Source organism: Vombatus ursinus, unplaced genomic scaffold, assembly GCF_900497805.2.
Source record: "Vombatus ursinus unplaced genomic scaffold, bare-nosed wombat genome assembly UNPS02014812.1, whole genome shotgun sequence".
In the NCBI taxonomy this organism is placed as follows: Eukaryota; Metazoa; Chordata; class Mammalia; order Diprotodontia; family Vombatidae; genus Vombatus; species Vombatus ursinus.
In genome coordinates this window covers 10,913,705-11,057,883 of record NW_020954590.1, presented here as the reverse complement: position 1 = coordinate 11,057,883, position 144,179 = coordinate 10,913,705, and positions in this window count along the sequence as shown.

Here is a 144,179-nt window from a genome sequence, read left to right as displayed (position 1 = left end):
ATTGGTGACTGGGAAAGCACAAGAACATTGTCCATTTTCCAGAACCCATGCAGGCATGCTGTCATGAAACTGACTTATGATACTGACGAACTTCTCCAACCAACCAAATTTTGACATAATTTTCCACAAGCACTCACAACTGACAGTATCAAAGACCTTGGTCATATCAATGAATGTTGTATATAGACTTCTGTTCTGCTCCTGATATTTCTCTTGGAGTTTCCAGGCAGCAAACACCATACCAACTCTCAGCTCTTTCTGAAGCCACATTGGCTCTCAGGTAGATGATCATCTTCCAGGTGGAGGATCAGCCTATTAAGGAGAATTCTGGCAAGAATTTTGCCAGCAATTACCAAGAGAAAAACTGTCCTGTGATTGTTACAAGACAATCTATTCCCTTTACCTTTATAGAGATGAACAATGGAGGCATCCTTGAACTCCTTTTGCCCCATAACTTGGAAAATTTCAGTCAGCTTTTGTATGAGCAATGGACCCCCTGCGTTGTAAATCCCAACTGGAATAGAATCAGCACCAGGAGCTTTGCTACTCGAGAGGGGCCGAAAGGTATTCACAACCTCTTCTTCAGTTGGAAGTTTGGCTTGAGAAGGGTTTCTTCAATCTGAGGCATACAGTCAATGGCATTAGTATTGATTGATGGCGGTCTGTTGAGAACATAATGGAAGTGTTCAGCTTATCTCCCTAGGATCATGTCTTTATCACTAATCAATGTGTATCCAAGATGAACCATAGACTTTTGGCCTATAAATAGCATTCAAGGCATCATAAAAGTGCTTTTGATTGTTACCATCAGCATAAAACTGAATTTCATCTACCTTCTTACTGAACCAAGAATCTGGCATCTCTCTAAGCCTTGTTTATATTTTACTTTTGATGGAGTTAAATGTTGCCTTCTTAGAGATGGGTAAACTATCCTGCTGGGAAATCCTGTGGAATTCTCCTTTTTCACCTGGCAGTTTCTGAATTTCCCCATCATTTTTGTCAAACCAATCTTGATGTTTGTGAGTGTTGTGGCCCAGAGGAGTAAATACAGTGCTGTTCACCAAATCTCTGAAAGATGGCTGCTCCTTTTCTGCTTCACTGTTGCCAATCATGTGGGGGCTCAGCTTTTCCTCCGTGTTAGCAATGAACTGTTCACTCTCAGAGAAGCACTCTAATCTGCTGACACTAAGTTTTTTGGTAGTCATCTTGCCTCGGGGATAATGCTTTTGTTGAATGAGAATATTTAGCTTGGAGAAGATAAGTCTATGATCAGTCCAGCTCTCTGCGCCACACATCACCTTCATCACTCTCATATCCCTTTTGTTTCATCTCCTTATAATGACATAATCTATTAAATGCCAATATTTGCTTCAAGGATGCACCCATGAAATATTATTGTGTTTAGGTAAACAGAACACAGTACAGGTGATGAGAAGGTCATGAGATGCACAAGTCTTTAGTAGTAAGTGACCGTTGTTGTTTCTGTTTCCAACTCCATTCCTCCCAAGGACTCCTTGCCATGTCTGGTAGTCTGTGCCTACTCTTTCTTTAAAGTCACTTAGAATTATAAGCTTCATAAACTTTTTATAAACCAGGTCTTCATAAACTTTTTCTTTGACCTCATCAGGGTTCATCATGGTGGGGGCATAAACATAATGATGGTGGTGTGTCACTTTCCTGCAAGTGGCAATCACATTGTCATGAGACTGTCATTCTTTTCTTTTGGTAGGCAAGCTTGTTGACTATATTAGTTTTAATTGCAAAACCTATACCAGCTTCAAGGTGCTCCCTTTCACTGTGGCCACTCCAGAAAAACATGTATGCAGCTCTGACTTAAGTAAGTTGGCCTTCATTTGCCAACCTTATTTCACTCAGGGCTACTATTTGGATGTGATACTTGATGAGTTCTCTTGCAACAAGAACTGCTCATCTTTCAGGTCTACTGGATTTCATGTTGTCTCTAAGAGTGTGCACATTCCATGTTAAGTGGAATCATCTTTGCAAAAGTTTTTCTATGTTTTCTTTGTGTTTCCACCACAGAGTGTGATCTCTGCCTGCAACAGTAAGCAGGCTAGGGTTGCGTGAAGCAGACAATTTTTAGGGCACATTTTCTAGTCCCTTCCTCACACCAGGAGGTAAGCAGTATAGTCTTTAAAAAAATCTGCTCTAATACCCAGGTAGCTGCCAAATCCCACTGGTGTTTCAGTCCAGTGAGAAAATGACGCTATGGCCTGGGCTGCCTGTGTGCAGGGTTGTGATCACAGCTCCCAGTGTATCTGCACCTGGTGCTTCCTCACTTGTCTGTCACCACAGGGGAAGATGGCAAAATGGTATAGTTGATTTCTTTTGACTCATGCATAAATTGGATTTAAGTGAGACAGAGTTGTGCAAAGTCAGCCTCACTTTCTTTCCCAGGGTCATAGGAGTCCAGTGGCAAGACAAAAGCTAAGACTATTGGTGATGGCTTGGGGTGCAGTGGATGACCTTGACATCTTTGATGTCTGACCAAACTCTAAGTGCTCAACAATGCCTACTTCAGCAGCCTTAGTGGCTTTTGGAACAAATTGTCCCTCAATAGGGGGAGTCCTCACGAGCTTGCGTAGACATGTCCTTAACTCATCAAAAGGTTTGGACCCCTTGGTTACCCCCAACCTGGTTTAGCCCATCTGCCAAAATAGTTTAACTGGATGTGGCCACTATACCACAGCTTCTTAGAACCACAGGTGAGATTTGAATGAGTCAGGTGGACACCAAAGGTGCAAAGCAGCCCTGAAAAGAGATCAGCAGTCCTCACACCAGAGGTGCTAGTCTTCCCTGAGCACCCTACACCCCTTAGAATGTAAGGTCCTTGAGAATACCAACTATTTTTCTTTTTTGCTTGTATTTGTATTCCCAGCTTAGTGCAGTGCCTGGCACATAGCACCAAACAAATGCTTATTGACTGACACACACGTGTATGTTTTCACCTTTAAAGATTTTTTCTACATCCACATTATTTTTTTTGGGGGGGATAGGCAATGGGGTTAAGTGACTTGCTCAGGGTAACACAGCTAATGAGTGTTATGTGTCTGAGGCTGGATTTGAACTTAGGTCCTCCTGATTCCAGGGCCAGTGCTCTATCCACTGTGCCACCTAGCTGCCTCATAAACCCACATTCTTTCCAGCAGATGTTGGTATGTAAGCTACAATTACTTACCTTCAAGGTGTTATTACATATGCTTATCATGAAACAACAATATAAGATGACAATGTTTCCTATGAAGTGATATTTCTTGTTGCTTTTGAACAATTATAAAGTCAATCTTGCCAACTCCTTCATTTGACTCTGAAGAGAGATTTTTGCATTTAGTCATATCTTCCTTTTGTTTTCTGTTTTTACTTAGAGCAAGAATGGGACAGCTAGGTGGCGCAGTGGATTGAGCACTGGCCCTGGAGTCAGGAGGACCTGAGTTCAAATCCATCCTCAGACACATAACACTCACTAGCTGTGTGACCCTGCGCAAGTCACTTAACCCCATTGCCTAGCAAACAAACAAAAGAATGCCTGTATTATGCCCACTTAATTGTCCCTGGCCAAGGAGCTCACAAATAGCATGCCAACAATTAAACTTACGTTTATAAATGGTCCAAAACAAATTCTTCAAGTCACCTATCCCGTGTTCTGACACCATGCATGTCCAGGACTGGGGGCCATTTTGAATTTTTGAACATCAATCTGCTGAGGTAGAGCCAAGATGGCGGAGCAAAGGCAGGTACTCACTTGAGCTCTCTCAAATTCCTCTCCAAACAACTTTAAAATAACACTTCAAAGTGCATTCTGGCACAGCAGAACTAACAAAAAGACAAGGTGAAACAGTTTTCCAGTATAAGACAACTTAGAGGGTTGGCAGGAAAGGTCTGTCTCACTGAGGTAAGAGTGAAACAAAGTCCAGTGCAAGCCAGTATCAGCCCACACCTCCAGGAAGCTAGCAGCAGGCTGAACCCTGGCAAGTCAGCAGGAGAAAGCATCCTGGGAAGCCAGCAGCAGGACTCCTCCAGTAAGCCAGCAGTGCCCTGTCAAGCCAGAAGCAGGATGGCTTGGTAAACCAGCAGTAGTAAGCCAGTAGCAGAGTGCGTCCTGCTGCTGACTTGCTCAAAGACCATAACACAGGACAGGAGAGCAATGATCTCACTTCTCCTTACATCATACAATCTTGGAAGAACTGAAAACTTATATACCCTCAGAACTTCCTCTAAAAACATCTGCACAAAAATCCTGAAGATTGGGACAATTCTTCCTTCACTCTAGGAACAGAGTTCAACTTCAACATAAAGTTGGAAATCAAGACACAGACTGGAAAAATGAGAAAGCAACAACAACAACAACAACAACAACAAAAAGAACCTGACAGTTTCTATAGAAACTACTATGTTGATGAGGAAGATCGAAACACAAACTCAGAAGAAGACAGTAATGTCAAAATGGTTACATGCAAAGCCTCAAAGAAAAATGTGAATTAGTGCCAGGCCGAAAAAGAATTCCTGGAGGAGTTCAGAAAGGATTTTAAAAGTCAAATGAAAGGGGTAGAGGAAAAATTAGGAAAAGAAATGAGAGTGATGCAAAAGAATCATGAAAAAAGAGTCAACAGCTTGGTAAAGGAGCATAAAAAAATAGGAAAAATATACAAAAATTGACTGAAGAAAAAATTCCTTAAAAAAAGTGGAATTGACCAAATGGAAAAGGTGGTGCAAAAGCTCAATGAAGAAAATAATTCCTTAAAAATTAGAATTGGACAAGGAGAAGCTAATGACTCCATGAGACATCAAGAAACAATAAAATAAATCAAAAGAAAAAATATCTATCTCACTGGAAAAAACAAGTGACCTGGAGAACAGATCAAGGGGAGATAATTTAAAAATTATTGAAGAAAGACATGACCAAAAAAAAAGCCTAAACATCATATTTCAAGAAATTATTCATTAAGAAAAACTGTCCTGATATCCTATAACTAAAGGGTAAAATAGAAATAGAAAGACTCCATTGATCACCTCCTGAAAGAGATTCCAAAACTCCCAGGAATATTACAGCCAAAATTCAGAACTCCAAGGTTTAAGAGAAAATACAGCAAGCAGCCAGAAAGAACCAATTCAAATATCATGGAGCCAAATTCAAGATGACACAGTATTTAGCAACTTCTATATTAAAGAATCAGAGGGCTTGGAATATGACATTCCAGAGGACAAAGGAGCTAGACATTCAACCACAAATCACTTACCCAGCAAAACTGAGTATAATCCTTTGGGGGAGTGGTAATGAAGTTTAATTAATAGAGAATTTTCAAGCATTCCTGATGAAAAGACAAGAGTTGAATAGAAAATATGATTTTCAAATACAAGACTTAAGAGAATCATAAAAAGGTAAACAGGAAAGAGAAATCATAAGGTTAAATTATTTATATTCCTACATGGGAAGAACATACTTGTTACTCCTAAGAACTTTCATTTTTAGAGCTGTTAGAAGGAGTTTAAATAGATGGAAGACGTAGGTGTGAATTGGCTATGATAGGATGACGTCCAACCCCCACCTCCAAAAAAATTAAGAGGTGAGAAAGAGGGATACATTGGGATAAGAGTGAAGGGAGAGGTAGAGTGGGGTAAATTATCTCACATAAAAGAGGTGTGAAAGAGCTTTTACAATGGAGGGCAAGATGGGGAGGGGTGACAGGCAACACTCAAACCTTACCCTCATCAGAATTGACTGAAAGAGGGAATAACATATACACTCAGTTGGGTATAGAAATCAATCTTACGTTACAGGAAAGTAGAAGAGGAGAGGGATAAGAAAAAGGGGAAGCTGATAGAAGGGAGGGAGGATTGGGGGAGGTGAAGGTCAGAAGCAAAACACTTTAGAGGAGGGACAGGGTGAAAGGAGAGAGAGAGAGAGAGACAGACAGACAGACAGAGAGACAGACAGACAGAGAGACAGAGAGAGACAGAGAGAGAGACAGAGAGACAGAGAGAGAGAGAGACACAGAGACAAAAACAGACAGGAGATAGAGAAACAGAGAGAAAACAAGAGAGAAGGATAAACAGGGGGAAAACAGGACAGAGGGAAATACAAAGTTAGTAATCATAACTGTGAATGTGAATGTGATGAACTCACCTATAAAACAGAAGCAGATACAGCAGAGTGGATTAAAAATCAGAATTTGACAATATGTTGTTTAAAAGAAACATACTTGAAGCAGAGAGAAACACACAAAGTAAAGGTAAAAGGCTGCAGCAGAATCTATTATGTGTTAGCAGAAGTAAAAAAAAAAAAGCAGGGGTAATAATCATGATCTCAAAGCAAAAGCAAAAATAGATCTAATTAAAAAAGTTAAGCAAGGAAACTACATTTTGCTAACAGTTACCATAGACAATGAAGGAACACCAAAACTAAACATATATACACCAAATAGTATAACATCCAAACTCTTAAAGGAAAAGTTAAATGAGTTACAAAAGGAAATAGACAGTAAACTATGCTAGTGGGGGACCTCAACTTTCCCCCTCTCAGATATAGATAAATCTAACCAAAAAATAAAGATGTTAAAGAGATTAATAGAATTTTAGAAAAGTTAGATATGATAGACCCCTGGAGAAAATGGAATGGGAACAGAAAAGAACATGTCTTTTCCCCAGCAGTACATGGTACATGCACAAAAAAAACCCCCAAAACTGATCATGTATTAGTGCATAAACACCTCACAATCAAATGCAGAAAAGCAGAAATATTAAATGCATCCTCTTTAGATCATAATTCAATAAAACTTACATTCAATAAAGGGCCTTGGAAAGATAGATTAAAATTATTGGAAACTAAATAATCTAATCCTAAAGAATGAGTTCATCCAAGAAAAAATTATAGAAAGTCAATAATTTCATTAAAGAGAATGATGACAATATGACAACATACCAAACTTTAGGGGATGCAGCCAAGCACTACTTAGGGGAACATTTATATCTCTAAATACTTACATCAATAAAATTGAGAAACAGTAGATCAATGAACTGGGCATGCAATAAAAAAAAAACTAGAAAAAGAACAAATTAAAAATCTCTAATTAAAAACCAAATTAAAATTCCTAAAAATCAAAGGAGAGATTCATAAAATTGAAAGTAAGAAAACCATTGATGATGAAAACTAGGAGTTAGTTTTATGGAAGAAAAACAACAACAATAAAATAAGTAAACCGTTGGTTAATTTTATTTAAGAAAAGAAAGAAGAAAACCGAATTACAATTATCAAAATCAAAAGAATGAATCCAGCACCAATGAAGAGGAAATTAAAATAATTATTAGCAGCTATTTTGCCCAATTATATGCCAATAAATCTGACAATCTAAGGGAGATGAATATTTATACAAACATAAATTGCTTAAATTAACAGAAGAGGAAATAGAATACTTAAATAACCCTCTCTTAGAAAAATAAACTGAACAAGCCATCAATGAACTCCCTAAGAAAACATTCTCAGGACCAGATGGATTCATAAGTGAATTCAATGAAACATTTAATTCTAATACTATATAAACTATTTGGAAAAATAGGCAAAGGAGTCCTACCAAATTCCTTTTACAATACAAATATGGTGGTGATATCTAAACCAGGAAAACAAAAACAAAAACAAAAACAAAACACTATAGAACAATTTCCCTAATAAATATTTTAATAATATTTTGTTTTTTCCAATTATATGTCAAGATAATTTTACATGCATTTTCTTTTACAAGATTTTGAGTTCCAAATTTTCTCCCTCCCTCCTCTTCCCTCTTCCTAAAATGGTAGACAACTTGATATATGTACAATTATGTGAAATATATTACCATATTATTCACAGATCAAAAGGGGGAAAAACCATGAAAAAAATAAAGTGAAAAAAGTATGCTTTGATCTGCATTTGAGTCCATCAGTTCTTTATCTCAATGTGGTTAGCATTATCCATCATAAATCCTTTGTGCTTTTTTTGGATCATTATGTTGCTGAGAAAAGCTAAGTTTATCATAGTTGAATTGTCTTGCTGATACTATATGCAATGTTTTCCTGCTTCTACTCATTTCACTTTGCATAAGTTTGTACAAGTGTTTTTGAGTTTTTCTGAAATCTGCCCACTCATAATTTTTTTTATTGCATAACAATATTCTATTATATTCATATACCACAACTTGTTCAACCATTCCCCAGTTGATGGGCATCCCCTCAAATTCCAATATTTTGCCACCACAAAAAAGGTTGCCAGAAATATTTTTGCACATGTAGGTCCTTTCCTCCTTTTTTATGATCTCTTTGGAATACAGACCTAGTAGTAGCATTGCTGGATCAAAGGGTATGCACAGTTGGGTTACCCTTTGGGTATAGTTCCAAATTACTCTCCAGAATGATTGGATCAGTTCACAACTCCACCAACACCATTAGTGTTCTCATTTTCCCACATCCTCTCCAACATTTAGCATTTTCCTTTTTTTTCATATTATTCAATCTTATAGGTGTGAGGTGGTGCCTCTGAGTTGTTTTAATTTGCATTTCTCTAATCAAAATTATTTAGAATACTTCTTTGTATGCCTATAGATAGCTTTGATTTCTTCATCTAAAAACTGCCTGTTCATATTCTTTCACCATTTCTCAGTTGGGAAATGACTTGTATTCTTATAAATTGACTCAGTTTTTTATATATTTGAGAAATGAGGCCTTTATCAGAGACACTTGCTGTAAAGATTGTTCCCCAGCTTTCTGCTTTCCTTCTAACCTAGGTTGCATTGGTTTTGTTTATGCAAAAGCTTTTTAATTTAATATAATCAAAATTAAATTACATTACATTATTATATTATATTTTGTAATGCTCTTTATCTCTTATTTGATCATGAATTCTTCCCTTCTCCATAGATCTGACAGGTAGACTATTCCTTGCTTTTTAAATTTGGTTTTATAGTCTCATTTTTATGCCTAGATCATGTACCCATTTTGACCTTATCATGGTATACAGTGTGAAATGTTGGTCTACACCTAGTTTGTTCCTTATTGTTTTCCAGTTTTTCCAGCAGTTTTTGTCAAATAATGAGTCCTTATCTCAAAGCCTGCACTCTTTGGGTTTATCAAACCCGAGGTTACCATGGTCATTTACTACTGTATTTTATGTACCTTATCTATTCCACTGATCCACCACTCTATTTCTCAGCCAGCTCCAGATAGTTTTGATGATTACTACTTTATAATATAATTTGAGATCTGGTATTGCTAGGATACCTTCCTTTGTATTTTTTTTTTCATTACTTCCCTTGATATTCTTGACCTTTTGTTCTTCCAGGTGAATTTTTTTTCTTTTTGCCAGCTGTATCAAATAATTTTTTGGTAATTTGATTAGTATGGCACTGTATAAGTAAATTAATTTAGGCAGAACTATCATTTTTATTATATTGGCTTGGCCTACCCATGAACAATTGATATTTTCCCAATTGTTTAGATCTGATTTTATTTGTGTGAAAAGTGTTTTGTGATTGTGTCCATATAATTCCTGGGTTTGTCTTGGCAGGTAGTCTCCCAAGTATTTTATATTGTTTACAGTTATTTTAAATGGAATTTCTCTTTCCATCTCTTGCTGCTGGGCTTTGTTGGTACCAAATAGAAATGCTGATATTTATGTGGGTTTATTTTATATCCTGCAACTTTGCTAAAGTTGTTATCTATTTCAAGTAGTTTTTAGTTGATTCTCTAGGGTTCTCTAAGTATACCATCATATCATCTGCAAAGAATGATAGTTTTGTGTTTTCATTGCCTATTCTAATTCCTTTGATTTGTTTTTTCCTCTTATTGATAAAGCTAACATTTCTAGTGCTATATTAAATGATAGTGGTGATAATAGCCATCCTTGTTTCACCCCTGATCTTATTGGGAAGGCTTCTAACTTATCCCCATTACAGATAATGCTTGCTGATCATTTTAGAAAGATATTGTGTATCAATTTATGGAATGCTCCCTTTAAACCTATGCTCTCTAATGTTTTTAATAGGAATGGGTGCTGTATTTTGTCAAAAGCTTTTTCAGAACCTATTGAGATAATCATATGATTTCTGTTACTTTTGTTATTGATATGGTCAATTATGTTGATAGTTTTCTTAATATTGAGCCAACCCTGCATTCCTGGCATAAATCCCAACTTGTGACATATTGCTGTAATCACCTTGCAAATATTTTATTCAAAAAATTGCATCAATATTCATGAGGGAAATTGGTCTATAATTTTCTTTCTCTGTTTTAGCTCTTATTGATTTAGGTATCAGCACCATATTTATGTCATAAAAGGAGTTTGGTAGGACTCCACCTATTTTTCTAAATAGTTTATATAGTGTTGGAATTAATTGTTCTTTAAATGTTTGGTAGAATTCACTTGTTAACCCATCTGGCCCTGGGGATTTTTTCTTAGAGAATTCTTTAATGGTTTGTTCAATTTCTTTTTCTAAGATGGGGTCATTTAGGCATTCTATTTCTTGATCTGTTAACCTGGGTAATTTATATTTTCACAAGTATTAATCAATTTCACTCAGAATGTCATATTTATTGGCATATAACTGGGCAAAATATTTCCTAATGAACCCAGCAATAGCACAGTTAGTTCTGTATACCAATGAGATTAAAAAACAAACAGACAAAAATGTAAAGGACCTATGTGTACAAAAATATTTATAGCAGTTCTTTTTGTCATGGCAAAGGATTTGAAATTGAGGAGATGCCCCCAAATTTGGGAATGATGGAAACAGTTGTGGTATATGTAATAGAATATGATTGTGCTATAAGAAATGATTAGCAGGATGTGCGCAGAAAAACCTGGAAAGACTTTTATGAACTGATGCAAAGTGGAGTGACCAGAATCAGGAGAACATTTTACATAGTAATAGCAATATTGTACAATGATCAACTGTGAAGGACTTAGCTATTCTCAGCAATACAAAGCTCCAAGAGAATTCTGAAGGACTTATGACGAAAAATATTATCTACCTCCAGAGAAGGAACTGATGGAATCTAAATGTGGATTGAAGCATACTATTTTTTACTTTATTTTCTCTGGTCTATTTTCTTTTATAATATGATTAATACATTAATACATATATTTTATATGACTTCACATGTATAAAATATATGTATCAAATATATCAAATTGGTTGCCATCCTTGGAATGTTGCAAGTGTGGGTGAGAAGGAGAGAAGGAGAAGAACTTGGAATTCAAAATTTAAAAAAATAATGTTAATAATTGTTTTTAAAGGTAATTGAAAGAAACATACAAAATATTATTTTTTTTAAAAAAGAAAGTTAATCTGCTGGAAAAAGTAGTCCATTTTCTTTTCAATCATTTGATAAAACTTATTTAGCTCATTTGTCTGCATAACTAGAATCACTTGTGGTCTAACTATTACAATGTTACTACTTAATTTTCAATAAATCTTTAGAACCTTTTTACCAAATTTGTGTTTTATAACCATAATTATATTCTAAGCCCTAAAGGTTTGAATTTGTATGGACACTCTTAGTTCATGAGATTGGAGTAGATACTACACTTGACAAAACAGTCTCCCTCACATCCCAGGGGACAAAACAAATAAAGACCACCTGCTTTCCAGTCTATTATGCTTTCTGGGATGCAGAGATAATGAATCTGAGATGAATTACAATATTTTCCTGTTTAAAATATAAAATGATGGTTACAATAAGTGCAAGCACAGCTTTTCTGACATTACTGGAAATAAAAGACATCGACAGTGGAAAACATCAGAAAATATCAGTGACTCTATACATTAAAAATAATAGATGAATAAAAACTGAGTGTCTAAATTTAGATGGAAACATTTAATTTCATATGATTTGGAGCTAGAAGAATACTTAGAAATCCCATATAGTTCTACACCTCTCATTTCTCAGAAAAGGCAACTGAGGCCCAGAAAAGAGCTGTGGGATTTAGGTTAAGTAAAAGAAAGAAATTTTTTATAGTAAGAACTAAATATATAGATAATGGCAAAAAAAAAAATCTTTTAACTGGAATTTTTAAAAATTGAGTGTTGCTAGAATCAAAATAGCTTTTCCCCTTCACAAGCATAATCTAGACAAGTCCTTTTTATAGATGCAGGATTGAACTAGAGTTGATATAGTGTATATAGGAGGCTTCAGCTATCATTTTCGTTGCCATCAACTTATTTTGCGACTTAGAAAAGTCATTTCACTCTTCTGCACCTCAGCTTGCTCATCTATGAAAGAAAATAAATAGACCCTTTCCATGTTTAAAAGGCTTTTTTATTTAACCCACTTAAATATACCTTTTCCATGTTTAAAGGACCTTAAATTCAATTTTGGGCTGCTAGGTGACACAGTGGATAATCCTGGGTCTGGAGTCAGGAAGATTTGAATTAAAATCTGACCTCAGACATTTACTAGCTGTGTGACCCCAGACAAGTTACTTAACTTTGTTTTCCTCAGTTTCTTTATCTGAAAAATAAGCTGGAGAAGGAAATGACAAACCACTCCAGTATCTTTTCTAAGAAAAAAATCAACCCAAGTGTGGTCACATAAAGTCAGACACAACTGAAACAACTGAACAATAACAAAAACTCATCTTCAGGAAGCTTAAAATTTCCTTATTATAGGCCTTTCTTATGAGATTAACTTCAAAATAAATATATAATCCCACAGTAACTCAAATAACAAAATAGGAAGAACTATAACATATGAATTAAGATATACTTTGAATATCTTATATAAACAGTAAAAGTTCAGGATTCAAAATTCATCTTGCATTTCAGATAGCTTTTTTCTTTCAGTTAGTCCTACAAGTGGCCTTCAGATATTCCCTCATTGGATAACAGAGTTTAAACCCCATATGATATCCTCTTATCTTTTCTGAGAGGCCTGGTAATTAAGTTCCAAGTATTTTCTGAAATTTTTATCTTCCCAGGAATTTTAGTAGGGTGTACTTTCTTAGACAACAGAAAAAAGAAAGTTTTTGTGTTTTCTTCATATTGCTGAGGGAGTACTTTACATCTTCCAAAAATATCAACAGCATTTCACGAAATGCTTGCGATAGCTTTGTTTCCCAAATCACGTGGCGGTCATTTAATTAGGAGTCCTCTGTGTGACTCTGTATGCATTACTAAGCTCTAGCATCTAAGGATGATATATGGCTGATATCAGCCTCCATATTTGTAATGGCTGCAGTAATACAGCAGCTTTCAGTTATTGTTGTTAAGTCATTTCAGTCATCTTTAACTCTTTGTAACCCCGTTTGGGCATTTTCTTGGTAAAGATACTGGAGCGATTTGCCATTTCCTTCTCCAGATCATTTTACAGATGAGCAAACTGAGGCAACCAGGGTTAAACGACTTGCCCAGGGTCGCACAGCTAGTGTCTGAGGCCCAATTTGAACTCAGGTCTCCCTGAATCCAGGCTCAGCCCTGTCCACTATACCATCTTTGTTAAAATAAGCAAAAAACATCTTGAAGGAACTGATCTGACTTAAAAAGGAAACAAACAAGAAAACCAACTGTCCAAGAACAGTCTAAAACAAACTGTTCTCTTTTCTTTGAAGCTCTCCCTTCTTCTCAACATACCAGAAGACTTACTATCCAAGTACAGTCTGAAACAAACAGTATCTCCTCAAACCCTCCTCCATATCTAATCTGATGCCAGGTCTTACAGATACTACCTAGTTATCATCTTGTATACATGTGCCCTACTTTCTTTAACACTGCCACCACCATAGTCCAGGCCATCATAACCTCACACTTGAACTATTCCAATAGCCTTCTGGTTGATCTCCCTGCCTCAAATCTCTCCCCACTCTAATCCAGCCTCCACTCAGCTGTCAAAGTGATCTTTCTGAAGTGTAGATTCATCCATGTCACTTCATTATTCAATAAATTCCAGTGGCTCCCTATTACCTCCAGGCAAAATATAAAATTCTCCCTTCACAACCTAGCCCCTTTCTACTTTAACAGTCTTCTTACACTTTACTTCTTTCTGAATACTCTGTAATCCAGTGACATTGGGCTTCTTGTAGTTCTGTGCACAGAATATTCCATCCCCAGGCTCTCGTGCATTTTCTCTTACTGTCCCCCATGTCTGGTATTCTCTTCCGCCTCATCTTCACCTCTTGGTTTCTCTGACTTCCTTGAAGTCCCAGCTAAAACCCTACCTTTACCAAGATCCCCCTTAATCCTAGTGCTTTGCTTTTGTGATTATCTCCAATTTATCATATTTATATATATGTACGTGTGTATGTATGTGTATACATACACATATACACATATGAATACATATATATATATATATATGTATCTATGTTTTTGTTGTTGTTGAGTTGTTTTAGTCATGTCCAATTCTTTGTGACCCCGTATGGAGTTTTTTTGGCAAAGATTCTGGAGTGGTTTGCCATTTCCTTCTCCAGCTCATTTTATAGATGAAAAGCTGAGGCAAACAGTGGTCACAAAGCTAGTAAATGTCTGAAGCTAGATTTGAACTCACAAAAGATGAACCTTCCTGACTTTGGGCTCAGACTTCTATCCAGTGTGTCACTTAGCTGCCCCATACGTATCTATACATACCTATCTATCATTTATACATAACTGCTTGCATGTTCTCTTCTATTAGACTGTAATTTCCTTGTGAGCAGAGACTTTTTTTGTTTCCTTTTCTTGGCTTCCTCAGTACTTAGTATAGTATCTGGCACAGAGTAGGTGCTTAATAAATATTGACTTAAAAATTCAATATTTTTTCCAGTGGTTCCATAAAAATCAAATATGGAGAATATCTTCAGTGAGTTCCTGCAAATACAAAGGACACTTCAATTGCTTGATTTGGCCTCAGGGATTCAGATTAAAGCAAATACCTGGTTTTGTGATTTCTTGATCTTTCTTGTTATATGATGCAACAAGCAGGCAAACAAAGCCTATACACATAAAATGTCAGTATAAACAGACAGAAGTTTGCACCCACATGTAAGAAACTCACTCCAGTTGGAGGGTGAGGGACATGTGTCGGAAAGGGAACACTCTCAAAGTTGGGGTTCCAAGATTATATACCCTAAGAATGGGCTTGGTTGACAACAGATAATAAGTGCCAGATGTAAGAAGGGCCACTCCTAATCAGATCCACATGTGGTGGAAAATTCTTAGGGTCCTTTATCAATATCAGGTTTGTGTGAAGCTCAGGTCTGGGGAGTTTCTTTATCAGGACCTGAAATTGGTGGAAGGATCTAACGTTATCTAAGGCAGCAGCAGAAGAAGGACTCAGTATCCCTGTGGTAAATTTGATGGGAGTTCATCCCATCAAAAACTGCCAGCCTTATCCACCTGACACAGAGTTAACAGTGAAAAAATACAAACTGTTTTATCTATGTGGTCATTTGGACCATTTAGCCTAAGAGACTATATTGTAGTGTTATCAGTATAATATGATGTCAAATAATAGTCAAGCAAAATAAAGTTTATTTTATCTCATCAATGTATCCCAGATAAATCCCCATAGTGTAGCACCACCCCTCCCACCCAAATCATATTCATACTCACAACTCACTGGTTGGGCTCTCTAAGGGGGGCGGTTGCTACTTTGGATAGTGGTAATCCTTTTGAGAGGCTATGAGTCTAACACTGTAGCTTCTCAGCCCAACTTGCCTGCTTCCCATTAATATTCTGCCAGTAGACTCAAATCATTCTTAACAAGGTCATTTGTTCAAACAGCATAGCAAGAACCATAACTACAAAACTTCCCTTCCATAAACTTGGGACATAATCTACCATAGTGTCTGTTGGGGAGAGTGGACAAAAACATGAAACACAATGATAGTGAGGAACATGTGTAGAGAACAAATGGTGACTAAAGCAGGTCAGGATTCCAGGGCCCTCTCTCTAGAACTTTAAGTCCTCCATGCCTTTTTTCTCTCTCAAACTATCCTTACGTTATTCACCACTGGACATCGCTACTGGCTGAGATGGGTGGCTCTGCAGCTAGACTGGGCTACTCTGTTTCTAGGCTAGGTCACTTCACTGTTGGCCTGATCAGCTCCTCAATGACAGATATAGTTTCTATCACTTTCCAATTCAGGTACTGCAGAAGCCCTCAACTGGGATAAACGTTGTCCTCTTCAAGAAAGTGCAGAACACCCCCTTAGGCTAGGATTGACTGAAGCTTCTCCAGTACTACTGGTCTGGGTTCTGAAGTTTTTTTTGTTTCTTTGTTTTTCCATTTCCTAGGCAATAAATGGTGGAATAAGAGATATAGCATCTCCTTTTCTTTTCTTCCACAACCCTACCTGGTTCAGGGCTAGATCCCCTCAGTAAGAGAACTCATTCTAATTTATCGTAGTCCTTCAGTATATTTCCGAAATCATCATCTCTGCAGGCTATAGATGGTGTTTCAGTAATCACCAAAAAGCTCTATGATGCAGGGTTCCACAGTGTTTTAACTTCTAAATTTTTCCTGTTCATCTTATGCAAATTAGCAGCTTGGAAACAAAGTATGGAGGTAGCCTATGATCTAGGAGCCAGTCTACTTGTCTGTGCTATTTTTCTGGCTTTGCAAATTAGCTACTCAAAGCATCATATTGTTCATGCCTTTTGCAACCTATAAATTCACCAAAGCTTGAAACTTGCTTTACAACTGCTCAGAGGATTGACCAGTGCTCAGTAGAAATGATCTGTGTTCTGATGGATGGATGTAGCGGGGTGGTCAATAGAGTCACATTATCACCTCCTTCATGCATAAACATAAATGACTACTTTGGGCAGAGGAATGTGGAAGTCGCATAGGTTTGCCCATGACCTGAGAAGAAAGATCCTGAGATGGGAATTCCTCATCCCAACAGGTGGCAGCAACTAGATCACAGATAAACTTTCTGCAGCATCACATTGTAGAAGTAGATGTTCATCCCAATCATCTCCTCCAATTCAGGGAGCACAGTTCATGGGCAGTCTTCTTATATTCCAAAATCCTATGTGAAGGGAAGAGATTTTGAATACTTTAGGCAGAATGACCCAGGAATCTATTCCTCTAGCCACAGTTCCCAATTTCAAAAGTTTGAGAATCAGAATGTCTAGAAAAATAAAGGTCTGGTGCAGTATATTCATTGGAGAAAGAAAAGGATCTCCCATATAGATCCTGAACAGTGTCCTCTTTCTTGAAGAGCAAAGCTACAAGATGTTGTCTAATGAAAAAGGCACTGATGTTAGGGACCTACCTCTCTCATGACAAGGAAATCATGTACACTTGAATAAGAGAAAGAAGTCCTGTAGTAGCAGTTATGAAGCCTAGAAATCCAGGAAATGAAAATGAATTGGATGAAACAAAGAGAGGCCAGGTGGATCTATGGTTTGTTTTTGTTTTTGCCCCCCAAGATTTGGAAATCAGTTTAGGACATACAACTTAAGGTCAGGAGCTGGATTCGAAGGGGTTAAGTAGAGAGTGGGAGAAGAAAATGTGGAGGCACCTATTATAGATTGAGTTTAGCTACAAAAGGCAGAAGAGATATAGGATGATAGCAGGGATAGAAAGATAAAGTGAGATTTTTTTTTTCAGATTTCAGGAGAGGGAACACATGGACATATTGGTAGGAAGAAGGGAATAAGCTAGTAGATAGGGAGAAATTGAAAATAAGTGAAAGAGTGAGGATGACAGATGGAGCAATCTGTTGAAGGAGACAAGGGATGGAATGGGATCACTTGAACAAGTGGAGGGGTTAGCCATAGAAAGGAGTAAGGATACTTTATCATGTGAGATAAGGGTGAAAGAGGATACAGTGGCAGGGCCGTGTGAGTGGGAGGAAATGGGAAAGAGAGGAGAAGAAGGAACTCTAATAAAAATATTGTTCAGTCATTTTTCAGTTGTGTCTGACTCTCCATGACCCCAGTTGTTGTTTTCTTGGCAAAGACAATGGAGTGGTTTGCCATTTCCTTCTCCAGTTCTTTTTACAGATGAGGAAACTGAGGCAAACAGGCTTAAGTGACTTGCTCAGGTCACACAGCTAGTAAGTGTCTGAGGTCAGATTTGAACTAAAAGATTAGTCTTCCTTACTTCAGGCCTGGCACTCTATCTATTGGGTCACCTAGCTGCTCCATTAATAATAGTAGCTAACATTTGTATAATATTCTAAGGTATGCAAAACACATACATTATCTTGTTTGATCCCCACAACAGTCGTGGGAGGTAGATGCCATTATTATCCCCATTTTATAGATGAGGAAACTGAGACTGAGAGAGGCTAAGTGGCTTGCCTAGTAAATGTTTGAGGCAAGATTTGGAACATATTTTTGAAGAAATTATGTTTTATTACTTTCAAGTACATATTATAATTCAAATGAAATTTTAGAGTTCTAAAAAAGTCTATTAGATTTTTGGTCTATTAGAGGTCCCTTAGGAGACTTGTCTTAGTGAATAGATATGGAGATTTGTCATTACTGTATCAATTATATATATTAGTACTTAAAATAGATTGCTCTCTTACCTATTCATAACATTTCCATACCAATTGTGTTAACGTTATTAATTTCATCTATCTATAAAGAAAGATTTTGATAAAGAAAGGTATACTTTAATACATATTATCAAACATTCATGGTTGTCTTCATTTGTGAAGTTTTTCTGTAAATGTATTTACTATATTATGACTGATGTGGAGCTAAAAGCATAAGCAAAGATGGTTTAGATGCTGCGTGCAGAATAGAGCTGCTTTTACTGAATGTGAGAAGTAAATATATTTGTTTTAAATTTCAATGTATTATGTAGATTGTTGCTTATTCTTGGCTTTGAAGCTGGTCGTGGTATTTCATATACCCCTTGCTACTCTTACCATGTTTATATATTGCAACCTTTGTCTCTTCTGGTTCTCAGTTGCCAGTGGGTAGCTCATGCAAGCCCCTTACTCAGGCCTTCCTGCTGTCTATTCTTGGCCTTTTCACTTGCCCCTGGGACTACCTCATCAAGGTCCTTTGCAGCTCTTATAAACCAGTGGGTAGACTAGAATGAAGGAGAGGAAGTGAAATTTAAATCAGACAATAATAAGAATTTACTGTAATATACAGCCCCCAAGTATAGAAATCACTTGCCTCACAACTGCCCTCTGGAGAAGTCAACATTTCTGCTTTTTAGAACTTTTTATTTTATTATTATTTTTTTAGACAATTGGGGTTCAGTGATTTGCCCAGGGTCACACAGCTAGTAAGTGTCAAGTGTTTGGTCTGAGGTCAGATTTGAACTCAGGTCCTCCTAACTTCAGGGTTGGTGCTCTATCCACTGCACCACCTAGCTGCCCCTTTTTTAGAACTTTTTGAAAAAGTTATCACTGGACCCTAACTCTTTAACTTTCCTATGAACTTATTGAGGCCAGAGATTATTTGTGTCTATTCATTTTCTATCCTTCCAGCCCAACCCTAACATGGCTCTTGCCCTACTGAGGGCTCAGTTAAAATTATTAATAAACTGAACCATTCTTAGAGAAGAGATCTAAAAGCCAAAATAAGTTTTCAGAACCACCTATAGATTTGATTTGTCCCATTCCATTCCATTTAACATGTATTAAGCACTTACTGTATACAAATTGCCATGTTATGATCCAGAAAATACAAAGCGAAGAATAAAACTTTCCCTGCCTTCACAATTGGCTTTATTTGTAAATGCTGGTATCTTCACAAAAGTTAAATGACAATGCTGGAAATTCTATGGCACTGATAGTGCCTGTGACACAGAAGGTCTTAATACTTTTTTAAAAAATTAACAAATGAAAGAATAAATTTTTTTGCTACTTTCTTTTAATATATAGTAGAAATAAGGACTATACTTGTGATTTTATTGGTGTATAGTAGTGGTTCTCAAAGAAGTCCATGAAATTAAAACTTTTTACTAATAATTATTAATAATCCTAAGATGTTTTAATTTCAAATATGGTAACTATTAATATATGTAACCAAGGATGTGCTGGAGCCAGTCTGGACCAGTTTCTGAGTCAATTGCTAAATTTTTAGTGTCAGCATTCACATCTCAGAAATCCACAAATGCTACAGCAAATCAAGTTTTGATTTAATGTTTTGTTCATTGTCTAGACTTCAGAAAGTGATAGAGAAAATGTTAATAAAGCAGATTAAACTTAAAAGTGTGTATTTCAGAGAGCTGATTGTTAAACATTTATCAGCACACCCTGCATTAAACCCATATAAACAAATATTCTTTGTGGGAGTCTTCAATAATTGTTAAGAGTGCAAAGGGGCAATATCACTACTAGTTTTATTTCCAAAAATGGTTAGAGAAAAAGGAAAAGAACCTATATGTTCTAAAAGATTTATAGCAGCTTTCTTTCTTGTGGTAAAGCAGTGGAAATTGCAGTAATGCCCCTCAGTTGGGGAATGGCCAGGCAAACTGTGGTATATGATTATGATGGAATACTACTATGCTATAAGAAATGGTGAGTTCAATGATCTTTAAAAACATAGATAGACTTGTATGAAATAATGAAGCACAAAATGAGCAGAACCAAGAGAACATTGTATATAGTAACAGCAATATTGTTTTAGGAACAACTTCAAGTGAATAATTCATTTTGACTATTATAAATACCCAAATTAATTACAAAGGACATATGAAGGAATACACTACCTGTTTCCAGAAAAAGAATTGATGAATAGATATATAGAATAATTTTTACATATGTATATGTATATATACATACATATTTGTGTCTAATGGTAGCCATGTCTAGGGCAGGGGAGAGGGAAAAAAAGAAGAAAAAGAAATATACATGATAACTTTATTGTATATTTAAAAGGAATAACAAGTTGTACATAATAGATGTGTAGTTTCATGTGCAATCATCTTTTTTAAAATTATACTATGTTATAGAAATGCTGGTTTTATTCCATAAATTAAAAATAAAACAAACTTTTTAAAAAAAACAAAAAGGAGTGTAAGAGGGCCCTGAAACCAAAAAGTTTGACAACTATTTGCTTTTGTTCCATCATTTTAGTCATGTCTGATTCTTCATGACCCCGTTTGGGTTTTCTTGGCAGAGATAGTGGAGTAGTTTGCCATTCCCTTCTCCATAGATCATTTTCTAGATGAAGAAGCTCTCTTTCAGTTTTCCCCTTTTCTTGGCTATATTATCCCTAGGAGAATGTTGAGGTCTACTACTTTGTTATATTTATGGCCAACTTCAAACATTTCAGGAGGTTAATGTATATTTGCAATAATCAGAAAGCTACTTTTTTGGCCATTGGATCAAGGGTATTTTGTTTTGTTTTTAATCTCAAGGAAGCTTCTTAGAACCCTTACAATCATGAATCTTTAATTGGTTGAGAAATGATTTGTGAACTAGAGAACATTACAGCTCAAGTTGGAATGTGCTACATTCTTAGAATATATCTGTGCAAGCTTCGCTTTGTTAAAAAAAATTGGCAGGGGTGTGTTTATCACAAAAATAATTGATTTTATTTATTGAAATCATATTCTCTGTGATAGAAATATCCTTAGGGAGGGGATGGATGATAGTGCTCATTAGAATCTTTTTTCTTCATTTGTGAGCCAGACAGTATATTAGTTTTATCCAATTGCCATCTGCCATTCATTTTGTATACAGCATGCCTACAGAGCTCCATCCATATAAGGGCTGAGCAGATAAAGGTAGACCATATTGTATTTATATTTGTAAATACTGTATATATTAAATCACAAATATTTACGTGCCATTAAGGGTCTGAATAAAGGAAATATATAGTTAAAACAGATATGTCTTTCTTCCACAAAGCTGGGGTTGAGGAGGAAGCTTGGCTCGGGTGGTAATTCATTTGTATGACATAGCTACATATGTAATACAATTTTAGTGCATCTATTTTGGTTACATTTGCTATGTACTTCCATTAGTACCCCCCTCGAAAAGCCAAGAAAAGCACTTTTGAAGTGAATTTGAGTTGACACAAAAGACTGTGAACATCTATAAAGATACTCTGTTGAAGAAATGAATCTTGCAAATTCTGTGAACCATATCAGCCTCTTGAAGATATATAAATTTAGTCCAAATCTGCAACACTTAGACAATTTAAAAAATTACATCATGTTCAGTGATACAGTGATGCTTTCTTATTAATATAGAGCAGATACTTAGGTGGGGGAAAAAGACATAGTATATGTAGTTTTCTATTGAAAACAACAAAATCTTTTAGGATGTATTTTTTGTTTTCCTTTGTTTTGTTTTTGTAAGGAATATGCTCTGTAAAATGTCTCTTTAGAAGCAAAAGTCATTTATTGATGATAAGAATATCAAGATGTATTAGAATCAACACCATTTAGATGTATTCCTTTTCTTCGCTCAAAAAACTCCTGATGCCTTGTAAACAAAATCTCAGTTCACATTCAAGGATTGTTTTAAAAGTCTAATGTGAAGAATCAAGAATAAATTTTAATAAATCCTTAGAGAAACAAGTATAAGGAAAATTTTGTGGGTTTACTGGGATAGACTGGATTATATCAGTGTTGTTAAAATCTGACACAGATCTCCTTCTCCCTCTCTTTCGTGTGTGTGTGTGTGTGTGTGTGTGTGTGTGTACAGGCAAACATGGCATTCAAGAGAATGAAATGAAATGAGCCAGAAACTTCTCACATTTTGCTGGCATCTGTGGAGTGTCGCCATATGAGAACCATATGACTGCTGGCAGATTGGCATGTCAGCTCAAGCATGTAAAACTTGACCTTACTGAGCTCTGGGTTTATCAGTTTATAACAGGAATATTGATACAATTTTAACTGCACTCTTTCCATGTGCAAGGGCATTTTATTCTTTCAGATCCTTTTTCCACCTTCCTTTCTGCCCTCCTCATCTCATACACCTGATACCGAAACAAACAATAGTAGGGTTTCTAAATATTTTTTGCACTTAAAAGAAAAGAAACTAGAAGAAACATTAGCAGTTTTTCCTACGTGGCCAGCCTGCTTTTGATTTCTTTCAGCTTGTTCAGATAAAGTGTGCCATAGTCTGTTACTGGTCATGGTTGCTGACTTCATGGAATGCTCTTTCAGGTGCTGGTCAGAGTTGGGGTAGTGATTAGGACACAGGAGGATACAGCCATTTAGGCTAGACAGATAGAGCCAGCCAACAACTGATCTACAATTGTCAGAAGTGAAAATTTTAGGTAGTGGCGTCTACAGTAAGTAGCTCTAGGTAGACAGAAAGAAGACTTCATAGGTTAACACTTTCAAGATGAAGGAAGGAAATAGGAAATTAGTGCTAGTTTTTTTCATTGAATAAGCTTTAAATGACCTACTTCTCTGCCATATTGACTTGTCAATACTGGTTCAGTCAATGGACTTACCCACTTGGTCATAGAAGAGGGTGCTCTTCATTGCAGTTGTATAGCCATATTTGGGGATAGAATACCTATTCATTCCTACCAGTTTCATGGAGACTAGGTTCATCTAGGTTTCTATTTTTATTTATTTATTTATTTTTACTATGGATGGAAATTTATGAACTGAAAATCGAGAAGCCAAAACCATTAGTAGGCCAAGGCAAAGTAGACATTATTTATCTTTTGTGTAACCCCTCTCCTCCACCTATTTACTCCCCTCCTTGTGACATTCTATTTATGCCAATCTAATCTAACCACCATTTTTTAAAGTGCCAAATTCACGCAAGGAAGACACTGTGCTAGGTACTAGGGATATAAAGACAACATGAAAAACAGTTCCTACCTTCAAGGAGTTGATGCTGAAATTGAAGGGATATAAGATATGAACAGATAAATATAATAATGATCGTTGGAGGAAGAGGGAGGACATATTGATAACTCAGAGAGGGCAGGAAAGATTTTCTTTTGGAGAAGGCATATGAGTTGAACTTTGAAGGAAACAGAGGCAGGAGATGAAAGGCAGTCAGACAGGACTGGTTGGCTAAAAGGTAGAGTGAGAGAAAGGGATTTCCATATCCTTTCCCTTCCTTTCTATCTCTCATGGAAAGATACTCATCTTTTTTCTCATTTCCTCAAAGTCCTGTTCTCTGATAGATAATCAGACAAGTTGGTCCATATTAATATGTTCACTGGTTATTAAATAGGTTTTCTGTATCACCTTATTCTAAGTAACACATTTACAACAGTAACTCTAATGGTGGGAAAATCAAGCTCTGGGGTTAGCCTTTGGGAGCTGAAGAGATAGATTTGGGGCCTGTTAGAATTCTTGATAACTCTCAAATCACAACACTGACCATGGCTCTGTGAAAATCCCCTCTTAAAAACCAAGAACCCAAATATAAGAAGTGGAATAATGAAACATATGCTTCAGATATCAGCAAGGAAAACAGTATGCTGGGAAGCAAAGGTTATGATGATAGCAGTGTGTGATCCCTTGGTGGGCATTACTATGTGAAATGTATTTATTAAAGGAAATGCTATTAACATTAGAGATAGATCCTACTTTAAGAAAACATGATTGCAAAAGTCCAGTTTGTGATATAGAATGGATTAAGGGATGATTATTCATGTTACAAGAGGATTTACCAGGTTCTTTGGAGGGTCAAAGGACCTCAGAAGCAAGTATTAATTTACTTATTCTCAAATTACTAAAAGACTGGCAATTTCATTAGCATGGGTGTCGACTGATACAAATCATAGTTCCTTCTCAGATTAGTAAAAGGTCTTAAAAAGTTGCTATTGTGGAAAAAAATAATCACCACCATCTAGTGATAAATCAATTATTGATAAGCTTTTATTTAGCACCTCTCATATGCCAAGCACTGTGTTAAATGCTAAATTCAAAATGCTTAAATTCAATGACAAAAATGAAATAGTCACTGCCCTCAAGAAGCTTACATTCTTTTGGGGGGGGTGGAGATAATATGAATGTAAATAAGCATGTACAAAGTATACCCAAGGCAATTTGAGGTGGGAAGGGCTCTAGTAGCCAGGGGAAGAAGGAAAGGCTTCATGTAGAAAGTAGCCTTTGAGCTACACTTCAAAAGAAACAAGGATTCTGAAAGAAGAGGCAAGAAGGGAGATCCAGGCATAGGGGATAGCCTGTGCAAAGGCACTCAGACAGGAGACGAAGGAATAAGCATAGGAATAGGAGATAAAGACAGTATGTGGCAAAGGTAAGAACTGATGAGTCTCTCTAGAATTATTGAGGCTGATGCCCAGATCACACATATAATTTGTATTTGGCTTACACAGGAAGCTTTTCCAGACTGGTAGAATATACCTGAGATTAGATTTTGCTGACATAACCTTCTAGACTTCAAGGTCTTCCCCATGACACAAAGAGAGATTGGGTGGTATAAAGATGCTTTAAAGGAAAAAAAACACAAAAACAAGTGTCAAAAGCCATTGGCAATGTAAGACCCTTTAAAACTGAATCGTAGAGTTTTGGTGCTAGAAAGAGTTTTAGATATCATCTGGTCTAACCTCTTATTTTGACAGATGAGAAAACTAAAGCCTAAAGAAGTTAAGTGACTTGCTCAAAGTCATAAAGCCAGTTAGTGGCAAAACTGAAACAAGTCTCCCAATTTGTTGTAAAGCACTAGACTCAGAATAGCAGACCTGGATCTGAGCTCTAATTTTGGCATTCACTAACTGTCATGTTGGGCAAGTCACTAAAACTCTGTCTGCCTTAGTTTCCTCAACTATGGGGATAACAATAACATTTACCTCCCAGGATGTTGTGAGGATCAAATGAGTTAACATTTGTAAAGTGCTTGGCACATAGTAGGTGTTACATAAATGCTAGCTATTACCATTATTTTTGTTATTATCTAAAAACAATAGCATTTTACATTCACAGGGAGCTTTAAGGTTTGCAAAATATTTTCCTCATAACAAGCCTGTGAAGTAGGTACTCCAAGTATTGTTATCTCCATTTTACAGATGATAAAAATTGAGGCTTAGATTAAATGACAGGGTTGAATTTAAATGATCTCTAAATTCCCTTTTTGCTCTAGCATTCAATAATTCAGCTATTTCTATTTTACTCCTTTTCCAAACACATCTGTGTTTCAGAAAACGTTAAGTGCCTAACAGTATGCCCGACATATAGTAGGCATTTAATAATTTTCTGGACTGATTATCCGTAACATAAAGCATGGTTCCCCCTATCGAACCAGAACCTTCAGTTCATAAATTGACCACTAGGTGGAGATGGATGAGCCCTAAAATCTCTATTTGTGGATTCTTGGGAGGAATACCGGAAATCTGCATTCACTTCCTCAAGGTGAATGGCCCACAGAATCTACGCAGCAAGCACGAGGCCACAGGAGAGCTTCTCTACCTAAGAAAGTAACAGCACATATGGCAAGGCCCTTAGGCAGCTTTGATGAAACACATGTACCCTCAGCAGGCCCTGGTCTTATCACGTGGGCTTCCACAAGCTTCTGGAGAACTCTGTCGTATGTGCATGGATATATCCTGGGGAATTTGAGCCTTTTACGTGGCTTTCCCAACAATAAATTGCATAAAGCATCCCAGAGTGCAGGGGTAGCTGTTAGGACCTGAGTGCTATATAGTGTTCAGATGGTATCAGCAGTACCAGGCTGCTTTCTGAATATGCTTGTCCCTATCAAGGGGTCTGATAATCATTTCCTTGCCATGAGCCAGAACTTAGCTTTCTATTGTATCTAAGGTTTTCATGCATTAAATTGTAACCCATGGCTGGAGTGGTCCAGGTGTACTCTAAAAAGGGAAACACTAGAAGAATTCAGAGACCCATATCTACAAGTTTCTAATATAAATAGCCCATGTTTCAATAGCACTTTATGATTTATTTTCCTCATGACAGGCTTGTGAGATATAGGGCTAAATTTAATTCAACAAGCATTTTTTAAGTGACTACAGTATACAAAACTGCGGGATGGGTTAGGGAATGGACCTTTGATTTCATTAGTGTAGGGAACTCTTAGTTGAGAAAACTCCCTCCAACAAAGCAGGTTGACACCTTGTCTATAATTTATAATTTTAAAGGTCTGCCTACTAAGAAATTAAGTGACCCACCCAAGGTCATACAGCTGATCAGAGGAGAGCCTTTCTGGCTTCAAGGACAGTTATTTGCCCACCACTCTGGTCCTGGGTCCCAGATCTCAAGGAATTCATAATCTAGTGGGAGACAGAACTTGTACACACAGAGATAGCTAAATACAAAGTATATGAAGTTAATTTCTTGAGTGGCATGGAGAAAATGCTTATAGCTGTATGGGGAGAAGTCAGTCACAAAGAACAGGCCTTGTATATGAAGTGGCATCCAAGCTGAGCTGGGCCTTGAGGTGTGCTAGGAATTCCATGAACCAGAGGTTAGGCGGAAAGTAGCCCTGGCACTGGAAACAGCCCACACAAGCAGTACTACTGCCATCACAGAGATGAGGAAACTGAGACCAAGGTCACACAATGTCTGTGACAGAGTCAGGACTTGATTTTATCTCTATTCCAGAGGAAAGGAAGGCATAGAATATTACTTCAAAACTGAATGTTAACTGAAATTTGAAAGCTTTGCATATTCAGAATGCTTTGGCAGGTGAGATCAGTCTCTTAAATCAGCATCCATGCTAAATCCAAATGGCCTTTAAAAAAAAAAAATCCATCTGCCCCTGAATGCCTGGGATGGAATTTCAGACATTCTAAGTCTCAAAATCCTTTGTGTACAGCAGAAATCTTGATTTGGCTTGCAAAATTATGTGTACTCTGGGCTACCAGTTTTGAAGGAAACATGAAATTTTATTTCATTTCTTTAAAGATGCCATTCCTAAGGACTCACGAGGATAAAAGGGCTTTGGAACTCTCTCCTTTTTCCCCACCCCAAACATACACTAGCAATTGGAAACCCATACCCTGGTTTACAGCAATGAGGACTCCTATTGGTTCACCCCATTCTCCAAGCTATAAATAATAATTGAAAATTTTCCCATTCTTTCTTTTGAAAAGTTCCCAAGTGCTATATATATTTATCCTTATCAGCTCACCACACAAAAATGATACTTTTACATTCCTGATGGGCAATTGCAGGAGAGCAGGCAATACCCCTATTCAGCCTTTGTTGTTGGCCTTTGTTTTACATTGGTTACCAGACCCCAGCTACAACAGACTCCTCTAATAAAAGGAGGAGTTTTATGGGTAAACACATCAACAAATAAAGATGATGATTCCTCCTTTTGGAAGAAAGATGAAGCCGCTTTGGAACAAAAATGTGCTTCTAAAAATCTGTGCAATATGTCCCAAAGAATCAAATCTCACCCATCTGGAGTGATGCACATGAAAAAAAGAAAGTATTAAACAGCAAAATCCATCTTACAGTGCTTATGATGGCAACACAATTAAATTCTAGATTAAAATATCAACAGGCAGGGCTTCTTTTCATTTAAAAAGTACTTACTGTAAGGGGACAAGTCAAGCTGTTTCAGGTTTTTTGTTCCTGTTTATGGTGGTAGTGGAGTAATTCAGGAGAAAAAAAAAGCCACCTTCTGAAGTATGTGGATAGCTTTGAGTCAGGGCAGATTTCCATGTAGAAATGATCTATGGGGCACAGATAACACCCCTTTTTGCCCAGGCACATATACACGAGGACTGATTACATGGCCCACAGCTGGAGTTAATCCAGATTCCAGCTTAATTAAATAGGAGCAGTCACTCTGCTGCATTACATCAAAGCATAAGAAGGTGACATAGAGGTGAAATGGAAATGGGAATTGTTTAGCCTTGGAGGTGGGAAAGGTGCCCTCTCCATCCTGGTTTGGAGTCACACTTGAAAAAGCACTGGTCTTTTCTCTCAGGGAAGAGCAAATGAAGCTGTGTCACCTGATAAGAAATTAAACAGACAATTGCACCAACTCAGGTGTTCTATGTTAAAAGGCCCCACCAATAATACTTGCATTTTCTCCATCAATATCATCCTCTCTAAAGCACTGCTCAACTCATTCTATGGAAATGCTCCCTTTCCCAGCAGGTCTTTCCATTTAAAGGCAAGCGTATTCAGAGGCATGGGGACAAACACATGAAAGGCAGTGGTACACTGAACACACAAATGACCTTGAAGTCAAGGAGACCTAGGTTCACAAGTGTGACCCTGGAAAGTTACTTATAACTTCTTCATGATCTAAGCAACTCTTTATGCCTAGAAATCTCAGAGTAGTTATTAACCTGCATTGATAAAAGGAATTTCCTCACCTGGGAGTTCCCTTTGCCAATGAAATCACAAGTTCAGGCCGCTATGTTGACAAACACATAGAAAAATAGACATAAAGTATTTAACTTACATTATGAATAAAGGTGTTAATGAATTTAAAATAGGGGGAATTTTGTTGTCAAGCAAACAAATTCCCTCAGTGACTGCATACAAAAACATTTTCATCTCATTCCACACTCTAAATTCATCCAGCATGGATAGTATGTGCTTTAGTCCTCTGGAATCATAGGTGGCCATTGTATTCTTATAGCTTTAACAGTTGTTTTTAAAGTGTTATTGTATAAATTGTTCTCTTGATTCTGTTCATTTCAATCTTCATCATTTTACAAAAGTCCTCAGAATTGTTCATATTTATATTATTGATGTTATAGCATAAATTATCCTTTTGATTCTGCTTACTTCATTCATCCTACCTTTGAACAATTAACATTTTTCAAATTAGTTAGGTATCGTTTATTTCTGTAAACAGTTGTTTATACAGTTTTTGTGTAGATCTTCTGGGCATATTAGAATTCAGATTCCCAAGTAATTGATACATTCTGTAGAAATATTAAATGCAATTTCTCTTTCTATTTCTTTCTGCTGGGTTTTATTGGAATTGTGAAGAAAAGCCAATGATTTGTGGCATTTTATATCTTAGATTTTATATTGATTTTATATGATTTTATATTTTATCTGATTTTATATCTTAGAACAATAACTGAAGTTATCATTTCAGTTAATTTTTTGGTTGACCTTAACGATTCATTGTGCATCCCATTATTTAAGTGATGATTTTGTTTCTTTTCCCACTGTGATTATTCTCTCATTTCCTTTTTCTTGTCATATCACTGTAGCTGGTATGTCTAGTGCTATGTCAAATAGAAGTGGTAACAATGGATTTCCTTGTTTTACCCTTAAATATATTGGAAAGGATTCTATTTTATCTTATATATAGATAATATTAGTTCTTGGTTTTAGATATGTACAATTTGTCACCTTCAAGAAAAGTCCATTCAATTCTGTTTTCTAGTGTTTTTAAAACTTGGAGTTTTTTTTTTTTTAAACAAAGAGACAATGAAATAGAAAAAATATTAGCTAATTGAATTAAAAAGGATGAAAACCAAATTATGACTTGTGAAAATGAAAAAAGAGAATGAAGCAAGAAGAAATAAAGGATATTATTAGAAACTACTTTGCCAAACTATATGACAACAAAACCAGTGACTTAAATGAAATAAATGAATATTTATAAAAAAATAGAAAATACCTAAATCAACAGAACAAGAAATAGAGAATTTAAATAGCTCAGCTTCAGAGATGAAAATTGAAAAATCCACAAATGAATTTTCTTTTTTTAAAATTTTTATTTATTTATTTATATTTTTATGTAGGGCAGGATAGATTTCTATACCCCATTGCCTGTATATCTTATTTCCCATTTGCATGTAACATTTCTTTTTAAAACTTTGAGTTCCAAATTTTCTGCCTTTCTCCCTCCCCACCTACCCTCATTGAGAAGTCAAGCAATTCAATACGGGATATACATGTGTAGTCATGCAAAACACTTCCATAGTAGTAATGCTGTGGAAAATTAACTATATTTCCCTTCTTCCTACCCATCCCACCCCCCATTTATTCTATTCTCTCTTTTGATCCTGTCCCTCCTTAGAAATGTTTGCTTCTGATTACCCCCTCCCCCAATCTGCTCTTGCCTCTATCATCCCCCTGCTCTCTTGTCCCCTTCCCCCCTATTTTCCTGTAGGGTAAGATAGATTTCCATACCCAATTGAGTATGTATGTTATTCCCTCCTCAAGCCAAATCCGATGAGAATAAGATTCACTCATTCCCTCTCACCTTCCTCCCTTTCTCCTCCACTGTAAGAACCTTTTCTTGTCTGTTTTATGTGAGATAATTTACCCCATTCTACCTCTCCCTTTCTCCTTCTCCAGTATAATCCTCTCTCACCCCTTAATTTTATTCTCCAGATATCACCCATTCATCTTCAACTCACTCTGTGCCCTTTATTTATCTATCTATCTATCTATCTACCTACCTATCTATTTATCTATCTATCTACATACATACAATTTTTCCCTCCAACTACCCTAATACTGACAAAGGTCTCATAAGTCACAAGTATCATCTTTCCATCCAGGAATGTAAACAGCTCAACCTTAATAAGTTCCTTATGATTTCTCTTTCCTGTTTATCTCTTCACGTTTCTCTTGAGTCTTGTATTTGAAAGCCAAATTTTCTATTCAGCTCTGGTCTTATCATCAAGAATGTTTGAAAGTCCTCTATTTCACTGAATGTCCATTTTTTCCCTGAAGAATTATACTCAGTTTTGTTGGGTAGATGATTCTTGGCTGTAATCCTATCTCCTTTGCCCTCTGGAATATCATATTCCAAGCTCTGTAGTCTCTTAATGTAGAAGCCGCTAAATCTTCTGTTATCCTGATTGTGTTCCCACAGTACTTGAATTGTTTCTTTCTGGCTGCTTTCAATATTTTCTCCTTGACCTGGAAACTCTAGAATTTGGCTACAATATTTCTAGGAGTTTTCCTTTGGGGATCTCTTTCAGGAAGTGGATTCTTTCCATTTCTATTTTACCCTCTGGTTCTAGAATATCAGGGCAGTTTTCCTTGATCATTTCTTGAAAGATGATGTCTAGGCTCTTTTTTTGATCATGGCTTTCAGAGTCCAGTAATTTTTAAGTTATCTCTCCTGGATCTATTTTCTAGGTCAGTTGTTTTTCCAAAGGGATATTTCACATTGTCTTCTATTTTTTCATTTTTTTGGTTTTGTTTGACAATGTCTTGATTTCTCATAAAGTCACTAGCGTCCAATTGCTCCATTCTACTTTTTAGGGAAGTATTTTTTTCTTCAGTGAGCTTTTGGACTTCCTTTTCCATTTCACCAATTCTACTTTTTAAAGCATTCTTCTCCTCATTGCCTTTTTGGACCTCTTTTGCCTTTGAGGTTATGCTATTTTTTAAGGTGTTATTTTCTTCAGTACTTTTTTGGGTCTCCTTTAGCAAGCTGTTTACTAGTTTTTCATGATTTTCTTGCATCACTCTCATTCTCTTCCCAGTTTTTCCTCTACTTCTCTTATTTGCTTCTCAAAATCCTTTTTGAGCTCTTCCATGTCCTGGTACTGATTCATATTTTTCTTGGAGGCTTTGGATGTAGGAGCTTTGACTTTGTTGTCTTCTTCTGGTTGTATGTTTCGATCTTCTTTGTTACCAAAGAAAGATTCTATGGTCTGACTTTTTTTGCACCTTTGTTTGCTCATGATCCCAGCCAATTACTTGTGTTATAAACTGTTTATTAAGGTAGGGGTCTGCTTCCAATGTGGAGAATGTACTATCCCAAGCTTAGGGGGTTTTGTGCAGCTGTATTCAGAGATATGTCCAGGGACCTGTAAATTTTCAGTTCTCTCAAGGTGGTATGATAAGGAGTGAGGTGTTTACTCCTTTCCTGGCCTTTGTTCTGGTCTATGAGTGTCCACAAACACTCTTTTCTGCCTTGGAACTGGGAGGAGGATTCCATCTCCACTGCCAGTATAAGCTTCATCACACCTGCCCTTCTCCTTGCCTCAGGATTGCCATTCAGAATTGTGACCCAGATCCAAGCACAGGCAAAGCAAGAGAATTGTGCCTCAGCACCAACAAAAAATCCCTGCAATTCCACTCTGATCAGCCATTCAACTCCCTCTCAGTTGGTGGGCCTGAAGCTCTGGAAGCAGCTACCTTCCCAGGGCTGCAGCCAGGGCTGGGGGTAGGACCACATTTCTCTCTTACCGCAGTCACATACTTTTCCTTCTGACCTTCTAAGTTGTCTTTGGTGATTGGGGGTTGAGAAGTCTGGAAACCACCACAGTTATCCATGGTTCAGTCCTCTGAGGCTTGCTCTAGGTTCACTGAGGCCTATTTTGCCTGCAGGCCCACTCCGAACTGTGTTCCTGTCCCAGCTGGGTGTGATAGACCTTTCTAATCACCCATCCAAGTTGTCTTGGAAGTTTGTTTCGCTCTGTCTTTTTGTGGGTTCTGCTGTTCTAGAATTTGTTTAGAGTCATTTTTTACAGGTATTTGGATGGGTTTGGGGCAGAGCTCAAGCAAGTCACCGCTTTGACTCCACCATCTTGGCTCCACCCCTCCCCCCAATGAATTTTTTTTTTTTTGCTTTTTGGTGAAGCGATTGGGGTTAAGTGACTTGCTCAGGGTCACACAGTGTTAAGTGTCTGAGGCTGGAGTTGAACTCAGGTCCTCCTGACTCCAAAGCCAGAGCTCTATTTAGTGTGCCTTCTAGCTGCCCCCACAAATGAATTTTCAAAGGGAAAAAAAATACTCCAGGGCCAGAGATTCACAAGTGAATTCTATGAAACATCCAAAGAACATTTAATTCCAATATTACATGTTATTTTTTTTTAAAGGATATAACAAAAGAAAGAATATAACCAAATTCATTCTTTGACACAGGTATGGTCTTAATACTACTGTAAACCAAAGAAACCCAAAACAGAAAAAGAAAACTATAGATTAGTATTCCTAATGCACATAGATGCAGAAAAGTAAAATAAAATATTAGCAATGAAGCTAAAACAAGATATCCAAAGATTCTCCATTATGGCCATGTTGGATTTATCCCACAGGATTTCAGTGATGGTTTAATACTAGGAAAACCATAAACTTAATTAACTTCATTAATAACAAACTGTAATGAAGATCTCCGAAGTTCAAGGTAAGGACTTAAATATTGTTTCTTGACAGTTAATAACCGGAAGACCCTAAGACCTTAACTTATAAGCCTGGGGAAATTTGTATTCTGCCTTCCCTTTTTGTCTTTGTTGTCCTCATTTTCTATACCTTTTCCTTCCCTCCCTGTGATGTTATGCTTGGCCCCACCACACCAAAACCCTCTATCTTTCTCAATTTCATGAAAATGTGTTTGTTCTGTGTGCTCTTTCTTCAAGGCACTTCTCTACGAGGGATCCAAATCAGGAATATCGTTGTTAATAGAGTTTAATATTACTTGGCTTAGATGAAGTATTTGCACTTTGATTGTTGGATTTCTTTCAATAATACCATAATAGGAATGAATGCCTTTGTCTGCCTACTCTCATGCCTTAAATGTCTTGCTTCCTACCTTTCTGTGTGTTGAATTCCTATATATCCTTCAAAAGAAACATGCACAGAAGAGGGAATCAAAGGCCAGGAATGGATAAACACAAAAATAGCACCAGAGTTCTAAAAGATGTGAAAAATGATTTCTCTTGGTAATCTGTATTTTGGAGACTCAGAGTTCCACCCTGCCAGCCTTCTGTCCAAAGTTGTTCAGAAGGACATCTATGATAATGAGATTGCATTGAAATCTTATTAACTTGCTCAAAATCCATCCCAGGCTGGAATTGATTTTATCCTATGCAGATTTGGGTGGAGACAGACTTCCAAGACTTCCTTTGAAGGTGGGTGATATTGACCCCTGTGGACTGAGTGATCTAAGGAACTCACCCACCTCCTAGTATGTCAATCAATCAAGGTTGATTGGCACCCCTTGGGAACACCTGGCATATAAGGCTGTACCCCCAAATCCCAAACTGAGCCAGTTCTGAACTGGCCCCCTTAGGGGGGCTCAGTTTTGGACTGAACTCCCATGCAATGCATGTCAAGCCACTTTGATAAATTAAACTGTGGACACATGTACTCCAATTTCATTTGTCTCTTTCTTGGAGCAGACTCTGCTTCAGATTGGGATTTGTGGGGTTCATGGGGTTTGGGGTTCACAAAGTATAATGTCATCAGGATTAAATCTATGAATGAGATGAGGCTGTTCAGGCAAGCTAAGGATAACTTTAAAGAGGCTTTGTTTGTTCAGTTTAGCTAGATTGGGAAAAAGGGAATCAAAGAAGAGAAAGGACTGCTACTCCAGATATATGGGGTGATGAAAATATTTAACAGATTGAAGGAAAAACTATTCAACTCTTATTTTGTTTCTCTTTTCTATGACTGGAAAAATAAAACAGAATCAAAATGGATAATAGCGGATTGGTACCCAAGAAAAAGAGCCAAGTAATGGAAAACAACCTAGCTTCTCTTGGAAGTTAGTATCCCAGACAATAAGAACTACATTTTTTTTTTAAAGACTGTGGAAAAAAGGAGAGGTGCTTTAGGACTGGAAAAGGTTAACCTGATTTTCAAAATATTAAAAATCATAAAATACATAATTTATAGGATTCTTTAAGGTTTGAAAAGTGCTTAAATATGTTATTCCCCACTCCCACCCCCAAAATGAAGATATTGGAATCTGTATCTAGAACTTTGTCTAAGAAATGATCATAGTCACAGTCAATATTTTTCCTTTTCTGTAGTTGTAATTTTTCAGAATTAACAATTAGTTACCAATTTGCTTAGCCAGTTGAGTCCTTTAGAAGTAGTTGTAATCATATATATTGCTTTATCATCTTCCTTTGTTATTGTCTTTTGATTGCCATTCACTTTGACCTCTTTTGTAACCAGTCCTTGATGTGATTTTATACTGATGGCTATTTTTGGCATAACTACAATATCCATACGATTTGTTCATCATGAGGCTATGGGCCTGTTCCCTTTCCCCCCTTCCTCCACATCAAAGTTGTGTTCCAATATATTTGATTTCCCATGTAATCATATATATTTCATTTTATGGCAGAAGTACCAAGACTTAATCAGATTGAACCCCGAACACTAAAGGTTCTCATGACACCAAAGAAATCAAACCAAACCAAACCATTAAGAAGACCAGATCTTGAGGATAAAAAGAAAGAGAAACACGCCTTTCTACTTTCCAAAGTAGGGGAAGAATGAAATATTCTTTTAAAAAAATGGAGAACAGGTTTCAAGGTTAAAGAACAAAGAAGAAAATGAATATGAAAGGGCAGAAGAGGACATTGATTTTTTCTTTCTTTCATGAAGGTGGAAGGTGGAAGAATGTGTTATTGGAGGAAAGTGAGAAAAACTCCTGAACATTCAGAGTTAAGGGGGAAGTTGCTATTTGCATTCCTTGGAGGTTTTGTTCTATAGGAGCCCTCAGAAGTAATCAGAAGAGAATAGGTAAATAATCATGTTTGGTGATTTTGTATCAAGAAGTAACAAAGAAGCTTTTTTTTTTTTAACCTGCCATGAATTATAGAGAGGTCCGCTGGGCATTTATAGAGTAGTGATGGAGAAACTCCTTAGACTTGTTGAAACTTTTAACCAATAGAATCATCAGTTAGTGATTCTTATGGGGACTACTGAAGAGGATCTAGAAAGCATGACTAGAATTACAAAGTCTGAAGAAGAAACTAAAGACCTTAACAATACAAGTGGTATTTTAATCACTGCTGTCATTTGCACAGAGGGTTTCCAAAGGAGAAAGGCAGATTTGGGAAGTGGACACCTGGTCAAGAAGATGGTATTTAAGAACAAGATTTAGATTTCTGTACCATGGCTTAAAATACAGAAATGATGTCCTTATGACCAGGGATGAATATGTCTAGCAAGGGCTGGTAAGAATTTTTTTGCCTGGAGTCTTGCAAATTTAAACAATTAATTTAAACTGAAAGGAACAGAAGAAAATTACCTCTATATACCTACCAAACTAGATGCCATAGAAAGTAACAACTATAACATAGGAAGAAAAATCTCAATAATTAAGGGGGAAATTTAGGTTATATGAAAACAAGAGCAGTAAATATGCCTTGGAATCCATAAATCCAAGAAAGAAGCCTGCAACTTGACCTCAGAGGTAGCTCACAGATTTAGAGGGATAGGAACAATAATTATAACATGATAATGAAAAGAATATCTTATTTAAAGATATTATAATCGATAAAAGGTGAGGTAGAGGTGAAGGCATGAAAAAACCTAGGTATCAGAGTTGGATTGCATAATAGAGAGCCTTAGGTAAAGATCAGTTGAGACAGAAAGAAAAGTAATATTGACAAAAGAATAATCTGCTGACCACCTGGACAAAAAGATAATTTAAGACATTGGGAAAGAGATCATAGCCTTGGCTCCCAGCAATGACAGGTGATTTCAATTATTTGGACATCTATCTCCTGGATTGTTTACTCTGCCAAACACAGAGTAGATAATAATTTCCTTCTTTGCCTAATTAATAATTTAATCATTAAAAGGGTAGAGGAAGCAGTGAAGAACCCTACTATTCTGGATCTCACAGTCTGAATTGAATTGATTTTATTAAATATTCCTGAATTTTTGCCTCAAGTAACATGCACTATATAGAGATAATAGCCTTTTCTGCCGAAGGAAAGTGAAACTGTGCTACACTGTTATATTTTGTTTCTTTGTAATTGAGTCATTTGGATATATTCAAACAATACCAATTGGGACATTTCGTTCCCACAAGTTTCGAGTGACATGATCAAAAGGAATTGGTTCCAGAAGTGAAAATAATGGGAAAACTGGGAGGAAAGTGACCACTCCAAGAATACATGATTGAAGAGGAGGCCAATCACAATATGATATAAATACATCATATCGACAGGAGAGATTTCAAAAATGTTCAAACAAAGATTAAGTAAGAGCCTATGTTGTAAGATGTGATATTGTAGAGAAAGTCAGCCCATGAAGGAAGGGAAGATCTCCAGAATGAAATTCTGAACAATTAACTGGAAACAATTTGATTCAACTTTTAAAGCCCTTCCCAACATAACCCTCTCCTGATGATCCAGTCTTCTTAGACTTAGTTCTCCATCAGAGAAGATTCTGAGAAGATGGTGGAGGAAGTCAGAAAACTTTCTGCTCTCCAAGTTTCCTCCACAGAAAAAGACAGGACATTGCCTCAGAGCTAAATTAGAGCAGCAGAAATAAACAAAAGTCAGGGTAAAGCAGTTGTTCTCTTAAGACAACCTAAGAAGAGCCCAGGGCAGAGGTTCATGGAGTGAAGTGTAAACACCTCCGGGCCAACTTTGCAGAATCGACAAACAAGCCCTGGGAGAAGGTGGGGTGGGGAGGCTGCCCAGCCTTAGAAACTTTCCTTTCATGGACAGTCTGAGCTGTTGTTTGTCCTTCATTCTTGAAGGAGACCAAGACATCAAGAAGTGACTTGCTAGTGAATTGAATTTAAGTGAGGGAGGGCTGTGCAAAGTTACCAGCCTCATTTTCTCCTCCAGAGGCATCTGGATCCAGTGGCAAGATATAGCTCAGAATTATTGGAGATGGCCCCTGATGTAGTGGGAGACCATGGCCTTTTAAGCTTAGGTCTTTCCCAGGTCTCAGTATGACTGAGGCAAGGCCCATTCAGTGATTAAGCCTAGGTAAGAAATGAGGCAAAGAATGGGCTCTTTTATCTAGTAAAAAAAAAATATCAATCTGGGAAGGGAAGACTCTCAGGTTTTCTGGCCGAAAAAAGAAGGAAAGGAAAGGAAAGGAAGAAAGAAGGAAAGAAGACAAGAAGGAAGGAAGGAGCTGCATTGCTCAACTGGAACTGGACAGCTGGGTCCCTAGTAGGACAGCTCATGCTACTCACAGGTTGTTGTTTGGCCTTACCTCTTGAAGAGGACCATGACATCAGGAAGGTGATACCATGACTTGCTAGTGAATTGGATTTAAGTGAGGGAGGGCTTTGCAAAGTTACCAGCTTCACTTTCTCCTCCAGAGCTGTAAGGACCAGAACTACTGGAGATGCCCCTTTGACAGCTGTACTTTCTTCCCCTGAACTGAAACCAGGAAAAGTGCCCTGCAAGTGCCCATAGCCAGCAGGGTCCCTGCTTCTCTGCTACTGCATTCACCCAAAACCCTGGGTTTTGGTCAGCACAGCTCTGCTTGGTTTCTCTCAACAGTGGGAGGTGAAGGTATTTGTGATAAAACCAGCAGAACTTAAGGGAAAATTTGATATATAACATCCAGGAGAAATATAAACTAAACATTAAAGACCAATTATAAGGGACTCAATAAGGTCAAATTGTTTACTTGTCATATATGAAAATATTATCAGTTCTTTTATGAGTGTCATCACTATTTGAGTAGTTTGAAAGAAAGTCTTGGACTGAGCTGAGTATGATGGGGTGATCTTTAAAAAAAAAATAAAACTCTCTAGGAAGAGATTAAAAAGGAGCAATTATCTCATACAAATGAGGCAAAAAAGAAAAAAAATTGACACAGAAGAAGCTAGTGAGGGGAGGGTGGTTAGTGCTGAAACCTTACTCTCATCAGAAATAGAAATCGAGAAGAGCAAAACATCTCTAAATTCAGAAAGAAACAAGAGGGCAAGGGGATAGAGTTGGGGGGAGAAGATAAAGGAGGGATTCTTGGAGGGGTGTGAAGGTTAATGGATACGAGGGCAAGGTAGCAGGTAGAAGTAAAGCAGAGGTGTGAGAAACGATAGGAATAGAGTAAGAAGGTTAGTGATGAAAAATAGGAAGGAAGAAAATATATAACAACTAATTATAGTTTAGAATGTAGGGTTGAATTTACCCATAAAGTGAAAACTGATAGCAGATTTAAAATTTGAATTCAACCATATATTGCTTTCAGGAAATGCTATAAAAATGAGAGATACACACAAACATAAAATAAAGGTCAGAAGTAGAATTTATTATGTAAAAAAAGCAGGGATAGTAATCATGATCTCGGACAAAGTTAAAGCTAAAATAGATTTAACCAAAAGACAAAAATAGGAAAACTGTGTCAGCCATATGGCATATTTAATATTGTTTTAGATCATTTAAAATAACTGGATAGTATTAAATATCTGAGAGTACCTGCCAAACCAGACATAGAAACTATATGAATATAAACATAAAACATTTTTATGCATATAAAGTTAGATCTAAAAAATTAAAGTATTATTTATTGTTCATGGGTAGGTAAAGCCAATATAATAAAAAAAATGACAATTTTACTTAACTAGTCTATTTATGCAATGCAATTCCAATTGAATTACTAAAAAAAATCAAACTATCTGACTCAGTTAGAAAAAAATAATAAAAAATAAAATTTTTTTAAAAAGTTCATTTGGAAGAACAAATGTTCACGAACTCCAAAGAAACCAGGGGAAAAAGATGTAAAGGAAGTAGATTTAGTAGCATCAGACTTAAACTATGTTATAAGGTGAGAGCATTATTTAAATGTAAAACAGATAATTTTAATCATTTTGAATTAAAATTTTCTTGTATAAATAAAACCTATACAACCAGGAATAGAAGGAATGCAGAAAATTGGGGAAAAAAACTTTCATAGACAATCCCTCAGATAGAATGTAATTGGTTTGAAATACTGCTGTGATATAGGAAATGATGAGCTGAAAAGACTTGGACTTATGAAGGAAGATGCTATCCACCTTCAGAGAAACAGATGACAAGTAGAAATAAGCATAGAATGGTCTTGCATATATGTGTATGAGTGTATATATGTATGTTTGTAGATATCTGTATGTGTGTGTGTGTGTATGTATGTATGCATGTGTGTGTGTGTGTGCATGTGTTGTGTGTGTGTATCTCCGCACTTAATTGTAGCCTTTTTTGGGGTGGGAGGAAGGGGAAAATAAAATAAAAAGTCCACAGCAGAGAACAAAAAAAAAAAACTTACAAGGAATCAAAGAAAAGATGGACAACTTTGAAAACAATGTGTAGTATTTGTTATATAGGTTTCCTGGAAATGGAAATTTATTGTTTTATATTGAATCTTCTCTTAGGTTCTTCTGTGTACTTGGCAATGTTTATTTTTTTTTCTTATTTTGTATTTAAGTTTAAAATAAATTTGAAAACTTAAAAAGAAACTATGAAAAAGACTTTGCTCTCCTCCATACTTTGTACATTCTATGATCTATTGACATTGGCCTTTTTATTATTCCATCAATAGACTCTCTATTTCTCTACTTTGTGCCTGGTCACTGGCTATTCCCTAGGTCTGGAATACTTTCTCTCCTCACCTTCACCTCCTGGCTTCCTTCAAGATTTAATTGAGATCCTACCTTCTGGAGGAGGCCTTTCTTGGTATCCCTGGCAATTACTTTCCATTTACCCTGTATCTATCTATATCTATGCCTATGTCTGTCTACATCTATTTATGTGTGCATATATGTATGTATGCATGTATGTATGTATGTATGTATATGTCTGTCTATCTATCTATATCTTGCATGGTTTTTTGTATATTATCTTCCCCATTTGTATCCCTAGCACTTAATGCAATTATTGATACAAAATAAATGCTTGTTGATTGACTGAGGGAAAAAACATAGGGGTACATTGAAAGGGATGGACAGAAAAGTACCAAGAACTCATTGAGCAACTTAGATTTTGAAAATACATGTATAAAATAAACAAGCAAGGGCAAGGAAGAGACTATTACTTATTATCCATTATTATAATTCCATCCACCATAAGCAATAGTTCTATTTAGTCCTTTTTCTCGATGTAGGTAAAAAAATTAAGTAACAAAAACAGTAATAACAAAAAATCTTTAATGTTCATTGCTAGCTTCAGCTCATTTTGACTTTTACCAATTCAAGTAACATCTGAAATGCTAAAGGTGGAAATGAGCTAAAGTTACTAATGAATGATAATGTTGTTATTGCTTTTGTTCTTTAATTTTTTAAGCTGCATTGGAGAAAAGATTAAATAGAACCATTGCTTATGGTGGATGGAATTATGATAATGGATTACTATTCAATTCCTGTTTTCATTTTCTGTCCAAAACATAATTGTCCTTAGCCTGAAAAGGAGAGGACAAAAAGCCTGATTGGCAGATGTTCTAGTTTTCAAAAACTGAGAGTAGTGCCTGTAAATTGTAGGCCAGTGAGCTGGACAAAATTCTAGCAAATTTTAGAACAAATTTTTAAACAGATGACTATTGAACAACTGAAAAAGCAAGCGATCAGCCTGACTTCATCAAGAGCAACTAAGTGTTTTGATGAGGTTACTAAACTAATAGATCTAGAGAAAGCTTTAGGCATAGCTATTTTGATTTTAGCAATGCATCTGATGGTGTCTTATGCTATCCTTGTGAACAGGATGGAATGATATGAACTAGAAATTATACTGCTAGGTAGACTTGAAATTGGTTGAATGACTGGACCAAATGTATTAAGAGCTAGATGTCAGTTTGAGAGAGTTCTCTCTTAAAATACCACAGGGAACTGTGTTTTGTCCCATTCTGTTTAATATCTGCTTAATATTTTTTCCTCAATGACTTGAGTGAGGACATAAATAGTAACATAATCAAATTTTCAAATGACACCAACCTCAGCTCACATAACCCTGCCCCCTCTTACCTCTTCAGTCTTCTTACACCTTACTCCCTAACAGGTAATCTTCCAGCTGGTAATACTAGTACTAGCCTCCTAGCTATTCCACAAACTAGACACTCCTCTGCACAACAAACATTTTCAATGGTTTTCGCCCATAACTAAAATGCTCTCCCTCCTCTGCTATGACTACTGACCTGCTTTACTTCCTTTAAGTCCCATCCTTCTATAGAAAGACTTCCTTTACCCCTCTTAATTCTAGTGCTTTCTTTCTTTTATTTTCCACTTACGCTATAGATAATTTGCTTTGTATATATTTGTTTTTATTTCATCTCCTCCATTAGACTATAAGCTCCTTGAGGGCATGGACTGTCATTTGTGTTTATTTTGTATCCCTAGCACTTAGGCAAGTGCCTGATGCATAGTAGACTATTGAGAAATATGCATTATACTACATTGCATTGAGTAAATAACAAATATTGGAAGACAGAGTCAGGAGGCATAAAATTTCTAAAAGCCAAAAAGTCTGGTTAAGTTAAACTTAATAGAGATGAAGGTAAAATTCTATACTGTGGTTTAAAACAATCAATTTAATTAGTACAAAATAGTGGAGGCATAAACAATGATTTCTCTAAAAATATCTGAGACTTTTAATGGATTTCAACCTTAGTGAGTCAATAGTGTAACACGCCAGCCAAAAAATGAGTATGTAATCTTAGGCTGGCATAATGAGAAGTGAAATGACCAGAAAGCAACTTGGTAATAGCCCTACTAGACTTAGTTGCATTTTAGGAATAATATTCCTTATCTGGATAGCATCCAGAGAAAGGCAACCAAAATATTAATGGACTTCGTGAGTTCATGCCGTGAAGATTTGTTGAAGGAACTGGGTATGTTTGGCTGGGGAAGAGAAGCCTTGGGAAAAGGAGGAAGTGATAGTAGTGTACAGGTATTTGAAAGATTGTTACACGGAAAAGGGATTAGATTTGTTGACTTGACTTGAGCAATAGGCAGGGCCATCTCCAATCATCCTGATCTATATCTTGCCACTGGACCCAGATGGCTCTGGAGGAGAAAGTGAGGCTGGTGACTTTGCACAGCCCTCCCTCACTTAAATCCAATTCACTAGCAAGTCATGGAATCACTTTCTGGATGTCACAGTCCTCTTAAAGAATGAAGGACAAACAACAACACCACCACCACCAACAACAACAAAACAACAACAACAACAGAGCAACAGAACTAAAAATCAAGGGTAGAATTTCAGAGACGCAACTTTGGCCCCGGTCTTAGGAAAAACATTTAAACAATCAGGTCATTAAAAATGCAATGGGAGGAGTTCTGCTTCCAGGAGCCACGATAGTTTAGTAAGAAGCAAGTCGCTCTCACCCTCTTTTCTTGACCTCTAAAAGCCCCAAAAATATCGCCCCAGGAAAACCTTGGAACAGCTGAGCCAGCAGAAGGATGGGGTGCAGCAGTCTTGTAGCCCAGGAAGCTTGGGGGATTAACAGAAGAGGCCCCTCTTGCTCTAGGGGAGGGGGAGCAGTACAGGATAGAAGGTGTCCCAGCATACCAGGGGGATATCCTGAGCCCCAGGGTAGGGGAGCAGGCAAGCACCAACACCAGGACCTCTTGAGTACCTCAGTACAGGCAGGGGAACCAGTAGACATCAGCTTAGAAAACCTCCTTCTGCAGCAGCCAAATCTCCTGGTGACTCAGCACAATAACTCCAGGAGGCAAAGCTTTAGACCGACAACATCCTCCAGCAGCCAAACATCCCTGTACAAGGCCAAGGAAAGCAGGACCCAAACATTCTAGCACAAGGCCAATAAATTTGACAGTCTTATTGAAGTGGATGAATAGTTAGAAAAATATCAATTGCCCAGATTAAGGGAAGAAGAAATAAAATACTTAAATAACCCCATTTCAGAAAAAGAAATTGAACAAGCCATCAATGAATTCCCTAAGAAAAAAATCTACAGGGTCAATTGGATTTGCAAGTGAATTCTATCAAACACTTAAAGAACAATTAATTCCAATACTACATAAACCATTTGGGAAAATAGGTAAAGAAGGAGTCCTACCAAATTCTTTTCATGATATAAATATGGTGCTGATACCTAAACCAGGAAGAACCAAAACAGAGAAAGTTATAGATCAATTTCCCCAATGAATACAGATGCAAACATTTTAAATAAAATATTAGTAAAGAGATTACAGCAACTAATCTTGAGGATAATACATTATGACCAGGTAGGATTTATACCAGGAATGCAAGGCTGGTTCAATATTAGGAAAACTGGCAGCATAATTGACCATATCAACAACAAAACTAATAGAAATCACATGATTATCTCAACAGATGCAGAAAAAGCATTTGACAAAATACGACACTCATTCCTATTAAAAACACTAGAGAGCATAGGAATAATGGAGTCTTCTTTAAAAATGATAGGTAGCATCTATCTAAAACTATCAGCAAGCATTATATATAATGGGGATTAGCTAGAAGCATTTCCAATAAGATCAGGGGTGAAACAAGGATATCTATTATCACCACTGTTATTCAATATTGTACTAGAAATATTAGCTTTAGCAATGAGAGAAGAAAAAGAAATTGAAGGAATTAGAATAGGCAAAGAAGAAACAAAGCTATCACTCTTTGCAAATGATATGATGGTATACTTAGAGAATCCTAGATAATCAAGTAAAAAATTACTTTAAATAATAAACAAATTTAGCAAAGTTTCGGGATATAAGATGAACCCACATAGATCATCAGCATTTCTATATATTACTAATAAAACTCAACAACAAGAGATAGAAAGAGAAATTCCATTTACAGTTACTGTAAACATTATAAACAAACTCAGGAACTATATGAACACAATTACAAAACACTTTTCTCAGTGATAAACTCAGATCTATATAATTGGAAAAATATCAGTTGTTAATGGGTGGGCCAAGCTAATGTAATAAAAATGACAATTCTACCTAAGTTAATTTACTTATTCAGTGCCATGCCAATCCTACTACCAAAATTTATTTTATTAAGCTAGAAAAAACAATAACAAAATTCATCTGGAAGAACAAAAGGTCCAGAATATCAAGGGAACTAATGAAAAGAAATGCAAGGGAAGGTGACCTAACTGTACCAGATCTTAAATTGTATTATAAAGCAGCAATCATCAAAACTACTTGGTACTGACTAAAAATAAAATAGTGGATCAGTGGAATAGGGTTAGGTATGCAAGACACAACAGTCAATAACTATAATAATCTACTATTTGATAAATTCAAAGACTCCAGTTTCTGGGATGAGAACTCACTTTTTAACAAAAACTGCTGGGAAAACCAGAAAATGGCATGGCAGAAACTAGGCATAGATCAACATCGTACACCCTATACTAAGATAAAGTCAAAATGGTTACGTGATTTAGATATAAAGACTGATACTATGAGCAAACTGGGAGAGCAAGAAATAGTTTGCTTACCAGATCTATGGACAAGGGAAGAATGTATGACCAAACAAGAGACAGAGAACATTATGAAATGCAAAATTGATGACTTTGATTACATTAAATTAAAAAGTTTTTGCACAAACAAAGCCAGTACAACCAAGATTAGAAGGGAAGCAGAAAGCTGGGAAATAATTTTTACAGCCAATGTCCCTGATAAAAGCCTCATTTCTAAAATATATAGAGAACTGAGTCGAATTTATAAAAATACAAGTCATTCCCCAATTGATAAATGGTCAAAGGATATGAATAAGCAGTTTCCAGAGGACAAAATGAAAGCTATCTATAGTCACATGAAAAAATGCTCTAAATCATTACTGATTAGAGAAACGCAAATCAAAATGACTCTGAGGTACCACATCACACCTATCAGATTGGCTAACATGACAAAACAGGAAAATGATAAATGTTGGAGAATATGTGGGAAAATTGAAACACTAATGCATTATTGGTGGAGTTGTGAACTGATCCAGCCATTCTGGAGAGCAATTTGGAACTATGCCCAAAGAGCTATAAAATTGTGCATACCTTTTGACCCAACAATACCACTTCTAGGTCTGTATGCCAAAGAGATCATAAAAATGGGGAAAAGACCCACATATACAAAAAATATTTATAGCTGCTCTTTTTGCAGTGGCAGAGAATTAGAAATTGAGGGGATGGCCATCAATTGGAGAAGGACTGAGCAAGTTGTGGTATATGGATGTAATGGAATACTATTGTGCTAAAAGAAATGACGAGCAGGCAGATGTCAGAAAAACCTGGAAATACTTATATGAACTGATGCTGAGTGAAATGAGCCGAACCAGGAGAACATTGTACACAGTAAAAGCCATGTTCTGTGATGACTGACTTTGATAGACTTAGGCCTTCTCAGCAATGCAAAGATCTAAGACAACTCCAAAAGATTCATGATGGAAAATGCTATCCACATCCAGAAAAAGAACCACGGAGTCTGAATGCAGATGGAAACATACTATTTACTCTCCTTTTCTTTTGTTGTTTTGTTTTATTTCTTCTTTCTAGGAGTTCCTCCCATTAGTTTTAATTGTTCTATGCATCATAAGAAATGTCAAAATATGCTTAAGTAAATTCTATATCAGATTACATGCCATCTTGGGGAGGGGGGAGAAAAAGATGGGAGAGAAAATTTAAAACTGAAAATCTTATGGAAGTGAAAGTTGAAAACTAAGAATAAATTATTAAAAAATAAAAAGGCAATGGTTTCCTTAGTGACTTTCCTTTCACATGATGTTTTCAAGTGAAGGCTAGATGACCAAAAGAGGTTATTTTTGTGTAGGTATAGATTAAACTAAATTTCTTTTGAGATCTCTTCTAACTCTGTGATCTGTCATTTACAGGCTGAGACATCCTCAATTTCTTTTTGGTGATGTTAGGTACTTTTTACATCCATTCCAACTATCTTATAAAGAAAAAAATATTTCTGATATACAGATATATAATTTTAGATTAGTTATTGGTTTATTTAAAATAAATAAATAAAAAATAAAATAAAATATAAAATGAAATAAATAAAATAAAATAAATAAAATAAAAATAAAAAAAATAAAATAAAAAAATCTTCATCCCAAGCCACATTTTTTTGTCATTCTCCCCAAGGCACTTTCTTACTGGAGTAACTGGACATAAAGGTATATTTTGAACTGGTTTGGAGAATCTTATTGAGTTCTTTATGCACTACATCTTGTCCTTTATCTCCACTAAATAGTTGTTGCATGAGCTGCAGTTGCCCTCACACAATGACCAGCCCATTCAACCCACATTTTATTCATGCTTGTGAGATTCTTAATGCCTTTGGGGCTCATGATAAAAGCAAGGCAATCTATTCCTTGCTTTATCCTTCTATATAAAGTGATCCATTCTTCATTACCTGCCACTTATTTATGTCCTCTCTTTTCATTGATATTGAGAACACCAAAATTAATATAATTCAAATGCTCCATTTGTGGTCATTGGACAAACATCTCACATTAAGAATACCAATAGTTAAGTTACTGTTTGGAGATGGTTCTTAGAACCCAGTGGACTCTTTTTATTGTTATTCCTTAAAAGGTTCATTTAATTTTATTTCAAGTGAAAAGCATCCTCCAAAGGCATATTAGTGCTTACTAAGGGTAGCTTGAGGAAAACACAGTCTCTCCTTGGGCTTGTCCTCAGACATGGCACAAAATTTAAGAATTCAAGCAGGGTTTAACCTTGGCACTGATTATAATCTTATAAGGCAGCAGAATTAATGTTGTGGCAAAACATTTACACACTTGTGATGTCTTTCCTTCCCAACAGTAGGTTGGCATTTCCCTTCCATCCTTTCCTAAACATATCCTTTTGTCAGTTCCTCTCACTCCATATTCAGGCAAGAGAATGTACTTTAAAAAATCCTCCTCCAGCCTTGTACATTTAGCTAACAAAGGGAATGATTGGATTTCAGTGTCTAAAATAGAGCTTAAAAAAGCTTTCCTTTTAACATTTCTAAAATGAAGTTATTTTGGAAAAGCAGAATAGAACATGCAGCCAACATATGAAAACAGCTATTTTGCAGCATGAGTAAGCACTTGGACCTCCTTACAATTTTTTTTCATATATGTACAGACATATATGCTTAACACAATTTCAGAGGTGCCTTAGGGGTTATCTAGGTAGTCCTACCCATACTGGGACAGAAAGTAAGGGCAGTCCACATATACATGCACACGGTGGTCAGCTAGCATCTGTTCCAAGGATTCTGAGGGAAGGGAAACCATCTATCTCCTACAGCAATTCATTCCTCTTTCGGACAAGTCTAATAAGCAGGGTTTGTTTTTTTTTTTTTTCCTTTACCTTGAGCCAGAATCTGCCTCTTCTGCAGCTTCCTCCTATTGCTCTCAGCTCTGTCCTTTGAAGCCAAACCAAAAGGTCCTCTTCCACAAGATAGCTCTTTGTGTAAATTAGTCAATCCACCAGTCAATCAGCATTTGTTAAATGCTTAAAATGTGCCAGGCATTGTGTTAAAATCTGGTAACAAAAAATAAGGTAAAAACATTATCTACCCTCCAAGAGTTTACAGCCTAATAAAACTAGCTTATAGAGGTGGTTTCATCAAAATTGTGTGTGTGTGTGTGTGTGTATGTCTTGGACAGACATTAAAAATGTAAAGTGATTTGGTCCCAGAGTTAAGAAGGAGGAAAGCAGGCAAAATTGCTATTAAGAAATTGTATAATGAATAGTATAATAATTTTAATGACATTAAGTTTCTACATTTTTTTCTTTCCTCACCTTCACCTCCTGGCTTCCTTCAAAATTTAGCTCAGAGCCTACCTTTTGCAGGAGGCTTTTCCTGGTGCTCCTGTTTCTAATGTGATCCCTTTGAAATGACTTCCCATTTACTCTATATCTGTATCTATCTGTATTTATGCCTATGTCTGTCAATGTCTATGTCTCTATATATGTTTATATATCTATTTATTAACTTCCTAGTGTGTTGTGAAGTTCAAATGAAAAAAAGGATTTCCTATAATATTCCATATTTTCCTGTTTGTGTTAAATGTATTAAACTTTGAAACATTATAGAAACTCCTAAACTAGATACATAGACACTCAAAAGAGTTCATCCTATTCAACTACATAGGAAAAACCAATTAGATGAGGAGTGGCTATTGTCAGGACTTTGATATGCAATGGGATGGGATAGCTAGTAGAACTAGAAGACAGTGAGCACGTCCCTCCTAAGTCTTCTCTTCTAAGCTAAACATTTTGTTTATTCAATTAAACCTCACAGAACATGACCATTTTTTCTGGACCAAACCCAGTTTGTCGGTATAGTTCTTAAAATATGATTATATGAACTGATTCATTAGACTGTATCTCTTCCTCCAGAGGATGGAGGACTGACATGTACATAGAAATAGTTATAATGACTCAGTCCACAAAAGCAACCACTGGAACCAGAATGTTTGCCAGACCCTAAACTGATTCTCATTTGGCTTATTAATGATTGGTGTGCTAAAAAGTGGGTGAGTGAAGTGAGTGGGAGCATGAGGTTGTTGGGAGGATGAATGAGAGGTCTGATTATCTGATATTTGTGTATTTGTAAAAGAACACAGATCCTTTAGCATCTTGAGTATAAAACAATGCTACCCTTAAGCACACTGGGCACTCAGAACAGCCTGAGTTCTGGACAAGGCTGACTTTCTTAAGACTCCTATATAGGCACTTCTTCCTTACGAACCAGAATCAACATTTTATGGCAGATTGAGCATATATATGTATATATATCATGTTCCTAACAGATAGATTTGTATACTATCAATAAATCCTGTAGTTAAATTAAATCAGTCTATGGCTTGATCTTCCTTTCTCTTGAAATTTTGGACCAAACTGGCAGATGTGAAGTCTGGATTGAATGCAATATGCCAGAAATGATTTAACCAGAGCAGAATGCAACAGAACTCGCGTCTTTCCTCAATCTGGATAGTATAGTCTATCAACCTAATACTATGTCAGCCTTTTTTTTTTAAACTTTCATATATCATTGTTGTCTCCTATTGAGCTAAAAGGCTGCTCAATCCTCTAAACATAGTATGTGGTATATCTTGCCTTGCAGGTTTGACTAGTATGGTTGAATATATATATATATATATTTAAAGATATAATTATATTTGAACCTGGAGGTGTCAGGCATAATGGTTGGAGGGATGAGTGGGAAACCATTCTTTAGGAGAGATATATAGCATTTCAAATCTATTTCAAATGTGCTCTGTGTTCAACATAATATTATATTTCCTTTCCTTATTTAAAAAAAAACCTTATTTTGACCTCTGGATGTCTGAAAATAAATTAAAAAAACAAAACTTAGTTTTCTATTGTGTTGTCCTTAGGGTTTTCCTCAGAATGAACTCTGCAAAGGTTCATTATTTATAAACAAACAATACGAAAACTTCAATGCTAAGTTACTTTGACAAAAAGATGTGAACAGGGAGCAGAACCACGATGGTGGAGTAAAAGCAGTGACTTACTTGAGCTCTCCCCCAAACCCCTTTAAATACCTGTAAAAATGGCTCTAAACAAATTCTAGAGCAACAGAACCCACAAAAAGACAGAGTGAAACAAATTTCCAGCCCAAGACGGCCTGGATGGTTGATTGGAAAGGTCTGTTTCAATAGGCTGGGAGAGGAGCGCAGTTCAGCGTGGGCCCCACAAGAAAAGACCAGGCTTCAGTGAACCTGGAGCAGGCCTCAGGGGACTGAATCACAGGCAGCTGTGGCAGTTTCTAGACTTCTCAACCCACAAACACCAAAGACAGCTCAGAAGGTCAGTAGGAAAGGTCTGTCAGATCACAATGAGAGAGGAGCTCGGTCCCAGCACCAGTCCCTGAGCAGCCTCGGGGCAACGGCCACTTCTGGAGCTCTCGGCCCATAGATGGGGAGGGGATCAAGTGACTTATCAGAGGGGCATTGCAGGGATCTCTTTGCTATTGCTGAGGCAGGATTCTCTTACTTTGCCATTTAATTAGCCTCTGTGCATATATGCACATGTGTTTGTGTTGGGGACATGTACATCTTTAAAAAATGTCGCACATGGACAATGAGCTTGGGTCAGAGTTGAATGGAGGTAAGATACTGACTTAGATAGCATTAGGAATTTGAACCCTTTTTTCAGTGATACTAAACTACTTGTTCATATTTTCAATGACAAAATACCACTGATGAAACTGTGGCTACAGATCATAGAACATCACAATCTTAGCAGCATCATAATTATATGTGATTCAGAGGTCAATGGAACTTTACATAGCTGGTGTAAATGAACTACAGCATATTACCAAAGTTGACTTGCTTTTGAGAAATATCATAAAGTTCATTCATTATCAAGGCCAAGCATAGCCACAAGAGAAATCTGGCACATAATAAGAATTAGAGACAAGACATAATACAATCTGAATAGCATTGGTACTATCAGGAAGTTAAATTAGCACAAGACTGCCAGAGCATTTGGTACATCCTTTATGGAGAGTAATTGGGTGAAAAACACACTGGGGAAGGTATGGAGGGAAGTTATCATATTGATATGCATTGCACTGATAAAATATTAGCTCCTTCAAAAATGATAAAAATTATATAGGTTAAAATAATACAATCTCTCTTGATTAGTAAAAGCCCTCTTTCCTATGTGGTTAAGGCATAACTGAGCATCTGGAACTATAAGGTTCTGCCTCATGTGTCATAGAATAGTCATAATAAAAATAATAGAGTTTACATAGCATTCTAAGGTACTTTAAAGTACTAAAGTACTTTAAAACTATTATCTCATTTTATCCTAACCTTTGGAAGTAGGGAGTATTATTATCCTCACTTTAGAAATGAGGAAGCTGAGGCAGAAAAGTTAATGATTTGCCTAAGGTCACACAACACTCTAACATGCCACCTAGCAGCATCTAGCTGAAGCATCTAACATATTTCCTTACATATAGTAAGTACTTGATCAATGATTGTTGGTTCATTGATTGAAATATTTTGTCACTTCATTATTATTATTATTTTATTTTTTCCAATTGCATGTAAAATCAATTTTTCACATTTTTTTAAATTGAGTTCCAAATTCTCTCCTTCACCCCATCCTTCATTGAGAAGGCAAGAAATTTAATATGGGTTATACATGTGCAATCAAGCAAAACATATTTCCATATTGGTCATGTTGTGAAAGAAAACAGACAGAAAAGGCAAGAAAAATAAAGAAAATTTTTAAAAAATCCATTAGGATTTTATCTGAATTCAGACTCCACCAGTTCCTTCTCTGGAGGTAGATAGCACCCCATTCACATTCACAGTTCTGGTTACTAACAATGTTATTTTCCTCCATTCTACTTCCTGCCCATACCCCATTTATCCTTCTCTTTCTCTTCTTTCACCCTGTCCTTCCTGAAAAGTGTTTTGCTTCTTACCACCACCTCCAATCTACCCTCCCTTTTATCATTCCCCTCCCCCACTTTTCTCTTATTCTCTGCCCTCCTATTTCCCTGAAGGGTAGTATAGATTTCTGTACTCAATGGAGTATAGATGATAAGAGTAAGGTTCAAGTGCTGCCCACTACCCCCCCACCTTCCCTTCCTCCGTAAAAGTTCTTTTGTGCCCCTTTTATGCCATATAATTTACCCCATTCTACTTCTCTCTTTCCCCTTCTTCCAGTACATCCTTTTCTCACCCCTTAATTTTTTTTTTGATATCTATCCCATCATAGTCAACTTCACCCATACCCTCTTTCTATGCATACTCTTTCTAACAACCCTAACAAAGATAAAGTTCTTAGAAGGTACAACTATTATCTTCCTGTGGAAGAATATAAACAGTTTAACCTTATTGAACTCCTTATGATTTCTCTTTCCTATTTACCTCTTTATGTTTCTCTTGAGTCTTGTATTTGAAAGTAAAATTTTTTATTCAGCTTTCATTTTTCTATCAGGAATGCTTGAAAGTTCTTTATTTAACTAAAAATCCATTTTTCCCCTAAAAGAGTATACTATTTTGCTGAGTAGATGATTGTTGTTGTACTCCTAGATCCTTTGCTCTCCAGAACGTCATATTCCAAGCCCTCTGATCCTTTAATGTAAAAGCTGATAGATCATGTTTTATCCTGACTGTGGCTCCACAATATTTGAATTGTTTCTTTCTGGTTACTTGCAATATTTTCTCCTTGACCTGGGAGCTCTGGAATTTGGTTATAATATTCTTGGAAGGTTTTTTCTTTTGGTTTGTTTGCTTATTTGTTTTCATTTTGGGCTCTCTTTCAGTAGGTGATCAGTGGATTCTTTCCATTTCTATTTTATCCTCGGACATCAGGGCAATTTTCCTTGATAATTTCTTGAAATATGATGTCTAAGCTCTTTTTTTTTTTGATCATGGCTTGTGGTGGTCCAGTAATTCTTAAATTATTTCTCTTCAATCTGTTTTCCAGGTCAATTGTTTTTCCAATGAGATATTTCACATTTGCTTCTATTGTTTTTTATTCTTTTGATTTTGTTTTATTGTTTCTTGATGTCTCATAGAGTCATTAGCTTCCATTTGCCTAATTCTAATTTTTTAAAAAAATATATTTTTTCTGTGAGCTTTTGGACATCTTTTTCCATTTGACCATTTCTGTTTTTTTTAAGGTATTTTTTATAGCATTTCTGTGGCTTCTTTAGCTAGCTATTGACTCTTTCTCATGATTTTCTTGCATCACTGTCAATTATTTTCCCAATTTTTTTCTCTGCCTCTCTTGTTTTATTTTTAAATCTTTTTTTTATTTAAGACTTGAATAGTAAAACCTAAATACATAGTATTTAGTAAGAAAAGAAAAAGAAGCATATGATAAACTTAAATATAAAATAAAAGAAAAAAAATGTCATGTGTACAGCAGGACATAAGAAAGGATCCAAAATGTATTGCAATGAATTTCCATTTTGAGAAAGCCTGTATATTAAATATTATGCATTGTGTTAAAAGGTGTCTGTCTTTTCTTTGCTTCCTCATAGGTTTTCTTTTGTTCTCTGCTAAACAGTTTTTACTTTGTTCTTTTTTTCACCCTTCCTTCCCCCACCCCCCTGCTACAATTAGGTGTGGATATATTTATATATAGATATTGATATATACCTACACATATACATATACATATATACACATACATACATATACATATATATAAACATATATTTTCCCTAAGAGATTCTTCTCCTAATATTTATTTTTATGTTTGTGTCTATCTCTTGTTTTCTATCCCTCTTGACTCCTCTACTTTACTTCTACCCACTACCTTGCCCTCCTATTACTTAACTTACCCCCCCAATGATCCCTTCCTTATCCTCCCATTCTCATAAATCTAAAAACCTTTTTATATGCCCCTTTGATCTATTCCCTCACCCTCCCCTCTAAAGATCCCTCCCTTATCCTCTCCCACCCCTTTCTATCCCCTTAGCATTTTATTTCTTTCTCAATTTAGAAGAGTTTTATACTTTTCTAGATATATATGTATTCTTCTCTCTTGAGCCCATTTAAGATGAAAGTAGGTTTCCAGAGCTAATAGCCCTCCTTCCCCCTCTAATTTCTCTGTATCAGTTCTTCCTCTTGTACTTCATTTGCATAAGAGAATTACTGTTTTTAGCTGTTCCTGAACTTTTTCAAGTCCTATCATGCTCAGGTCTACCCCAATCTTTCTCATGAATTACCCAGTTACTAATAACAGTCTTAGACATATGTTTTACATTTTACATGCATGAATGGTAAACAGTCTGTTCTTATTGACTCCCTTGTAATTGGTCTTTGGTATGTACCTTATGTTCCTCTTGGTTCTTGTATGTCAAATCTTATCCATAAGGTCAAGTTTTTTTTTTTTAACAAAGTCCTGAAAGTCTGAAGATTCACTAAATGTCTTTTTTTTCTCATTCAGGATTATGCTTAGCTTTTCTGGGTATGATATTTTTGGCCATAACTCCAGTTCTTTTGCTCTTTGATATATGGTGTTCCAAGATCTGTGGTCTTCTAATGTTGTCACTGCTAAGTCTTGTGGGATTCTAATTGTGACACCATTATATGTAAATTATTTTTTTCTTGTTGCTGGTAATATTTTATCCTTCAGCTGGGGATTTCAGAATTTGACTATAATATTCCTGTGGGTTTTCCTCATAGGATCTCTTTCAGGTGGTGATAGGTGGATTTTTTTTTCTATTTCTACTTTCCCCTAATTTTGATGCTTCAGGATAATTTTCTTTAATTATTTTTTGTTATTATATCAAGATTCTTTTTTAGATCATAGCTTTCAGATAGTCTGATTATTCTTATGTTTTCTCTTCTTGATCAGTTGTTTTTCTTATGAAATACTTCACATTCTCTTCTATTTTTTCATTCCTTATATTTTGTTTTGTTATTTCTTGATCTCTTATAACTTCACTGGCTTCCCTTTGCCCTGTTCTGATTTTCAAGGAGTCATTTTCTTCCTTAAGATTCTGGATGTCCTTTTCTAATTGGTTGACTTTCTTTTCATAATCTTCTTGGATTTTTTTTTTTTGTAGTTTTTCTTCAATCTTTATCATTTGATTTTTAAAGTCTTTTTAAAGTTTTTCTGTGAATTCTTTTTGGGTAGGTGACCATTTGACATTACTCTTTGGGGTAGAAGAGGGTTTCTTTGCTTCACTATCCTCCTCTGAAGATGAACCCTGGTCTTCTCCACTCACATAGTAACTCTCTATGGTTGGATTTTTTCTCCTTTGCCTATGCATTTTTTTTTTTTTTTTGGTAATAGCTTACTTTTGTAATCACCTCTAGTCCTGTGGTATGGAAGAGTGCCTCTGGCTTCAGATCCTCCTTCAGTTCTCCTCTCTGATCTTGAACCCAAACCAAGACCTCCAACCTCCTATAAGTGCCCACAGCCAGCAATGTCTTCACCCCACTGCTTCTGGCACTCACCAGGCATGTGCTGGTTTCTTCTTGCCCCCAGCTACATCTCCACAGCATAGCTGGGTCTACTTTTCCTTGTTAGTGGAGGTTCCTTCAATCTTCCCTGGCTCAGACAGCCAACTCCACTCACTATCCCAGGGGTGGGTGGTGGTTAAAAGTTCCTGTGCCTGGGGCCAAGGCAGCTTCTCAACCCAGCTAACTCCCAGGCTTGCTGCTTGTTGTTTAAGTGGTCCCTAGCCTGGAGATTTTTAATCTTCACAGGGACCAAACCACTTCCCAGGATTTTTCTTCAGATATTCTCTGATTGTCCAGTAAGGACCACAGTGCTGTCCCTCCTCTTGTTTATTTATACCACTCTATATTTTCCCTGAGGCACTGTTTTATCTCTTTTGTGGAGGAAAATCTTGGGAGGTTGGAATTTTCTGACCTACTCCACCATTTTCCCAGAATTTTCTCTAGTATTTGATTTTAAAAAGCATTTTTGAGCTCCTCTAGGAATTCTTTGGGGGCCTGACATCAACTCACATTTTTCCTTTGAGGTTTGCATGCAACTGCTTTACATTGTTGTCTTCTTCTGAGTTTGTATTTTGATGTTCCCTGTCACTTTTCTATGGTCAGGTTCTTTTCTGTTGTTTGCTCATTTTCCAGCCTATTTCTTGATTTTTAACTTCATGGGAGAGTATGATCCCGCATTGAGTAGATGTTTTGTACCAACTGTTTTTATTATACTACCTTAGTAAACTGTCTAATTAATATTCAATGGGGATCACATTGGTGGGGGCATATGAGCAATAGTATTAGAAACAACTTCAACTCTCAGAATTAGAGATTCAAATTGCCTGTGTTTGTGAAAGTTGAGAAAGTAGCCACAGGGGGATGCTGCAGGTGTATAGGACATGTCATCTGAGGGGAAAAGCAAGGAAGGTTCAATAAAAACCATTAAGTTCAGATTGTGAGAGCACCAGGTAGAGGAATTATGTTTTATTGTTTATTTAGGGCTATCCTTAATGGATTTTTGGGGTTTAATATACATTTATCTCATACATATTTCAGAGATGAAAAGATCTATGATTACATTCGTGTAGGTACACTCTTCATAGGCAAAATCACAGTTCCTTCATTTCTTATACAGGCTAATAAGTTTCTGTGTCCTCTTGCATCTCCCCACTACCCTTAAACAAAACAAAACAAAACAATAAAAACATTACCTCATGGCTAATTTTCTGATGTTACTCCAAACTCAGCTGGGCTAATTGGTCCTCAGACTACAGGCATATAATACCTGAATTAGCGCATATGCAAAGCTTTTCCAGTTTGGTAGAACATACTAGAACTTGCTTTCTGCTTCTTGCTTTCTGTATAGTCTCTGAGAATGAGGGTCACTGACACACTAGGAATTACCTAAACTGGAAAAATGTTTGTTGAATGATTAAATCAATGATGATTGGTAGCTTAGTTCCCAAGGAAAAAGGAAAATGGAGTTGCTTGTTAAACCATATGAAATTTAGGTTATTAAAATGAAGGGGATACTTTTGAATAAACCAATTCTATAATCCCCACCTAGGTCTTTTTTTATTTGGCATTTATCAATGCCAATGAAGGCCTTTTCTCTCTTAAAGATTTTTTTTTTATAAAAAAGAATGGAAGACAGTCATTTTCTTAAGTACATTACCAAGAATTTTTAAAAAACTGAATTAATAACATTTCAGTATTATTTTAAATGACTAAATCCCAAGCCTGATATATAGCAGAGAAAAAGACATGCCATAACCATTCCTCAGTATATTATGTGAGAAAAGCTAACTGCTATTCTTCTTGAGGACACTATTCATCAGAATCTGAGCTGGTTATTCAAGTGAATAGATTAACAAACATGAACTAAAGGGTAATGCTTATCAGCTGTCCTGCTTAACATTAAATAATCTAGCAGAAGATGGCTCTTAAAAATAAACTGGTCATCAATCAGCCTGGGCTGCCATTTTACACTGATGGTTATATATAACCTATAGAAACATTACACACTTTGAGGAGGGCCACCAGAGGTCACTCCACCAAACAGAGGAGAGAGATTAAATATCATAACTTAGCTAGGCAGAGCTGGGCATTCAGTCATCTTAATAGCACACTAATTCCAAAAAGTTTCACCACTTACAGCCATGATGCTTAATTACTCTCATTTATCTCCCTAATAAATGATGTCCCTGGCTTAGAACTGTAGCAGGTCTACTATTGGCAAGTCAATCTGTGAATGTCCTGTGTACCCCTATGGTGTTGTACTGGGGTGTGTTTGACTTGATCTCCCTGAAGTAGAAACAATGGGTTAGAAACTGCACTTTACAGCCAATTGGACAGTTCTGCCCATAAGATGCCAGATAATGGTTTTTGACTGATTATTTTCAAAATGGAACTACCTGAATTAACTGGGATTTTTGGCACCATATACATTCATTTATAAAGAAGAGACAGTGCCTAAGACGAATCTAAGAGGTGCTAGAAAATCAGATGTGGTTTGAGCTGGTTTGCTGAGATTCTAATACAAGTAGGGAAAAGCTGAAAATAAAAAAGATCTATTTTTTTGTTCCAATGTGGAAACTCTCTTTACCAACACAAATTACAACTCATCTAGTAGTTCATAGATTTAGAGAATTGCCTGGAAGGTAGTTCATGGTCATATAGCTAATATATGTCAGAAGTAGGACAAGAACTGAGGTCTTCCTAATGCTAAGGCTCATAGGTTGGACCACATTTACTCACTCAGGCAGTTAGTCAATAAACACTTATTGAAGATATAGTACATGTCAGACACTATGCTAAGTAGGAAGGATACAAAGGAAGAAAAAGATAATCCTTGCTCTTAAGGAGCTCGCAGTCTAATGAGAGAGACAATAGACAAACAAATATGTACAAGCAAACAACATACAGGATAAATCAAAGATAATCAAGAGTGGGAAGGCACTAGAATTAAGAGAGATAGGGAAAGGCTTTCTGTGAAAAGGGGAATTTATCTGAGATTTGAGTAAACCAGGAAGTCCAGGAGGAGAAACTGAAGAGTGAGAGCATTTCAGGCATGGGGAACAACTGATGAAAATGTCCAGAGTAGGGAGATGGAAAGTCTTGTTTGAGGAACAGCAATGGGAGCAGTGTTTAGTGTTACTGAATCTTAGTGTATGAGAGATCGGGAGGAAAAGGAGGTATAAGGTATAAGAATATTGGAAAGGTGAGTATGGCACAGGTTATAAAAGACTTTGAAAGCCAAAAAGAGGATTTTATCTTTGATCCTAGAGATGATAGGGAGCCGTTGGAGTTTATTGTATAGGAGGATGACATAGTTAGATTTGAACTTTACGAAGATAACTTTGGCAGCTGAATAGAAAGGATAGCCTAGAGTTGGGGAAGATGAGATAGGGAGACCAAACCAAAGGCTATTTCAATATTTTAGGTATGAGGTGATGAAGGCCTGCATTAGAATGGTGGCAAAGATACACAGAGACATAGGGGTATGTATGAAAGATGTTATGAAGATAAAACTAGAAGACCTTGGCAACAGATTGGATGAGGGATGTGATATGAGAGAGTTTGAAGAGTAAAGGATGATACCCAAGTTTCAAACTTGGATAACTAGGAGGATGGTGGCACCTTTGACAATAACTAGGAAGTGAGGAGGGGAGGGCTTTGGGGGAAAGATAATGAATTCACTTTTAGATATATTGAGTTTAAGATATTTAGGGGATATACAATTTAAGATATCCTATAGGCAATTGGAGATATGAAACTGTAAGTCGGCAGAAAGATTAGGGCTAGAAAACTAGGTTTGAGAACTATCAACATAGAAACGATTGGATCCATGGGAACTGATGAGATCACCAAGTGAAATAATGTAGAGGGAGAACAAGAAAGAGTCCCCTGAGGGACATTTATGGTTAGTAGGAGTGACCTGGATAGAAATCCAATAAAGGAGATTAAAAAGGAATGACCAGATAATTAGGAAGAGAACCAGCAGAGTGTCCTCATCCCAAAAGCCTAGAGAGAAGATGGTTTTAAAAAAAGAGTGACTGACATTGTCAAAGACTATAGAGAAGTCAAGAAGGAGGAGGGCTGAAAAAGGCCATTATATTAGACAATTAGATTGTGAGTAATTTTGGACACAACAGTTTTGATTGAATATGAAGTTAGAAACTAGACCATAGAGAGTAAAAGAAAAGAAAGAATAGATGTATAGGACTGGAAGTGACCCTGATGATCATACAGTCAAAGACTAATATATGCACATAGTTTCAAATCATTCTGGAGTAGATGACATGGACAAAAAGTCCAAAGAATGGGGAAGGCAAAAATGACATTTTTTCCTCACTGTTGGTATAAATTGTGACTACTTTTAAGTATAAAATATTTTTCTTAGTAAACAAACTCAGATTCCTTTTGCCCTTTGGGGTTCACAAAGCACTTTCCTCACAACAACCCTATGATGTAAGTAATACAAGTAGTAATATCTTACAAATGAGGAAAGTGGAACTTAGGTGAAGCTGCCCCTCAACCAGGGTCACAAACTAATGAGCCTCATAGCTAAAATTCAAATGCAAAGCCTGAGGTCAACTCCAGCACTCTCTCAAGGACATCTAGAGGTATTTTGACATATTTGTTCCTAAGTAATTGAACTTGTTGAAGTAATCTAATTAGGTTCACAATCTGAATCCAGATTCTCTTTCCAAGCAGATTATTTCCCTCCCTCCTATTTTCTACAATCTAGCCAAAATGGCCTATATGCTGTTTTCTATAACACAACAGTCCATTTCCTCCCTCTGCACCTTCATATTGATTGTCTGGCTATCCTCCACCCACTTTCCCCCAAAACTTTTCTTCCCTCATCTCTGTTCCTTGTAACCCCTGGTTCTCTTTAAGCTTAAATGCTTTCAAGAGGGATTTCTTGGTTGATTCCCTTAGTTGTTAGTATCCCACCCACTCCCAAATTAGTTTATTAATGTTGTGAGCAGTGGGGCAACTGGCATATCACAGAGTGCACCAGTGTGCTCCACTGATGCAAATTCCCCACATGGCAGAGGCTGGGGAACGTGCTTCTGGCAGAGTCCCCATAAATGTATTGGAAGTACCCTGGAGAGACTTGAGTATGCATGAACATTTGGTAACTGGTTCTCCTCTACTAAGCACATTGTTAGGAGTAGCCTTTTCATTTGGCTGTGAAGATAGAGCTGTAGGTATCATTGAAAAGGCCTTATTTAGCCTTAGTTAGCTTGTTCTCTTGGCTGATCTACTTGTTGGACTCTTCCGATGAAAGACAGTGCTGTTAAGGACAGAGGCCTTGGACCCATGAAAAAGAATGGACCTCAGATATTGATCTCTGTATTTGTTCTCTTCCATTTCAGGTGAAGGTTTTGGAGAGCAGGTGTCCATGTATGCTGGCAACCCAGAATATCAGTGTTCAGGTTTTGCAACTAACACAGCATTTAGTGCCCCAAGAAGCAAGGAATGACTTTTGGTAGTGACTGTTGGGATCCGGACGAGCAGCAGCAGAGACAAAGACTCATCCAGCAGTCATCATAAATTTAGACATAAACTTTGGGCATTGGTGTTACATAGAATCAGAGCTAAGTTTGAGTACTCTCTCCAGAGAAATCAAGTCTCTTACCCCTCTTGGGTAAGAGAGATTGTGCCAAAAGGGAAAGTGTGGCCCTGAGGTATTTGAAGAAATATTTATACTTTTGTTCTTGTTACATATTTGAAGTGAATATGCTTTGGTAAAAAGCATTGTTATTGATGTGTCATGTGTAATTCTTTTATTTTTTATTTTTTTGGCTAAGCAATGGGGTTAAGTGACTTGCCCACAGTCACACAGCTAGTAAGTGTTATGTGTCTGAGGTCAGATTTGAACTCAGGAAAGGGAGTTTTCCTGACTCTTGGCCCAGTAATCTACCTACTGTACCACCTTGGTTAAATAGAGCTGGGGCAGTAGACTTTGACACCTAACCTTGGGGGAGGAAACTAGCATAGGCTCAAACAATAGTAGTAGATAAAAAAAAATGCTCTTAACCCCTCATTGAACCCTAGACCTTGAGGGCATAAGTAGCCAGCCTGGCTCTGGGATAGGTGGCCAAAACATCCTCACTATTAAATATAGCTAGCTTATCTTCATTTATTTGTGAATATGTTGTATCCCCCTCCCCCTAAAGCAAAAGCTCCTTGGTGGCAGACATCTTACTTTTGTATTTCTATCCCAACTGACTAGCACATAGTGCTTGAAACATAGTACTTGCAAAATAAATGCTTTTTGATTGAGTGGTCCATTGGTTCCAGTAGAGAATGGGTCTGTTCTCCAGGATACAGAGACTTAAGAGAAGGGGTTCTTAACCTGGGGTCTGTGGTCTTCTTTTTGTTTTTTAATTCTGATAACTATTTCAATAGAATTGGTTTCTGTCATAATTTTATGTATTTTACTTTATTCATTATAAACCTTTTAAGAAGGGTTTCCTAGACTTTGCCAGACTGCCAAAGGGGTCCATGATACCAATAAAGGTTAAGAACCCCTAGAGGAACCACTAAATCCAAAGCTGACTGTGGAAAAGCTGTTTCATTTAAAGACAGAACCAGTCTTAACATTAACCTGCTTAAGTAAACTAACTTGAATAGTGAGAAATGAGTCAGGGGCAAGATTAGAATTTCTTGTGAACTAGAAATTACAAATCTAGTTAAAAGTAAGCCCCTGCAAAGTCAGAGTAGGATTGCTTCCAAGTCTAGGGAACAGAGGTTTACAGATCAGATAGGAAAGTTTCTTTTTCAACCAGGATTTCTCAGACACAGCTGAGCCAAAGAAAAGCAAGAGAGGCTGGGTACTCTGTAGGTTGTGCCAATTAAGCCAGTTTTTAAGATTAAATTGTAGAGTTAGTTGTTGTCTGATCCTGCAATTTTATTGGTTTGCACAAGGCAAAAAAAAAATGCTTTCTACTAATGGTGATTCAGCAACTGTTCTGCAATTTATAATCTTATAGAGTTACTTAGAGCACCAAGATATCTCATGACTTGTATATCCATGCTTACAAAGTCAGTATGTGTCAGAGGTGGGATTTCACCTGAAGTCTTGACTTTGAAGCTGACCCTACCATACCATGCTGCCTCTCAGATTTTGATTACTTTAGGATAAACATTTTATGCTCTATAAATTTGTACATGTCTCTGAGTTTGTAATTCTTTTTGGTTTCTCTCTTAGATACTTAGTAAAGTTCCTTTCGAAAAAATCCCAACCTTACCATATATGAGTTTATGGGATCGTCCATAGCTTGTCCCAAGACACTAGAAGGTGCCTACATTCTTAGTGGCCTTTTATGGCAAGAACTACTTAATGTCGCTGATACCCAACTTTCCTTAGATTCTCTCTGCATTTGGGATGCTTAATAAGATTAACAACACATTTTTAGGTAAACAAACAAAAAACAAAAGTCATCAGTTTGCCTTTACGTGTGTTTCTCATTTCAGTTACTGAAGGAAATCCACACATTTCCTTATGGTGAGTATTAGTTTGAAGTAGTCTGTTAGCTTTTGTTAAGTCCATTCATTAAATGCTTTGGATGAGTTCCCATGGTGCTCATCTGCACAAATCTAAAATTTTCTCAGGTGGGAAAATTGAGGAACTTGAAAATAAATTACTAACCATACATATTTGCAATGTGATACAAGAAGTAGCTGAAAGCATCACATGTTTGCAGTGGCTGAGATTGAAATGAAGTTCCCTTGAACAAAGACTGAACAGTAAGATGTGAAGAGAGTTTGAGAGAGTGGCCCCATGGGGCAATGGAAAGAACAATGGAGTAGGAGTCAGAGGACCTGTGTTCAAATCCAACCTTTGGTACTTACTGCCTATTGTAATGCTGTGCACCTGACCTCTCTTAATCAATTTTTTTTTTAATATATTAAATGTGAGTATTAGGCAAGATGACCTCTAAGGTCACTTGTAGATCTAAACCTATGATCATTTGATTCACTGGATTGGAAGAATTGAATGTAAGAGGCATAAATAGATTCATGATTCTCATTTTGTAGGCATTCAATGGGTGTTGTGGGATCCTTATCACAGCTATTGCTGATGGAAAAACAGATAGCCTTTTGTTCTGTGGCTTAGCTGTCTAAGGGTTTTGGCCCAACTCTGCTTACTATGACAAATCCCATTATAGACTAACTTGTTAGACAAATATCTACATCTTTTCTTACCTTTTGGTCAGGACCTCAAAATATTCTGCAAATAGCAGTTTGTTCTGTCCTGACAGTTTGTCTATTGTCACCTATAAAACATGTCACATTCAGGACCGTATAGCGGGGCAACATATGATTTCTGAGACAACCTCAATATAATGAAAAGCACTGTATTTCTGGGGAGAGTAATGTTTCAGGAGCTCACCTATCACTGTTCAGGATAAACTTCTGAGGTTTCTGAAGCAGGTCTCTGAGTGGAAAATTGGTCATGACTAGGAAAAAAAAGAGGTGTATGTGTGAATTAGAAAAAGTGATAGAGACAATTACTCAGAACAAAAGGGAAACACAAGATTCTAAAAGTCTAATTTTTAGAACTGGTGAAGCTTTGTAACAGCTATTCACTTCTAATCATCCTCAAATAATAAATTAATAGAACAGTCAATGCTATTAGAATAATTTACTACTCGTCAAGAATAATAAATGAGTGGGAATAGGTTGTTATTCACATTTTTCTAAAGATAGGAAAGGAGAAGGATAAGGAAGAGAACTTCCATCCTGTTCTGCCCACACTGTAAGCATATAATATACTATATTAATGGAAATGGAATTTGGGAAACAGAGGAAAGATCAAGCCAAATATGGTTGCAATAGGTGCTTCTAGCTTGATCATATACCAAGCCTGCAAAAATAATTCCAAGTCTTCCTGACTTTTCCAGTTTTCTGAAGAAACTTCTTCCTGCTTTAGCAAAGTTTTTTTTTTTTTTTTTACCTTGGACATAGACCTCTTCTTATACAACCTTAGTTTATGCTCTTGTGTTAGCAGAAGACTCATAAATCACTCTGAGAGCTGAATGAAGTTGTCAGCACCTGAATATTTAGGGTCTGCAATCATCAACAGTGAGGCAAAGGCAACGCCAACCCCCATATCACTGCTGGCTCAATGATGATAGACAGCATGGTTAGGCTGCTTAGTTTTTTTTCTTTTCCTTTTTTCTTCCTCCTTTTTTTTAACCTTCTCTTTCTCCACATAGGAAAATAAAAGAAGAAAGAAAGCAAGAAGTACTGGGAAAGATGGTGTTGAAATTGACATAAGGAAGCACTGTTACTGCCGACAAAGTGGTTGGTGATTCTAAGGATATGTGGAGTGATAACACTATATGGTGTAGATGCCTTGATGCCTTGATTATAGAATGAAGCAGTCAGTCAATAAACATTTATTAAGGCACAGTGTTCTGGGGATATAACAAGAGGCAAAAGACAATCCTTGCCTTCATGGAGCTCACAATCTAATGAAAGAGACAACAGACATGCAAGTACATACAAACAAGTTATATGCAGGATATATTGGAAAGAAGAGAGAGAAGACACTAGAATTAAGAGGGGTTGGGAAATGCTTCCTGTAGAAGGACTTACTGCGACTTGAAGAAAGCCAGGGGGAACAGTAAGTGAGAATGGGGTAGGTGGATCATGGCATGAAGGGCAGACAGAGAAAATGCCTAGAGCAGAGAATTGATGTGTCCTGTTTGTGGAACAGCAACGAGGCCAGTGTCACCAAATGGAAGAATATGTGGTGGGAAGTAAGGCATAAGAAGAGTGGAAAGTAGAGGGGTGGAATACTAGGTTTTAAAGAGTTTTAAACACCAAACAGAATATTTTGTATTTGATCCTGGAGTCAATTGGGAGCTACTGGAGTTTACTGAGAGTGGGGTACAGGGTAGTGACATGTTGGTCTGATCTCCGCTTTAAAAAAATCAATTGTGCGACTGAATGGAGTGGATTGATGATTGGAATGGGAAGAGACTTGATGTAGGCAGACCCACCAGCAGTCTATTTTAATAGACTTTGCTTGAAGATGTTCAGGGAAGGAGAACTCACTCTGTTTTCCAACCCACCTTGGTATAATGCACATTCTTAGGAAGTTTTCTATCTAGTCTATATATTCTATTTAGCCTAATTCTGGTTCTCTAAAGCTTCTGCCCCTTGCCCCATGTTTTACACTCTGATACAAAGCAAAATAAATCTAATATTTTTCCCACATGATAGCACTAAAAAAAAGCTATCTTAATCCTTAATCTTCTATTCTCTAGACTAAACATACCCATTTCATTCAAATGATCCTCATGTGGCATGGTCCTGAAGTGCCATCCTCTGGGACTCCTTGGCTTATCAGTGTTCTTCAAGTGTGGCACATGGAACTGAGCACAATGCTCCAGATATAATTTGAGTAAGGCACAGCACAGTGGGATTATAGTTTCCTTAGTTTCAGATGTGCTTCATTTCTTCCTCAAAGATGTACCTCGAGAGTATATTGGGAATTCTGGCAGACTGAACAGGCATACCTATTTGCTCTTAAAAACACACACACACACACACACACACACACACACACACAATAAAAAACCATGGACTAGAAAATCAGCAGGAAACACAGCATATCCATATATAAAGAAGGTCCAGAAAAAAGGGTTAAAAATGAAACTGTCAGTCTATTATATAGTTTGTTTTATAAGGGAAAGCAAGGCAATAAACATTTATTAAGCATTCACTTCCATCACTTAAGCACTGGGGATATAGATACCAGCAAAAAGAAAGACAATCTCTGTCTATAAGGGGTTTACATTTTAATTGGGGAGAATAAAACAGCAAAAGAGGCTGAAATATGGGGAGTATGAGAGAAAACGTACTGGCATTGGGGCATTTTGTCCAAGTCCCAAAAGTCACGAGAGGAAGGAGGGGAATGGTACATGGCCATCCTGGGCCCCTCCCAAAAGTAGATGCTATGGGAGAAACTCACCAATGAGAAAAGGGGCCAGTATGGTGGAGAAATATTCTAGGATATGTGTGTATATATGTATGTACACACACATATGTACATATACACCAATATAATATATATACATAGCATGTACATATCACATAATATTATTATATCATAACACATTATGTGTTACATATGACATACATATCTACATAGTATACAACACATTATATACATAATACATAAACATTATTATGCATATATTATATGCAATATGTATAACATTTATATATAATGTATATATAGTGTCATCCACTATTATGTTATACATTATATGTACAACATACATATATGTACACATATGTAGGTGCATACATCTACATGTGTGTGCATACACACAAAAGTTAGGCATATATATGTTTAATATTGCATAACTAATCAACAATGCTATTATAATTATATATTATCATATATAATACATGTGAGATTTAATGAGGTAATATCAATATTGCCCTGTTTGTCTTTCTTCTTCTAAACTTCTCTCTGCTATCTTCTCTGCATTTTAAAAACTTTTTTCTTTTCTTTTTTTCCTATCACTCACTAACCCTCACTTCTCTCACCAAATAAAACCCCTCTTTTTGTAAACAATAAGTATAGTCAGGTAAAACAAATCTGTGTTTTAACGATCAAGTCTGAAAATAGTTGTCTCATTATACACCTCTACCATCACCTCTCTGTCAAGAGGTGAGAGATATGCTTTATTATCAGTCTTCTGAAGCCATGACTGGTCATTGCATTGAACAGAGTGCCTATGTCTTTGAAAATTTTTTCCTTTAAACTGTTGAGATCTTTGTATAAATAGTACTTCTAGTTCTGCTTGCTTCTGTACATTAATTAATACACATCTTCTGACGTTTCCCTGAATCCATTTCCTTTCATCATTGCTTATGACACAATAATTCTCCATTACAGTTATGTACCATAATCTGTTCAACCATTTCCCAAGTAATGGGCACCCAATTTGTTTCCATGTCTTTGTTACAACAAAAAGCTTTTCTATAATTACTTTTGCACTTAAAGTTTCTTTTCTTTTTCCCTTGAATTTCTGGGCTATATACCTAATATATAACTGGGTGTCTTTGGCTCAAAGGTATGTACAGTTTAGTGTCTTTTTAGGTATAGTTCCAAATTGCCTTCCCGAATGGTTAGACCAATTTCTAATTCTAAGAAGAGTTAATTGGTGTTCTCCCACAGTACCTTCAAAAAATAATTTTCCTTTTTTGTTATCTTTATCAATATAATTAGTGTCATATGAAAGCTCAGAGATTTTAAATTTTTATTTCTCTCATGTTTAGTGATTCAGAGCAATTTTAACATAGTTGCTGAAAACTTAGATTGCTTTCATCAAGTACAGCCCATTAGTATGCTTTATCTATTAGGGAATGGATTATATTCTTGAATGTTTAACTAAATGCCCTATATAATTGGATATCAGACCTTTATAAGAAGACATCTCTGCAAAGATTTTCCCAATTGGCCATTTTACTTCTAACTACATTGTTTTCATTTTGTGCAATTTTCCCTCATTTGAAAAAATCAAAATTGTCCATTTGATCTCCTATGGCCATCTCTATCTCTTATTTGCTCAAGAATCATTTTCCTAATCATAGCTGATAAAGGTAACTCTTATTTTCTTCTCATTTGTTTACCTTTTAAATCTGGGTCATGTAACCATTTAAAGATTATTGTGATATATTGTGTGAGATGTTATCAAAAACAGTTTTTTTTCCATACAGCTTTCCAATTTTCTGAGAGCTTTAATTAGTCAATCCTTATTCCAGCAATTTGTGTCCTATGGCTTAGCCAATATCATACTATTGTATTCATTTGGTTCTAGATCTTCTATAACTAATCTATGACCAACTTAAACAAAAAACCAATGCTGAGTTAGTTTAATATTAGGAAAATTATAACCACATGATAAATAGTTTAAAAAAGTTGAAAAACACATAGCTAAACTAAGAAATGCAGGAAACACCTTTTATGGTTGAAAAAAATGCTGACAGTACTTTTAAATATGGTAACAGTATCTATCTTAAACAGAGACATGACACTATCTTTAATAAAGAAATGGTAGAGTCCTTCCCAGTAAGAACAGGAGTAAAGCAAGGATGTTCTCTTCTCCACTATTTTAAATGTTGCAAGCATATACTTAGGCAAAATAATTTCAATTTCTTTTATTTCTTCATTTATTGTGACTTTGCCTTTTTCACTTTTTATGCTGACAGGTCCCAGTGAGATATTACAGTTGTGTGCAACCACTCCCAGACCTATGATCTTTTAAAGAAAATGATACTAACCTGGTAATCACACCTGCCTGTTCTTTCAGTACCCAAGCATGTAGTTTAATTTAAGCCTGGTAATTCATCAAGGGAAGTGAAACATTTTGTTACTACCTGTCTATACAATTTGTTCTTCACCATCTTCATTTTGTTTTTCTCTTTCTAGTCAAAAGGCCATTTCCATTGACTAAGAATCCAACAAAATAAGAGTTAAGCCCTTTGTCAATCATTAATTATCATTGACCATATGCCCAAAGTAGAAATCTGTCATCTCATTGATTATACCATTTTGCCCCAATAGATCTAAATGAACCTAACTTTGGTTTTCTTTAGCATTCCTTGCTACCATTAGCTGATTCAGATCTTTAACATTACTGGCATTCTCATTTCTCTGACCACATCATTTCTTTATTTTCATCCTCCATTACTTGTCTTTGCTTCCACCATCTGCACATAACTTTAAAAAAAAAATCTAAATTGGTTAATGAATCTGCCAAGTTTCCACTTCATATCATTAGACAACTCCTTCTCTCCTTCTTAATAGAATTATTTCTTTTTATTTAGAATTTAAGTCTTGAAGGCTGATGTCTTATAGAAATTTAGTGGATAATCCTACATATCTTTTCTCTGAATCTTTTGAAATACGTTCTTGCAAAGTCCTGTGTGTGTCAGACTATGCCTGGCTTCCTTTTTTATCACATATTTTAAGATATCGTGGTCTCTTCCCTCCCTGCAAAGTTTCCAAATAGTTACTCCTTGTCAATAAGCATCAAATACACAATATTCATTGCCATTTTTGCTTCTTCCACCTTTTGAAGGGCAAAATTATCATTAAGCAAGTCAAGACATTATTCACTATTTTGCTTTTGGCAAAGATAGAGTGAAAAAGAGAGATCCAGCAGAGGTCCAGATAATTGATGTCTCCCATCAATACATCATGCTTCTATTCCAGGCCCTAATGTATTCTTGGAGTCCTCATATACTTCCTGTTTCAAGGCCATTTTTAGTATATGCCTATCAATGGGTATGACCAAACTCCTCATCCCACCATATAATCATGAGGTTTAAATAAAGCATTAAACAAATTGTAAAGATGAATCTATCATCTGAAAATCTACTATCACTTTTCTCTGAGTGAAGAAGAGACAATTCTATTTGCTGATTGAGGATGTGCACACTATTGGGTAACATTTAAAAACAATTTATGACTTTGAGGGAATGCAGTCTCTGGGGCACTTTATGAAGGAGACTTCTGCAAGAGGGAAGAGAGGGTTTCTTCCCTTCCTTTCCACTATTGGCCAAAGGATCTAGCAGCAACTTCTCAAGGTTTTAAGTTGGATGTACATTATGTGTATTTGTTGGAGAGTGTTTTATGGTGAAGGGTAATTGTTTTATAGCTACAGTTCTTGCTATGATCTCTTAGTAAATACCTTTGCTAAGAAGGTTTTTTTTTTTAAAAACTATTTTATTGTTAATGAGAAGCATACTGGTAGGGGCTCACGAGTTACATTATTAGGAGACCTACAGAATTATGCATAGAATCAAAGGTGGCAGTCTCCTTTTGGGAGTCCAACCTGTAAATGCAAGTGAAAGTTGGGAGAGTGGTCATTATAATACAACAACAAAATCACTTATCTTCTACCTTCCCTCTCCTTCCCTTCCCTTGCCTCATCTTTCCTCCCCTTTCCTTGCATTGTCTTCCCTCCCTTCCCTTCCCTTGTCTTCCCTTGCCTACCCTTTTCTTTTCTTTCTTCTCACTTAGATGCCTTACTGGGATCTCAAACTCAATATGCTCCAAACTAAATTTATCTCTTCTCCCAAAGATAACATAACCAAACAGATAACTAAATGCAAAATGTATACAATTTTGGGGATGGATGGGAACCACTAGTAACTGATGATTCAGAAGAAGCTTCATGCAGGATGTGGCACTTGAGCTGTCCATCAAGTTTTTTGAATTGTATTGAATTTGTTGAAGAGGAATGCCAGGCCCCATTAAGATATTCTTTTGGAGGACCCAAAGCATTCATGTGATCCAGAATGAACAGATTTTTTTAAGAAATGCTATAGATTAACAGTAAAGAAGCAATAAGCACTATTTTTTGTGGAAAAGAATGAGCAACTAGCACACAGTGGTTTTTTCACTGTATTTATGTGACTACAGTGAATCAGCTATAGGATCTAAATGTAATGTTGTCCCAGTTCAACAGTCAATGTCCTGTTGCCCTGTAAATATTGATCCTGTGGTTTCATTTCTCACAAAATGCTCCTGCTCTCATTCCTACATTGCTGAACAGATGGTTTGCAAAAAAATAAATAAATAAATCTGATCAAATTGTGTGGTTCAGGATCAGTTCATATGTCATTCACTCACTTAAATACTTTTCTAGCATCTGCTATATTCAAAGCACTGTTCTATCAGGATCCTCCTGATGTCAAGAGAAGGTAAGAAAATATCCCAGTATTTTCATAGGTTCATAAGATCATTCTTATAGAGTTGGAAGGAACTATAGAAGCTAGTGTCCAACCCCCTTTTAACAGATGAAGAGACTGAGGCCCAGAAAATGACACATGAGATCACGTGACTAGTAAGTACATGAGATGAGATTTGAACTTCTCATCTTCCTGACTCCAAGTCTAGTGCCCACTCTATTAGCCATCTTTTATTTTTGACCAGACACACTATGACAAACTTATTGAGGACATAGTTACAACAGAGTGGGCAGATGTGGCTATGTTATGATCCACATTGTTGGAGGTACATTGGGCTACTGAGTATAAGAGTGATTGACTTTAGAGAAATAGAAAGTCCTTAAACAAGGTGAAGCTTACATTCTAGCCTGCAGATGTCCTTCATGTGCTATTACCAGCAGGTAGTAACTTAAACAAAACAAGAATAGAATAGTTGAAGATGCTACCTGCATTAGATTAGTTCTAAATGCTAGCAATTAAACACTTTCCAAAAGACTATGACAGGGTCCTATATGGAAATCTTCCTTCAGTACCTTATGATGTATACATAACTGAGTTCTTGAGTTCATGCCAAAGGAATATAACCTTTGGCTGATTTTACCTAGTTGGAAAGTCTCTGAGTACAGCTCACACTTAGTGTATCTGCCATCTGAGCACTAAACTACCCAACTTTGGAAAGGCTCATCACTAGAAAGTTGGCCAATAGGTTAATGGATGTTTTTGTTTGTTTTATTTGTTTTTGTTTTTGTTTTGTTTCTGTTTTTTTGCCATAGTATCTCAAGCTCACTTTAGGTACTTTCCAGTTGAGCCACTAGACCTATCTGACTCATATTTTTTCTTTCTTTCATGAAGATGGATGCATAATAGCACTTTACTGGGTTATTGTGATGGTAAACTGAAATAGTATACTTTGAAAAAGCATTTTGAAAACCTTAAAAGTCTAGAAAAATGTAATATATTTATCATTATCATTATTATTACCACTATTTTGGTGCCTAGACCTGTGTTTTCACTGTGCTGAGGTGATATCCCATATGGACACTCCAACAATGTATGTATACTAACAAATCATATATAACTTATGGTGTTAGAGCGTTGTCTAGGGACACTTCAAAGTTAAAAGGCTTATTATAATCATGTAGCTAGTTTAGGTCAGAATAAGACTTAAACCCATATCTTCCCGATTCCAGTATGCCATATGTCTTTCTTCATCATCATTATCAGCATCATCTATTAAGGGATCAAGGGATTACCCATACTAATGAAATCCTGGGTCTTTGGAAGTTTGACACTCTAAGCTTCTTAACCTTTTTGGATGTCATGTATCCCTTTGGCAGTCTGGTAAAGCTTGAGGAATAATATTTCTCTTTTCAAAATATTGCTTTTAAATGCAAAAACTAATATGCATAGGATTACAAAATAAATAAATTATATTGAAATGCAGCTCTCAAAATCTTTTTCAAAAAACAAATTTGCTGATCCCAGATAAGACCTCTTGTTCTAGGTTAAAGGGGACCATTATGTAAGTCCCTAATTAGTTATGAAGGAAAATGCTCTTTTACATGCACTAATGGGGAGTCTATATTCCCAGTGGCTATATGTGCATTTTTAAAGTGCACAGGCAAGATAATTTGGCCTTGACCACATAGGGAAAAAACACTCAGTCTTTAAAATCTGTTAAACTTTTTATTAACTTGTGACTTATCATATTCTGAATAAAAATCCATAAATATGTATTATGTTGAAAATAGATAGTGCATGGAAATGCTTCCAAACACAATATTACTTGATTCCCAGTGCAATAATCAAATGGGATCATGCAAATGGAATGGCTCCAGGAGTTATCAGTGTAATGATGCTGTTGTGTAAGAGCCCTGCTGTCAGGTACCTTATCTTCCCCGTTTTGAAGGTGTCTAAAATGTGGCATTAAAGCACTTTATAAAGTTAATCATTTTGCTGTTTATGAGGTGAAGGGTTTCCTAATGACTATGAGAGAGATAAAAATGAAAAAAAAACCCTTTGACCATTTTCCTCCTTGAAAAATTATACTGTTATCTGACCTGATAGATAGAAATGCATTTGCATATTTCTGGTTAAGAATCTTTGGTAAACATTTGGAGACAGCATGCTGCACTTCCAAATGAAGTGATCACTCCCAAGACAGAACAAGAAATCAAGAGATGAACCACTGAATGTTCTGTTTAACTACTCATGAGGTTTGGGAATGCATTTTGCAAAACTTAAAATTCTGTTTAAATTGGAATTCTTATAAATCTCCTTGGGCCCAGCACTGTAGTTTGCACAATGAGGCACTTAATAAATTCTTGTTAAATTGAATTGGATATTGCTAACAGGTGAATGTTCCTCCTCCGCAAATTAGTATTTTTATTGTGTTTAAGATGGACAGATTTACATTCAATCTTCCCCACACTCCTGTAAGGTAGCAAGTGCAAGAAACATTTCCATTTTATGGATGAGGAAACTGAGCACCAGAAATATGAAATGACTTGCTCATGGTTATGTCGTTGCAGTTTCATGTTGTGTTGTGGTGGTACAGTCTCAAAGAATTCAGAGTCAGACCATCTCTAATTCAAGTACAGGCATTTATTAAGATTGACATCCCTTAGAAGTGGGCTAGGTTCCAATAGGAAGATGAGTCTTGCTGACTCCATCGTGGGTACTCGATCCACTGTGCCACTTAGCTGTCCTAAAGAAGGGTTTACACTTCTTTATTCCTTCAGGTTTGAAGCTCCTCTATCATTTTTACAGAATTATGGGAAGTTGGTTGGTTGAAGAATCCATCACACCTCTGATGTCCTTAAAAGAGCCCGGCAAGATCAGAGAGGGCAGTTGTCACCAGTAGTTCAATCAGTTAATCTGGCAATACTATGTGCCAGACACTGTGCTAAGTGCTGAGGATACAAAAGGAGGCAAAATAAATATGTGTTTGCCATTAAGGAGATTCCAATTTAATTGACAAGCAAGCCAGTTTTAGAGGAATAATTCGGCACTGGATAAGTACATCCCAGGGCTATGGGAGAAAATTTTATTACTCTTGTCTATACTATTCCATTCCAGTAAATGCCTTTGCTTTGAACTGCTTGGGTCATTTGAGTGACTACTGAAGGTGACTGCACTATTGATGGTGTGTCAACTAGAGTTTGAGGAGTGCAGAACCATGGACTACTTGGAAACTATGGTTATTATTCCCTGGGGGACCCAAACCTTTAGTGAGTTGTAGTTCCCCTGAGACAAGTATAAAAATGTCTCCTCCTCATCTTTCTGTGGTGTTGTCCTCTTCTCATAAGAACACAAATCTAAAGTTAGGAGGAACATTAGGGTCCATCTAGTACAAACCCCTCATTTTACATGTGGGGAAACCGAGGCCCAGGAGGTAAAGTGACTTTCCTAAATCGCACAGATAGTAAATGCCAGAAGTGGGATTTGAGCCCCACCTCCCTCTCCTAGTTAGTTTGACATTTTCACCAGGAGAATCAGTTTCAAAGTTTATCACCTAGAATGAATTCTAGGAGGGGTTTACTTTGGCTATGGCAACCTACAAAAGAAACAAAGTACAAATAGCCTTTGGGATTGTGTGGCCCCATTCTACTTCAGTGGTAATGATGGGAAAAGAGTGTGAAGAATCAACTTGCTTTTTTTTTTTAAGTTACTTGTAAACAATGTTTAACGACTTACACTCTGAATGTGAACATTTCATTCTTGGTCAACTAATTCACAAAGTAGTAGAAGAACTGATTTGTATCAATATAGAAATCTTTGCTGTAAATAAACCAGAAGGTCTAAGGAAGTTGCCGCCAACTTCTAAGAAGTGAGATGATACAGGTGCAAATAGTCATTCTGGATCTGATTCTTGTCAACAATATGAAATTGACTGGTAAAGTGGAAACAGTTGAAACTTTGATGTCCATTTTATCATAGGGTTCCCAATGGAAGAGAAGAAAACTAGATGTGCTCCAAGGCTAGGCACCCTGGCCTTGCAGAGAGTAGATTTTGAATAATTCATAGAGAATATCAGTAGGATTCAATGACCTAATATGTTGATGGTGAAATAAGCAGGAGAGACATGGAAAGCTTTCAAGAATGAAATTCTAAAGATTTAAGAAGAAATGATTTGGAAGAAATAGAAAAAATGGGGAGCAACCTAGCTACTCCACAATGTGGATACATAGGGAACTCAGAAACTAACTCATTTATAAAATATGTGCATAGGAAATGCATGTAAGATAGGTGCTGAGAATGAATACAAATGTCTATGATACATCCCTGTGTCAGGAACACTAATGCCAAGAATGAGTTTGGAGTAGTAATGAATGAATAATAAAAAGCAACAAAAAGGGACATTTTTTTTTTAATAAACGTTATGTGGGGGGCAAGAGGAAAATCAGTGAAGAAATATGAATGGAGTGTATTGTGAATGAGACAAGCACAATCTAAATAAAAGAATGATTTCCTCCAGAGGGTGAGGACTTCAGATTGCGTATGGATGTTTATGGATGACTTGGTACTTGTATGACATCAGAATATTATAAATCCTACTCAGTTAGATTCACAACCATTCAAAAGAACGGAGCCTAACAATCCACATAGGAAAAACCAAATGAATTAAGAATTTCTACTGTCTAGACCTAGCCTGCACAATATATGGCCCGCAGGTCACTTGCAGCCCACCAAAGGATTTTGGGCAGCCTGCAAAAAATGTAGAGGTGTAAAAGAAAATAAAGATGTAACAATGTTCATGCCCTGCTTAACTTGCCTTCCACTAGTCACAATTGTGCCTGTCATGTAATGTGGTGGGTGGGTTGCCACTGCCCACGCGCTCTTGCTTGTCATGTGACCTGTGGCAACCAACCATTGTCAGTCTGTCTCTAGTCTGAGAGGAGTGATTTCACGATAAATAAAAATCTTAAGTAATAAATGTAATTAGTTGATATTAATTGAAATTGCCCTTTTTAAAAATATGGTTTATTTGCAAAGTAGTTTAATCATTAATTGTACTTTTATTTGGAAAGTGAGCCTCTAAAAACCTATCTGCGTCCTGAAGAAGTTTAGCCTATTTTAATTTTGGCCCCTACCTACTGCCAAATTGTGTAGGTCTGTTCTAGACCAGCTGGCTATTGGTCAGCTTCTGGTTTCTGTAGTGGTGAAGATAGATTCCTCCACTGTCCTTGCTCCCTTCATGAAAGGCTACAGGGCCTGGGTTGGACCACAGGGGCCAGTGGTCTGAGTGGCATTGCTATTCCCAAGGTTTTTGGGCTGTTCGGCTCTTGAGATTTCTGGCAAATCTAATTTATATGGAAATCTAAATAATACCAAAAGATCTGCTTCTTTTTCCCTAATCAAGCTTCATTGCTCTCAAATGTCTCTTTGTTTATGGACATACTGTCTATGTTTCCTTGCCTTGTCATAGATGTTGTGTGCCCTTGGCCACAGATTTTATGGCATTGCCTTTGAAAGCTTTTTATTACAATGTTAATGGGATGTATTGATTGTCTTTCTCAGGACCTTATTGCATCAAATTTACAAGACCCCATTGCTATTGGCCTCAGTGTGTTAGTCTGATCCTGGGGGCAGAAGACTAATCCTTATAAATCACTGTAGGATGAATATTTTAGAAATTAGAATTTCTGAAGTCAAAAGGGTTGGGGAGTATTACTATTTACTGTAATCTGAGCTGACAAAGCCAGACATATATTGAAATGCAGTTTTCCCCAAGAACAACCAAGAGCAAAAAGCCACTATTGCAAAAAAGAAGAGAAAAAAAAAACCCAAAAACGAAAAGTGGCCAAGTGAACAGTTTAATTAACTCGTGTGCAATTTTAATTAAAAACATAATGTGTCAAGAGAATGAATAATGCCTTGGGGCAATAAAATAGCTGGATTTCCTGCTTAATCTTCTGTTTCATATCATTCTTGGAAGTAGAATATTATTGTTAATTAAAAGAATTTCTCCTTCCTCTCCCCAGAAAAAAATGCAAATCACCCTACTTTACAAAATGAGCACAACATACTGAGTATCATGTAAAAGTACCCTATCTTGATTTCTTTTCTCTATGAAAAAGTCCCTGATTGGCTTCTACTTTACAGTTTAATTCTATCATTTCCTTAGTGATTAAATCTCACCATCTACTATCATCCAGCAAAGAGGCAAATTCCTGATTTGGAGTAGGTTAGGTGGCATAGAAAAGGCATTGTCAATAAAGTGTATGGTTAGAACAAGAGGTAGATTAGGAATGAAGTAAAAATGAGATACAACAGCTGGAGCAGCCCAGCCTAGATTTGCACTCCTGAAATATTAAAAGCAGCAGAAGAAAGTCCCCACTGCTTCTCCATGGAAGATTTATGGAAAGACATGAATAAGAATAGCACAAGAGAAGAAAGTGTGGGGAGATCAAAATAATGAAATCACAGATCCATCAACATCTCAAGTACATAAGAATGAAGAATAGACCAGATTGCCTTGAAGTTCTGACTTTACTCATCTACATCTGACTTTACTCTTGTACATTAATAAAATGTTTGCTCTGTAAATATTTGTCAAGTTTGTTGTTGAATTTTGGAACTAAATAGAGACCTTTGCTCTGCATATAAAGACAGTGAGACTGAAAGAATGGAACAGGAAAGAAAAGAGACATTGCAAGGTAATTTTAAAAATAAAACAAAAGGCAAGATAAATAATGGGAAAATATGTTACCAAATTTATACAGGCTCAAGCAATATGGCAGCCAAGATATACTAAGATTATTTTCCTGATTTCAGATGATAAGACACTTTTTTATTCATAATTCTCCTTTTAGCTACATTGGGGCAAAATGTGGTGTCTTCTGGGTTGAGGGAAGAAGAGGTTGGCAGCAAATAGCCATCAGTAATGCTTTACAAAAATGTTTTCCCAGATGCAGTTTGGTGTCCTCATATATATGTATATATATATATATCTGTCAGAATCTTAAGTGAAATACTGCTCGTGTGACCTTGAGCAAATCATCTAACCTGCCTGGGGCCTAACTTTCCTCATCTATAAAATTAAGAGGTTGGATTAGATGTCTTCTGAGGTTTTTTTTTCTAGTTCTAAATCTATCTTTCCATGATTATATGAACCACCTATTTTGCAAATCCAATGGCTGAATTTTATTTCATTTTTATGTGTCATCTACTCTGGGCTGCCTCCATAACTTGGTACTTACAGGTTTGCAAGTTGGGTCTCTGGGGGATCTGGTGGATGACTCCTATCACAAGTTCCAGGGTGCTCTGTGGGTCTACACTCCTACAACTAAGTTCATGAGTACCTACTCCTGAGTTTGCCTTCAGTAGTAAGTCAGTGTATCTAATTAGCTCAAAGCAAAGAGATTTAACAAAATGGTATGAGGCAAAATATCCTCCCTTGAACCTGTGGTCTACTCTATCACAAACTCATGCTTGAATCTCTTCTCTACTGTCATGTTCCATGCTTCTTGTCTCAAATGCTGCCTCTCTGTGTCTGGACCTCTTTAAAGAGTATGTGTATCTTCCCCGAGCTGGTTGTGGTATTTCCTCATGGGTGAGTAGTTTCTCTGCAAGATAATAGGATCATAGATATATAGCTATATATAACCTTAAAAACCACCTTCATTTTATATATGAAGAGACATTAAGTGACTTGCACATTGTCCTACAGGTAGTAAGTAACAGAGCTAGGATTCAAACCCAAGTCATCTGACTCTAAACCCAGTGCTCTTTCCATTACATCACTCTGGATGCCTTGACCAATGTTAGAGGTTAAAGGCAGAAAATCCTCTCCTCCCCTCTTTCTGCCATCTGGATCAAGGTCAACCAGCAAATTGCTTCTTGACTCACACCTCAACTTCTTTAAACTGATCCTAAGGTTTGGCAGGCTTAATCTTTTAAAGGCCTCCAGGGATGTGACTAATCTTTGGTTAGCCAATGCCAGTCTTTCCTTCCAATTTAATCAGAGAAACTTTTTTTCAGACTTTTAAAAGGATAACAGGAGTACAGAATATATTAATAGCTAGGAAGTGCAGTGGATAGAGCACTGGTCCTAGAGTCAGGAGTACTTGGGTTCAATTTGATCTCAAACACTTACTAGCTGTGTGACACTGGGGAAGTCATTTAATCCTGTCTGCCTCAGTTTCCTCACCTGTAAAGTGAACTAGAGAAGCAAATGGCAAACCACTCTAGTACCTTTGCCAAGAAAACCCCAAATGGGGTCACAGAGAGTTGGACACAACTGAAAGGACTAGACAATAACAATATCTAATTATCTTTGTTATTTGTCTCCTTTTCTGTAGCTACCTTAACTTACCAAAGTATGCAAAGGATAAGTGAAAAAAAAAACCTTATTTCTTTCCAGAAAAACTATTTACCATGACATTAGGAAAATAACTTGATTTTTGGTATGAGTCACAGAAGAAATCCACAAGTAGGACATGTAAGGTTACACAGTTTCAGACTAACCAAGAAAAACTGGGAAAATAAGTCAGTTGTCTTCTGAATAAGTGGATTAACCTCTCAATAGACTTTATTTGACTTTCTCCTTTAGTCTTTGCTTTTCTTTTAAACCCAGAAAATTAGAATTCAATTTTATATATAAAATATTATAGGTCTTTCTGCTTGGGATCACCCTTCACTCTCTTTGCTAATGCTTTTATTTGAAATCCTGGTCAGTTTACTCAAAAGTTGAGGCTTCATTTGAAAACTGGAACTGCCCACTTTAAGGAAATCTCAAAAACATTCTGGTCCCATTTTTGAAATTAAAACTAAAATGCTATTTTAAATAAACATACTACATTTAAAAAGGTAACCTACTTCTGGAATAGATATTGGGTGTCTCCTTCTTATGAAAGCCTCAGAATCAAAAATCTTTTGGTTTTCACCATTTCTTCCATTCCCTGAATTCTAGGGTCCCCACCTCTCCTTTAATTGACTAGTTAAACATAAATCCTGTTAACAAACAATTCCAGTAAAATATAAGCTTTTTAAGGGTAAGGACTTATGTTGCTGTCATTGTTGTTTTCTTTTTGTATCCCTTGGACCTTACTTAGTGCCTAAAAGATAGCTGACCTTTAATAAATGTTTATTGTGTTGAATTCTTTCTTACTCATGATTGTTTAATAATATCTGCTTTTTACTTTCTATTTCATTTTAATTAATATTTATTTTCTCCCCCTTCTCATTAAAAAAAGAAAAAAGATACATATGTTCAGGCAAAACAAATTCCTACGTTAACCATCTCCTATGTCTCATTCTGAATATTGAGTCCATTACCTACCTCTCTGTCAGGAGGTGGGTACCATGCTTTATTATTCATTGGTCTTTTGGAATTGTGGTTGCTCAATGCATTGATGGAAATAAATGAATACTTACAAAAGCATAAAATACGCAGACTAACAGAACAAGAAAAAGAGAATTTAAAAAACCCAATCTCCAAAAAGAAAGAAAGAAGTTGAATTTGCCATAAATGTACTCCCAAAGGAAAAAAAAAAACCAGGACCAGATGGATTTACAGTGAACAGTATCAAATATTCAAAGAACAATTAATTCCAATATTACATGAACCACTGGAAAAATTTGAACAGAAGGGATCCTAACAAGTTCCTTCTATGATACAAATATAGATTTAATACTTAAACCATGCAGAGTCAAAACAGAGAAAGAAAACTATGGAGCAATATCCCTAATGAATATTGGGGTAATAATTAAAAATTAAATATTTGCAAAGATGCTACAAAAACATGGTGGCCAGGTATTTATAACAGGAAAGAAAAATTGGTTCAGTTTCAGAAAAACCACTAAGACAATAGACCATAACAAGAACAACAAATTCTTGTTATCATATAAACAGATGGGTTAAAAAAAACTTTTGAAAAAGAATTACACATTTCTATTCAAAATGTAGGAATAAACGAGCTTTTCTTTAATATGGTAAGTAATAGCTATCTAAAACCAAGAGACATCAATTTAGGTAATGGGCATGTAATGGGCATAAACTAGAGGCTTTCCCACTAAGATGGGGGTGAAGCAGCAACAATTGTTTCTATTTATATAGGGCTTTTTAAGTTTTGCAAGTACTTTGAGTACACCATATCATTAAAGTGTCTTAGCAACCCTGTGAAACCGGGAGTACAAATATTGAGGTTCAGGAAGGAGTTGCATCAAGTTGGTTCTAAAGTCAGAGTACTTTAATTTGAATAATGAATTTGTTTGATCTCTTTGATCTTCTCTGACTCTCAGTCTTTCATCTGTAAAATGAGGCAATTGGTCTAGCTTTATTTCTAAGGCGCCTTCCAGCTATAGATCTATGATCCTACCAGTTGTGTGACTTACCCACCCATGGTTATATATAACCTTATGAGTAAATGAAGCAGGTGACTGCTTGTATGGTATGATTTCAAGGATTCTAAGAAACCCCTCTCCTTCCCAACATTTCTCCTATATTCTAAGTGATACCTGAAATTAAAATTTTGGGGCTTTCCTTTAGCTTAAGGTTTTAATCACTATTAGAATTCTTTCTTGTTAAGCTTTTTATCTTTTTTTTTTTAAATCTTTGTGAGTTAATTTCAAGTCGTTTCCTGAGAGCAGTTTTTATGGGAAATGAGAGGAGAAAGTATGAGGATATTGGGCAGTTGAGAATGCTGACAGAGGGTGCCATCAAGATGGGAACGAAAAACATGTAATGGGAACCTTTGGAAAGTCAAAGTTTACATCACTGTTTTGCCTAATGTCGGTCTCAAATGTGGTAATAATTCCCCAACCACATTAGCCATGAGTTCTTTGGTTTCATAGGAAAAATTATGACTTCTAGAAAGATTGTTTGGTGTTTCCCGGGGCAACTGAGAATTCCATGGATTCCCCAAGTTTATGAGGGACAAAGCAGTACTGTCTCCAGTAATTTTTTTTTTGTTTGCTTCATCAGTTTCAAAGAAACAAAAAGGAAGGGAAGAAAGGAAACATTTTTTAGTGCCTACTATGTACCATACTGCGCTAAACTCTTTACAAATATTATCTTATTTGATCTTCACAATAACTCTGGGAGGCGGGTGCTATTTTTATCCCATTTTATAAATGAGAAAACTGAGGCAGACAGAAGGTAAGTGACACAGGGTTACACAGCTAGCAAGCGTCTGAGGCTGGATTTGAACTCAAGTCTTCTTGACTTCAGAGTCATTGCTCTATTTACTGTGCCACCTAGCTGTATCTGGGTAAATGTGTGGGTTCATGTCTATTTGCGTCTCCCTATGAAAACCAGAAGGGAAGGTGGGAAACAAGGAGGAGGGGAGAGGCCCTAAATGTCAGGAACATTCCTTGAAGGAGCTTTTGAAGGAGTTATCAAGAGAGAAATGAGGGGCAAATGGACTTTTTGGTTTCAAACTTGATCCTAGTTATTTCTCTCCTATAATGGCATCAATCAATCAATCAACGATCCTTTATTAAATGCTTACTATGTGTCAGGTATCATACTAAGTACTGGGAATACAAAGAAAGGCAAAATTACTGAAGCAGTCCCTTCCATCAAAGAATTTCCATAAAGCAGAACTTCCACACTAAGAGGGCATGGAAGGCAGTGTGGTCTGGTGACTAGAATTACCCTTGAAGTCAGGAAGACTGAATTCAAGTTTCCCTTTTTACATATACTACTTATATGAAGAGTGGTCAGTGTCTCAGGAAACTTTTGAAGATTACATTACAGAAGAGAAAGAGTTCTCTGCACCAATGAAATAATACACAAGTCTGTATGGATCCTCCTTTTCCCTCCCTATCCCCAGTTGAAAAAGTAAAAGAAGTCAAGGAAATAGTGAGTTTTCCAAAGGAGGTTCTAATGCAGCATGGATTCCCACTTCAGTTCAAGACAAAGTAATTTTTAATAGATGATTATTATTTTAATGGTTGCTAATCAGCTGGTAAACATACGGGCCAAGCTTACATGGACACCTGTTCTCAGATATTGCTAAGCTCTGCTTCCTGCATACTATACACATAGGCATAGTTCATTAAATCCTAAATACTATATTAATAATTGACTTCCTTAGAACAAATTGGTCCCAATGTGGTGTGTTCAGATTTTAATTTTCCTTGTAGGGACACCAAAGCCATAGTAAGCTTCTCATACAGGGGATTTTAACAAAGCCATCACGTTTATTACTGAGAACAACAGCTCTGATGCTTTTTGCTGGTTTCTGGGGACTCATGAATGATTCCTTTTTCTTTCCTTTGCAGGACTATTCATTTCATTTAGCTTTTTAAGGCAATCTCCATTTAGCCACAACTAGTGAGCACAAGCCAAAATCCATTCTGCTTTTTATTTTAAAGCAAAGAGATGAAGTCAGGAATTTCTCATTTCATTCTCAAAAATCTTCCCCTTATATCATTTTAGCCCATGAAATAATAGGATTACCAATTTAGATCTAGCTAAGTCCTTAGGGGGTAATGTAGTCCACTTCTCTCATCTTGGAAGTGAGAAAAGTAAGACTTGGATTAAGTGATTTGCTCAAGGTCACACAGCTAAGTAAGTGTTCAGAGGCAGGATCTGAACTCCCATTCTTCTTGGCTCCAAACTCAACATTCTATTCTCTGCTCTGTACTGCCTCAGATCATTCTTGTTATTCAAAATTAGAACCAGAATAATATTTCATAGATCATACTGTAAGATCATAAGAGCATAGATCTAGAACCGGGAGAGAAACTTGGAGGTCATCTATTCCAATTCTCTCATTTTATAGATGAAGAAACCGAAGCCCAGAGATGCTAAATATCTTGCTTGATTTTCTAGATCAGGAGTTCTTAAACTTTTTGTGTGACAAATCCCTTTAACAATCTGGTGCAGCCTATGGACTTATTCTCAGAATAATGTTTTTAAATACAGAACATAAAATTCCTAAGATTTCAAAAGTTAATGAAAATAAATGTGATTTCCTCCTCTTACTGAATTCTACAAACCCTCTAAAATTTATCCACAGACTTCTTGAGCATTCATGGGCCCCAGGTTGAGAACCCCTGTTCTAATCCTTCTGTTTCTACAAATAAATTGTGTTATTATTTTCTGTAACTCTGAAAAGAATGTCTTGGAGAGTTAGCATTAAACACATAAATCGACTTTGGTTATTATTTTTATTAGAAAGGCACAGCCCAGTCAAGAGCACTGAATATTCCTCCCAGTGTTTGAGTTGCTATTTATTTCTTTAATGGGCATTTTAATTGATTCTGTACAAATATTGGGTATGCCTTGTTTGATTGACTATCAAATATTTTATACATTTTGAAATTATTTTGAATAAGATTTCCCTTTCTATTATTGCCTCTTGAATTTTTTGTTGTCATTGCATGGAAATGCTGTTGATTTTTGTGGGTTTGTTTTTTAGCCTAAAACTTTGCTGATTTTTGTCATTCCATCTTTCTCTCTGCCCTGTGACCCATTGATCCTGTTATTCATCTTCACCTATGACCTTTAATATTTCCATTCTTTATTTATTTCCCAGCCTATCATCCCTACATTGGTTACACTTTCCTTCCTTCCTTATTTTTACTTCTTGGAACAGTTCAGTTCTACACTCTTCTCTCCATTTGATTCACTTGTCCCCTTCTTCTGTGGTGGATTGTGCCTTGTTAGTTCTCAACCTTGGGTTACTTCCACCATCTGTCATTGCTCTTATTTACATGCTGCTGATTAGAGCTAGAGAAAATCATGATACCATGCTGATTGGGTCCGCTACAAATTTGTTACATAATCTATGTTGGGATCTCATTTCAGTAAGACAATCTAGCAATTAGTTCTCTGGACTTACCATGGGCTCAGGTTGAAATCTTCCCCACCCCCTTTGACCTTTCTTTTATGTGCTATCTTCCTTCATTGGAATATAAGATACTTTAAGGTAGGGGTTGTCTTTCTTTTTTTTGCTTAGACAGTTGGGGTTAAGTGACTTGCCCAGAGTCACACACCTAGTAAGTGTCAAGTGTTTGGTCTGAGGCCGTATTTGAACTCAGGTCCTCCTGACTTCAGGGCCGGTGCTCTATCCACTGCGCCACCTAGCGGTTGTCTTTCTTTCTGCTCTTATTTGAATTCCCAGTGCTTAGCAGAGTGCATGGCACATAATAAGTGCTTAATAAATGCTTATTGACTATCTCTAAAGATTTGGCACCATGGATTCAAGGTATTCTATTTTGCTAATTATTTTTCCTGCAAGTCATACATTTTGCCTTTTATTCCTTTCTAACTTCTCTCAAGATTCTTATTTCTATTTTGAACCATCTGGATATCTTGTTGGAACACCATGCTTTGTTAGGAATCCATTGTCCCCAAGTGTTTAACCAAATGTTGGTCAATTTCTTTTGCCTTGCAACTATTTATTTAGAGAAGTTTGTAATATTTTGGGTGTGTTGATACTCAGACTTCTAACGTCAATACTTTCATGTTGATTTATCTGTTTCTGTTCTAGGTTTTCAACTGAATTTTCTAACTCTTGGAAATCTTTTGTGGTTTTAGTCTTTTTTTCATTATGAAACCTTGTTACTCACTTTCTGACTCCTTCCCTTTTAATAGAGGATATGCCCCCAGGGCTGGACCAAAATGTTATCACAACCTCTTCTCACCAGGGGAATTTACTTTTCACCAACATAAGTACCTTCCTCAAGAAGCTTCTGGGGGACAGGAATGACCCTACCCCCACACCTCCAGATTTGGAGAAATCTTTCCTTCTAGCCAAATACAGTCACACAAGCTGGTCCTCTGCCCAAGTTCTCTGACTGGCCTGAATCAGTATCTGCTGGTTTTATTTTATTTTGTTTTTGCAGGGTTGGGAAAAACAGAGTGGGTGTTCTTGGCAGAGTTTCTGCCACCTTAAGGTTTCCTGACCTATAGGCCACTGGGCATAGGTAAGCACACTCTTCTGCCCCATATCCCCCTCTCCTTATGTGATTTGGCAGAATCCCTGTATGCTGCTCTTTGTAACAGGATGGTGGGGGAAGGACAGAGGTCGAGTGACACAGAAGAACATTTATAGTAAGGAAATCCCTGCAGGCATCCTGAATAAATTTGCAATTGTGCTTGTATACCCTTACATAGTGTGAGGGCTAGTAGAGGAGAGATACCAAGTGAAAGGCTAGGGACTAGCATTCTCTACTGATAATGCCTAAGGCTGTTACATTGTTGATCATTTTGGGTTTTTTTTTTGTCCTGTGGGATTTATCTATGATTGTTCTGCCTGTAGCGTCTAATTCCTCTTTGGTTTTTGTCTTATTTTGTTTTTACAGTTTGTGGGGGCAGGGAAAAGTGTCTAGTACTTCATCTATTTGGTCCCTTAACTCAGAAATCTGGAACCGTGTTCATATTTGTAAAATTGGGGAAAATCTAGCATTGTTATTTCTATTCATAATTCTCCTTCCTTTCCCCAATGAGAAAATGGAGATATTTTGTTTTCCATGCAGAAAACAGAGGCTATCATCTATCCGTCCTTGTCAGACATAGACTGGAGTAATTGTACTATAAGACACAATATAAGTCCCTTCTCTTTGGAGCAGGGGTTCTAATTTTTTTTTTTTTTACATTATCATCACATACTTCTTTAGCAGTCTAGACCCTTTAAGAAATCTATGGCCCCACTATCACAATATTTTTTAAATGAGTTAAAATAAAATATGTAGAATTATAAAGGAAACCATTTTTTACTGAAATACAGCCATAAATATGTATACAAATGCATATGTACACACATGACAATATGCCTTTAACATATATTCATAACTATTTCCATATCTTTCTTCAGTTTTATCGAATGTTTTTAACTTTATATCTGTGTCCTGACATGATTATATCACAAAGGTCTTAACTCTGTGAAGCTATATGGTAATTATTTAGTTGGCTAATGTGTTGTTTAAGGTTATCCCAGTGGTCAGTGTTATTATAATAGTTACCAATATTAACAGCACACATGGTGAATTAGTTATTTACCCTAGAAACTCTGTGGTTCTAATTTATGCCAATTCAGGTTTAATTAATTCATACAGAAATAGTATAAGTTCAAGACAAAAAAACTAAGGTTATTTATTTTGCTGTTGGTAACAGCTTTCTGCTCAGTTTTAAATAATTGTAAAGTTTTATATACATTAATCCCTTTTCTGTGATCTATTAAGAAGACTCCTTGGACCTTTATAATTTTAGAAGATGTGAATTTTATGAGGCTGATATGACTGACTGTCTATCTCAAAGTAAGGCTGACAATCATCTGTGGAGCTAGAAGAGATATTAGGGCTCATCTAGTCCAGCTCCCTCATTTTATAGGTGAAAAAACTGAAGCAAAGTCCCCCAACCCTTCGCCCAGCTTTCTCATTCACCATAGCTCCTATTAATATTAATGACTACTATAACAACCCAGAGAGGTTAAAAAATGTTGTGGTAGAGACCACAAATGTAGTAGCTAGAGACCAGGGACCATTATAGCCTCTCCAGACCTGCATGAATCACCCGGATCTGGAATTATACCCAGTATTCAACCCCCAGGTAGAGAGAACATTTTATGAAATAACATTACCTGGACTAAAATAAACTTGTCAATTTCTTTGTTTTTTTGGCTAGGCAAAGGGTCACACAGCTAAGTAAGTGTTATATGTCTGAGGCTGGATTTGAACTCAGGTCCTTCTGAATCTAGGGTCAGTGCTCTATCCACTGCACCACCTAGCTGCCCCATCAATTTTTTTTAAAAACAAACAAACAAAGATTTAATTTATTTTAGTCAGCCAAAATCTATCTTATTGCCCTCCCACTCCAACCCTCTCTCCTCAACTGAGGACTAAGAAAAACAAAACCCATTACAAACAGGTCCAACCATATCTAAAATAAATATTCGTCTCAATCTGCATTCTGAGTCCTTCATCTTGGCATCAAAAGGTAGGTAGCACATTTCATCATTAGTCGTCTGGAATTAGAGTTGGTCATTATGCTGATAAGAGTTCAGTACAATAGTATTCAATCACATTTATATACCATATATTGTTCATCCATTTCCCAATTTTTGGTCACCTCAGATGACCATTCATTGACACTTTAAAAATAGCTATAAATATTTTTGTACATCCTTAGAGTTTGCTTTTCCTAGAACTAATATCTCCCCAAATCTATCTCCCTCTAATTCCTCCTTCCCCTTTCTCCTCTTTACTTCTTATTTTCCTGCTGAGTGAACTGTACCAAACATTCTCTCTCTTTCTCTCTCTGTCTCTCTGTCTCTCTGTCTCTCTCTTTCGTTCTCTCCCTCTCCTTTCTTCTTCTTTTGGCCTGCTCAGATGAGAGTGAGGTTCAAGTGTCATCCCCTTTCCCCCAAACTCCAACTCCCTCCTTGTTTGTATAAATGTCTATTTGTATACCCTGCCTTGAGAGTAGGGATAGCTTCATTCTTTGTATTTGAGTTCCCAGCACCTAATACAGTTCCTAGAATGTAGTAGGTACTTAATAAGTGATTACTGAGTGATTTATTGATTTGCATATTCTCCAATACTTCCAGCATACTATTAAAAAAAACCAAACTAATCCATTATGTCAGACCACAAAAATCCCTTTTTTTTTGTATCTACTACCAATTCAAGTGACTTGCTCAAGGTCCCCTCTAAAAGGAAGTATCAGAGTCAATCACTATTCTTCCTTACTTACAAAATTGCCTCATGCCCTCACTTTTTATGATTCTTCTCTACTCTATTGCCCCCAAACAGAATATTGAAGTAGGACAGATTCCTAGACACCACCTAATCTTTAAAGTATGTTTATAGTAAATATTACATTTCTTCTACAACATAGCCTATATTTTCTTGGCTGAGTATTCATGTGGTCCCAACATTATCCTAATGGAGAAATAAAGATAGAAAATAGTTAATGGCTATTGTGGAGAGTCACAGGTAATTAATATAATCAAATGACTCTTGGAGTAAACTAATATGCATGTAGATATAAACAGTAATATTAGTCTTTTCAAAAGCACAAATCACTTGTTACAATAATTCATAATCATTCACATTTCAAGTTCTAGATGAGAATATGATAAAATGAGATAATCTGAACTTGTTTAATTGGAGATGATTTTTAAAACCAAGAACTGGAATAGTGAATTACTACAAAGAAAATGACATTGATGTCCAATTAATTGAAGAAAAAGGAAACAAACTAAAAACATGACCCTATCCCATACAGATAGAAGATTGAGAGTTTAGCAAGAAGTACACTACACACACAATTTTCCCAGAATATGACACAATTACATGCTATGATATGGATAGAGGCAAGGAACCACTGATGACTGAGTCTAAAAGGAAATGTGGTTTATTGGCCATGTTTTCAAAAGGCCTCCATTTTGGGTACATGCCAGATTTCCCCAAGCACTCAGTTGAACACAATTAATGCATTTGCATGTGCAAATTGGGTAATGGTGTGCTTAACTATCAGATTTGTATGTGGAAATGCTCTCAGCATATGCACTATTGGGTGTGTGCCCACTAAAAGAAGGGCCTCAAAGAAATTGCTTTGGTGTGGGGTAGGCTTTGTAAGGGTTGCTAGAAAACTGCTTCTACAGGTCATGTCCCAAGGAAGGTACCACAGTGGATGAATGATAATTCTGCTTATTCTCTTAGAGCTATATATCTTCAGTTTCTTTCTGAGGGAAAAAAAGTTTATCAGAGGAACATTTAACCAACTCCCTAACTAGCCCAAGGCAAAATTGTACCCAAGTCAGTCTTAGGCCCATGCCTTTGTGCACCAAATGAACAGACTGTAATCCAGTCAATCCATCTTGGTTGTCTTAACAGTCAATGTGGATCCTCTGTCAAAGATTGTTTTAACTCTCTTCAAGCCATATTACACATTTTACCCAAGAATCTTTTAAGTCCTACTACCTTCCTTTTCTGAAGTCCACAGTGTTTCTCTTCATCTTCATATAGGTCTGACCATGGACAGCATTGAAAAGTGGAGATATGGTAAGTGGCAGCATGGTGTAGTAGGTAGAGTTCTGGACTTGAAGTCAGGAAAACCTAGGTTCAAATCCCACTGCTGAAACTAGTGGTGTGGCCCCGGGTAAGTCAGTCAACAAACATTTATTGACCACTTACTATGTACCAGGTACTATTCTGAGCACTGGGGTTATAAACATGAGCAGATAGAAAGACAGTCACTGTACTCTGGGAACTTACATTCTAACGGAGGAACACAACAAATAAAGGGGGAGCTGAAAAGCAGAAGTGGAGAGAAGAAAGTACCTGAGTGGGGTGTGGTGTCTAAGTCTGGAAAATGTGGGATGACCAGTCTGAGGCCCATTAAAATGGAGGTTCCTCAAAGAACTCACCAATGGAAGAAAGGGCTTATGGTCAGGAAGCAGCTGAGACATGGTGGCTAAATCTGGAAAATCAGGGATGGCTAATCTGGCTGAGATCTGTCCCCAGAATGAAGGTTTGGGCAAAATTCACCAATAGGAGGAGGAATCCATAGGAGTAGAGTCAGGAGTCAGCTGAGGGCCACTCCCAACTCTAAATCTATGCTCCTATGTTCCCATGACACTTCTTGTCCATCCAGGTGGCCTTAAGGTGCCTCTGGAACAAACAATTCTTTTAATCTCCACTCCCAAATCTCTAGCTAGAAACTCACCTGTTTGGTAGCTATACTAACAAGATTCTCTTCTCTATTTCCTGAGATGAAAGAATGGTCTCTCATTCTACCTCTAGTTTTAACCTTTTCCTCAATTTACCCTTTTATGACAGCTTCTGAACAAGTGGAAAACTAAGTTGCTTTGAATTTTGCCCCATTTCTCTTTTTCTTCTCATTGTCCCTTGCTCCTTACCCCATTTACCCTCACCTCTAGCCATTGCTGGAAATGGTTCTGACCTGGACAGTGGTTGATCTTTTCTCCTACTGACTTAGCTACTACTCTTACATGGGATCTCAGCTCAGTCAAGAAACTGCTTTCAAATTATTTTACTATGGGCAGAGTCATTGTAGCAGCTTCCAGTTTGGGGAATGAAACCTTTGCAGGAAAATGCAATGTGAAAACAATTTGGATTACCTAAATCAAAGTGCCATAAACTAGGAAGACACCTACTTAAGTTCCAGGAAGATCACTGCCTTTCCCAATCTCTCTGTTTACCTCAGATATTTGTAAGGGATGACAATCTTAGAGGCCCAAGATTATCAGTATGAAGGGCTTGCCTCATAATGGGCATCCACTCAAGTAGCTATCATCTCTACAGCAAGAAAGCATGCAGAGGGTGATAAGAACAGACTGATTTATGATCACTCAATATCTGAAAGGTGTAGCATTCCATTTCACAAATAGTGTTCTGTGAGATTGGAAAATATCATAAACACATTGGAAAATCCTCAGCCCAGAACCATAAACCACTTGTATATATATATTTATTTTTTTATTTTTACATTTTAATTTAGCTATCTGTTTTGGATTACATAAATAAAAATGAGTCCTGTATTTTCTTTATAAAATAAATCAGTCCCTCTACATTGGGATTACCAGTTGAAATGAACATTAGGGGATGTATAAAACTGTGTCTTTAAAAGACATGACAACATTTCTCAATGAGAATGAAGCTGTTCTCAGTGACCTTCATGTCGAACAGTGGGGGGTCAGTCCTGGTACTAAATCATTTTGATTCACAGATGAGATCAACATATTCATATTTGTTTGCCAAATGTGTATTTTAATTTAAGCTTCCTCTGATTGATGTGTATAATTTATGCTGCCTAGAACTAAGGCGTCATATTTTCTTTTTTCCTAACTAACCGGGGGAGACTTTCTTGGAATCAGATAAAGGAAAAAATCTAGTAATTTGTAGCAATGTGAGTACAGCCACACATGTTCTAGAATTAATGTTCTTCATTAGGGTGAGTAGGATCAGCTGTATGTATACATCAGGTTTTTAATTAACTTGGTCCCCACAACAGGACCCATGATTCAAACTGGTAGCATTTTTTTTAAGTGACCAAAAAAAATTGGGCAGCATATTCTTTATGAGGGAGTGTGTGTGTGTGTGTGTGTGTGTGTGTGAGAGAGAGAGAGAGAGAGAGAGAGAGAGAGAGAGAGAGAGAGAAATAGTTTGAGATATGAAAGACAATGTTATGCTGAGAGGAGTCAAAGGATCTTTGTAATCTCACGTTCATTAGACAGAGGAGATCCTGGTACTGAGTACTACTACCAAAGATAGGATAAAAATGTGGACATTGTGGCATTTTTATATCCCTATAATCAGGCATGGTTTTTAGTTTGTCTCCATTTATTTGAACAAAAAAAATGTTAAACTTGTTGACATTTTTAATTGCCTTTCTCCTCTGGCAGACTTGACCAGTTTTCATAAGATGTCCAAAAATTTAAGGAAGCCACAAGGAGACATGAAAAAAAATAAAGAGAAAGCACGCACACACACACACACACACACACACACACACACACACACACAAACACCCCAAAACTTTTCTAGCCATTTTATTCTGCAATATCCTGTTAACACAATTTAGACAGTTAATCACCAAACTACAAAACGACTGCCCAGACTTGATTAATTAAACTTAAAAGAAATGTTTCATTATTTGCCAGGTACAGCCCTTTAATCTTAAAATAAACATTTTTAATTTTTGTTCATTGAAGCCTTTTAAGACAGGAGAATGGGGCGGTATTATGGCTGGAAGAAGACTCTCTAGGTATGATTCCAAGGTTGAACTGTTTGGTCTGGTATTGTGGAAAAACATTGAAATGGCAGCCAAGAGACCTAGGTTCCAGTCATTTTTCTGATCCAAACTTGTTGAGTAATGTGTTGGAAGTTTATTTATTTTTCTATACTTTAATTTCATTTTTTCCATAATATGAGAGGTTTAGTCTAGCTTACTCTATGTTTCTTTCCTACTCCAGCCTTCTATGGTTGGAAGAAACTTGGTCATATGTCCACAACTGACTGATACAAGTAGCTTATGGTGCCATGCGTATGAGAATATCCTGTGATAATGATTATTTAAAAGAAATACTACCTTCTTTAGCAGGAATCACAAAATGGAGTAAATGAACTAAGGTTCATTTTTAAATGTTTTATTTTTTAAAATGTTTAAAAATTTTTTTTTCTTATTCTATACTGAAAAACACTAATAAATGCAAATATTTTAATATACAAAGAACAGAAAAAGAGAATTGTATATGAAACTGCAACTCTCTACAGCTTTTTATTTTGAAAATATATAATAAAACCACAAGTTAGTTCCAAAATTGAATGCATTCTCCACACCGTTCCCTATGCTAACAAGGTGAGGGATGGGGTGTGCCATTACCCTTCCTGACTCAGCCACATTCATCAATTCATATTGGTCCATATCATATAAAATGGGAGATAGCATGGAATAGTAGAAAGAACAATGGCCCTTATGCTAGTTGACTTAGTTTCAGATCCTAACTCTGATGATTACTACCTATGCAACTTTATGCAAGTCACTTAAACTTCTTGGGTCTTAGTTTCCTCATCTGAGGAAATTAAGGAGTATTGGTCTTAAAAGATTTTGAGATCTCTTACATCTCTAGATCTATAATGGCGTAATTTTTCAAGTGATGATATTATAGAAGGAAGGAAATATATGACTAAAATATATGATTTTTTAAAAACCAATATGGGAGTCATTTTAGAATTAAGTAGCTATCTGTTTACAGTCAAATCAGTAAATGGTTAGAACAAAAGTCCAGGTGATATTTGAAATACAAAAAGGATAAAGAGAAAGCCCCATTGAACTAAACACTTGACAGTCAGCTATACTATTCTCCTAAATATTCTTTCCTAGCTTAGTTTTCATGATACTACTCATTCTTGGTTCTCCTACCTATTTGACCAGCTCCTCTAAGTCTCCTTTTCTGGGTCATTCCCTTGGTCCTGTCTCCTATCTTTGGTATTTCCTAAGACTATGTACTGAGCCCTCTTCTTTTCTCTCTTTCCAATCTCTCAGTCATCTCACCAGTTCCACTGGCTCAATCATCATTTCTATGTGGATGACACCCAAATTTATAAATCCAATTTGAATCTCCTGAGCTAGTCACATATCATCAATGGCCACCTAAAAATTTCAAAAAGATCCTCTATATTCATCTCAAACTCAACATGTCATAAACTGAAGTAATTATCTTTCCTTAAAAAAACCTTCACTCTTCCCAAATTCCTAATTCCATTAAGGACATCACCATCCCCCTAATAACTCAGGTTCATTACCTCCAATCATACTTAACTTCTCATTTCTGAGTGAATATAAGCTTATGATCAATCATGACTTATATTTGAGAAATTGCATGAGACATCATGAAACTCATTCTTCTCAATCCTCACCCTCTTGACCTTTCTGCAGCCTTTGACGGTGTTGATCAACCTTTTCTCTTTGACCCTTTTTTCTCTCTAGGTTTTTAGGATTCAACTGTCTTCTGTGTTTATTCAGGTTATGCCCTCTAATGCCCATAGATATCTTGTAGGGAGTAATTCTACTAATTGTATAATTCTCAATTCTACATAATCTACTCTAACCTCTCTGCTGACCTTTAGTCTCACATCTCCAACTGCCTTTCAGGCATCAAACTAGATGTCCAGTAGACATCTTAAACTCAACATGTTAAAAATTGAACTCCTTATCTTTCTTCCCAAAATTTCCAACTTCCAAACTTTCTTTTTTTCAAAAATTTTTCTTTTTATTTTTAGGCAATTGGGGTTAAGTGACTTGCCCAGGGTCACACAGCCAGTAAGTGTCAAGTGTTTGGTCTGAGGCCAGATTTGAACTCAGGTCCTCCCACCTCCAGGGCTGAGGCTCTATCCACTGTGCCACCTAGCTGCCCCCAAACTTTCTTATTACTGTCAAGGGCGACGCACCTTCCCAAATCGCCAGACTCACAGGTTAGGTGCCATCCTTGACTCCTCATTATCTCTCACCCCCCAAATACAGCCTGTTGCCAAAGCCCATCAATTTCACCTTTGCAACATCTCTCTAAAATATCTCGTCTCCTCTGCCACCACTTTGGTACAGGCCCTCATTGCCTCATGCCTAGCACATTGTAATAACCTGGAGTTCAAATCTAGTCACATATATTTACTATCTGTGTGACCCTGGGCAAGTCACTTAACCTCTGTATACCTCAGTTTCCTAAACTGGAAAATAGGAATAATAGCTCCTACCTCCCAGAGCTGTTATGAGGATTAAATGAGATAATGTTTGCAAAATGTGTTTAGCACAGTGTAGGAGTGTAGGAAGTACTATATAAATACTTATTCCCTTCTCCCCTTCCTTTGAGTTCCAACTTTGATACTTACTAGATGTGTAACTAAACACAAATCGTTTAACCTCTTTGAGACAGTTTTTCATCTATAAAGTGGGGCCAACAATATTGTTGTGGTTGTTGAGTTATTTCAGTTGTGTCTGACTTCGTGACCCCCATTTAGGGTTTTCTTGGAGTGGTTTGCCATTTCCTTCTGCAGCTCATTTTACAGATGAAGAAACTGAGGCAAACAAGGTTAAGTGACTTGCCCAGAGTAATACATCTAATAAATGTCTGAGGTCAGATTTGAACTCAGGAAGAGGAGTCTTCCTGACTCCAAGCCTGACACATTATCCATTATGCCACCTAGCTGCCCCTCAGCAGCAATACTTGTGTTATCTATATCAGAGGCAGAGAAAAATGCTTTTTAAATTTTAAAGCTTTATATACATATGTGTGATTATTATTCTATCATGAGTCTTTACATGTTCTTAAATCTCACATTGGTGAAGATGGAAGGAACATCTTATTCCTGGAGAATATACTGCTTCCCTCCTATCACTATAGAATGAGGAAATTGGTATGGTAGCGGAGAGATTAAACAGGCCAGAGTACACACTGGTTCAGGCTCTCAGAAGTTATAAGAGATGACTCCTTAATAGTATTTTCAGTAATTTTGCTATCTCTATTTTAAGAATGTATTGTTAACAGTTTATCTCAAGAATTCAGAAGGAGAAACTGGAGAAGAGGCATGGGTATCCTTGAACCTTTGGACTAAGACATAGGATTTATTGAACACCTAGAGAAGAAATATGGCAACAAGAAGGCTATAGAAATGAATGGATGAATGAAAAAACACATCAAATGCTTTTTATGTGCTAAATATTATGCTAAACACTGGGAAAACATATACAAAAAGTAGATAGTTATTGCCCTCAAAGACCAAACATTTTAATAGGACAAACAATATGCAATGTAAAGTTGTGGCCAGGGACAGGGTCTTGGGCCCAGAAAGGTACAGGGTTGGTGAGTGAAGCCATAGGGAGTATACTGACTGATCCACTGCATGCAAGAACAATGGCGGAGTTAGTCTTAATCATTGTTTGTGTTTTGAGAACTGGAGTGGGGCAGAAAGGAAAGATAGGGGCTCTGGTGAAGTCCATGGTAAAGAGGCAATGGAGGGAATGGCCCAAGAGGAAGGAGTGAAGTTAAGCGTTCCTGAGACTTTTCCTAAAATAGTACTCTGGGAGAGGCAGTCTTCAATCTGGGGGCTGGGGTAGGGTTGAAATTTCTCTAATGGTTTCCAGGGCTTGAAAGTTGCTGTTGAGGCTGTGGAAGAGCAGGCTGCAAAGTCAGGATTGAAATGTAGAATCAGTGTAGACATCATTCAGAGAGTCATAGAACGATATGATACTCATTCACAATCACATTAGTACTATTGCCAAGACAGCAGGGAAATCTTGGATCTCTAGATTGAGTTTGGTATGTGCCAAACTATGATAATACCTATCAATTGTATTATCCCCTTTTATTTTTTAATGTTTGTTTTTGCTGTCACATAGCATGACTGCAACTCTTGCTCTTTTGGATTCACTTGATAAATAATACATTTCCCTCCCCCATCCTTCAGTTTTATTTTGTGTGTCTTTGTTTTTTAAATGTATTTCTTGTAAGCAGCAAGGGTTTTTCTTATCTAATATTGTCACTTCTTCATTTTATTGGATTGTTTAATACATTCACATTTCAAATTATAAAATTTAGGTTTCTATTTTCCTCCATTGTATCTACTATTGTTTTCTCTCAAGTTATGCTTTTCCTCCCTTTTTTTTGTAAATACACTATCATCTTCTTCCAATCACTTTAGTACAATCTTCCCCCCCCAAAGGCTGTATTGCTACAGTCTTTCTTTCACTCCTAATCCCCTCCTCTATTTTGTTACCATTATCCCTTTGCAGTTTTAGTCATTAATTCCTTTTTTTCTTCTGCTTTTATCTACTTATATAATTCTTCCCCCCTCCCACTTTTCCCCTCTCAGTCAAGTAGATTCTCCTTTCTTCTCCTTTCCTTCAACTAGTCCTATTCATTAACTCTTAAAAATTTTGTGCCTCTTTCCAAAAGTATTTCTCTCTATTATTGATCCTCTCTTTCTCTCTAATCTGGACTCCTGTTCTCTGATTCATGATCCCTATGATTATCTGTTCTCTCTCTTCCAATTAAAGCTTCCAAGTTTCCAAGATATCCATTCTAGGCTCTACCCTCTAGATGCTTTCTGCTACTACTTTGTAGGGCTTGCCCCATGGATTCTCATTTTCCATTGTGTTTCACTTCCAGAACAATGTTTAATTATTTCAGGTGTCAAAGAGAACACTGTTTTATGGGAGGGCCCCTCTTCAACCACATTTGTGATCATGCATCTTATCACTGTTCTATATCAATCTCTCCCTGGTAACCTTCTCTCCTTCCCTTCCCCACGACACATTTCCCTCAATGTAGAACAAGTAGACTTTTCAAGTACCAAATCTCCTAGATTACACCCTGAGTAAGGTAATCATCTCTCTTGACCCATAAGAGCATTCATCAGTAGAACCCCATTTCACCACCAAAATAAGGCTTCCTTCCTTTCCTCCTCTTTTTAAATCTTTACCCTTCTTCCTCACTCACTCTCCTGTAGGCTCTTTTCTTTCTAAGATCACCTAAGAGATAACCTTTTCATTACTAGCCCTTGATTTGATCCCAGCACATCACAAACTTTTCTCTATCCCTCTGCTCCCCTCCACTCTCATTTGTAATGTGGTCCCACAAAACAAAACAAAGCAAAACATTGGTTTATCTGTAGGCATGATGTCACTATGTTCTGTCCACGATGCCCTCTGTCTGCCTCTTCACTGCTATCTCAGATTTCTGTCTTCATTCCTTTCTTTTTGAGTACATTTAAGACGTCTTTTACTGGTCTTACTCTTGTTATTCTGTGGCTGTTGCCGCCCTTTACTACATTTATTCACTCCTGCATTTCTATTGTTGGTGTGTTTGAGAAGCAAACAATCTCTTCCGTTCTGTTTTTCCTTCTAAAAATATTTCAAACTCTTCCTTATCATTTAATACCAATCTTTTCTCATCTGTGGTTAAACTTAGATTTGCAGAGTAGGTCACCCTGGGCTACTTCCTGAGCTCCGTTGCCTTTTAGAACACATTATGCCATTCCCTCCTATGTTTTCTCATAGCTACAGAATAGTCTTGCATTTTTCATTTTTGTCTTTTCCTTTGTATTTGAAAGACTTTCTCCTGAATGATTTTAGAATTTGTTGTTTCAGAACTGAATTATTAAATTTGATCACTATGTGTCTTGGAGCTTATAGCCTTGATTTTTTTTTTCTGGAGGCAATCTGTGAATTCTTTCAATTGAAATTTCATTTTCTATATTCAAGAGGTCTGGGCACTTCTCTTCTATTATTGTGTTAAGGTTTTTTGCCCTGTCATGTTCTTCTGGGACACCTTTGGTCCTTAGGTTGTCCTGTCTTTGAGATCAGTATTCTCTGCTTTCATAGGAAGCATATTTTCTTTTAATATTATTGTTTTTTTGCTTCCTTCTTCTGAATTGTCCTTCACTTCTGTGTATTTGCATTTTAATCTATTGTATCTCTTTTGTTTTTTTTTTTTTGGTGAGGTTTGCCATTGCAGACTATAGTTTTTTCTATTCTCTTCTTTATTTTTGCTGTACAGACCATAATTTCACCTTTCATAATTCTCATTTCTCTTTTGAACCACTCAGGAACAGCATGGTGTGGCTCCATGTTCTCCTCAAATTCTATAGGGACCTCTGTCTCATCAAACATTGAATCTTTTTATTTTGTTTTGCTGTATTTATTCATAGGTGCCTGAACTTGTTCTTTAGATCTAGATAGATTTACCTCTATTGATTTATCTGTTTATGTGTCAGATCTTTGAGTTTTATTTTTCTTGAAATTTTGGTCATTTCAGTCCCCCACCCCTTATTTTCTCTATTGCTCACTTTTTGACTCCCTCTCCTCTGATTGCAGTTTCTTTGGGGGTTGGATCTCAAAGCATCTCAGCCTCCTCCTACTCTAGGTAATTCATAGTTCACCAGTTTAGGTCTCTGCCCCAAGTAACTTTTGGGTGGTCAGAACTGGTTCCAGCTAGATGCTGTGCTCTTTCTCTCAGGCTTAATGAAGTGCTGTATAGCACTCCCCCCCATCCTGTCCTGTTCTATTCCCTCTGTTCCTTAGTTCTGTGGCCCAGCACAAATAGTGCCTGTTTTTGCAGTCCTGGTGCTAAGGGATTGTCTGCCATGGTACCATTTCTGTTGGTGCCACAGAGTTATCAATTCTAGCACTGCTATTCAAAGCTTTTCAGCTTTGGTGATATGGAGTTGTGGCCCTCAGCAGATTTTTGCTCCCAAAAGGCTATGGCTGCATGGCTATTTGTTGCAACCAGGGACAATTTCTGTAGCCTGAAGCCAGGATCTCCATGGCACTGGAAAGTGGGAGTAGGGACAGGAAAGGAGTTGGATTTTTGTAGTAAACCTGTGTTTTATCCTTAGGTCTGCTAGAGCAGCCTTACTGCTAGTAGGTTGGGAAGTGGTAAAGGGTGTTGAATCGCATCAGTGGGCATTAATTCATGGGTTTTGGGATTTTTTTTAAAAACTTCTTTTGGATTCTGGTTGTCCTAGACCATGGAGACAGCTGAAGTTTCTTTGTCTTTGGAGCATAATTTCTCTTTTGGAGAGTTTTAAGAGGTCATGGGGATCAGAAAATATGTCTTATCTTCTATGTTGTTGCTTGCTCACCTGACCCAGATATCTTTCAATTGTATTATAATAAGGCTGAGCAACAATAGAGGTGGGATGTCTAAGACATCCTTGGAAGGAGCAAGGAAGGACAAATACTTGTGAACATTCTAGTTATAAGGAAAGAGTGTGATATGTCTTATTAAATATTTTTAGGGGAGGAAATAGGACTAGCTATGCATACACAACAATCGTATTTACCATAGCCTTAAATTAGAGTTACGCAGGCTCAATAGAGTAGTTAAAGTTCAGAAATATTTGTTACTGGACAGCTGTGGAAGGCCCCGAAGAAAGGAAAAGTCCAGGAATAATAGAAATAAAGCTTAGAACTTTATTAAGATTTTGATATTATTACATTTCATATGATTGGGGGATGAATTGGAGTGAGACTTGAATCCAGGAGATCAGTTAGAAGGCTATTATAATAGTCTAAGTAACAGATAATGAGGACCTGAGGTAGGGCTGCAGTTGTGTGAATGGAGAGAAGGATATGTATAAAAGATATGTTATGAAGGTAGAAGTGACAAGATCTGATAACGGATTGGTTATATAGAATGGAATGAGTTAGAGTAAGGAGTCAAGGATGATCCTGAGACTGTAAGCCTGGGTAATTGGCAGGAGGGTGGTGCCCTTGACAGTAGTAGTTAAGTCAGCAATTTCATAATAAGTATTTATGAAACTCCCACTAAGTGCCAGGTAGTGTTCAACAACAAAAGATTCTCCTCAAAAAATATAAAAATAAAAGGGAAATTAGGAAGAGTGGAGGGTGTGTGTAGGGCAATGGAGATAATGAGTTCTGTTTTGGACATGTTGAATTTGAAATACCCGTGGTACATATAGTTTGAGCCTTCAATTATGCAGTCAGGTCAAAAAGGATCCAGATTGAGAAAATACCATTAGACTTGGCAATAAAAATATCATTGGTAACTTTGTAAAGGCACAATTTATATTGAATGAGAGTCAGAAACCAGACTAGAAAGGATTTAGAAGGTAGTCAGAGGAGAGGAAAAGGAGATACCTAGTTTAGATGGTTTTTTCAAAGAGTTTACCCATGATGGAGAAGAGAAATATAATAGTGGTGATATGATTATGTGAGTGTTTTTTGTTTTTTGCCTTTTGGATTTATAAGGATGGGGGATACATGAGCAGTTTGTAGTCAGGCAGGAAGGAGTCAATATATAGGGCGATATTGAAGATGATAGCGTGGGGAAGTTAGTGGGGAAAATCAGCTAGAGAAGTGAAGCTTAAAATGGGATTAAGGGTATTTGAAGAGGAATTGGCTTTGGTAAAGAGAAGGTTCACCTCTTCATTTGAGACCAGAGTGAAGGAAGAGATATATGTCCATAAGGAAACTAAGATTATCTCCATACCATCATGAGCGAGGTAGGTAGTATAGTGGATAAAATACTGGATATAGAATTAAGAAGACCTGAGTTTGAATCCTTCCTCAGATGGTCACTGTCAATGTGGCTCTCAGGAAGTCATGTAACCTCTCTTAGCCTCAGTTTTTTTGTCTGTAAAATGGGAACAATAATAGTACCTACTTCACAGTGTTGTTGTGAAGGTAACACATTAAAAGTGCTTTACAAACCTTAAAACATTATACAAATATTCACTAATATTATTTTTATTTAATTCAGGAAAGACTGTACTGAAGGTTCACTAATGCATAATATATAGCAAAGGTTTTACCACCAAACATGCTAATATTTCTTTCCATTTCAGTTTACTGGAGTTTGTATGTTTGTTTTCATCAAAAGTTATTCTCTGTTATAGGCAGTAATAGTCTGAGAAGCACATAAACTTTTTGTAGACTAAACAGAAAATTAAAAAAAAAATCGAGCACTGAGCATTTTGCCCCGAGTCACAGAGTTGTTCTTGCTTTAACATAAAAGCGTGTGTGTGTGTGTGCATGTGTGCATGCACATACATGCATGTGTATGAATGTGTAGCAGGACTCTGGGACAGTGAGTATATTCTAGAGAATTTTTATAATTGATATTCTGAGAAGGAATCTTCTTTATTAGTTAAACTATGCATTTTTTCTAAGTCATGGAGAGAAATGACCTAAGATATTTAGAACTGATAATCAAGATGCAACAGTAAATCTACAATAAACCCAGAGTTTCATGCTTAGAAGTAATTCTGGCTGTTTGCTATTCCCTTTGTCAATGAAAATTAAGGATTTCACTTTCAGGCATCAAACCAGAGATAACTCAAAACAAGTATAGATAAGTTGATCACTTCCAAATGATTATTTTCTATATGTTTCTAGTCACCAATAATAGGGAATGTTGTCAAATATTTCTCAAAAAGCTCACACTGTCATCTGATAAGATGAGTTTTCATATATCAGAAACCTGACTACTTTCCAACAACTTGATTTCACAAATGGAAAAACGGCATCTGTTTTCCTGCAGCTTCCCATATGGCTAGCATTGTTGCTAAGACAAGCTGAAGCAGGTAGCCCATGTGAGAGTGGCCCTCTGGAGTGCTGCAGCCTCCTGGGATCAGATAACACTGGTCTGCTGTGAGGGACGCTGGCTCCCCAGGCAGCTGAAACTGCATATTTAATCAACATATGCAAAGCATCCGTCTGAACAGCAAATTACAGAAGAAAAAAAGGATCGAATGCAACATTTAGTACTTCTCAGTTTGCATTTGCATTGGGCTTATTTTGACAGGGGTATTTCATGCTTCATTCTTTTAAGAACTCAAGAAAAATATCCATTAGTCATGAGTATTGGTGAAGATGGAGTTGAAATATGTCCATAAATGAAAAAAAGAAGATGGCACCCTTAGTCTATAAGTAGTTAATAGAAAGATAAGAATTTGAGAAATGAAATATTTAATTGGCTTGTGATGGAGGAACTATAGGTCTCCACATGGCGCTACTCCAAAGCTTCACCATGGTGTGGAGGTAATGACCTTGGGTGCCTAAAGGCTACCCAATCAGAGTATAAGCTTAGGCAGATGTGACAATGCTGAAATGGCTGGGAGGAATATGGTCTAGGTAATAGAATGAACCTACCATCTGAAGACAAAGAATAGAGAGGCATATCATCAATAACTTGGCCTTGAGGTGATACCTTTTTTGACCATGAAAATCCATGAAACCAAGAACCCAAAAATATATCCTTCAATCCTTTACGGTTCCCTTCTACTTTTGAGGGACCTGGAATGTTTAAAATAATGCAGTTTCTATACATCTGAAGTTATTCTAAATATAAGATCATTGGCCAGTGACCAGAAAGTTAGCATGCCATTAAAATAACTGAACTACATTGATACTGATAGTCTCACATGAAGGACAACCAGGAGGCTAAAAGAAGTCATAGCTAACTAGAAGGATGAGAAAAGGAACTTCCCTCCTTTTCTTGTAAATGTGACCTATTCCAATATGCCATGAATAATGAAAAACTACAAGTGGAAAAAGGCAAAAATATTTATCTTGATAATCACTGAGAAAAAATTTAACTGATCTAAGAAAGTCACCACAAACAGAAGGCCAAAGTATTGCTAAAATCTCAATCAGAAAGCAACTGACCCCACTTTCTAACTGAGGAAAGAAGTCAGTCAAGAGCAACATTGGTTTAGAGTACAAGCTCATTTGTAAAATATGATTGAAGAGAATGGTGAGAGATTGCAAGCATCATTGCCTCTTAAAACAACAAAAAGCAATAGAAACCAAAATAATTCTCCAGAAGGCTACATGTGAGACAGCTCAAAGAACCACATCCTCACATGAGCAGTCCTAGATAGAACTGGCATGATGGCACAAAAAATGATGATGAATAAGTGTAATAAAGTAAAGTTGAAAAGAAATTTGGAAAAAGCATTTAAGAAGGCATAAAACATTTGCAAAGTATCTGCAGAAAAAAATATGCTGGTAGTGACCTCTAGCATGCTGGACTAGGTTTTCTTGGATTTGGGTTACTGGTAGAATACAGTCCAAATTAAGTGATGACAACAAATAGGCATAAGTTGCAACATATTTGTTAATGATTCTATAGTTATTCATCATCAATGACAGGCAGTCAACACATTTGATGTAAAAAGAAGTAGAAATGGCACCTAGGAAAATATGAAGTTAAGAAGAATGGCTAGACTAGATAAAGTTCAGAAAGGAAAAAAGTCATGATGAAGAGGACACGAAAGTTTGAAAGCATTGAAGTATCACTTTACAAGATTTCTCAGAAAAAGGGAGAAATCCAAGGAATGAACAAAATGACAAAATATTAATTGCCCCCAAAGTCAACCAATAATTGTTGACTCATATGATTGCTGCCTAATTTCTATAAAATCTTTTAAAAATTATCTATATGCCTATGTGAGGTATCCTCCATTAAATATGAAAGTATACTCTCTCATATATATACATACAAAAATTGATTATAACTCACAAAATCTTTGCAGTCATAAAGTTGGCTGAATATTGCAGAAAAGAAGAGATCTCACAATGTTTATTCTTTGTTGATTATTAAAAACCATATGCTTTGGTAGAACAAAATGAAGACATAAAGGCTCTCTTCCAACAAGTTGCATCTCATGCATGTGTTAAGATCAGACAAGATTCCTTGATAAATGCAACCACAGAAATATCTTTTTTGATGACTCTCTGATTATTAATATCAAGCAAGACCTAAAACAGAGAAAAATGTATGTTCACCAAAAATATCCCCATTTTCATAGAGCATGTCTTGCAAAAGTCAAGTGGAGGAAAGATGCTCAACAGAAGGTGAGGTCTTTGCGAATGTTCTGTATATGAATAGCATTGTGTTGGCCAGTTCCAGAATTATTTCCTCCATGAGATCCACAAATATTCAGAAGAATAACCACAGAGAAGAAAAAAACAACAACACATTATGGAAATGTCATTTGTCTAAACCAGTGGTCTTTCAACATTTTTAATCACACAAATAATTTTTGAGGGTGCCTAATTCCAAATGTTGATATGAATATATTTATATGTGTTTATATGTGCATATATTTACTTATAAATTATAGATAGGTAGTACTTTAGTATGTACATTACAAAACACATAAAATACAAATTAAAATGAATGAGAAAGATGAAATATTTTGAAAATGTTTTTGTAAAACCTTTTTTCTTTTGCTATAATATCATTATTAATTATTATATTTTCATAATAATTATTAATGATGTTTGAGTGAGATCCGTGTATCTGAAAATGCTTCACTTTATGTTATAATGATAAGAAGGTCTGCTTCAAATTTCAATTTATTTTGATGCTTGGTTTTGATGGCTATTATAGCTGGAAAAAAATACCTCATCACAATATGTAGTTCCAAATGAAAGGAGTGAATTACTGACTATTTATTAAATCATTATACCCATTTAAAAATTTTGTCCACCAAGTTTGGAAAGGCTTTTTTATTGAAATTCAATTATTAAATTTCCATTATTCTGGATGTAAATCAGTTGTTGCTGTAAACTAATCAAAAGGTGTTACACGTTTATTTTTCCAACAAATGAGTTCAAAACTCATTGACATTCTTCAATCTGAAGATTTTTAGCAGTTTAGAAAATTGTTTCCAAGATTTTATTTAAGTGTGCATATATGAATTTTACAGGTGAAACACATCATCTTTCAATAATCCAGAGAGGAAGGAGGAGTAGTTAGCAGTGTCAAGTGCTGCACAGATGACAAGAAGGATGAAGATTGAGGAAAAGTTATCAGAGTTGGCAGTTAAGGTAACTTTAGTAAGCAGTTTCAGTTGGGTGAATGTAATAGGGGCAGTGAGTTTTCCAACACTAATTAAACTACAAAAACCTAAACCTAAACCAAAAACTACACTAGAAGTCAGTCTCATTTTGATTAATTTATTACAGAAGTCTAGGATAAAGCTTTTGTCTAATAATCCAGGAGAAATGAAGAGTTGTCATAAGGATTAAAAATCCTAAGACTTTATGAAAAAAATTCCCAGATTCTCTTCAAGATAGGAATGTCAATTGGCACCCCAAAATTCCTTTTTTATACTAAGATCATTTCTGATGTAGACTTCTATGTATTCCATCATATTACGTTATGATGCCAGGTTAAAAACTTTAAATTAATTTAGTCTATAACACTCATTGTCCTTTATATGGCACTTTTAATTATATAAAGTGATGTTCTTAAAATATTGCTGTGAAATGCATCCTATAGATATTATGATCCTCATTTTGTTGATGAGGAAACTGAGACTTAGAGAAGTAACTGACTTGCTAATGTTTACATAGTAAGTATTGCAGAAATGGAATTTAAAATGCTGACTCATAAGAACCCTGAAAGATTATGGAAAATTGTTATTCACATGAGAACCTTGGCTGTCTTTAGGCAGAACAATTGTGAACATCTGCTCAATTTGCTGTAGCCATATATTTTAAAAATATATCTTCATCTGGTTTTTTTGTTTATACCTCACCTATATTTTCCAATATATCCCTTTTACTCTTCCCTTCCCAAACTATCCCTCATAACAAAGAATTTTAAAATTTTTGAGGGGAGGGGGGCAGCTAGGTGGTGCAGTGGTTAGAGCACTGGCCCTGAAGTCAGGAGGACCTGAATTCAAATCCAGCCTCAGACCAAACACTTAACACCTACTAGCTGTGTGACCCTGGGCAAGTCACTTAACCCCAATTACCTCACAAAAAATTTTTTTTGCGGGGTAAAGCTATTTTCTTGAAGATGTCTGATATTATACACTATGTTCCATACCCCATAATCCCATAACCCTGGAAAGAAGGGATTGAGGGAAGGTAACTTTTCATATCTGTAAGATCAGATGAGATAACATATAAATCACCTTGTGAAGATTAAAACTCCATATAAATGCTAGATATCTTCATCATCATCATCATCATTATCATCATCATCATCTCTTCTTTGACCCAAAGATTCCACTGTTAGGCATATATGCCAAGTAGGTCAATAATAAAAAAAGACTGTTATTACTTTAGGGAATTTTGATGATTATATCAGATACTGAATGTGATTTGACAGATTGATATTTTGTGCATTTTGTTGTTATTTTGAATGGAATTTTCTTTAGGTTGTTTCTTCATAGGATCACAGATTTAGATCTGGAGGGGTCCTTTGAGGTCATATAGTCCAACTCCCTTATTTTATAGGTGAGGAAACTGAGGTCAAGAGAAGTTAAATGACTTGTCCAGGATCACCCTTCTAGGTTTTCTTAAGGGTACATAAAAACTTTGTGGATAATTATGGATTTATCTTGTATCTTAATACTTTTGCTGAAGCAAATAATTGCTTCAATTAGTTTCATTGCTGATTCCCTTGAATTTTCTATATACATCATAAAACATCATATTACTTGGAAATAGGGATAGTGTTTTCTTCTCTTTGCTTTTCATTAGGACTCTAATGTTTTTCTTTTGCTAGCCTTTTCGCTTTTGCTAGCATTTATGTTAAATTACAGTGTGGAAAGGCATCATCCTTGCTTTACTGCTGTATTTATCGAGAAAGCTGTTAGTATTCTCTCATTGTATATAATGCTAGCTTCAAGTGTGAACTCAAAACATATTTGGAATATTTTAAAAGTTCCTACATGGCTAGGTTTTGTAGATTTTAAAAAGTTTTTAGCACAAATGAGTGTCTTATTTGATGTAATTATATGATTTTGGATTTTTTTTAAAATGACTATTTTGAGGAGGATTCTGGGAACCTGGTAGAATACAACAGGTAATACTGGGCTCTCCAAAATTCTCCTACAAACAAGATAAAATATTGTCACAAAGTGAACTCTGAGAAGCAGAAATAATTAAAAGTCAAAGTAAAGTAGTTGTCCTCCTAAGACAGCTTTGGAGAACCTTAGGAAAGACCCAACTTTCAGGGGCAGAGGTGTGACCTGATTGAAGTACAAATACCTTCAGCCAGACTCCACTTAGTCAATATACAACAAACCCTGGGGACAGCTGTGTGGGGCTGCAGCCTCACCTTCAGTAACTTTTACCTCATGGATTGTGTGGAGGGGTCAGACAGTTGAGCCAAGGAAGATTGAAGGACCTTATGCTCCTGCTGGACACCAGGCCCAGTTGTGCTGACCAGACATGGTCCTGGGCTGATGCTGTGGGCGAGGAGGAGTGAGCACACATGTAGTGAATGTGGTAGTAGAAGGGTGGGGGTGGGGACCCTGCTGTCTATGGATACTTGCAGGAAAGTGGAGTTCCTAATTTTGGTTCCAGGGCAGAGGAGTGAACTGATTGATTTTTAGGAAAAAATGGAAAGATTTGCATGAAATAATGAAGAGTAAAATGAGCAGAACCAAGAGAAAGTTGTATACAGTAACAGCAATATTATTCTAAAACAACTTTGAATGATTGTCATTTTGAGTATTATAAATACTCAGATCAACTACAGATAGAAAAAAATGTAGCCAAAATCAGAAGGAAAGCAGGAAATTGAGAAAAAAATTTAAAGGCAGTTTATCAGATAAAGGTCTTATATCTAAAATATATAAAAAACTTTGTCAAATCTATACGAATATGAATCATTTCCCAATTGACAAATGGTCAAAGGATATGAACAGGCAGTTTTCCAATAAAGAAATCAAAACAATTTGAAGTAATATAAAAATGCTCTAAATCATTATTGATTAGAGAAATGCAAATTAAAACAACCTTGAGGTATCATTTTGCACCTACTCGATTGGCTAAAATGATTGAATGGGAAAACAACAAAATTTGGAAGGGATATGGAAAAATTGGGACACTAATTCACTGTTGGTGAAACTGTGAACTGATCAACCTTAATGGATAGCGATCTGGAATTATGCCCAAAGAGTTATTCAACTGTCTATGAAAACCCTTTGACTCAGAAATATGACTATTAGATCTGTTTCCAAAGATGATTAAGGAAAAAGGAAAATAATCTGTATATTATAAAATATTTAGAACAGCTCTCTTTGTGGTGGCAAAGAACTGGAAATTATAGGGATGCCTGTGAATTGGAGAATGGCTGAAAAAGTTGTAGTATATGATTGTGATGAATATACTATACTATAAGAAATGATGAGCTCCATGATCTTAGAAAAACATGTATAGACTTGCACAAGATAAAGAAGAGTGAAATGAGCAGAACCAAGAGAACCTTGTATGCAATAACAGCAATATTATTTTAAAACAACTTGAGAGACTGATTATGACTATTATAAATACCTAAATTAACTACAAAGGACCTATAAAGGAAGACTCAATCTGCATCCAGAGAAAGAATTGATAAATAGAAGTATATATAGAATGATTTTACATAGTTAGATAGATAGATAAATAGATAGATAGATAGATAGATAGATAGATAGATAGATAGATAGACAGATAGATAGATATTTGTGTCTAATGGTAGCTGTGGTGGGGGAGAAGAGAAGAAAAGAAAAAAGGAAAGTTATATGATAACGTTATTATATATTTAAAAGGAATAGCACATTGTACATAATAGATTTGCAGCTTCATGTGCAACAAAATTGTTTTAAAATTAATTCTGCTATGTTTTGGGAAGGCGTTTCTTATTTCATAAATTAAAAAGAAAAGATGCCCATCAATTGGGGAATGGCTGAACAAATTATAGGATATGATTGTGATGGAATACTACTGTTCAATAAAAAATGACAAGCTCAATGATTTTAGAAAAACATGGAAAGATTTGTGCAAGATAGTGAAGAGTGAAAAGAGCAGAACCAAGAGAACACTGTATATAGTAACGGCAATATTGTATTAAGAATGACGAAGTTATTCTGACTATTATAAATACCAAATTAACTATAAAGGACATAGGAAGAGAGATGCTATCTGTATTCAGAGAAAGAAATGATAAATAAAAGCATGTATATAACAATTTTACATACATATTATTACATATCATATATATATGTACGTACACACACACCTATTTGTGTCTAATGGTATTCATCTCTAGGGTGGGGAGGAAAGGAAGGGGAGGAAAAAAGGAAAAAAAATTTATGTGATAATTTTGTTGTATATTTGAAATGAATAGCAAGTTGTGCTTGTACAATGTTATGGAAATGCTAGTTTTATTCCATAATTTGAAAATAAAACAATTAAGAAAAAGTGAATCAACCATAAAGGACCTGTGAAAGAAGATGCTATTCACATCCAGAGAAGTAACTGATAAATAGAAGTATATATAGTATGGATTTACATGTATATCCATATTTGTGTCTAATGATAGTCTTCTCTAGGGTAGATTGGGGAGGGAGTGAGAAAAAAAGTGCACAGCAGAGAACAAAAGAAAACTTAGAAGGAAGCACAGAAAAGCAAGGTAGCTTTGAAAATGTGTAGTATTTATTGCATAATTTTTTTTAAAAAAAGTAAACAGTATGAAATGGAAATCCATGGTTTTATACTGAATCCTCTTTTTATGTTGTTCTGTGTATATGGAAATGTCCTCTTTTTAAGTCTTTTTGTATTTAAGTTGAAAATGAATTTAAAAAATTAATTTTACCTCGTTTCTAATGTTGAATCATTCTTGAATTCTCAAGAGTTTTTGCCAGAATTTTATTTTAAAATTTTAAATTGATATTCATTAATGATATTGGTCAATGGTTTCTCTCTCTCTCTGTCTCTCTTTAGCTTTCCCTTCTTTATGCATTAGGACTATGTGTGCCTCATAAAATAAGTTTGATAAAATGTTTTCTTTTCCAATTTATGAGAATATTTTGTATAATGTAGTTATTAATTATTATTTAAAAGTCTGATAAAATTTTCCTTTAAGTCCATCTGTATCAGAGAGTTTTTCCAATTTTGATAGTTCTTTTGTAGCTAGTTCAATATTTAATATGCTAATGTGGGTATATTATATTTTGTAAAAATTCTTCATTTTTTAAGTTCTTTTTTTGCTGACATAACTGTATGTAGTAATTTTAATCATTCTTTTAAAATTTCTTCTATGCTGTGACTACACATGTATAACCTGTATCAAGTTGCTTGCCTTCTCAATGAGGGTGGGTGGGAGGGAAGAAGGGAGAAAATGTGAAACCCAAAGTTTTAAAAACAAATGTTAAAAATTGTTTTCATATGCAACAGGGAAATAAGCTATATAGGCAATGGGGTATAGAAATCTATCCTACCCTAAAGGAAAATATAAGGGGAAGGGGATAAGAGAAGGGGGGAGATAGAAGGGAAGGCAGATTAAGGAAAGGGGTATTCAAAATGCATGCCACCTTGGGGTGGGAGGAGGACGAGATAGGGAGAAATTTTGGAATTCAAAATCTTGTGGAAGGGTGTTGAAAACAAAATAAATAAATTAGTAAAATCTGAAAAAAAACCTCTTCTATGCTGAAATTTCTCTTTCTTCATCTTTATTTTGTTAATTTTATTTTCATTTCTTTTTAATCAGTTTAGCTAAAGTTTTATCAATTTTGTTAGTTTTTTCAGAGTATATGCTTTTAGTTTTATTGTCTTTTTTGTTTCTCAATATGTAACATGTCTAATTTACAAGATTTCTTCCTTTGTTCTTATTTGAGATTTGCTGATTTTCTCATTTTAAAATTGCAAATACCATCATTCATTCTTTCCATTTTGTCAATATATGCTTTTAGGGACACAATTCTTCCTCCTAGAAATGTTTTAGCTGTAGCTCAGAAATTCTGGAATATTGTTTCATTATTATCATTGTCTCATTACTATCTTTTGCATATTTATTGATGCTTTCTATGATTTGTTCTTTGACCCACTCTATTTGAGATGTTATTAAATCTCTAGTTTGGTCTGCTTATTTTGCTTATGTTCTCTGAATTAATTGCTATTTCCACTGAATAATGGCTTGTAAAAGATGCTTAGTCTTCCTACTTTTTTCATCTATTTGTAATTTCTTTATGCCCTAATACATGGTCCATTTTTATAAATATATCTTTCTATAACATTTGCCCATCAAAGTATCCTATTATTATTTTATTATTATCTATATACTTTTGTAATTCATTTAACTTTTTAGGAATTTAGATACTATGGCAGTAGATGCATATGGTTAAATATTTCTATTGGTTCATTATGTACAGTTCTTTTAAGATCATATAATTACCTTCTTTCTCTCTGTTGATATTTTGAACTTCAATTTTTTTTAGTGATAGCTTCTGTTGTTTTTTTTTTTCGAGTCACCTCATGCATTATGAATTTTGTTTAGGCCTTTCATTTAAATTTTCTGTATGCATTTGCTTTTTAGATGTGTTCACTATATGTAACAGACTGTGGGGTTTATTTTCTTATCCAGTCTCTCATTTTATTTGATTGTTCAGTCTGTTTACATTTACATTTATAAGAAGTAAACTTGTATTTTCCTCCATTTTGCTTTTTAAATTTAAAATTTTAATTTTATCTCTTTTAAGTTAACACTTTTTTCCTGGTGTTAGCTTTATTTCAACTACTTAGACATTACTCTGTCCTCTACAGGATCTCTCTGGCTCCTATGCCACTACTTACATACTCTTTCCTTAGTTTGGGGACATTATTCATTTTATTGATTTCTTTATTACATTTATTTAGTTATATATTTCTTATAGACATATATTTCTTTTATTCTTTTTCTTTCCCATCTCTGTTAAGGTTAGTTCAAAATCTACTCTCCCCCACTTTTCTCCAATTATATATGTTTATTAGCTTTCTTTTTATTGTGTTTTTTTCCAAGAAGTTTTTCTTTGCTTTGTTCTCCTCATTAATTCTTTTCATTTACACTACATTCTGAAATGTTATTCTCCAGTTCATGGACTATACCCTTATTTATTCCCTCTTTAATCTCTCTGCTTTCCTCATGGGGTTAAATGAGCTCACTTTTCTATCCAATTCTTATGTTATTCCTTCTATAAATATTGTCCCTTCATGTTTCTCTCTCCTGCTGCTCCTCTCTCTTAGTGTTAATTCATGAGGGAAGCAATGTTAGAAGTAGCACTGCATGCTCAAATTAACCTGTGTCCCAAGTTCTGTCATTCAGTGTTGTCCCCTGCTTCCTACATGATTGTTCTCCCTCCCCAAAATAGTACCATCTCATCTCTAGTTTCACATTGACTCTCTCTTCACTCCTCTTTGTTGGGTTCCAGATATCCCCAGGTACTCACACATCCCTTTTCTTGGGCAAAGATACTGCCAATAAAAGCACAATAGTTTTTCAGGGAAGGTAGCCTTCTGAATAACAAACTTCCCCAAAGTAAACCCATCCAACAGCACCCTACTAGATATCTTGAAACTTGTTCCTTAAATGCTTTGAAAATGGTCACTTCTAGTACATACTTCTTCCCTATTTACTTATTCTGGTTCATCTGCTCTTCTGTTTTTTAATTTTCTTAAATTTTCACTTCTTCATATCATGGGCTGGTGTTATTGTCCAATTGTGGTGATACAATTATTATTTATAATGAAAATAATTTGTTATAAAAAAGCTGGTAAAACTGCTCTATTTTAAAAAATCTATTTTCCTTTAAGTTTCATCTATAAATATTCTTGGGAGGGTCAGGATTATTTGAGTCTCATACCACACTTTCTTTAGACTTGCATTATTCTTGACAGCTCTTCACAGTTTGATAAATTAATGTTACCCATGATCTTACACAGACCTAACATAGATAAAACAACAACAGCAATTAAGATTGGGGAAAATTAATATAATGAGTAGTGTGTAGTTGTAAAAAGCATGCTGAATTCAGATTTAGGAGAGATATTAGTGCTTTGAAAGTTCTCTGTGACACATTAGTTGTATGTCTGTAGAATGTTTCTAAACCTCAGTTGCCACATCTATAAAATAAACATAATACTGTCTGTGGTACTTAGAGTAGGGATTTTTTACCCGAGGTCCATAGAACTCCCATGGTCTCAGGGATAGATGTCAGGGGATCCATGACCTTGAAGAGGAAAAAGTATATATTTATTTCATATAATTGGTTTTCTTTGCAATACTATGTATTTTACTTCCTATATTTAAACATTATTCTGAGAAGAGGTACAGAGGCTTCACCAGATGGCCAACATTGTCCACGACACAAAAAGATTAAATACCTCTGAACTTGAAAGGGAAGTTGGACCAGAGTCACTGAAAATGGGCAGTCAAAAATTACATTTTTCTTATTCATGAAACTACACATACACCTGAGTATTTATTTCCCATGGTTGTTGAGAGGATCACATGATATGCTATATAAAAAGTGCTATGTAAATCTACTTTGGGTTACACAAATGTTATCCATAACTATAACAATATAATAAATACAAATCTTGGAATGTGCAGAGGCAAGCCTAACTTTCCTATGGGAAATGTTGGATTTGTTATGTTCATTCTGAAAAATCTGATTGTATGTTCCAATTGTAAAAATTAATAATGTGCTTACCTAAATTATATTATCTCAGATCATAGATTATTTCTACATTTGGATAGTAGTATATCTATGGATGTGGATTTGATTGTTGCTCAAGAGAGTTGATAAAACAATTCCTTTACCTTAAGACAGATACTACTCAGACTGTAGAGAGTCAAATGAACACAGCAGACCATATATCTTTCTCCTACTATTTCTGCAAGACATCACATCTTCATGATTCATATGAAGAATCTTGAAGTCTGTGTAGGAAAGGAAGATACTCTTAGAATTTGCATCTTGTCCCCTTTCTCCACTTCTATGACTCCTCTTCAATAATACAAAGGCTGGGGAGTGAATGGTCATGAAAAATTAGGGGTTCTTGTGGTCTGTACCTTTCCTGTGTTGCATATGGGAAAAAGGTGGTGAGATATATACCTCCTCAAATAACTAGACCAGAGATTCTTAGCCTTCTTGTGTCATGTGGAAGTCTGGTGAAGCTTTGGACCCCTTCTCAGAATAATGTTATTAAATGCATAAAATTAAATACATAAAATAACAAAAGAAAATAATAATATTGAAATACAATTATCAGAAGAGTAAAAATAAAAAATCCAAGTTCACAGACCAAGAATACTTGATTCTAGATTACTTATAGGAAGTGAACAAGGCAGACCTTGGTTTTTTCATTTGCAAAATGCATGGATTGGCCTAGATGACCTCTACGATATGACATCTTTAAAACTCATGAGATTAAGGGATTTTCTAAGGATATCTTTCTTTCCTATTGGGCTTCACCCATATATTCCCTTTGCCCCCTACAATAACCTGTGATGATGGTGGTGCAATAGTTTTATCATCCTTTTGCAGATGAGGAAACAGAGCCTCAGAGAAGCTGTGGTTTACACAAATTTGCATGACTGAATGAGCCAGAGCTCAACCTCACATCTTCTAGCTCCAAGTCCAGTACTCTTTTCCTTTTCCCATGCTACCTCTCCAAATTCTCCAAATATTTCTACTGGTACATTAGAGCATAGCCCCTCAAGTGATTTGATAAAGGTTTAAATGGCAAAGAGTTAAGAAAGTAAAAAAAAAAAAGGCTCTAACAGGATTATTTTAAGGTTCTTGTTTCCAAATAAGTAAAAGTGCCAAAACTCAGTCTCACACAGAGGAATGGAATTTTTTACATCGCTTGTATACACGGAAACAATTTATTTTAAAAAGGGGGAAATCCACCTCTGAGATTAGAGAACAACTGACAACAGTATCATTCATCTTGGCAAAAGTTGACTGAGCAGATGATATAGATCCACTTTACTTGGACTCAATCAAAGGTTTTGCTGTTTTCATTTCACAGGCCAGATGTAGCTCATCATCAATTGGAACCAATTCCAGAAGAGGTGTTATAGTCTCTGGTCCAAGAGAGAGTCTGATCCAGGCATCAAAAAGAGCCATGAGAAAAGGGAATGTTTGCTACCAATGGTCGCCCAGCTATCTAGTGAGCCCACTGTCAGGTTCACATTCATCAGTGGAATCTGTCCATAAGTGCTGCTGTGGTTGCTGGTTTTTTTTTTTTTAATGACTTACAAATGATTGAACTGATGACTTTTTCTGATAATGTTCATTATCATATTGCTTTAAAACATTAATCCTGGAGCAGAAAGGAAAAAAAAATAGAAATAATGAAGTCTTGGATTGTCAAAAATAGAAAAACTAGATACTAATTATATAGATGTGACTAATTGGGCTCCTTGAGTAACAGGCCATTTTCAAATGATTTTTGAAATATATTGATGTCTCATTTTCAAGTGCCTTAGAAGTTGCTTCCACATTTCATATTTTCAAATGAGAACAAATACTTGGATAGCTGAATGGAATTTAGCAAGTCAATATTTTCTGGCTTAAATATAAAGGAAAGCTTGACATGATTAACAGTTTTTTTTTAATCAATCATTGATACATCTTTGTTACCACTAGTAATCATAGAATCATTTCATAATGACTTACTTTAAGAATTGTTTTAAACTCTGTTGTCTATAACTTCATATGATAATAGTCACAGGGACTAAAGTCATGGCTATTCATTATCCTGCAACCCCAGATAGTTGTTCCCCTGAGGTTTTGCTGAACATAGGGAGAGAGGGCTGAAACATGGGAAACAGGGATGGCAGGGCAGTTGAAGAGGTATGATGAATTGGGTGCTTTTGCTCTAGGAAATTTCCTGGAGATATTTCTCAAACTTGGACTATATCCCAGGTCTTGACTTTTCTTTTATTTCCCTCTGGATTAGTCTGCCTGTTCCTCTTTCAACTGCCACTACCAGCTGCTTCCCACTACAGTTTCTTTCTCTCCCTAGTCCCTTGGGGGAGAGAATGACTTCTCACAGATCCACCCCCGCCCCGACCATTGCACTGAAAGGAACACATCATCCTTAAGTATTCTAAAGATTTTAGAAATCTAAGAACAACAGGGAAATAAGAAATGAAACATAAGAATCACAAAATCTGCAACAGAAGATCTTAACCTTTCAGTTTAACGGACCTCTTTCCTAGTCTGGTAAAACCTATGGACCCCTCTTGAGAACACTGCTTTAAAATGTATAAAATAAAATAAATAGGACTACAAAGGAAATAAGTTATATTTAAATATGGTTGTCAAAATGTCAAAAACAATTTTTTATATATAAAGTGCTTTGTAAACATCCCTTAGACTATACAAATGTTAGCTATAATTATAAACATATAATAAATGCAAATTTTTAATATCCTGAGGCATACCTAAATTCCCTATAAGAAATATTGGGTCTGTTATGTTCACTTTTTTTTAAAAAAAAGCCTGATTATAAATTACAGATAAACATTAATACTATGTTTATCTAAATTATAACATCTCAGATCATAGGTTACCTCTAACTTATGGACCCCAGGCTAAGAACACCAGCAGTTAGGTAGCATAGCAGACCTGGAATCGGAAAGACTTGAGTTCAAATCTGGCCTCAGATACTTACTAGCTCTGTGATTCTGGGCAAGTCCCTTAACCTTTATTTGCCTGTTTTCTTGACTGTAAAATGGGGATAATAACAACATGTACCTCCCAGAGTTGTTGTGAGGATCAAATCAAATTGAATGAGATATTTGTAAAGCACTTAGCACATTGCCTGACACATGGTGGGCACTATATAAAAGTTTATTCCTTCCCTTATGCCTTCCTCTGATCTATGATATGAGCTGATAGGAGACTCAGAGTCTAGCTTATGTGAAGTGATAATGAACATCTATGCTTACACATCTTCAACAAGGTATCATCTAACATTGACTTGAGGGCTAACCATGAGAGAGAAACTCATTCTCCCTCCATAAGAATCCCACCACACTATGGATGAGCCTTCACGGTTAGGAAGTTTTTTCTTTACATCAAGCCTGAGTCTGTTTTTCAGTACCTTCCATCCATTGTTCCTACCTCTATCCTCTGGGGATAAACAGAGCAAACCTGGTCCCTTTTCCATTAGACCAAGGATCTTAAACTTTTTTGAGTTACAGACCTTTTTTGCCTGTCTGGAGAAGCTACTGGACCCCTTCTCATAATAATGTTTTTAAATATACAAAATAAATTTCAGAAGATTATAGAAGAAATCAATTATATTAATATCATGAGGCAAGATGGTAGTATCATAGGAAGCAGTGCAATGAGCTCTTCTATACAAACTCCTCCAAACAGATCTTGAAATTATACCAAACTAAATCCTGGTGGAGAAACTCAGAAACAGGTCCTTTGTCCAGTCCAACTTGGCTGAGGGAGATAGACAGGAAGGTCTGTGAGTACTGAAGATGGAGTCCAGCTGGGAGCATAGGGTATTTCAGTGCCTACAAAGAGGTAAGAGGGCAAGAGGTCTTAGACCAAGAACTGGGCACTGTGATGGGGACAGGTGCCAAATGGCAGCTTTGTCTCCCACTATCCAGTCCCAAGTCACAGATCTAGGACAGAGAAGGGGACCTATACATGGCAGGGGCATTATTGTATGGAGGAGCCCTGGGTAGTATAGAGACAAAAGAAGTTCGGAAGAGAACAGCAACAGCAGCAGCAGTGTGGCTCAGACTTCACATGCAAAGCAAGGTCTCAAGTCCAATATCTAGCCTAGCCTGCTGAGGAATAACCAGAGTAGGAATTTCAGACCAAAGCGGAGCCTACAATTCTGCCACTGACCAACAGAGCTCTCCAGCTGGGGTGCACAGACCCAAACCTAGGTCAAGAATTTCCAGACTTCAGACAAGGAGAGCAGCAATCAGATTTTATCCTAGATCATATCTGGATCAGAATATTGAAAGCTTGCAGGTCCCCAGCCCACCCCTGAGATCCTGGAAAAATCTAACATTCAATATCCCAATAAAAGGAGCAACAGGACCAGATGAGACCTTCTCTCCATAGGTCCTACAGAGTCCAATTTTAAAAGCAGGTCTGAAGTCAGGAAGTAGACTAGAAGGCAAAAAAAAGAACCCCATCATAATGAGGTATTGTGGTGTCAGTGAAGCCCAAGATACAAACTCAGAAGAGAATGATTTGAAAACATCTGCAAACATTGCCTGAGTGAAAAATACAGTTTGGGCACAAACAACTAGAATTTCCAGAAGTGATGAGAAAAGAATAATGTTTTTTAAAAAGAATTTTGAAATGTTTTTACAAATAAAATGAGGGGAAAATGGAAAAGAAATGAAGGCTACGGAAGAATTAATTGAAAAAGGATTTTATAACCTATCGTGAGAAATATAAAATCTCCCCTAAGCAACAAACTTACCGCAAATTTGAATGGACCACATAGAAACCAATGACTTTATGAGACAATAAGAAATATTAAAACAAAGTCAAAAGACTGAAAAAAATAGAAGAAAATGTAAGGTATCTCCTGACACAAATAAATGACTTTGAAAACAGATTTAGGAGAAACAATTTAAGAGTAACTGGACTATCTAAATGCTATGACCCCCCAAAAATAGCCTAGACATCATATTTTTAAAAATGTTAAAAGTGCCCAGATCTCTTAGGCCTAAAGTGCAAAATGGAAATAGGAAAAATCCACACGTCCCTTCCTGAAAGAAACCCCAAAATGAAAACTCCCAGGAACATTATACCAAAATCCAAAGTTTCTATATTAAAAAAAAAATTACTGCAAGCAGTCAGAAAGAAACAATTTAAGTAGCAAGGAGCCATAGTCTCATACACAATTTAACAGCCATGACTATAAAGGAGTAGAGAACTTGGAGCTCATATTCCTGAAGGCAAAAAATATGGGCTTACAGCCAAGAATAACTTACCCAGCAAAAATGAATATAATGTTGCAGTGGGGAAAGTAGACCTTTAACACACTAGAAAGCTTTCAAGTATTCCTAATGAAAAGACCAGAGCTGTGGAGAAACTTTGAAGTTCAAACTCAGGAGTAAAGAGCAACATAAAAAGGCATATATGAATGAACAATGGTAAAGGACAAAACAAGAATAAATTGCTTACATTCAAATATAGGGAGCTGATACTTGTGCCCCCTCTGGTTCTTGCCATCATAAGGATTCATAGAAGCAGTTGAATTATACAAAGCTTAGGAGTGGTTCTATTATGTCTGGATGATCTTGATGAAAGAATGAAAAGTTAGTAAGAATCATACACTGCAAGGGAGAGAAAAAAGGTTAGGGAAAATTATTTCACATAATCAGGGTGCCCAAGAAGACAAATATACAAGTAAGGAGGAGGGGGTAAGGAGAGTGGCTGATACTTGAACCTCACTCTCATCTGAACTGGCCAAAAGAAGGAAGAATATATACATAGTTGGGTATAGAAGTAAGTTCACTCAACAGGGAAATGGAAGGGAAAGGTAAGAAAGGGGCAGGGAGATTTAGAAGGAGGGTAAATTAAGATAGGGATTAGTCTTAAGCGAAACAAATTCTGAGGATGTGCAAAAATACTTATGGCTCTTGATGAGGTGGCAAAGAATGGGACTCTGAGGGGGTTTCCATAAATTGAGGAATTGATGAACAAGTTACAGAACATAAATATGATGGAATACTATTATGCTAGACTCTTATCAGTGTAATGACCAGCCAGGATTCCAGAGGACTAATGATGAAACATGCTACCTACCTCCTGGTAGCAAAGCAAAGGACTGAATACAGAATGAGACAATTTTTTTTTGATATGGCAAATGTGAAAATTTGTTTTGATTCACTGTACATATGTGTAATGGGTTTTATTTTTCTTCTTTTCTCAATGGGGAGTGGCTAGTGGGGTAGAAGAATGGGAAGGCAGCTGTTGTATGAATTCTACAGGCAAAAGGAGAAAGAGAGAGAAAGAAAGAGAGAGAGAGAGAGGAAGAGAGAGAGAGAGAGAGAAAGAAAGAGAGAGAGAGAGAGAGAGGAAGAGAGAGAGAGAGAGAGAAGAGATAGATTCTGGCCACAGGGAAAATGAACAAAGGAGTGGAGGTACAAAAGAGCCTCAGGTCCAGGGCATAGGGAGAAGTTCAATTTCAGTAGAGGATAGAGTGCATGGAAGAGGGTAATATTAAAGAAAACTGAAAAGGTAGGCTTCTGTCAGATTTGGAGGCATCTAAATTATTCATTTTTTATGTAATGAGTCAAAGCAAAGGATATCATCAAAGAGGTATATGACTGAAAATGACGATGAGTTAGGAATGTATGTATGGCTAAGAGCAAAGGATAACTGATAGATAGCCCATGTGCTCCATTACTATTTTTGGGATATCAAGTGAAAACAAGGCCCTACGCATACTAGGTAGACTCCTTGTGTTGAAATTCTGGATGGCATGAGCAAGATTACCACAGGAGGAAAAGGAATGGTTGGACTGCCATTACTGTTATTAAAAGGACTATCTACAAAGACGAGGTCACACATTTGTTGGAGTATTTGAATATTAATTTCTTAATTTTATTTCAATTTCTGATAAAATATTGGTCAGAAGATTTTTTTATATTAGGCTTTAAAAATATTACTGGCATGGGAAATAGCTGACTAGATGACCAACCCCTTGAATGGCAGGCAAAGGAGATTGAATTTTAGTTGATAAATGATGATCAGCTACAAGATTGGTTTAGTAGAGGAGCAACATAATAATATCTATGCATATTTGTTTCAATGCATACCTCATATTATTAATATGGGCATTATTTCCACTGGTAAATATCACAACTCTTTCATGATTTCTTATTCTGTGGGATTCTTACCTTTGTAGTCTTCATAAACAATCTGTTCAATATGCAGGAAAACCTTCTCTAGGTCTTTAAGTGTTTCATGGATTCCAGTACAGTATTGAAGTTATTTATCTGTTCTATCTTATTTTTGCTACAGACTAGCCCATCTTCCTTTCTGATAATAAATTTCCTTGATCATATATTTATAGTCACCAACCTCATCATGTACACTTTTTTTTATTAAGTTCCTTTGGACCCACTGAAAGTTGAATCATATCCTCATTTTAATATACACTAGTTCTTTTATCTCAATAGATAATAATTTTCTCAGTCTTACATATAATATATGAACTGTCAGGGTCTGCAAGTTTCCAATACTCCCTCAACCATACCCATGACTTTCATTCAGCCCCTTATCCTTTCCAAGGCAAATTTGTCCACATGCATAAATGACCCCATTCCATCCCATCTTCTCCAGCAAATTGTCCCTCCATTCATCCTTACTCTTACACTAATTTTCAATCTCTTCATATCTACTAGCTGCATCTCTACTGTCTGCAAACACACCTATGTCTCCTGCATCCTCAAAAACTATCACTTGATCCATCCATTCCTCACCAGCAATCATCTTACATCTCCCTTCCCATTCTAAATTCCTTTAGAATATCATCTGTACTTGGTGCCTCTACTTCCTCTCCTCTTAATTTCTTCTCCCTTCTTCTCAACTTCCTGCGGTCTGTTTTTTTATTTCCATCATTTAATTCGAACTGTTCTCTCCAAAGTTACCAATGATCTCTTACTTGCCAAATCTCATGGTCATTTTTCAATCCTCTTCCTTCTTGACCTTGTAACTTTTGATACTGTCAATCACTATCTTCTCCCTGTGATTTCATGACATTTCTTACTCCTTATCTGACTGCTCCGACTCAGTCTCCTTTGATGGATCTTCAACCATATCATTTCTCCTAAGCATAAATATCTCCTAAGTTTTTATATGGCGCCCTTTTTTTTTTCTCACTCTATTCTATTTTGTTTGGCGATGATATGGAGATGATTCTTATATGTAATTATTCAGCACTAACCTTTGTCCTGAACTTGTGTCATTATCTCCAACTACCTATTAGACACCTCGAATTGGATTCCTATAGAAATCTTTTTTTCCTTATCTTATCTTTTAAATGCCTTTTTCAGTCAATAAGCAAGCATTTTCTTTCCTCACAATCCCTCATTGAAAAAAAAAAGAAGGAAAGAAAAAAAAACACTTGTAAGACATACACGTAGTCAAACAAACAAATTCCCCCTCTGGTTACGTAAAATACAGATTTCATTTTGCACCTTGAGTCCATCACCTCTCTGTCAGGGTGTGGGTCTTCTGGAATCATAACTGATAATTGTATTGATCAGAGTTCTTAAATCTTTCAAAGTTTTTTTTTTATCTTTTCAATGTTGATGTTATTCTATAATTTTTTTCTTCTGGTTTTGCTCATTGAGCTCTGCATTAGTTCCTACAAGTCTTCTTAAGATTTTCTGAAACTCTCACTTTCATCATTAATTATGATGTAATGATATTCTATTATGGTAATATAATTTGTTCAGCAATTTCTAAGGGCAGACCCTTAGTTTCCAGTTCTTTGCCAGTATAAAAAGAATTGGCATAAATATTTTTGTGCATGGTGTTTGTTTCCTTTTTCTTTGAACTTTTAAATATAGTCTTAGTAGTGGTATTATTGTGTCAAAGGTTATATATCTAGTTAGTGACTTTTGGGTCATAATTCCAAATTGCTTTCCAAAATGGTTGAACCAATTTATAGCTCCAAAAACGTGCCTATTTACTGGCAGCATCTCCAACATTTGTCATTTTTCTTTTTTCTTTTTCTCAATTTTGTAAATCTGAGAGGTGTGAGGTGAAGGCTCAGAGTTACTTTAATTTGCATCTCCTAAATTGTTAGTGATTTAGATCATTTTTTTCCTATGACATTTTGATATAATATTTGATATAATATGATACTGGCCTTTTGGATGTGTTCTTTTGAAAACTTCTTATTCATATCTTTTGATCATTTATTGATTGAAAAATTGCTCTTATTCTTATAAATTTGAATTGGTTCCTTTAACATCTTGGAGCCTTTTATCAGAGAAATTTGTTTCGAACATTTTTTTTTTCCTGGTTAACTGTTACTCACCAGATCTCAGTTACAGTAAACTTACATGCTGTTTTATTTTTTTTAACAATTTTATTTTCATTTATTTATTTATTTATTTTTAGGCAATTGGGGTTAAGTGACTTGCCCAGGGTCACACAGCTAGTAAGTGTCAAGTGTTTGGTCTGGGGTTGGATTTGAACTCAGGTCCTCCTGACTTCAAGGTCAATGCTCTATCCACTGCGCCACCTAGCTGCCCCCAGCAATTTTATTTTTTAAGTTAATGAAAATCCATCTTCTCTCCCTCCCGTGTCCTCAGGCAAGACCTTTGAAACAAATATGCATAGTCAAACAAAGCAAATTTCCACATTGGCTATATCCACAAATATATGTATCATTTTGCATTTCGTATCCCTCATCACTCAGTCAGGAGGCAGATAGCCTGTCATGAGTCTTCTGAAATCCTGGTTTGTCTTTTTATTATTCAATTTCTTATCTCCTCCTTCCAAAGGCCAAGGGTGGTGAAAAAAGAATCTGCTAAGCACTAGTGCTTTCGGTTTGATGCATCTGCTTCCTTTTCCCAGTCCCTCTTATCTTTCAATCACAGGTTCATTATCTTTCTATTTTTTTTTAACTCCTTCTTAATACACTTCCACAATTACAGTTTGTTTTGCTTAGGGCTTACACAATTCCTATTTCTCCCTTTTTCCCTTTTCCTCTTGTTTCCCTATTAGGTGAAATATACTTTTGTACTCAAATGCATATTCTTCCTTCTTTTGACCAGTGCAGATGAAGATGAGGTTCAAATATGAGGTAAGGTCCCCATCCAACTCTTGCTTCTTATTTGTTTAGTTTTCTATTTGGGCATCCAAATTTTGTCAGATAATTTCCCCCAAACTTTCTATTTCTTCTCCTAGCATTTCCTTTTCTCTTCTTCTTAAAAGAGATATGTGTGTACATATACATATATACATACATATATGTCTATATATACATACAAATTAGAATTTTTTGTTTTGTCCCTTATGATTATTCATTTGTATTTACTTCTTTTTATTTTTCTTGACTCCTATGCTTGCATTTCAAATTTTCTATGCAGTTTTGACTTTCTCATTAGTAATGATCAGAAACCCTCTTTTTGCTAGGAGATACTTTACACTTTCTTGTTTTTTTTCCCCTAGACTTTTGTCTTAATGTTTCTTGTTGTTTTATGCAATTGTTAACTTCCATTTGGTCTGTTTAATGTTCAAAGAGTCTATTGCTTGGGTAAGATTTTGTACTTCTATGGCTAAGACTCTTGCTTAATCTCTTCTAGGAATTCTAGCTAAATTTGTGCACAAGCTGTTTTTGCTTATAGATATTTTGGATTCATTCTCTCTTTCTGTCTTGTGTCTTCAACATCTCTGTTATCATTACAGTACTTTATTGTGGGATTCATTTTTGTTTGTTGACTTTTCCAGCCTATTTCTTGACTTTGGACTTTGTTTATGTCCAGGATCTACACACTTCTAAAATGGAGTGGCTAGGCCATGCTTAGTCTTGTTTTAAGTTTTTTGGATTTTGCTGCTACTTTCAAAGGGAATTGAATGTTGCCTTTTTTCAGGATCTCAGGGATAGCTTAGGATAGGGACCTGTAAGCTTTCAGAGGCTCCAAAGCAGTCTGATCTAGGGTACAATCTGAGTGCTGCCCTCTTGTTCTGAGCTTTCAGAAACTTACAAAACCTATTGGTTTTAGGTTTCAGAAACATGACTGTGGGCTTTCCCCTAGTCCAGTACACTGCTGCTGGACTCAGCCACTGTCAACTTGCTGGAAAACACGATGTACTGAGTGACAAACTATAAGATCCCCTTTGGTCTGATCTTAATGCCCTCATTATTCCCCTAAAATTAGATGGGAGACTTTATCTGAGTCCCTATTCAGTTATGTGGTCAGAGCTCCTGTTGCTATTTGCTTCTATAATTGCACATTACTCAGTATATAGCCTACGGTCCCACAACCACTTTGTATCCCTAAAATTTAGGCCACTGCCTATTTTGGAGTAGGTACTTAATGCTTTTTTGCCTGATTTGAATTGACTTCAGACCATTGTTCTCCGTCCTGACTCAATCATTATGCCCACAGTACTATATTCTCAAAGGCTAGGTTCTATAACTAAGGATTTTTTATGCACACCAATATTGGAAATATGTCTTAATATATTTTAGATGAGACCAATAATTATTTGACATAATAATATATTTCATTAGATAATATAGTCATGAGTTGCTGTGAGTCCTCACTACCCTTTGTATCCCTTGTTTCTGGTATTCCCATATGTTAGAGTCCAAATACGATGGTTTCATGGTCATTCATGAGAAGAATATATAACTTCTGAAATTCTGGCAAATCCAATCCACTTAAGGTTTATTTATCGTCTTCCTTTCAGTTCCATCTATAAATGTTTTTGCAGGAATCTGACTAAGCTGGTTCTTATTTTGAACTTATTTTCAGGCTTATTTTCTTTTCCATTGCTTTTCTTTGTTTATTTTAGCTTTGTTCCATAATCTTCTACCCTCTTCCTCTAATATAAATACTTCAATCTAACTTTGATTCATATTTAAAATAATTTTTTTATGAAATGAAAGTTGTTTTTGAAGGGAGAAAGAGAAGAGGTGAGAAGAACTGTTAGAGTCAGAACTAGGGCAAGATGGTACAGGTTTTGCCCCCAGGGTACCACAAATTGGATAATGCTAATAATACTAATTCAAATGAGTTTAGCACTTATTTAGCAAGAATAATTAATTAAAATGGAAAGCAATGGATCATGTTGCCTTCTATTTCTCACAGAAATACCTTAGGTAAGCTCTCCATCAGCCTTGACCTGATCTACACTCACTCCCTGTGAACTTCCAAGCAACAGTCTCACATTTTGCCAAACTCCCAGACTACTAAGTGTTTTGTTAGGGGTTGGAGGTGTTCTTTACCTCTGTCTTCAAATGGATTTGCTTTTAAAATCTGACTTGAAGAAACATTTCCTATGCCTTTCCCAGAGTTCATTTTTTGAATCTTACGAAGATCATTAGTTGTGACTCTGTGGTTAAGAGGTGGTGTAGTAGGAATGCATAAAAGTAGATGAATTCAAGAAATTTTTCTTAGGTGTCAATATATCATTTAATATAATTTATATTTCTACAGAAAATAAATCTTTTCTTTGCTTCATTGTATGTTTTCTTTTGTCTTCTGCTGTGAACTTTTAACTTTATTTTTCCCATTCCTCCCCCACCCTCCCCCCAGAAGGCTACAATTAAGCACAGATATGTGTGTATACATACATACATATATGTATATGTGTATGTATGTATATATAAACATATACACATATATACACATATACATAAACAGATATACACACACAAATATGTGTACATATAGTATATGCATATATGTATATGTATGTACATACATACATATACATAGATATCCATAAACATACACTCAAATACATTTGCTTAAGACCATAGTATGCTTATTTTCACTCATCATCTGTTTCTCGAAGTCCAAGTCTTTCCATATTTTTCTAAATCCACCAGCTTATCATTTCCTACACTACAACAATATTCCAATTCAATCACATTCTATCCGGGAGATAGTCTATGAGAGTTCTTTCCCCAATTTTTTTTGCATTCCCTCTATTCTTGGCTACATAGGTCTTATTTACACAGGAAAATTTTAATTTAACATAATCAAAATTATCTATTTTATACTTCAATACTGCTCTCATCTTATAATATGGTTTAAAGTCTGATACTACTGAATTTAGTTCCTTTTGCATCTTTTTACCACTGTTTCTTGAAGTTCCTAACCCTCTGCTCTTCCAAATGAACAGTTAATATTTTTTTTCTCACTCAGTAAGATAATTTTTTTAGAAATTTAATTGCGATGGTATTACATAAATAGATTAGTTAGGTAAAATAGTCATTTTCTTTATTATCTTAGCTTTATCTACCCATTCACAATAAATATTACTTCAATTATTTGGATCAAACTTGGTTTGTATAAAAAGTGTTTTGTGTTTACATTTGTATAGTTCCCATGTCTGCTTTGCAGATATACTCTCATATTTCTTTATACTGTCTAGTTATTTTATATGGTCTAAAACTATCAATTAATATGGCTGACACAGTATAGTTCCCCTATTTTTCTCTTTTGATTAAATGTGATTTTAGCTTTAACTTGGTCTGAGATCATGATTACTATCCCTGCTTTTGTACATAATAAATTCTACTCTTGACCTCTATTATATATTTGTGTATCTCTTACTTTTATAGCATTTTCTAAAAGTAACATATTGTTTAATTCAGATTTTTAATCTGCTGTCAGTTTCCATTTTAGGGGTAAATTCATCCCATTCACATTCTAAATTATAATTACTTGTATATTTTCCTCCTTCTTATTTTCCTTTCTATTTTTTTCACCCTATTCCTATCCATCTTCAGTCCTCTACTTTACTTCTACCTACTACCTTGCTCTCCTATTCTTTAACCTACCCCCCACCAAGAATCCCTTCCTTATCCTATCCCTTGACCCTAACCCCTTACTCTTATTTCTTCCTGAGTTTAGAAGATTTTTATACCCTTCTAAATATATATGTGTGTGTGTATGTATATATATATGTGTGTGTTGTTCCCTCTTTATCCCATTCCCATTAATCTACACACCCTTCTATATTCCCCCTTATCCTATTCTCTAGCCTTCCCTTATGCTTCCCCCTCCCTATTCTCTTACCCTCATTTCTTTCTGAATTTAGAAGACTTTTATACCCTTCTAGATATATATGTATTGTGCCCTCTTTAACCCATTCCTGATGAGAGTCAAGTTCCAGAACTACTACATTCCTCCCCCATCTAATTCCTCTGTATCAGTTCTTCCTCTTGTATCTCATTTGTATGAGAAAACCACTTTTTCCTTTTCCTATATCATTTTGCTTTTTAGAATCACACCATACCTAGTGCTATGTCACTCTTTCTTTCAAACTACCCAACTACTAATGACAATCTTAGATATACATATAAAAGTAAACAATTTGTCTTTATTGAGTCCCTTGTAATTAGTTTTTGATGTTTACCTTACATTTCCCTTGGATCTTGCATGTAAATTTTTTTTATTTATCCCTGGTCTTTTTGCAATAAAATTCTGAAAGTCTGTCCATTCATTGAATATCCATTTTTTTCATTCAAGATTATACTTAACTTTGCTGAGTATGATATTTTCTGCCAGAACCCCAGATCTCTTTCTCTTTGATATATAGTGTTCCAAGATCTGTGGTTGTTTAGAGTAGCCATTGCTAAGTCTTATGTGATTCTAATTGTAACTCTGTCATATTTGAATTTTTCTTTCTTGTTGCTTGTAATATTTTCTCCTTTACCTGGAGATTGCAGAATTCATCTGTCCTCAGGACTTTCTGCTTGCTGTTTCAAGGGAGCTAGCCTGGAGGTGTTTACACTTCATTCTGGCCAAACTTCTGTCCTGGGATCTTTCTTCAGATCTTCTCCAGTTGTTCCAGGAGGCCCACTGTTTTGCTCCAAATCTTGTTTAATTTTGCCACTCTATGTTGACCTTGAGGTACTATGTTGTCTTGTTTGTGGTGGAAATCTGGAGTGCTTGGAATTTTCTGACTTGCTCCAGCATCTTCCCAGAATCCTCTCTTTCATTTTTCTTCTGGAAAGACAAGTACTATACACAGATTAAGACCAATATAGAAATGTTACTCATTTTGCAAATGGCCTACTATCTGCAAAATGGCAGGTAAGACCCAAGAGCAGAGAACTTGATTCAGCACTAAAAAAAAAATCTATGACATTATGTTTAAAAATATTTTTCCTTTAGGTTTAAAAACAAACAATTCAAGATACTTAAGATAATAAAGCTATCAGCCCCTCTTTAAATAAAAGAGATGTTTTAAATTAAATTGCACTAAAAACTCATTGTTAACCAAATATTTATTTGATCCAAGTGTACTTTGTGTTGAATTTATTTAACCAAAATCTTATTATAACAAAATGTTTGACCCTTAGAAAAAAATAACTGGCTAAGTTTTTAACTCAGTTTCACCTGGAGAGCCTTGACTGAGGCACCTAGGTGGTATGGTGGATAGAGCACTGATCCTAGATTCAGGAAGAACTGAGTTCCATCCTCAGACATTTACTAGCTATATGATCCTGGGTAAAACCCTTAACCTCTGTTTACCTTAATTTCCTCATCTGTAAAACTAGGATGATAAGAATAGCACTTACCTCTGGAGGTTACTATGAGGATCAAGTGAAATAAAATATGTAAAGCACTTAACACAGCTCTTGGCACTTAGTTGGTAATATATAAATGCTAACTATCATTATTAGTATCGGTATTATTGTTGATTGAGGCAGTATATCACCATAGTTCTATAATATGGAATGGAACATCCTAAGATAGCTTATTACCCAGAATAGGAAAGACTGACTCCTCCCTACTCAGATGAAGAAGGCTACTTCAGAAGTGCCTCAAAATGCATGTATATATATAAAGGAGAGGTTTGACATGATTAGTCATTCAGTCAATAGACATTTATTATGTGCCCACTAAGTGCCAGGCACTATGTTAAGCCCTGGGGATTTTAAAAGAGGCAAAGGGTCCTTTCAATGTGTTCACAATCTAATGGGGAGACAAAAACAATAAGCAATACATAAGAAAAATAGGAAATAATTTAAAGTGAAGGAGACATTACAATTAAGAGGGGTTGGGGAATGCTTCTTGCAGAAGATGTCATTTTAGTTGGGACTTGAAGGAAGCCAAGGCAATCAGGAGGCAGAGATGAAGAGGGAGAACATTCCCGTCATGGGAGGAAGCCAGAGAAAATGCACAGATCTGAGAAACGGAGTATCTTGTTCATAGAATATGAAGGAGGTCAGTGTCACTGGATGGTAATTAAATCCATGGGACCTAAAGATAATATCAAGTGAAGTAGTTTAGAGGGAGAAGAGAAATAGGTCCAGGACAGAACCCAGTAGAAGACCTGAAGTGAAAAGGCATGACCTGGATAAGGATCCAACAAAAGAGGCTGAGAAAGAATGGTTTAATAAGTAGGAGGAGAATGAAGAGAGAATAGTGTTCTGAAAACCTAAAGATAAGAGAGTTTCAAGGAAAATTTTTCTCCCAATTTTCTGTTTTCCTTCTAATCTTGGCTACATTGGTTTTATTTATACAAACCCTTCTTAATTTATTGTAATCAAAATTGCCCATTTTATGCCTCACAAAGCTCTCTATCTCTTATTTACTCATAAATTTTCTCCTATCCTATCTGATAGGTAATGTATTCCATGTCATTCTAATTTCCTTATGATATCTCCCTTTATATATATATATATATATATAGGTCATGTATCCATTTTGACCTTATCTTGGTAATTGGTGTAAGATATTGGTCTATGCCCAATTTCTGCCAGACTGCTTTCCAACTTTCCCAACCATTTTTTACCAAATAATGAATTCTTATCCTTAAAGCTTAAATCTTTACATTTATAAAACACAAGGTCACTATAATCATTTGCTACTGTGCATTGTATGTCTCCTCTTTTCAATTTCTTAGCTAGTAACAGATAGTTTTTATAATTACTGCCTTATAGTATAGTTTAAGATCTGATACTGCTAAACTTTCTTCTTTTACATTTTTTCCATTAATTCCTTTGATATTCTTGACCTTTTGTTTTTCCAAGTGGATTTTGTTATTATTTTTTCTAGCTCAGTAAAATAATTTTTGATAATTTAATTGGGAAGGCATTGACTAAATAGATTAGCTTAGGTAAAAATATTTTTTTATATTGGCTCTGCCTATTCATGAACAATTAATATTTCTCCAATTATTTAAGCCTGACTTTATTTGTATCAAAAGTGTTTTATAATTATGTTCCTGGGTTTGTTTTGGTAGGTAAACTCCCAGGTATTTTATACTGTCTACAGTTATTTTAAATGAGGTATTTCTTACTATCTATTCTTGCAGGGTTTTATTGTTGATATACAGAAATGCTGATGATTTATGTAGATTTATTTTATGTATATTTTACTTTGCCAAAATTATTGATTGTTTCCACTAACTTTTTAGTTGAATATTTAGGATTTTCCAAGAATCTCATCATATTGTCTGCAAAATATCTCATTGCCATCAAAACAACTCTGAGGTACCACATCACACCTATCAGATTGGCCAACACGACAAAACAGGAAAACGATAAATGTTGGAAAAGATGTGGGAAAATTGGAACACTAATGCATTGTTGGTGGAGTTGTGAAATGATCCAACCATTTTGGAGAGCAATATGGAACTATGCCCAAAGGGCTATAAAAATGTGCATACACTTTGACACAGCAATAGCATTTTTTGGGCTATATCCCAAAGAGATCACACAAACAGGAAAAGGACCCACATGTACAAAAATATTCATAGCAGCTCTTTTTGTGGTGGAAAAGAATTGGAAATTGAGAGGATGCCCATCAATTGAGGAATGGTTGAGCAAGTTGCGGTATATGAATGTGATGGAATACTATTGTGCTATAAGAAATGATGAACAGGCTGGCTTCAGAAAAACCTGGAAAGACTTGTGCAGTCTGATGCTGAATGAAGTGAGCAGAACCAAGAGAATGTTGTACACAATAACAGTCACGTTGTGTGATGACTAATATTGATAAACTTAACCCTTCCTGGCAATACAAGGATCTAAGACATCTCCAGAGGCCTTGTGATGGAAAATGCTATCCACATCCAAAGAAAGAACTATGGAAGTTGAATTGCTATTTTTTTTCTCTTCTATTGAGTTTTGTTTCCTCCTATTGGTTTTAATTTCTACTTACAACATCACTAATATGAAAATATGTTTAATATGAATGTAAATGTATAGCCTATATCAGATTGTGTGCTGTCTTGGGGAGGGTGGTGGGGAGGAAGGGGGAGAAAAGTTTTAAACTCAAAAGCATATGGAAGTGAGTATTGATAAATCAAAATAAATTAATAAAAAAACAAAAAACCCCAAAATATCTCATTGCCCATCCTGACTTCTTCAATTTATTTTTCTTCTCTTATTGCTATTGCTAGAGTTTCTAATATGTATTGAATAATATTGGTGACAATGAACTTTCTTGTTTCACTCCTGATGTTATTGGGAAAGCTTCTAGCTTGTCCTCATTACAAATAATGCTAGCTGATGCTTTTAGGTGGTTGCTTTTTTTAAAATCATTTTAAGGAAAAATCCTTTTATACCTATGCATTCAAGTGCTTTTCGTAGGAATGAGTGTTATATTTTATTAAAAGGTTTTTTCTGCTTCTATTGATACATGATCTTGATATATGATATTGATATATGATCTTTGTTACTTTTGTTCCTTATGTTAAACCTGCATTCCTGGTATAAATCCCAATTAGTCACAATGTATAATCTTTGTAATATATTGTTAAAGTCACCTAGCTAGCATGTTATTTAGGATTTTTGCATCCATATTCATTAATGAAATTGATCTATAATTTTCTTTCTCTGTTTTTGCTCTTCCTATTTAGGTATCAATACCATATTTGTTTCATAAAAGGAGTTTGGTAGAACTACTTCTTTGCTTATTATTCCAAACAATTTAATTAATATTGGAATTAATTGACTTTTAAATGTGTGGTAAAGTTAACTTGTAAATCCACTTTGTCCTGGTGTTTTTTTCTTAGGAAGCTCATTTATGGCCTATTTTTTTTATCCTAAAATAGGTTTATTTAGATATTCTATTTCCTCTTCTGTTATTCTAGACAGCTTATTTTATTTTAAATATTCTTCAACTTCACTTCTATTGTTAAATTTTTTGGTATATAAGCAGGCAAAATAACTCTTTATAATCTCTTTGATTTCAACTTCATTTGTGGTATATTTACCCTTTTCATTTTTAATACTAGTGATTTGGTTTTCTTCTTTCGCTCTCTTTAAAAAAAAATCACATTAACCAATGGCTTATTTATTTTGTTGGTATTCCATAAAACCAACTTCTAGTTTCATTTGTTAATTCAATGGTTTTCTTACACTCAGTTTTATTAATTTCATCTTCAATTTTTAAGTTTTCCAGTTTGGTGTTTAATTGGGAATCTTTCATTTGTTCTTTTTCAGTTTTTTAAAATTGCATACTCAATTCCTTGGTCTGCTCTTTCTCTGTTTTGTTGATATAGGGCAGCATTTAGAGATAAATTTTCCTCTGATTACTACTTTGTTGTATCCTATAGGTTTTAATATGTTCATTGTTATCCTTCTCTTTAATGAAATTATTGACTGCTTCTATGATTTGTTCTTTAAGCCACTCATTCTCTAAGATTAGGTTGTTTAGTCTCCTATTAGTTTTTAATCAGTGTTTCCATGGTCCCTTATTGAATCAGCTTTCTTTTATGTGTTATCTCCCCCATTAGAATGTAAGCTCCTTGAAGCAGAGACTATGTTTGTCCTGGTATTTGTATTTCCAATGCTTAGTACAGTGCTGGCACAAAGTAAACACTTAATAAATGCTTGTTTACTTGACTTGGCTTCAATTTATGTCAGTAAATGTTCCTTTTACTTGAGAAGCTGAAATGATTAAAGTTACTGGTTCCTTGCTTGCTTGCTTGATTATGGAGAAGGCTAGCTTGATATTCCGAAGCATCAATCTATGAAGTCAAATCATTCTTGGCATGCAGAAAAGTGTAGGAGAAGTTGGGCTTACATAATTCCTGGGGTTTTCCCTGAGAGGTGAGGTAAAACTCCTATTTCCTGTTATGCAGGTATTCTTAACAACTTTTATGTTAGCAATCCCTTTGGTAGTCTGGTGAACCCTACGGACTTTTCCAAATAATTTTTTTTTTAAATAAACTGTGCAGACAGCCTTGGAGTCAAGAGGACCTGAGTTCAAATCTAGTCCAGATACTTGATACTTACTAGCTGTGTGACCCTGGGCAAGTCACTTAACCCTGATTGCTTTGTCCCCAAAAATGAACAATGAAGAAAATGCTACAATTCAATTAGAGGTTAACAAAAAAAAAGATATAATTTTTTCCCATTCAAGGTCACAGACCCCAGGTTAAGAATCCCCATTCTATTGGGTAGGTATAATAATCATTACTTATTTTAAGGGAAGAATTGGACCTGTCACACAATTACCTCACTAAAGTGACAATTTAACAGTAAGTTGCTGCTTTAAGAAAACCAAAACTATGATCGCTATTATCTTAATACTTACTTGTCATTGTTTTTCCACAGCTACACCTTCAGTCCTAAGAATGAAGGCAAATGAATGTCTTGACTGATAAAGTTTTGCTTTTTTACAATACAAAGGTCAAAATTTGTAAAGTTATTATTCAAATGACTTTGGGGAATTTCAAACAATGGAGAATAGAGTCATATGATACCATGGTGTTATTTTCAATAAGTACTTTATTGTGAAATGTGTAAATTTAAGGAGGGGACCATCATGGTCAGTCATGCTGCCTGTCAGCTAAGCTTCCCACATTTTCAGTTTCATTCACAATTAATTTTGCAGACAATGCAAAGATGGAATCTTATTATCTTACCTCTAGACATGCCAGCTCTCAGCCTCTATAAAAGAAATTCATTATGACAAAAGTAGCATGACAAAAGTAGCAATGATTAGTCTTATACTTATCAATGCTACTTTGTATAGAAAGAGGAACACAACCTTTCAATCGGTATGTAAAACAAGCCCAGCATTTACTAAGCTTATTCAACAAAAAAGCATTTTCTTCATATTTCCCATAGACAATTTTCATTCAGGTACAAAGTTTTAGAAATCTGGATTCAATTCATGGATTCTAAAAAGAATGCAAGAAGAAATAATATCTTAATCAGCCATATATATCATGCTGTTAGCACTCTTATCATGCAGGCCTCTAAATAACTATATTCTTCTGTGGCTGTCTATGACCCATTCTCAAAAACATTAGACAAGTTCCCACAAGAAATGATTTTTTGGGAGAAAACTAGTCCAGTCCCAAGGCAGCCCATGCTTCCATTTAAGCTTGTCATTTCAGAGTGAAATAAAGCAATACAATTTGGAAAGTATTTGTGGGACTGAGGACATCTGCAACCTACATGAGAAAGAAGTTTCAGGGCTCTTTCCTTGAATCCCATCTGTCAAAACAGTTGTATGCTGATCACTAGATGCCACAGCAATAATGTGGTCAACCATAGATGTCCACAAGGTAGATGCAGTCAAGGCAATCTAAAAAAAAACCCAAGAACTAAAAAAACTAAAACCATGTAGTATGTGGCTACTGTGAACAGATACTGAGAATTCAAAGATGAAAAAAATTGCATAGTATCTTTAAAGATTTTCACATCTTTGGGCTTATAACAGAGATAGGACATGTACAGAGATAACTGAAAAAAGGAAAGGAACTGAAACAAGAGAGGTCAAACAAAATGCAGGAAGATTTGAGACCTGAAAAAAAATAAACACCTTCTCATGTTTGAATCATGTTTTATATAACAATTCTGAATCAAAAGGTTGATTTCACATATTCTTCATAATGAACTCAATTTATGTTCTTTGTGATCAAAAGAAACAAGTAAATACTACAACCTTGGACTGGAACTTGATTTATCATGGGTAGCAGGTAAAAGGGAAAGGATAAGATCATAGTCATAATACCATGATCTGAAACACTGGGTTTTGGAATTATTCTGGGATTGTTTTTGTCTTCTGGATGAGATATGAACAAAGGATAGACCTTTCAGAATGGGAGAAGGTCTTAGGGACTATTCTCTAAGGTAGAGGAAGATATGGCAAATTTCTAACCAATCAGTAAGTGTCAGGATGAGTGCCTATGATGAACTAGTTTCTGGTTATAGTGTTATGGAGATATAGATGATAATAACCCATGGCTCCAACCACAGCTGGAACTAGTCAAGTTGATATCTTATGTAATGATACCAGAGGATCCAATGGCAGTACAATGTCCTCTTCTCTCTGGTAAAAGACAAATCTCTCGATTTTTTCCAGGGAGGAAAAGAATATAGTCTAATAATTACAGGTCAGTGAGTATAGCTTCAATTCCTAAAAATTCCTGGGACATTCCTAAAATGTTATTAAAAAGGAATCTGCATGAATTGACAAAAATGATTTATGGCAAAGCTCCAGTATGAGTTCACAAAAAATAGGTCATGTCATATTAACCTATTTGTTTTTTACAAAGTTAATAGACTGGTAGATGAGGGAATGTTATAGATATAGCTTGCCTATATTTCATCAAAGCATTTGATACAATCTCTAATTCTATTTTTAAAACATATGAGTGACATAATTGACAACAAGAATTTATAAAGGACATATTAAGTTCCAAACACTGTAGTAGAGGCTATGGATAGAAAGAATGTCAATCCCAGCCCTCAAGGTCAGAGACAGAGACAGAGACAGAGACACAGAGACAGAAACAGAGACAGAGAGGCAGAGGCAGAGAGAAAGTCAGAGGGATGGAGAGAATAAAGACAGAGACATTGTGTGTGTGTGTGTGTGTGTGTGTGTGTGTGTGTGTGTGTGTACGTGCGTGTACAGTATAAAATAGGAGGTAATCTCACAAGGAAGGCAACAGCAGTGAATGGGTAGCAACAGCAGTGGAAGAAGCTATGAAAGACCTCCAGCAGATGGTGGGATTTGAGCTGTCTTCTCGTAGCCAAAGAAGCCAGAAGACAGAGATGAAGAAAGAGGGCATTCCAGGTGCTGGTAATGAAAAGACACAGAATAGGGAGATTGAGTGTCACGTACCAGGACAGAAAGAAGGTCAGTGTTGCTGGATCATAGAGTACACAGAAGGAGCAAAGTATAAGACTGAAAAGACAGAAAGACTTTACGTTATGAAGTCTTTAAAAACCAAACAGATGCATAGTAAGAGACATAATTCTGTTGTCTGCCACCCTGGTAATATCACATGAGAAGAACTATGTTCATTTAACATCTTTGGAAGAACATTGTAAAGCTAGAGTTTCTACAATAGGGTAACCCTACATGGCTGTTCCATATTAGGTTAAAGAAACTGAAGACATTTAGCCTGGAGGAAAAAAAAAACCAATGTGGAGGCACCTGTTCAAAGGAGCTCTTCTATAGAAGAAAGATTAGATTTCTTCATCTTTTTCATATAGGGGAGAAATAGGAGCAAGGGTAGAAGTTGGAGAGGCAGAATTAGGATTGATGTAAGGAAAACCTTTTTTTTTCTTCATGCCATATTAGTTAATCCAAACTCCCTCAAAATGCAGTAGGTTGATCCTCACTAATGATCTCCAATCAAAACATGGATAAGTGAAAATAACTAAATGAAACTCAATGATGTTACATAGGAAATGTATTGGGATTGGTTAAAAAGGCTCAGTCATATCCTACAGGTCTTTAAATAAAATAACAAGCCAATCAGGAATACAAGCAGTGGAGTGGCAGGGCAGCTCAGTGGTAAAATAAATTCCAATCTGAAAGAGAATAACTTGGTTGAGGCTAGAGGGAGGTGGTAGATGGGGATATAGGAAAAGAGCTACCCCTCCTCCAATTAGACCTTGTAAATTTTGAAAATAGGATGATTTTAGGCTTTCCATGAGAGTGTCCCTGGAGCAGAAATGGCTGACAGTAGTGTCTGTTTTGAAGTCAAAGACTCCAAGGCAGTTTCAAGATTCTTCAAGGAGCCCAGTTATGTTGTCCTCAAGTAAAACTCCATGACAACACCATAAATGGAAGAAAAAGGCCTTCCAGAAATCAGAAGCTATGCTACCTATTTGCCACATATATTCTCTAAGCACGAGCCCAATTTCTCTTGGACTCTATAGGTACTTGTGGGAAAATATGACCCTGATTTTGGGGGACATATTACCAATTGTTCTTTCCATACAACTTCAGCAAATGCCTGTGTCTAAGAGCTAATTAATCCTAGCTGGCTAATATATATGAACTAACAATCAATGGATGAAGCACACTGGTAGAATCTTGTAAACTATAGTAATAATTTACAACCCAATACGTTGTGGTTCTCCCTAGAGCCCTGAGAGGAGAAGAAGCTTTTGTTCTATGTGTCCCTGACCTGTTAGTGCTAGTGCGAGTTGGGAGTATAGTACCAAGATATGCACAACATAAAAATAATAGTAGCTTACATTTATAAAGGACTTAAAAATTTGCAAAATACTTTTTATTTGTTAACAATATCTCATTTGTTCCTGATAACCCTGTGAGGCAGGTGCTAATAATATCCCCATTTTACATAAGAGGAAACTGAGGCCAAAAGGTTAAATAACCTTTCAAGGCTTGCAAAGCTACTAAGAGTCAGAGATTGCATTCACACTCAGGACTTCTCATATCCAAGTCCAATGTTCAATCTATTATACCATGCCATTAAGTTATTAAGGAGGCAGAGTTATTGTGCTTACATAGGCCAATGCATTTGCCAGGAATGTTTAACTAAAAAATCAGTGTTATTAGCTATCAATAAAGGTAAATTTAGGAACACCTAACCCATATCTTTTCTATTGGAAGACAGAGCTGGTAGGAGTAGTAGAAAGTAGAGAAGGGAGAAGAAGAAAAAAGAAACAAAAACAATACAACAACAAAAACAGCAAGAAAAAAGCAGTAGGAGAAGAATAAGAACAGGAAGAAGAAAAAAAGAAAGAGGAGAGAAAGATGGAGATGATGATAGAGTTGATGATGAAGATGATGATAATGATATTACAGGATTTGAGATCTTGCGAGATTTCAGTTGATGCTCAACTCTAAACTATTTTTTTGGGGGGGGAGGCATTTGATTAATCATGATTTGGATATACTTTCTTTTTATAGCAAAAACATTTAAAGTCCAAACGGGATGATTGTATATAGTTTTTACATTTTGATCTTTGAGATTTTTATTTTCTTTGTAATTGCTCTAAATTATAAATATAAGAGGCATCTTCAGTGGATAAATGCTATCTAGAGTGAACTCAGTGAATAATGGAAATATATATGATTTGCTTATAGCTTGGTTAACTGCCAGTTAATCCTTGCCAAGATTATCTTTTTGCTTATGATTAATTTTTTTGTCTATTTTTATTGTTTCTTAAAGAAAAAAAGTTTTTAAAATTTTGTGAGAAATTAGACCTTTTTAAGGGGGGACGTTAAGGTTGAAAAATAAATGTCCCAAGATCTAGGATTCAAACACAACTAGAAGCACAAATATATGTCCTGAGATATAAAAATGAAATGAGACACAAAGTGTGAGTAATAGTTAAAATCACTTTGAGAAGAAGGGAAATGTTGTAACCTTTTTACAAGGCACCTTCGAAAACTCTGGTGCTTTTTTGAACAGAATGTATTTAATTTGCCTCAGGTAAGATTTGCTTGACCTAATATGAACATAATCTTTTTTAAGAGTGTAATGATTTGATAGTGTATGGGGGTTGCGAGGAGGAGAGTCTTATCCAGGCAAATAACAGGACCCTCAATGATACCCAGCTGCATTGGCAGAAATAATTCACCTCACAGGAGTGAGCACTTTACTCTCAGGGAGTAGCTTTTACTTGCTGCAGGATCATTTCCAAGTGCAGTTGTTAGTAATTCCCAGTGGCAGGAAAGGTTGTAATTTAGTAGAGAAACCCTGACTAGATCACTATTAAAACATCCAAATTAAGGTGGGGCCAGGAGGGATCAGAAATGTATATTGCCTCCCCCACCCCATATAAACCACCATGTATCCTTCACAATAACCCTTGGAGGGCATCCAGTGCCATGATTTCCTCCTTAGAAATTACATGGCAATGGCACAGAATATTAAATGCTGTAAGTCACCCAGAAAATGAAGATTTGTTGGGTTTGAGACTCAGGGTCATGACTGTGGAGACAGTGTTAGTGGACTTAGAACTATATTTAATCAGTATTTCATTTGAAAATATTTATTACACTCAAGCAATTCAATCTAGTTAAAAAGATAACATACTCATATAATAAGGCAACTAAGAATATTCAATTCATAAAAACATAGATTTAGAATTTGAAGGGACGTCTGAGGTTATCTAGTCAGTCCCCTAATATTATAGATTAGGAAACTGAGACCCAGAGAGATTAGGTGATGTGCCCAATGTTACAATGGTAATAAACTTCAGAAGGAGGTGTTGAACCCAAATTATCTCATTTCAGATACATCATTTCCTCGTGAACTACAGAAGTTGTAAAGGAAATGCCAAAGAAGTTACACAAGTAGATCCTATGTGAAATTATAAAAAATCAAGAACACTGAAAGTTGGGGTTGTATTGATAAAATAATACAAATCCTACTTGGTTTATTAGCATTTTAAAGTTTATAAAACATATATCACATACATTATTTCATACATACAGGGAACTAGACTCAGAGAGGTTAAGAAGTGACTTGCCCAGGATCATAATAATTAGAATTTATATAATGTTTTAAGATGCAAAAATAGGATCTCATTTGACCCTCATAATAACCCTAGGAAAGAGGTGTTATTATTATCCCAATTTTATACATAAAGAAATGGAAACAGATAGTTTCAGTGAGTTACACAGGGGTTAGGCAGCTAGTAGGTTTCTCTGGTAGGATTCAAACTCAAGTCTTCCTGATTCCAAGTCTAGCACTCCATTCACTGTGCCAGTTAGCTCAGAACACTTACCTTCAGGTGGGAGGAGGAAGGAAGCTGAATTAGAAAGAGCTGTAGATAGTTTGTAAGAACTTTACCTAGGCAGCAGGCTAATATTATCCAAGAATGCTACAGATACTAATGTGTGTGTACATATACACACATACATATACTCACATAGTTCCTATGATATATATGGTAGATACATATGTATATATATTATATATACATATAGTACATTTACATACACACAGGAGGTATGAGTTTCATATATACCTATGATTCATATGTATTTCATATGTGTATATGTATGTATATACCACCTTGGTATCCCTTGGCCTGGTGGAGAGGGTAGAGGGTGGACATCAGAGAGTTCCTCCCCTGTCCTCTGCTTCAGGTCTTCATTGTGCCCCTTTCTTTTTACTTCTTTTCAGATGTTTTCTTCCCTATTAGACTGTAAGCTCCTTGAGGGCAAGGAATGTTTTTTGTCTTTCTTTGTATCCAAGTGCTTAGTATGCCCCCTGGCACAAAGGTATTTAATAAATTTTTATTGATTATATTATATGTAAATATATGTAAATACTACATACACATGCATATAGGTATGTATGTGTCTGTGAACGTGTACATACATATATATATATTGTGTATATGCATATGTATGTATATATATATACACACACATCTCTCATTAGCTATGTACCAAGCATTATGTTAGCCCTTGAGAAAACAAAGATTTGTAGGATATAGACCCTATTCTCAAGGAGTTTGCATTCTAATAATAGGGATAATACATAGTATACTTGTAGTCATATATAAAGGAGGATGAAATAGTATTATGAAAAATTTGAGAAAGGAGGCATTACTTCCACTGTGTATAGAGGGGGGAAGGAAGAAGGAGAGATCACCAGAGAAGCCTGGATTAAGGAGCTGGTACCTCATCCAAACCTTAAAGGTTATTTCAGTTATTGGAGATTGCTATTGATTTTAGAAAAAAACAAACAAACCAAGATTGATGGGTGCAAATTGTAAGGGAAGAAGATTTCACCTCAAAATTAGGCAGAACTTTCAAAAAATTAGTTTTCCAGAAGTCTAAAAATGGACTTCTCACAAGATTATGAGTTCTTCATCATTGGAAGTATTCACAAGAGACTGGAAAACCATATTAAAGGGCTTCATTTATTGTAGAAGTAGATAACTTAACCGACCACTCCAACCAACCTAGTCAGGATCATTCCAACTCTAAAATTTTAAGATTTGCTTCAGCCTCTTCCCCATGCTATACTACCTAGATGTTAAACTCAAAAGAGTATGCACTTTCTTCAGTCTTAAAGGGCCATTGGAATATTATTATTCCAACTAATACATCCATGGAGTACGTGACTTCTTGAAATGTAGTCAGTGTCTCTTCCCAGTACTCTTTGAGAATAGATACCGTCTTGTTTCTCAGACAACACAATGGTACACACAAGGCAAGGCTGAAAAATTATTTGCTGAAATTTTGAATTTTATAAGAAAATTCACTAAATTTTCCTTTGACTCCTAGGCTTATCACTTGGGAGATAGCTGAAGTAATTATGATAGATGAATGTAATGGAACATAATTACGTTGTCATAAATCACTATACGAGGAATTCTGAAAAATAGGACCTAGAAAATAGCATATACATGAGTACAGTAATGAAAACAAAAAGAACAGTAAAATGAAGCTGGACTCCATAATCAAGAGT